The sequence below is a fragment of the Pipra filicauda genome, unplaced genomic scaffold (assembly GCF_003945595.2).
Source record: "Pipra filicauda isolate LSUMZ 115617 unplaced genomic scaffold, ASM394559v2 scaffold89_size2521313_pilon, whole genome shotgun sequence".
NCBI lineage: Eukaryota > Metazoa > Chordata > Aves > Passeriformes > Pipridae > Pipra > Pipra filicauda.
Genome location: NW_024105086.1, coordinates 44956 through 189134, shown reverse-complemented (window position 1 = coordinate 189134; position 144179 = coordinate 44956). Strand labels below are relative to the sequence as shown.

General features: G+C 41.5%; 2 long non-coding RNA genes across 8 annotated transcripts; one reads left to right on the top strand and one right to left on the bottom strand.

Annotated features, from left to right (window-relative positions):
* Positions 1-40847: 40847 nt before the first annotated feature.
* On the bottom strand, positions 40848-111000 carry LOC113983058. Its single transcript, XR_005567140.1, has 3 exons — positions 110825-111000; positions 41677-41838; positions 40848-41007 (listed from the first exon to the last, which is right to left on the bottom strand). It is a non-coding gene; the product is annotated as an uncharacterized LOC113983058 (long non-coding RNA).
* Positions 111001-117283: 6283 nt separating this feature from the next.
* On the top strand, positions 117284-143963 carry LOC113999123. 7 transcript variants are annotated; one of them, XR_005567147.1, is made up of 5 exons: positions 137586-137627; positions 140406-141540; positions 141992-142063; positions 142519-142648; positions 142745-143963. It is a non-coding gene; the product is annotated as an uncharacterized LOC113999123 (long non-coding RNA). The 7 variants fall into 7 exon arrangements; XR_005567146.1 differs by having other exon boundaries at positions 142519-142862; positions 143328-143963; XR_005567145.1 differs by lacking the exon at positions 137586-137627 and adding an exon at positions 117284-117319 and having other exon boundaries at positions 142519-143963.
* The last annotated feature ends 216 nt before the right edge of the window (positions 143964-144179 follow it).

Genomic DNA, 144179 nt, shown 5'->3' with positions numbered 1-144179 from the left:
TACAAAGAATAGAAAATATAGTCATGGAACTGATAGGGGGATTACATCAGGTATTTGTTTTCTCTGAACTAATATTAATTCTGGGAGGAGATGAAAAGCATCCAAGTAAGGACTATTTCAGAACTTTTGCATTATTTGATTTCTTTCCCCTTTTCTTTAAAATACACGCAAAGGTAAAGAGAAGTATAACTTGTTCTGCTGCTGCTATTACCATTCTCATCTGGTGGAGACCTGAATCTCCAGAATTCCATTCATGCCAATGAATCTTGACAGCTTAGTATAAAAAGCCACTCCAAGGAAATTAGTGTATGTTTTTCTTTCCCTGTTGAATGACTACACCCTTTTATGGTAATATTTTTATAAGAACTTTCTGAAATCAAGTAGTAACCTGACAAAGCAGCTAGGAACCAGAGTGGAACGCAGGCTTAACCTGTCCTCCTGCCCCAGGATTTAGTACTGATTGAGTAAGCATGGAACAGTAAGAAGGGGAGGTGGTGGGGAGTTGGACACCTCCTCAAAAAGAGCATGGATGTAAGTCCAGCTGCTACAGAGCAGGATCAGGAACTGAGCTCACTGCTCTTCAGCCAGTATAGGACAAGCTTGTTCTGCCGGTACCAGCTGCTTCCCTTACTCTCCCTCCCTATCTGAAAGTCAGTGATTCTTACTCGTGAAGCATCTTGGTGGCAGCCAGAATTTGCTGTTCCTCATTTTAAAATCTATTTATGCTACTGAGTAGGCACAAGCATTTGAGCTTGTGTAGCTGTCATGGTCACTTGTGGTACCTCTCATCACTGCATATAAATTTAATAAGAAAATCACAGACCCCAAAGTCTTTAGCCATCTCACTCACCACAGAATCATTTAGGTTGGACAGGACCCTCCTGAGATCATCTAGATCAATCCTCAAATCCTTTTTCATCATTTTCTGCTTAGTGCCCTAGTTCACTGACTTTAGGCATTCTCACATGAAGGGATGAAGTCACAGCTGTGCTGTTTTCTTCTGACCTTAAATATGAGTCTTAAGCTTCAAAATTTGATGTGAACATGGCAGTGTGTCTTGTACATGTACTCCAGAATAAGATTAAAAAGAGATTAAAAACTTTTTTTACTGACAGTAGGTTGCCTCATTATTCTGCCTAGTCCATGCTTGCACTGAGTTTCTTTCCATGTTGGTAAAGTGTAAAATCAGTATTTGTTTTGTCAGGCCAAACTTCAAACCATAATAACTTGTGTCTCTGTGCCATCTTAATAGTGATTTGTGTGATGAGTATTATGAAAATCAGAATTCAGTTTTGTGTCTGTGCCAATGAGGGACACTGGGCCCCTTTCTGAAGGTCTCAGAGCCCTGAAGCTACACTCCAGCTATAGGGCTCAGAGTGGGATCAAAGCTAGGAGATGTAGTAAGTGTCATGATCCAAACACTGCTTCTATCCTGAAAATGATTCTCTCAGCTGTGTTGCCTCAGAGTTTTTTCAACAATCTTCCCTAAGAAATAGAGCAAAACAGAATGAGTTCATTACTACCTTTGCTTATTTTGGCTTTATACCTAATGGCTCTGCTAATTCTTGAGGAATTACTTCAGACTTGGATTTAATGAGACACATTATTGCTGCACCTCACCAGCCAAGATAACTTAAAACACACTAGCTCAGATTCCAGAAGCAGTCAAACTGTGATACCATGAAACTCCACAGAGACTAATTTATCACACTTCTTAACATTATATTAACCCAAACAAGCCACTGTGCTTCCAGCATCTCGCTGGCTTCCAATCTCCATTTCAGGCTGTTCAGATAGCACTGCTTCAGCAGCTGTAATACAGATGTAGCCTTAGTGTGAAAATTCTTAAAATTTAATTTAATTATAAATAGTCAGCAGATCTAAATATTAGCTGAATTACAGATACCATGTAATATCTATAAGAAGATTAGATGAAGCCAACATTTAAAAGGAGATTCAAACACCTTGAAGTCTTTAACTTCATCTCTGTTGGGTTTAAATACTCCTAACTGAAAAAACAGTATGTACTAGAGATTAATGCATATACATGAATCTACTGATGAGTGACTGGTCACTAAATCTTCAACAATAGGTTAAAACACTGAATTGATTCATAATCAATAAATATAAAGGATTAAAGATGCTTCTTAAATTACTTGAGGCATATTGCTGATTTAAAGGAGAAAATTAGAATGTAGTTTTCAATAAGCATATTAATCAAGGTTAATACTAATATAATATATCTAAATATGTGTGAAAAAAGGACTGACAATGGTAATTATTACCATTGAAGATTATTTTGATTAAATTATGATTAGGTAATTAAACATAATCATTTAAAACTTTTCCACTTCCATTTTAGCATTTGATTAAAATGTCACATAGAAATAACAAGGTCCTTTATTAAATAAAGCATGATTTGAATATTAAAACCAAATCTTGTCTCCAGAACAAAGAATAAGGAGTTTATTTCATTATTTTCTGTTCTAGTGTGTTAATTATAGGTGATAATTTTCTTTGAAGAAACTTTGAACATTTCATTAATAATAACTGCCAAATTGCAGTCACTTGCAGACACTTGTCATTGACAGGACAGGCAAAAAGAAATACTTTTGATATTTTTGGTATAAATGTATCAAAGTTGAAAAAAGAAAAAAATCTTTTTCTTCATTGCTTTTTCGGGTGAGAAATTCATCAAAATCAGTTCTATGGGGCAGGTTTTTTTTTCCCTTAACTGATCAGCATTCTGTGTCTTCACTTTCTCCCTCTCATAGTCATTAAACATTTCCTGAGAAATTTTTCTTTAAAATACACACAAAGGTAAAGAGAGGTATAACTTGCCCTACTGCTGCTATTACCATTCCCCCATAAGGATAAGGGCAGTTGACTTGGAAGTGTCCCTTAGCTCCTCAAAGAATAACTCACTGGTGTCATCGTCCTGGCTGGGAGGTCTACACCAGACTCCCATGGTGACATTCCCATTATTTGTTCGGCCCTTGATTCTCACCCAGAGGCTCCCAACGATGCCATTGCCAACTCTGAGCTCCATATATTCTAAACATTCTGTTACTTCCAGTGCCACCCCTCTGCCTCTTCTGCCCTGCCCATCCCTCCTGAAGAGCCTGCAACCATCCAACAGGGCACTCCAGTCACAGGTCTCATCCCACCAGGTTTCACTTATGCCAGTGATGTCAAATCTCCAGGACTGGGACAAAGCTTTGAGCTCCTTTCTTCCTCATGCTGCATGCATTGGTGTAGAAACATTTCAGGTGTGGTACACTGTAGCCAACACCTCATAAGGCAGATTGAGGGATCCTATGAGTGCTGGTTTTCTCAAGCTTTGGCACACCATTCCATCACTCATCATTGGCAAGCCTGGTTTTGTCCCTTTCCCCCTTCCATGCCAGTTTATAGCTCTGTCAAGGAGCCCCGCTGGCTCCTGAGCTAAAACTCTTCTTCCCCTCTGTCTTACTAGCCTTATTAATACATTCTAGAGAGTTTCTGCTAGAGTACTTACATAACTGTAGCACCCTCATAAAGGGGGAAAAAAATAGAAATGAATGCAGAGAAATATAACTGGTCTAATGCTCAGAAATAAGGAAGAATGTAGAAATTATAATTCAGTCCCTTTTTTAGGAAAAATAATTTTTAAATCTTAAAAATATAATAAGATAGTATATACAATAGAGACAAAAAAAGAACGAGCTAGAACTAACACCAAAAAGACAAACCTGGAGCAAAAACAGTCATGCAGAAGAATCCAGGGTGATGCAATAGTCAGGCTACAGTGGTGCCACCATACAAGCGAGTTTCCACATTTCCAGTTCATGACTGTGACCAGCCACAGCACTGAAAATTAAGAGGTTGTTTGTGATCACAAAATTTGGAGTTCTTCCAGAGTAACCTTTAGAGGTTTTGAAATAAGCACAATCATTTCTGTAAGTGCTCATTCATTTTTCATATGCCCAGTCTGTATTCCATTATGCATTTAAATGTATTACACTTGTACTTTTAGTGGATATCTAAGATTTTAATGGAATTTCAGTGAACTGCACTTCCACCAAAAAGGAATGATTCATTAGGAGCTGAAGCCTATCTCCTTTTTTTGTTCTGGCTAATGAGAAGACAGCCTGGAGGTATATCATATTAATTCCTCATATAAATGAAGTAAGATGACTGCAGAACATAATGGTTATTTATGCTGAATAAGAAAACAGGCATAGCACAGAAAACATGAAACGGAAGGGGACAGAACAGAAAATATCTTTCTGCAAACTAGGGAATAAGAGGGTATAAAGTTGTAGAAAGGTTACATACAAAAATGTAATCAAACTATAAGCTCTAGTTTCAGATATCATAACTAGAATAGGATTTCATATCACATTAATCAGAGCTTTATGAATGCAACAGAAAAGAAAACATAGACGTGAATGATCACCAGTAGCTAACAAATGAAACAAAAGGTTTTAGGTATATTGTTTAATTTGCCAACTCCAGTCACAGTCTCTGCAGGAACTGTCTGCGTGCTGATATCCCTACCTGGAATAAATACACTTGATTTAAAAAAAAACAAACACATTTCAGAGTGTATTTCTTCAGCTTTTGGGTAGAGCGGACTCAATAACAGAGATGTGTGCATGCCATGGTAGGTCAGCATGCAGAACTTTAATTACAGCTCTGTCAATGTCAGGCCCCAAATCTTGTTAAAAACCCTATTATATTGGAAAAGCTTGACTGCATCAATTGTGTAGCTACCATTTACAATTTTTAATGCATTTGTTAAAGGTGACACCATTTATCTCAATTTTCTAGTTCAACAACATGTCCCAGAACTATTTTTACTAACTTCAAATGTTTAGTATCGCATCTTAAAATCCTAATTAAAGAGGCATTTTGTGCCAGCAAAGAAATTAAAAAACAATAGCTCTCACATTTAACCATCATGAAAGCGGGTAAAAATCTCCATTAAATGCTTGCACAGGTTTAAACCTTTAAAGCACAAAACTCTTCTTGTGTCAACTTCCTTTCACGTCTTAAATATTTATAATTCAATAATTTTCATTGAAGACTTCAGCTCTTTGACTGGCAAACCTAGAGTCCATATTAGTAGCAGCTTATTTCAAAATATCTCTAAAAGAAACCTCTCTTGGAGATAGAACTGTAAAAAACTGACATGCATTCAGGAATGTAAATAAGCTTTGCTTTTACTGAGCATGTGTTTCCCCTGACAGAAGTCCAGATTAGCGAGCCAGCCGGCATTTGTCTGAGTAAAGGACAACAGAAACAGAAGTTGCCCATTGAATTCAGAATTTTCCTAAGTAATTTTAGAATGTCAATCATCACACTAAGATTAGGGCTTCTACTATAAGAATTGATTGCCTTCAAGGGCACTAGGGGATAACAGAGAAAAAAGAGATGGCAGAAGTTCAAGCTATTGATCAGGTAGTTTAATCTTCTAAGCCAAAAACGGAAAACATCTCCATTTTCAGTTTTGTTACAATGTAAGAAATAAGGGTAAGAAAGTTTAGACCTTTTTCTTGCCTGTCACTCAGCTAGACCAATGGTTAGAAAAGCAAGCATATGATCTGAATTGTCCAAAGATTCCCACTCAGAGATGTGAGTGAAGCATCTTGCCTAGGAACCTCAAGAAATAAAACCATTCTTATGCCTAATTAGAAGCTGTTGTTCAACGACAGCAGGATTAGCCTGAGGTATGTGGCCAACTCATACAGGCAAGCTGGACAACAAACAAGTCACTCAAATCACTTGGTCAACACAGAATTGACATGACATTTTTGTACCTGTTGATTGACACATTCTTTAGGCTGTGTCTGAGGCCAGATTTACCCTCCATCCACATGTAATATGTATGAGGTCCCTTAGGGATTATGCAATGTATGGAGAGTATCCATACCTGCTCTAAAGACAGGTATTCACTCTGTTCTTAGCTCAACACCTCTTAAATATCCTATCCACCCTTAAGAAAACATTGCTTGGATATTGTCAACCAGATACAGTGACCAAGCTACAAAATAGCTAATGCCATGTGCCACCAAGTTAAATGCTATAGATTACTATATAAGACCAGGCAGTCTGAAAGGAATAGACAGGATGCAGTGTCCTGCTCCACAGGTATGAAATGTTGGAGTTGTTTTATTGTCTTACTACATTGTGCTCTTTGTCAACTAGTTTTCCCCCTATAGTACCCATTCTCCTTTTTCTCCACACTAAATAACTACCTTTTCTGCAGAAACACTTAGTTGAGAGATGTACATTGTGGTATCTAATTCTTTAAGAGTCTTAACCAGAGACTTCTGGCTTCACGAGAGGCTGGACCAAACCATGTGAGTAGATTTGGGACTAGCAGTTTCAGAGCAAATGTTTTTACTAAGGGTTGCTTCCCATTCCCAAGATGTAATGAGATTCAATCTTGAGAATGTGTCTTTTCTTTCCAGAGAAATTATTCCATCTGTACTCAAAATAGTTCCAAGAAACTAATCATTTTATATAATGCCCATAATAATTGAACTGTGTGCTACTGATAACTACATTGGAAAAAAACTTGAGTTGCAGAATTTCCTCTTTTGTAGCAAATGGTTTGAAGGCTTCTGGATTTCACATCATTACTGCGAAACTTCTGTCACCCACATGCTTGTGAAGAAGTGCTTCCTTGGTGACTCATGCTTCCTCACTGAGGAAACAATTCTTTTCTACTTATCAAGCACAAACATATGTTTCACAGGTATTAATTTTCGATTGGGCATTTTGTTTTCACACTTCACAATACTCCCACGCAAATTTTTGCACCTTTTATGCAGTATCAACCCTGCTTTTTGCCAGTCTGAAATAAGCACTTTTTACAGTGTATTTGTAGTCACAGAGAATCACAAAAGAAAAAACAGATTCATCAGTTGAAAATATAAGCATATAAATAAGCCACAACTAAAATGTAAAGTGTCATCAAAAGAACTGACAATTAACAGTATTTTTACTGTTGACAGAAACAAACTCCCTGCCCCAGAAATGATGGGTCTTGTTCGTTTCTCCATACGTTCTCAGAAAGTTTGGCTGTGGTCCTCTGCAATCCTCAGAGAACATTTCTGTGGAAGCTGGTATTTCCTTAGGCAGCTGTACATATATTATTTGTCTCTTATCAGAAGTCATAACTGTCTCAAAAATTATATTGCCTGCTGCTTTACTGAAGACTTCTTGATACATTTATGCCTGATGGTGGGTAAAAGAAGTGGGTGATGGACACCTGCTGAAAACCCAGCACTGCCACTGTTTTCAGCCAGTACTACAGAGCATCTGAGTGAGTGGGCTGAAGTCACCAGTCTTTATATCTACCCCTCCATCCAACACCCACCGCTGCAGATACTCTCCACTCTCTTTCTTCTCAGCTTCCAGACAAGAATATCATTACAAAAATTCTCAACTTTATGCAAAAAGGTATAAAGAACCTTCCAACTACCCTCCTCAGCACATGGAATATCACAGAAGCACCATTTAAATACGGTGACACATTCTCATTAGTCACCCTTGTGTCTTTCAAACCCTTTTCAAACATGTTAATTCCCATTTAGCCGTTCTCATTACGCTCTGCCTCAGTAACAGTTGTTACAGTAATCTGTTACCATTGATATAGATAAGACTCCATACTTGAGCCACTCAAGTGGCTGCACTTTGCCCAAGATGCTACTTTTCTGTGTTTTTTTTTCAGGAGCTATACATACAAACAACAGTAATTCTCATTGCGCATATAAATAACATTGATTTCTGCTACACTTGAGCCAATGGCATGGGAGACATACATACACAGAGGTTGCCAGCCCACCCCTCAGTCATCAGGCAAGAAATCATGGACAGAAGGGATACATGGCAGGAGCATAGGCAGGAGCAGCAGTGAATGAAATAATGCATGAATATACTGACATCAGTGATGGAGTATCTTCTTCCACATGAGAAGCACAAATTAGAAACTCATCCTTTTCAGGCAAAAGGTTTTAAAGCACTATTTCAGAGACAGCCAATGGTCCAACAATCTGGTGGTTCAAGAGGGAAATATTTTTACTGCCCACTGAATTAATCCCTCCCTCAAATTACTCATCATAGACCAGGAAAACAGCTCTCTGTTAAGGAGACCTCTGCATGGGGCATAATATTGCCTGCCTGTTCACCTGTATTTGCTTCCCAGAACTCATGTTGCAAAACAACTGCCTCAGTGTCTCCTCTCAGCAACCTCCCAGGACTCCTTTTATTTCTTTGATCCACAAATGCCTCAAAGAATGACCTTGAGGGGATGAATACAACAAAAGAATAATCCCTAAAACACCTAAAAAACCAAAACTGTAGGGAGATAGCAGGTCTCTCCAGAATAGGTTTTATAGCTTCTTTTAGGTAACTGGAGGTTCAATGATGAGTAATACAACAACAAAATTGGTCCAGGTGCACACAGAGTAATAGACTCTATTGCTGAATAAGCGATAGTGCATGCAGGGATACATTCACCTTTGAAATTAGATCTTGAAAGTCTCCTACCATGCCTAGAACTTCTCATCCCCTCAGTAGCTGCTAATTAATCTATCAGTTAATTTTCTTTCTTTACATTTGATCCAAAATATATAAACACTAGCCTAAATATTACACATGAAGATATTACTAAAAAAAGAATGCCATAATGAAAATAAAGCAACCTGGCATCTTGAACTCTCTTTAAATTTGTCATGTCATACCCTTCCACAAAATGAGACGTTATAAATTTGCCAATTTATCCAGGCATCTGTGCCAATTTCTAAGCATTAATCCTAACATACCTCCCATGAAGTATTACTCTTATCATAGATTACTGCTCAACAACTTTATCATATACTTCATATATATCAGTTAGATTCTTTGAGTGATCTACTCCAGAATGTAGGCTCTTAAGAAAAGAAAAATCTAATAGAACAGCATCAGGTGTAGGCTTTTATTTTCCCCTGCTTTTCTTTAGATATTGCTTTAACACAGAAATTACTACTTATACATTACCATCTAATATACTAAGGGCAGTATGTCTTTCCATTTCCAAATGCCTCAGATACAGATCCTTGTTCTGCAGGTGTGGTTTTGGTGTTATCTGTCTCTTGGAAAGCTCACCTTCCCCACCGCTGACCAGTGTCACTGTGTCACCCTGGGGAGTCCAGACATCCCTTCAACCAGGCCTTATCCTGCACTTGAAGGCTGGGGAGCCACAATTCTCTCTCCTGTGGATCATTTCCAGAAATACTTACCTTGGTATGCTGCTGATAGGCTCAGGAAGGCTGGCCGTGCCAGGCTGCAGTCTGGCTTTCTTTCTGTCAAGTCAGTTGCACTCATTTTGAAGGATGTTCTTTGTACACAGGATAGAGATTGTGCTGGTTTTACTGCAAAGTCAAAAGTATTAACTAATTATTTTGGTTACTCATTATCCTGCTGAGACAAATGTTCTAAAGAACAAAAGGTAGAATGCTAATCTGGAGTGAGTTTCGAGCATTACTCAGGGAATTTAAGTACTATGAAAAGATCTTCTGAAATCAGAAATGCTGCCTGGTAATAACAGAAGAAGGGACTTGCTCTCTAATTACCAGACATGAATTTGAGAAATTTGTCTTCCAAGGCACCATGACTTTGCAGTTCATTACACTCTCAATGACTCATATTATGAATATGTTCTTTTAATCGCTCTGTATTGTCTTGACCCTCACATTAAGAGGATCATTCATTCTTTCAAGATAGGGGTTACCCTTGTGTTCGCAGAGTACTGCCTTAATCTAAGTGCACTTGCTGCATCCAAATTCTAGCAGATAATGAGAATTCAAGAGAAGAGCACAGCTACAGAGAGTAATAATTTAGAGTGGGAAAGACAATCCATATGAAGTACAAAAGAGAGCTGACAGAAACAACAGATTAAAAGGAAGATTTATGTGATCCCCATAGCATTAGAGCTTTCAACTTCTTTTTTGTATTGATATCACAGGTTTAGTATCATATGGGGGGAGTCCTCATAACCATACACCTGAAATAAACTGCCCTGACCGTGCTTCCCATTGAAAAGTATTAGAATTTGCAAACTGTATAGTGTCTTACCATTTCTCACTAGAGCTATGTATAGGAAATGTACAAGTCAATACATGATATATCTTATAGAAGCACTAAGCCTTAGGAGGGCTTTCAGCACGTTTGGCACATGTGGTATGGCTGACTGAACGCATTCAAAATACTGAGCACTAAACATGCATGTTACACATTAAAATTTCATGTTTCCTGAGACTTTAAAAATCTCACTCCAATTGATTTTCATAGTTAGATCAATATCAGTATGTGTTGAATCAGTCCTGTTCTCTGTTTAAAAGCTGCTACAAACCACTGATTTATACAGGCACTTCGGATTTTCGGTACAATGGAAATTTATTTATGTACATACCGAATAGGTCAAATTTTATTTTTGAGAAAGTTTTCCAAAAACACATATGGAATTACGCATCCATTGTACTCACTGACATTCATTGGGGTTTAGAGGATTAGCTCCCTGGAAAACTCCCTCTGCTAGGATTCATACAGGGGTGCTGTTCTAACGAAATCCAAGTGGTGAGCTTAATGATATTTTGGCTAAGGAGTAAATCCTTTCAAATTTCCACAACCAGGCATGCATCCCAATAGAGACTAAAGCATGATAGGAACTGGTTTTCAGCGAACCGCAGAGAAAGCTTTTTTTGCACAGTTAGCAGGTGGAACTCCATGTGACTCTAACACTGCCTGCAGAGTTTACAGTACCTATCAAGTCAAAAACTGTGCACTGAAATTACAAGGGCATGTCAATAGTCTATCCTGGGTGAGAATTAAATAACAGTAAAGATTCGGTGACAATCTATACCCAGCACATCATAAGTAGGATCCTAGTGTCATGTTGGACTTATTGCATCTATCTATCTATCTATCTCTCCCTATATATATCTACAGAGAAACATTTAATGGAATTTCCCACAGGAACCATGGAACAGGAACCCACCCGTTTGGGTGGGAAGGGACCTTTAAAGGTCACCTAGTCCAACCCACCTGCAATAAGCAGGGATATCTTCAACTACATCAGGTTGCTCAGAGCCCCATCGAACCTGACCATCAATTGTTCCAGGAATGAGACATCTACCACATCTTTAGGCATCCTGTTCCAGGGTTTTGCCATCCTCATAATTAAAAATTACTTCCTTATATCAGTAATAGGACCAGAGGTAATGCACACAAATAGAAATACAACAAATTCTGTTTAAACATAAGGAAGAAGAAAAACATGTTAATAGAGGCCTGTTTATGACAACACATAGTATAAGCTGATGATTAAACAAGCTTGCACATATGGTAAATGAAAATTATACAGAAATCAAAATTCATGCATATATCTATAAAGATAAATTGAGCAGTGTGTAATTCTAGAGATGCTTTTCCTTTCTTTTTGAAATTGTCTACTTCGCTTTGAATGATAATATGATGTAACTAAAGACAGCACCAAAAGCAGTGCTGTTCTGAAAGACCAAGGAGGTAGGCACAAATTTAAAGCAGCAGTCTAAAAATCATGACTGAAAGCTTCCCCTTCCCTCCCACCACTACCATTTAAATTCTGTTAGTACAAGATGTAGCCTCGCATCATGTAATACTGCTGTGCATGAACAGTCTCTCCCTCCCTTTTGTTTCAATAAATACTGAACCTGCTCCTGAACACTGCCCTTTGCTAGTGAAGTCCAATGCAATGGAAGAAGCTACCATGTTCATATATGACACTTGAGATCCAAATTTAGGAAATTAGCCTTGTTGAAAGTCTGAGAACATGTTAGAGTCCATTGCAAAGGACTGAACCATGAAAATGCAGTGGAAAGTACTTTTGTGAACAAATACCACAACCGCCCAAGGCACAACAAAAGGTAACAATGGAGATTTACAGTACTCAAGACAACCTTCAGAAACAGAATGAACAATACAACATTGATTAATCTGTAAACTATGGTGGCGACAAGTCTTACAGATGCACATGCACATACAGGACACAGGAAAAAGCAATCAGTGCAAAGACTGTTGTATATTTAATCAACAGAAAGCAATTGAAATGCAGCTTGGAAGAAAACTACCATGGTATAGTAAGAGTTAATGAAACTTGGGAAAGGAAGGTGACTGGCTAGTAGAATAGAAACAGACTCACAGAAAACGGAGTTCAATGGTAAAGTGCATATGACTGGAAAAAAAAATGCGAAGAGTGGCAGTTCCACAAAAAATATGAATGGTGCAAGAACAAGCATAACCTATTGCAATATAGAAGATGGAAATAACTACATCAGAAGCTTCTCACCAGTGTCAAGCCAAAGCAGGAAGCACAGAGGAAGTGGAAATAGGTCAATTATACTAAAATAGGAGGAGTGTGTAAAAGAAAACTAGAAATGTCAGAGCATACGATGGAAAGAAGCCAGCAAAAAATTCAAGACCAACAACAAGAACCAACATTCAAGACCAACAAGAAATCACTGCGGATGTTAGGGGTAAGAGAATTAAGTGGCAGTCTAATAATGATTGCAGAAAGCAAGCTATCAGATTGCCAGGACAGCTCACATGCTGCATGATATTTCTGTTTTAAAATGTTAACTGCAAGCATGTGGTTAGAACAATTAATACTGCAGAAAATAATAAATTTTCATTTTGGAATAAAGAAAAACAGATTAAAACAATTCGGTTACTCATATTGACTGATGAATTCACTGAACTAGCTGCAACAAATCAGGCACATTAAAGCTCATTAGATAGCTGTGAGGAACTGAAAACCTAAAAATGTAAATTGCAGTGTCTGTCATTAAAAGGAAATACAGGACACATAAACCAGTCACCTTTGAAAGTATAATTGAATTAATTCAATTTTCCCTCATCCCCAAACTGATCACAAATAACAAGGCATCTGAAAAATAAAAAGGTTATGCCCAAGAACTGGCATGGATTAGTCCAGGACAAATCATGTCAAACTAATTTTCTAATTTTCTTCAATGACAGGGCACTAGGTCTTGTCGATGAGGAAAAAATATTGTGTATATCAAATTCTTTAGAGCTTTTGACACAATATATTCTATTAGGTGAACCAGGGAGGCACAATCACAACAAAAGTAATAAAGAATAGGTACGAAAATGCTTGGGATCACCGAGCTTATGAAATAGTGTAGTGGGTTTCTGTGGCTGGGTTTTGGGGGGGGGGAGGGAGGGTTACAGGGGTGGCTTCTCTTAGAAGCTGCCAGAAGCTTCCCCTGTCCCATGGAGCTCATGATGTCAGCCGGCTCCAGGACAGGCTTCCTGCCTCTGGCCAAGGTTGAGCCAACCAGGAGTGACAGCAACACCTCTGGGATAACATATTTAAGAACAGAAGGTTGTGGCACAGAAAGAATTCCAGCCAGGGAAGAGCAGAGTGAGAACATGGGAACAACAAAGTAGACCCCAAGGGCAGTGCAGAAGGAGGGGCAGGAGGTGCTCCAGGTGCTGGAGCTGAGGCCCTGCAGCCCGTGGGGCACAGCAGGGTGGGGCAGCTCTGCCCCTGTGCCCATGGGGGAGCATCGGGGTGCAGAGACCCCCCCTGCAGCCCATGGGGGAGCATCGGGGTGCAGAGACCCCCCTGCAGCCCATGGGGGAGCATCGGGGTGCAGAGACCCCCCTGCAGCCCATGGGGGAGCATCGGGGTGCAGAGACCCCCCTGCAGCCCATGAGGGAGCATCGGGGGGCAGAGACCCCCCTGCAGCCCATGGGGGAGCATCGGGGTGCAGAGACCCCCCCTGTGCCCATGGGGGAGCATCGGGGGGCAGAGACCCCCCCTGTGGCCCACGGGGGAGCATCGGGGTGCAGAGACCCCCCTGTGCCCATGGAGGCTCTCATGCTGGAGCAGGAGGATGCAGGAAGGAGGTTGTGATCCCGTGGCAGGCCCAGGATGGAGCAGGGTCCTGGCAGGGACCTGCAGCCTGTGGAGAGGGAAGCCCAGGCTGGAGCAGGTTTTTCCCGGGCAGGAGTCGTGGCCCCTGTGGGGGACCCAGGCCAGTACAGATCATTCCTGAAGGACTGACCCCATGGAGGAGTGACCCATGGGACAGAAGGTTGCGAAGAGCTGCTGCCCGAGAGATGGACTCACCCTGGAGAGGTCCATCAAGGACTCTCTCCCGTGGAAGGGACCCCATGGGAGCACGGGAAGGACTCCTCTCTCTGAGCAGTGGCAGAAACAACAACTGACCATAACTCCCATTCCTCGTCCCCCTGCACCGCTCAGGGAGAGGAGGGAGAACGTGGAAGGAAGGAGGGGTGGGGAAAGGTGTTTTTAAGACTGTTTAATTTCTCACTCTTTGCTCTTATCCTGTTAGTAATAAATTTAAATAATATCCCCACTTTGAGTCTGTTTTGCCTGTGAAGGTCAGCAGTAACTGACCTCTCCCAGCTCTTATCTCAACACATGAATCCTTAGCTGGCTTTTTTTCCTTCTCTCTGTCCAGTGGCAGAGGGGAGTAAGGGCTTTAGTGGGTACCTGGCATCTGGCCAGGATCAACCCACTACAAATATTAATGGTTTACTATTAAATGGTAAAACACACTCCCCAGAGATACAGAGGTCTATTTGTGGGTCTGGTTCTATTTGATATTTTCATTGTTAGCCTAACTAAAGGAAGAGAAAGTACACAAATATACATACTCACAATAAATAACATGAAAAATCCCTGTCACAATGGTTCTCCTCTAGTCACAGTCGGCAAGGCTTCAGCAAGACCACTATTGTCTCCATTAAGCAAGTGAAGCTGCCAACCGTGCTTTAGCAAAGACATGGAGGTAGGTAACTGGAGATTTAGGAAACATAACAAAAGAAAGAGTAAAAGAGCAGGGAATGCTTCAACTTGATAGTTACAGTAGATAAGTGAAAAAGTAATGGGCTTAAACTACACACACATCGGTTTAGAGATTAAGTAGTAATGAAGGAACAGTGAAATCAATTGCCTGGGGTAGCCATGGTACAGTTATCATTGGAGGATTCTATAAACGGGTTATAGAGACATTTGTCAGGAAGTACACAGCCACAATTTATTCTGCCTTAAGGGTCTCCCAGACTTCTTTTTCCAAGATTCTGCCATCCAGAACAGTCATTAACTTAATAGATAAGGTACACAAAATAAAAGAGTTCTGGCATCAAGTTTCTGCTCTTATCTAGATAAATAAATATTTAACAAACACTTCTGCTCCAGACTTGCATGCTGATCATCTGCATCTGACACAGAGGCCCTTGCTCCTGAGTTACCACCTCACTGGGAATCTGAGGTGTTCTCTCATTTGTTTACCTACAAGAAATTTCTGTCCCCGAAAGATGTCACAACAGACTTTTCATTTGAACCGATGTGAATTTTATACATATTCTTGTAGTAAATGAATTGCCCCACAGTAAGAACTATTTAGGCTGTGATTCTTTCCCTGACTTTATGCATCGAACTTGCAGCTTCCTGTACTGATTTGAATCTCTTGCAATGGGGCAAACATCTCAGCTGGTATGTCAGAGTTTAGCCAACTTTCTTGGACTTAGCAGACCAACTTTCATGTAGCTACACATAGGTGGGATGAATCCCCAAACTGGAAAACTGCTTACACACATTACTTTGCAAAATTAAGAGTGTCCTAGTCTGGCCTTTAACATTTTTAGCTTACATTTCAGTTCTATCCAACAGAGATGATAGCTTGACACCTTAAAGTTATTTTATGCATATTCTGATTGTATTAACTATTTTTAGCTGTCTTTTTAAACTGTGTGAATAAGCATATTTTGCCAAACTGCAAAGTTCAGCAATGCTTTTAAAGGCATAAGCTCCTTTGAGGTTTAATGCAATCTTTTTCCAAGTAGTATGATTTCAATCCAAACTCCAAAATATCACCATTTCACTTTGTGCTCTCAAGGCAACAAAAAGCATAAAAAAAACCCCAACAAACTCCTCATTACTTCAAACTTGACAAGCCTCCTCTATTATTAATGTGATGTAAAATTTCTCCCTGATCACCATATTCTGAGCATACCTAGCAATGACATTCCACCCTTAATAGCTAAGAGCACATGGTTTTGAATGGAAATAGCTTAGAGGCTTCATTTATTTTAAGTTGTCTAGGAATGACAGCATTGCAAGCTACATAAAGTTTGCTGTGTACAGGCCAGGCTAGAACAACCCTTGTTCTTCAGAAATGGCTTACAAAGGCTGGGCTGGAACGAGCCTTTCTGAGTCCAAATGCTGTAATATGCAGCACACACTGCTCCTCTCCCTTGCTGCAAAATGAAAGTCATGAACGTGCTTGTTGAGAAACAGCATCTGGAGGCTATGGAGGAGAATGTGATTACACCAAAGTAATGAGGAAAGGTAAACCCAGCATATACAGTGATTGAAGTTAATGAAACCACTAAAATGTAATCGCTGTCTAGGAGGGTTTTAGCAAGGAACAATGAAAGGAACAGCTTGTGGCAGTGCCAGATCGGTGGTAATATGGGAACCCCAAATGTGACATCCACCAAAAAGGTTCCATATCCTGTATGATAGAATTTTATTACTATAATTTTTACAGAGGAAAATCATCGAGTAAATATGGAGAAAATTTGACTAATTCTTTAAAAATAATTTTTTAAAGGAGAATTTAGACAGATTCGAATATGAAAAAGAATGTAATGTTATCTTGCAGTTCTCTGTTTGGTAACATAAGCCAGAAAATAATGGGAAATCAAGAATCATTCTGCAGCTCCATAAGCCCTGAGATTATCCTTTAAATATAACTAAGACATAGGAATATCTTCCTTGAAAATATTAAACGCAGTAAAATTCCTTTCTTCTGCAGAACTACAAACATTATTCAGATACTGCAAGAGGATATTTTCATAGTTTGTATTGTAATGAAAACAATCATAAAAACTTCAGGCAGCTTCCAAAGTAACTCCTTATGGATTCATCTTATTCAGTAAACTGTTCTGCCAACAGTATTTAATGTTATAAACGAAAGAATCTGAACGGGTCCTACGACATTAACACAAAGAAAAAGGCTTCATTTGCTGTAATGACACACCTATGAGCAGCATTTTAACATCTCACGGTTGTGAATTCCTTTAGACAAAAGTAAAAGGGTGTCATTTCAAGCAAATGTGGGCAGAAAACTCTTCAGTTTATGTTACTATCTGCAAAATACTTTAGGAAACCCTTTCATCTTCACGCATATTTCTTTATGGCATTATTCTTTAATTATCTCAAATGTAAACATTACAGAAAGGACTAATTAATTAGAAAACCTTTTACACTAGACACTTGATGTCTAGAAAAATTAAGTTGTTCTTTAGAGGGTCTGAGATCTGATGAAAAGAGGTAATTTGAATTAGCTGTGGATAGTTCACGTTAGTGGATAATTAATTTGCTTCATATTTTGTCCTAGATTTCATTAGGCAACACTTATAAACACGTCTGTGCTAGTGAAAAGATGTCAGAATTCAGGTTAGATTATGAATCCTCAGGAAAAAAAAAACAGAACCACAAGCATAATCATAAAGCAAAACCAGAAAGAAGAAACTTACTGAGAATTCAGAGCATTATTCTGTCGCAGTTTAAAAAATTTCTATTGGAAATTAAGGGAATATGACCCTCATCTCTGAATGTAAACTAAGATCTATGGGACTTCCAAACAGCAAAGGCAATATTCTGCTGTTTTAACCTGATAGCTACAATAATGAAATAAGAGGAGTACTATTCTTAAAACACAGAGTAGCACACTGTATTTTATTTATTTATGTGTTTATATGTTCGGTGTTTCACATAACAATTTATAACACCAAGACATTTCTGTATTCAAGGGCTGGGTTTTCTTATATTTACTTATTTATGTTAAGATAAAAAAATTTTGCCTAATAAAAATTACATTCTATTGCACAGGATATATGTAATAACATACTTAATTTTTATCTTGAAAACAGGCACTATGAGAGATGAGTTCTGATTGTGACAAAAACTGAAAAAGGGGTTGCCAGGACATATCTAGTGGGAAAAATGTCGTTAGCATGTCAGTACGTGTCCTACTCAAGCATTAGTTCGGGGAGTGGTAGTTGGGATATAGCACTACTGATAATTCAGATTTAATTCCAAATCATCTGGCTGCTGACCACATGATCAGCAGTGTTAGCCCTCATTTAGTTTCTATCCTAAGAACACAGTGCGAGTTTGTTTAACCAACCAGCTGCATGGAGATGGGCTAAAGGATGAAGGTGGAGCCCTATTGTTGCTTACACCATCAAGGGAGGTAGAGCATGAAGTGGTGCAGCATATGCTGGTCACTCACTGTATAAAACTAAGCACTGTAAAATTTTCCTGGGATAAATGCAAAGGATTTGCTTCACTTGAGCCCAGAGGAAGTCACTAGGGTATACTTAGGCTTATATTCAAAGCTTTTCTGGCTCAAGGCCTCTAGATCATTTTTGTGGATGCCTTGGGCCTCCACATCCTCAAGAAGTTGTTTTTAGAGATTATCTTCTTACACACCATCCATACAAACAAACATGATTACTAGTGGTTTTAAGTGCCTGTTAAACTTCAGTACAGTATTTACTAGATTCAATTTCAGATCTGGAATTCTGCTCCTTGCTGGTTTGAAAGCAAGTGTGTTCAAAAGTCTCAGGCATCTACTGCACACTAAAACCCCAAAAGCTGTAGAACTACTTAAAAGCAGTTCAGGCATTACAGACCGCTTTAGAAAGGCAGATTTTTTCTGCCAAAAAAATTTAGAAATCTTATCCAAAAAAGCAAAGCAAGAAGATCTACTTCGAAAGAAGATTGATCTTATGAACCTGAAAGACAAGGGAAGTTCTACAGATTCCTACAGATATATGAAAATGATTTTAAAATAACTACAATGTATTCTTGAAAGATAATTATGCCGACATTGGAACAGCTACTGTAGCTTTCTGTGCCTACACAACATCTGTCTCAGGCACTGAAATAACCATATTGAAAACAACATAATGCTTCTGCTTTCAGAAATAAACCTCCAACCCAAACTATTTACAATATTCTCTACTTTATCTAATCAAATTTAAATTAAAAAATGTGATTTCAACTTAACTGCTCTGCATTTTACTGTGGTTTCACTAAAATTGTGGAGGCCTTAGATTTCAACGAAATAAACTTCTTACCAGTCTTTAACAATAACACTTCAGTTTTTTCAGCACTCTATTAAAAAAAATAGAATAGGTAATTAAGGCAACTTACTGTAAAAACAACTTCATTTTGCTTTATTGAAAATAAAGATACTTTTTAAATGCCAGCATAATTTACTCTGCCAAGTAAGGTTTAGAATTAGCAACATGACACTACTCAGTGAAATCTGGTGTAAGACTTCTACAGCCTTCACTAAGTCAGCTTTAAGCTACAGGAGGAAGACAGAAGGTGGGCTAAACCAGAAGGTTAAATCAGAAATAAATGCAGCCCCTGCCTGGTTTGCAAGGAGACATGGGGAGAAACTGGGATGCAAAGTCAAACTAGGTCTCTGAATCATTTTAGCTGGTCTGGGGGAGACTTTGGCCTGTTTCAGTGCTCTTGCTAAATCTCTCACTTAATGAAAAACTTTTTGGCCCATAATGTTTTGAAACTTGCACGAAGCTCCCGAAACCTCAGGCAGTCATGGTGTGCCAACGAAAAGGAGAAAGTTCTTCGATTTATGTGCTTGTTTTTATGATGCTTTTGTGATTTAAACCTGATATAAATTTGGTTTCCTCTTTGTTGAGTAGACCCTTAAGAAGGTCAAGTACAAATTGTTGTGTTTGGAAGGTCAAATTCTTCAGAATTAAACTAATCCTCTAATTTAAATTTTTTGCAAATATTTAAGAAAAATACATTTCTTGTATTTCTTTTGGAGGAGAGGATAGAAAGTAGCAAGTGTGTTTTCCACTCTGCAGTTCATTATTCAATTCTTTTTGCAGAGTAAAGTTTCTGCCTAATTGGGTTCAAGATAATTGACAACTCTACCAGATTTAAAGGATAAGCCTCTAACAGATGCAGAGCCTATATATACATAAACATACAAATAATTTTATCTACTTCCATATACATAATTTTTTAAGTGATTGGATAACAAACTGGACCTTGAAACACAATTGGCCTTGAAAAACAACACATTCAACTTGTGAATATTCTTGATCACATTTTTAAGAATATATAAAATTTTCCTATCAAAATAAATGTTTAGATTTAATATATTTTGCATATTTTCCTTTAATTCTTAACCAGCTATGCATTTGTCACAGATGACTTCAGTATTATCTGTCCATTTTTAATCATACTTTATTTGGCATATTTATCACCATTACTTGAGACATTTTTTAGCTTCCAGAACATTTTGTTCACATCATTCTATGCAATGCCAATTATTTTTATGTCTTTGCCTTTTGCATCAGTACATATTTCTGATATATACTGACTCTCACTGATATCATAAATTATTTTTCACTAGAGGATGAAGATTTTTCATGATGCTTCTAATTCTTCATCAATCACTCTTTGGTAGGCCATAACCATTTTTTCTTCTTCATGATGCCATTTCATTTTTCCCTCTCGATAAGCATTTGTGTTGAGCTCCAATTCAGAGTGAAAAACCCATATAACTAATTCCAGTGATTTATTTATGATTTTATTTTGGACTTCATCAGAAACAATGAGAAAATTAAGTGCATTTCAGCTGCGACTTCCAGATAAATTCAAAGGAATCAGGTACTCAAATGTTACTGAATTTTAAAAGGAAATCTCTTTCTTGTCACAATTTTATCTTACCACTGTTCTGCACTTTGAGCCTAGCCCAGATCACATCTAGATGACTTTTAAAGATTTGTAGTACTTTCAGTGATTTTCAGTTAATCATGAGAGGCTTGAGAGCCTGTCACACATAATATTGCAGCCCTGTGCTTCTCATTTACAGTATTTTCATGACTCTCTGGGCTGCTGGTGATTCCACCCATAGTTGTACGTCTCCAACAGGATGGGCTCTAATGAGGTTGAGAGGCAAAGCAGAAAACAAGACTTAAACTCTCAAGACTACCCGAAATTCGTCAGTCATATAAAACTGACTGAAAATCATCACAGAATTTTCTCAATCTATTTACTGAATGATCTTTACAGATGGTTTTTAAGAAACACATTGATTAACTAGCCAGCTGACCATTTACTGAGCACTTTGTGCTTCAGATCTGTCAGACCTCCACTACACATCTATTTGAAAATGCAATCCAGTTGCTATGGCTACAGCAAGCTCCCATAGGATGGCTGCATTTAGCTGGCACATCCCAACCACCCAGAATGCTAATGAAATGGAAGAGTCCATCTATATGCACCGCAATTCAAAGGCGTATTTCACAAATCTAAAATATTTGCACTTTGTCAACTGCAAATACAATTATCTTATTTTCCAATTAAAAAAACAAACTCCAGACTCTTTGCAGAAGCCTTTTCTCTTTGTTTGCTCTGTAGGCAGATTTCAATTTTTATGAAATTTTTTAAAAAACTACCTTTAAATTATGTGGCTCAACAGAAATAAATATCTGTTTTTCTAAAACACAATTAAACAAATAAAGGTAATAGTGATTTCACATTAGTTATATACAATTGTATTAAACAGAAAAATCAAATGTAGCAGCTTTTACCTGGTTTTGGTCTTATACAGCAAAATCCATGAAAGGTACTCTATTGTGTGCATGTTTACCGCACAATTTCAACTACAAGATAACATTAACCAATTCAGCCAATGGTGGTAATGGTAAAGTTATGTTTAGAAAGGCCAAATATGAAGTTATTTCTACCTGCATATCAGTTCTGCTTGGAGCCGTTGGACCACTGTGGGATATGCTGAAACCTCTGATGTAGGTCCACTTGGGTGCTGATGATTTTGCATGAGGTTTTGGGTCATTACAGCTAAAAATCAGTGTCACCTTTTCTCAGGGAGTATTTAAAATACATCTTCTTAGGAACATGCTCCAGAAACTATGGCTGTTGGCTATTACCATTTCTATTCGTGTCTGTTACCTGATGTTCTCTCGAGGAACTCTTACACAAAAATCCAGTTTGGATGTTGTGGTAGTTTGGGCTAGGCCTTCCTTGGTGACCAGTTTGTAACCAAGGAAGGGCCCAGATTTACCCAGTATTCCCTGCGATTTTTACGTAAGCCAGGCTATAAGAAGAAAGGAGGAGAGGCCTTCGTTCTCTTTCCTTCCGGCGACTTGGAGGTGCAGGTTCCCTGCTGTTGAGTCTGTCCTGTTGGGGAGCGAGGCCTGGTTGGGCCTTGCCGACCTTGGCAGATGGAGGTTGCCGGCGATCGTTCCAGAGCAACTCTCGGTTGTCCCAAGGAGAGTAGTGAGATATTCTTTGTTAATTTCTTTTAGTTGCTAGATCTCGGGCTACTGATTGGGAGATATATATATTTTATTTTGGTTTTGTTCCTTTTCCCTTCCCCCTTCCCTTTCTCTTGTGAAATTGTATATATATTTCAATTGTATATAACTGTAACATAAGTGTAAATATATTTATATATTGCTTTAGCTCTCTCTCATTTCGGGTTTCCTTGGTTGTTTTTCTCCCTCTTCTCCCTGAGGTTTGGGGGGGTACACACTTCTTGTGGTAACGTTTGGAGACTTGGCAGGGAGCCAGCTTCAAACCATATCAATGTTTAGAAAATATCTAAATATACACACACACACAAAAAAAAAAACCAACAAAAAAATATATACACATATACACACAGACACATATGGGCATACCAAATGTTTCATTTCAGACCTACTGATGTTACTTGTGTCTTTATCATTTATTTGTTTGATGAACTCCTACTAAAGGTGAACAAAAAAATTCCAGGATTCATATAGATTCCTCAAGATATACCTGTTGCCTTAGAGATGGTTGACTACAATTGTTATCACTGAAGCATCTGGGGATACTGCTCAGATTTAGCAGATTCTTTGAGAGGGATTGCATACTAGGAATAGGAGAGTCTTAAAATAAATATAAATTTTAAGCTTATAGAATCTTACACTTAGGAAATTGTATATGCAGGTGAAAGACTCAGGTTCCACATCACAGTATATTTGTATATAAGCACTAGGAGAAAACAGTTTTTCTATTATCCTGTAACTGTCTTTCACTGAATCTCTGCACCGTATTACAAATAAAAATAGAAGTGCCGAATGCCCTGAAAAAGGAAGTATTGTTTTGTACAAATCTATAAAAGATTTTTCTTTAAAAATAAAAAAAAAACAGAATAAAAAATAGAAGCAATAAAAATATTTCACTATTCACATGCAATATCATTAATCCTTTGCTGATTTAAGACACTACTCATAAGAAAGGCCATTATGTTACATCTCCACTTGAAATATTACAGTTTTGTGAATATTCTATATCAGAGGTCTAGAGAAAGCATTGAATTATCTTAAGTTGAATGGGTAGATTCAATATGCCTGCAGAGTGGTGTAAAGGGATGCAGACTGGTGCAGGGATGTATGTCAGAACATGCCAAAGCAAAATAATATCTGAAAAGACCATATCTAATGCTTTGTGAGAAAGTGTTTATTACTGACTATTTACCTGCTAGTTGCCTTTGGAGCAGGAAATGCAAAACTGGATTTAAACTGACCTTTCTTTTTTTGGTAGAATCATCACTGGCCTTTGCAATGGAGTTTACAGAATCTTACATGGCTGAGATTGTGACAGCCACTTAACATTCACCTAACAAAAAAGTATCTTCCACTGGGATTTAACTCTGATCTTGGGCCACAAAGTGAGGCACTGCCAGTGCATGTGCTGCCTTCACAGATGTAATGCAGGACTAATTGAATCCTGCTCCATTTTTATGAGATGGCACATTAAATAATTCTCATATTAGATTCCCTTTCCATTAAAGGACCCCTTTAGTTCATGCAACATTCATAGACAGGCATATCAACACAAACAGGATTATTGTTAGACAACTACTATGATGTAAATGAAATGTTACTAAGTTATGGACCCAGGCATTCATAAAACATTTTTAACCACTACATCCTGATCTTGCTCAGAGGGCACTAAAGGCAGAGGCAGATAAAGAGGAATGCAGCCTCTGCCTGCACAGAAAGCTTGTGCTGCACTTAATAGCATATTCCAGAATTTTTAACCCTTGCACCTCTCTCCCTCTTTAAACTCAGGAACACTGAATCTGGTCAGAGGAAGTTTAAAATGTATGTGAGTACAGTGCACTCTTCTGCTTATCTTGGTGCTAAGAGCAGTGCCTCTGAACACCTAGAGGAAATAGTTATGAAATTTAAGAGTGCATAAAAAGGAAATGGACAACTCGCTGCCTTTTTCATATAACCCAGTCTTTACATGAGCAAGACAGTTACTAAATGGCCAGTCACTGCCTGCTTCTCCCGTTGTCTGCACTTGTAACTTCCTTCCCCCTGCACACAGCTGTGCACTTTATTATTGAAATTATAACCTGAAGGTCTCTTAAATATACAGCAGTGCACAAATGCCTGCTAAGTAGTGGGATGTAATATTATGGAGAGTTAAGGTAGCTACCAATAATAAGTTAAACAAACAGTGTTGAATCATTGTTGTCCCTTGTGTTCATAAGTTATAGGGCAGATACAGTTGTTAGTGCAGCACAGCACAGGGAATTCTCAGCTAATAAAAATTCACAAAGGCTTTAGGTGAAGTTTGTGGAAACATGACTGAATTTGCACTGATGCCCCAGCTGAAGGTGATGTTGGTATGGTAAGGGCCAGCTAATATATCCCTGAAAAACTAACTTAAATATAGAAGGGCTTCTTCATAAATCTCACTTTTTCATTGCCTTTAAAATTGCCTTTCCTGCCCATCAGCTACCTTTTTTTTTTCCTGTTCTAGTGACTGTATCTCCCACTATTCAAGAGGAAGATAGGCCAATCTCTTTAACATTCCCTAGTTCAGATTTTCTTCCAGCCTACTCAAGTTCAAAGGATATTATAACAACCAACTGAGGGCTGTACTCACAGGCTAGTAGCTGTATTTATCTTCATATGTTTCACTGGAAAATGGACACAAAATGAAGAGTATTTTGTCCTCAATCACAAACCTTCATAAACTGTGGTAATTAAAACCCTAAAATTCCTGTGAAGCTTAGAAGATGCTCAGAGACTTGCCCATTGAAGATGGTCAAAGTGGCTACCTCTGTGGGAGGCCTCATATGCCTTCAGTTCCTCCTTTCTAGCACCTCTAAGCTTCTTGCCAGCCATGCACCTCGTACAAAATTATCAGGCATAAGGGGGCATGACACTTCCCCAGTAGCTGACTTTAAAGGTGCTGCAGCTCCACAGGTCCTGAGTTTGTGGTTTACTTCTTTACAATGCAATTTACTAACTTCATCCACAGCTAAGAAAACAGACAACTGTGATCCTTCTCTTTCCCCAGATTTACAAATGAAGTGACTAAGTTCTACAAAGTTGCTACAAGCAAAATTAGGAACATTATCTAGGTCACTAACATGACAGGGCCACCTCTTATACATTCAGCTCTTGATACCTTTCAGCTCACTAGAGGACTAATAACAGGGAATTTTGCTGGAAGCTATAAACTCATCAATTGCAGATGTCACAAAGAAACCTATATTAGTCACCAGTCACAGGCAGGATGAGCCACCAATGTGATATAAGTGCAAAAAAAGGTAAATGAGCAGCTAGAGAGAATCAAACCAGGCATTTCCAGAAGAGACTGAAAAACATTAATCTGTCAAAATGATGTTATTCATACCTTTAAAAGTTAAGTGAGACTGAAAGACACACAGGAAAAAAGTTACTGTCACAGGAATGAAGAGACTATTACACGAGAAGAAAGTTAGAAAAGCTCATCAGAATGTTCTCTATATATACATTTCAGCGTAAAGACCAGGGATTTAAAAGAATAATTTAACCTAAAGGTTAAAGTTGTTAGATGAAGAAATGCATATAAACTGAATTCTCTGAGACTGCAAATTAGTAGGAGGATTCTAGCCAATAAGACAATGACATTTCTGAATAGTACAGGAGCCAAGACAAAAGTTCTATGTACTGTAAAATTTGATCCAAAGTTTATGAAACAGCAATGGCAATGTGATTTATTGATCCACGTAACTTCTTCCAGTCCTTGTTTTCTAATACACTTCTTCCAGAGGCACAGATAGAGAGCCAGGAGGCTTAATATCCAACATGTATCTATTGCATCACAAACACAGCACCTCATAGCCCCTAGAGAAGACAGCAACCTCTTTCATGCGAAAAATAATACTGTCAGGACAAGTGAAACATTCCTGCAGCAGCTGGGTTCCAACCTTTATCACCTAATCAAGTACAGTAAAAAAAGAGAAAAAAGACTGATTGTCCAATTTTCCCCAACATATTCGGATTACAGTTGATATTTTCTTTAATATATATTTTATTGAGTTCAGCCAGCCTAAAGTGTCCCTTTTAGACTGGGTAATGACTAGATTTTAGAGAATACTCACAGGAAGTTATATATATAATTATTTTCTGAACACAGAGTAAGAGGATGTATCTATAGACTCAAAAAAGGTCTGAACCTGAATTAACAAACTGGTATTTCCTGAGATTATTCCTATTCTTAGCCTCAGACCAGTTATAGTTATAAAACCAGTCAAACTTGGATTCAATTCTTGGTATTAACACAAACCCCTTGTGTTTTCTTTTTTGTACGCAGCTAAATGGCAATGGTCAGAGCTGTCCCTTACAAAGCAGAGGCTTTGTGCTTCTAACTATTGCTAACAGAGAAGAGGTCCTGAGTCACCATCTTTATAGTCTCTGGATTTGCACAAGTGTTTATTTACTGTCTTGCACTTATGCACATCTTAGGAAATATGGGCTACTACAGGAGCCCCAATATAACTAAAAACTAGCATAGTTAGCAGCTCTAAAACACATTAGTACTACGCAGTAAGCAAAAAAGCCCTGAGGGATTTTTCTAATAAGCTTTGAAGTCTGATAGACTGTCTTACTTAACCAACAGAAAACATCTTGAAAACATCTTGAAAAAAATTAAAAGTCTGCTACAGATAAGGGAGATCATTATCCTTTCCTGCCGCATTCCTTGTTACTCTTATCCAACCACAGACCCATTCTGCTCCCACACTCTGTCTTGCAGCTCAGCCACCAGACAGTCTGAATTCCAGGAAGGAAGCACAGTTGTTCTCAAGCTAAGTGCATGTTAAATCCCACCTACTTGCAAGGCTAGCAACAAGGAGAAAAAATTCAGGGACCTCCTAGTGCAATGACCCAAAGTGAAATTCCACTCTCCTGTCTCTGAAATCCCCTCGCTCTCTCTCTTGCTTCTTTTTTTCTCCTCTTCTAAAAAATACTGGTTATTTGCTTCACTGCAAACGTCTCCTCCTTCTAAGTAAAATATTAGAATTAAGGGTCTACACATGCTTAACAACTGCTCTACTCTGTCAGTATGCAAAGGTTTTATGATCAGTAATTCAAATGTGCTACCAGTGCCCCAATCTGTCCCGCATGAGAGGAGGCCTTAAGTTTAGAAACTTCCTGTCACTGTAATAGTTTGAAGAGCTCATATAAGTTTGACAGGTTAAATAGCATAGTCCTATTCTGTCCTCACCCTAAATACTCTTTTACTGTGTGCTAAAAGACTGCAACTAAAAAACAAGACCAAAAACCCCCCAAGAATAGAAAACCCCAGGGTGAGTACTTGCAAATTCCAGTACACAGGGATAAACAAGCATCTTCACCGGAGTATTATGCACAGATAGAGGTCAATACCAACTTCACACAGACAGAAGCGCAGGCATACATAAAAAGCCTAATGCCCTTGTATTCTACCTGCCAAGGAGTGAACACAATCACTGATGTACATTACACAATATTCTGCACTGTAGAATATTGCATCCCACTTTCCATGTAAATAGGTAACATTTCCCTATAACGTTCTATATAACAAGACCTTGTTATTTACTGGTTAGTCAGTTTTCTACTTAGGTGAATCAGCCTATGACAATTTGCAACTAAGATGAAACCAAGATTTATCTGTCAGGCCTGTCATCTTTTCTTACACGAGATAGCTCCAAGCAGAACCATAAGGGTAGTGATTGTGAGCTAATCACGTACTCCAGGGAGTTGTAATTCTTGAATACACTTCACACTTCCTGAGCTTCAACTTCAACAGCTGTAATTAGTTTGCAATAATCAGACCTTGGCAATGCTTATCCCTTAAGTCTGCCATATCTAAACATGCCAAAACCAGAAGTCACTTAGAACTCTAGTCACAGGATATTAGTGTCTGCCCCAATATTGTTTACCTCTTCTGCAGTAAAAGCATAGGGGTTTGACTTCATAACAGCTCAGACTGTTCAAAACCCCAAGAACTGGTTTTACAACTTTCATGTGAAATAGAACGAGCCTGTTTTCGTGTGGGCCCCTTGAAGCATGCTGGCAAGTTGAACATTTTGGAGGATTTTTCCTTCTTTTTAACTTCTGGACTAAAGCAGTTTTAATTGCTACACACAAGCAGTTTTAATTGCTTCACACAGTAAAAACCACCTACACGATGAAAAGAGCGTTCCCCACTCCCCTTCCTTCCGTCAGAACACTTCCCTGCAGTTAGCTCTCATTGGCGCACCACCACAATCAAAAAGCAGAAGCTGTAACAGTTTTCAACAAAACAGATTTGCCTAAATAGACATTCATAAAGACTGGGTAACTGAACACCTACAAAAGAATATTCTTTAATTATTTGTGTTATTAGCTAGTAGCCTCCGTCTGAGCTAAACAGCCCTCTCCAGATCATGGCAAGTAATGTCCTCACAAAATATAAGCCTTGAATCCAGCCCAGGAAATTCAAGATGCTTTCGCAATTACTTGCTTCTAGACTTTTTTCTGATATCAAGATCTTTCATTCAAAAATACTTTAGACATATATGTTCAATGTTCAAGTCTTCAAGATAGTGTCACAAGTGAATAATCAGTGAAATTAATCTATAACAGAAAAAGAAGGGAGAAAGTAAAAGGATTTTCATTCAGCTGTTGGGAGTAGGAGATAAAAATAATAACGCGCAAAGTGTCCATTAACAAAAACTCTGTTCACTTTCTTCTGAGTGAGCAGAAGGCTCAAGGCTCTAGGCCTAGACTTGACTTTCAGAGAAGGGTGCCTACATGTTTCTAGATGTAGACAAGCACACAAATGGAAGCATATCAGAGAGATTTTTGCCGATGAAATTCCTCAGAAGTCAGGTAAATGATATTCCAGTTGTTGGTTCAGTGAGTCCATGAGATCTTTGTATTCCGCTTATAGAAGTTTCTCCTGTTTATTACAAAATAAAATTATTGCCCATAAGAATTTGGATTTGAATTAGCATCGTCTGACTGACAAACAAAACATTCAGAGGGAAGTGATTTTGAAGAGACCAGATATGTCATCTTATTATACTAATATAGGCAAAGGCTTTAGAGTAGAGAATGGCCATCACAGTTGCTAATAGTGGCTGGTACAGTTGCTAATGACTAGAAAGGGCAAATTAAGAATATGAAAATAAAAAACTGTCTTTAAATTTTCTCATTTGAACATCTGCGAAATAAGAACTATCAACTCTTTTTCCTTGTAGCAGACTTCAAATATATTTTGTCTTTGTAAATCTGTTTGCATTCTTGATGTATTCTTTAGAAAACAACAGTGCATTAAAAATGGGAGACGATGATGATTTAATGCCTTTTGAAAGAGATGTCCATAAAGATAAGTGTACAAATAGCTAATTTATATGTGTGAAATGCTGATGAAGGATTTCATTATTCATGAACAAATAACCTCTTCTTTCCATCTGGCATCATTTTATTGTGTCCAACAACACTTTCCTTTAACAACTTAAATTCATGCTTGCTTATGCACTGCTTTCATCCACCTATGTGAATTTTAAACTATTGGTCGATATAAAGACATCATGACAGCCTGGCAGAAAAGTGAGATGAGTTAGATATAGTTGAACAATTTGCAAAGTGGCATAGAATATAACTTCAAAATAGCCCAGCAGACTATCAATAGCTCTTAACATCAGCCACTTTTTCAGCTGTTGGATTACAGACCCAAACTCCTCATTCTCAGATCTCCAGTTAGAGAGAGACCTGGACCTTGGGATATCACAAATCAGATAGGATGAAGAACTTGAGATCTTAACCACACCATATTTTTATTTCTCAATATAACGACATTTGTCCAGCTTTGCAAAGACATTTATTTCATACCTGTTGTAGAGATGGAAATGCCCTACATATTCATCTTTATTATTTATGTTTTATTCATCATTACCTAACCAAACTTTATGGTACTCACTGCACACATTTTGCTGGGTTTACTGATTCCATATACTACTCTAAAGATTACCATATATAATATAAAAACCATTTCCAAACACATCCTCATCCTTTTCTCTATGAAGTGGATTTCATAGGTATCAAATACTATTAAGTAACAATGGATGGTTAGGTTTCCATCATAAAATAAAATTCCTTGCCTTAGACCTCAGTTTTGTCATTTTCAAAATAACCTAATATATAATAATTACACATATAATTGCAAACAAAATACAAACTTAGTTGAAACAAGCTAAAATATAACAGTTTATCGAGTCATTCAAGAAAATCAGAAAAAGACCAAAAAGTGAACACCCCGATAAAGCCTTTCTTAGTAGTTTGAATTTGACCTCTTCAAGAAACACCAGACCCCTTGGACCCCTGGAACAACAGCCCTTGTTGTGGATACTGAGTAGGGGGGATTCTAAGGCATTTTTGATGACATCATCTTAACAATGATTCAGGATGAGAACAATACAGAGAGACATCTTTTCTTAGTATATTCTGTGCTCTAGTAGTTTTGGTCAAACAGGAGCAAATAGTCTTTGAATTAAATATGCACACTAACGTATTACATGATTTTTCATTATGCTTTGCTTTTAAGAAAATAAAGAAGCACTAGACAAGAAGAAATAATCACTGGAGATCTTAAATTAAGTCACACTTCTGAGAGCAGAAAACAATGAAAGGAGCTATAATCTGATTATAACTAATTCAACACAGTTAAAGATGGAAATTTTCTCTGTAAAAATAGCTCTCTATGTCATCTAAATTAACAGTCTCTCACCTTGAAGCAGAAACTAGAATTTCCTCACATTCCAACATTGTAGAACAAGATGAAATTGAAAGACATTACTACCTCTAAATAGAAATTGTTTGTATTTACCTATCTTGGTTAACATTTTTCAGTTTCTCTGATAAGAACCTTATTAAATTGACCTTATTCATGTCCAATATACCAAAACATTTTTTTCATGGCTTTTATGAATGCCATGTGTTCTCTTAAGACAATCACAACCAGTCATACATTTTCTCCCTTCAAATCTTTCTGGGGTGACCCATCTGATCTTTCCACTCCCTGCAATGATGGCAAGTCTGTCTGAGCAGGCACAGGTGCTTAGTCATTGCCTGGTCTGTTCAAAAACTCCTTTGCAGTCCTCTTGCAGATTTAAATTATCCCAACAGTTTAAACAGCCACTCCTAAATACCATTGGGTATTCCAAGAGCATGTTCCACTTGGCAATATTCTTCCTCTCTCAGTCATCACTGAATTCGATGAAAACATTACAATCACTTGTAGTGATTGGTGCTATTATATTCTGTGTAGCTACATATAACCTAATTACATGAATATTTATTATCTCAAGTGTGACCTTTCTGTTGCTTATTTCAAGCAGAGTCATTTTGAATAGCTGCTGGTCCTCTACAGGTATTTTATTATACACAGAATGTTCTTATACCCACAACTAGCCTGTGACCAAAACTAAAAGACAGCTAAATGTAAATGCCTTTTTTTTTTGAATGAGAACGAAAATGGTGTAATTTCTTCAGATTACTTACACATAGCAAAAAAACAGCTAAAAAATTCAAGAACATCAGAAGGTTATGTGTTCTCCCCATGGAAGATATGGGGGAAACAAACCCTAATTATTACAGTTCACATTCTAGGCATAAAGCCTGCACAATATAACTGATAGATAACAAGTCAGCTCTAAAATTTAAGAGAAAAACCAAGAGCATCAGATGCTTATTCGTTATATTTTTCTTAAAAATGAAGTACAACAATTACAGGAGTATTCCAAAATTACTTATTTTACAAAATTAAAACTCTACATAAAATAACAGTAAGCTATTTACCCCAAAAATAATATATTTTTTGCCTATTGAAATTCTAATTTTAGTGTATCATAAAAAGCTAAAAAAACCACAGAAATAATTTCTTTGCTAAAAGTTATTAATAAAATAAATAGTAAAATATGTAAATGTGGATAGATCCCTTTTTTTGGTTATGTTTATTTAGTAAAGACCTGCATCAGACCAGTTGGGTAGCACGACAAGTTATGTTTACAGAAAAGACTTCTTATTCAAAAATATCCCCTTTGAATGGAAAACAAAACAAACACACAAAACTAGTGGTAGTTAACAGGCAGTATCTGGGTTTGACTTTCATCAAGTAAAATGGAATAAAGAATCTGTCCACACAACAGTCCACCACTGGACACATATAACAGTGATCCAGGCTTACTGATGTGAAGAAGAAATTTTCATGTGAAGAAGTACAACATATCACTTCTACACTGAACTGAAAATAATCACTTTAGAAAGGACAAGGTCCTCATCTGATGTAATGGTGTTTCTACTGATCACTTTAATTTTTCCTTGAGTCTAATCACATCAACTCTATTACCAAAAAAAAAAAAAAAAAAAGGGAAGTGGAAAGGAGGATGGAGAGGTGAATGAATGGCTTGCTTTGACTTTGTGATGTACACAAAATGATGAAATTTCCATGTCAAGATATTTATATATGAAGATTACAACCAGTCTATACCACAGTCCAAAAGAGAGGAAGAGAGATGAGCAAAGGTTAATTCTCTGTGCTATCAGAAAGCACCAGCTTTGGAAGAGCAGGGCCTGCAAAGCACAAAGCTTCTATAACTTTGAAATATCTATGTACCACAGTGCACAGTAAGACAGAGTCATCTATTTGTAAAACCTGCATCCACAGTTGATGACATATGACAAATGTTTCCTGTCTATATATGCAGAAAGATAAAGCAAAGAAAGGATCACATAATATAGTAATTCCAAATTTGCAAATGGTCTATGCAAACTAATTATTGCAGTAGGAGCCCTGGACACAGGAGAAAAGATGGATCAGCACAAATGAAAGTACAAATGAAAGTACAAATGAAAGTACAAATGAAAGTACAAATGAAAGTACAAATGAAAGTACAAATGAAAGTACAAATGAAAGTACAAATGAAAGTACAAATGAAAGTACAAATGAAAGTACAAATGAAAGTACAAATGAAAGTACAAATGAAAGTACAAATGAAAGTACAAATGAAAGTACAAATGAAAGTACAATACAATTTCACAGCACAAATGAAAGTACTAATACAATTTTTTCCTTTAGCAGAATCATTGGATACAATTATTGAAGTAGATAGTGGGATGCCTTATTAGGCATCTATAGATGATATACCTCTAGATGATAATATATTGCATACTTCCCCACAGGTACAGAAGAGTTGGGCATATCTGAAAACGTGTGAATTTCACTTCAGTGTAAGCTCAATGAAAATGCAAAGAAAAGTGTAAGAGGAGCAATAGCCCTTCTAGTCAGCCTCCTTCTATTCCTGTGGTCTCTTCTCAGAAGTAAAATAACTCCCTGTGCATCCGATTGTGCAGAAATACAGCTTCCTGGGGAATCCTACCACAAGGCTTTTCCTCTTCACTTCTAAGCATTTCAGATTGAGCTGAGCCACAGGTATATGGAGCAGACACATCTTTAACTCTGATGTCCTGATGGTCCTTATAGGAACAGAGCTATGCAGGAGGTGCAGTGTGAGAAGGATGGGGTCTGCTGTGCTGCCAGGTTCACAATTCTGTGAAAAAGGAGCTGAACAGTCACCCTCTCTCTACGTCCCTATTTTTCACTAGATTGCTCTGATGCCATCACAGTCAGACTGTGCCAATTTCTGTGAACCCCCATTAAAAGGGGGTTAGGTGACAGATTAAACCAGAAATACCTGCATGTCTTCTCTTCCCTTAACCCTAACTGTACAAAAACTCAGTGTTTCGTGACATGACTCATGTGGGTGAAAAAAGAAAGGATTTGGAAATTATTAGAGGCTTCCCTTCCTTCCTTTGCACCTTGCAGAGTACAAATTTGCACTTTCCATGCTCTTCTCAACCCTCTCCTCTTTTAGCCTTTCTATAAAGGATAGAAAGCAATGGGACACAGCATATTCCACTCACTCATTACTAAAGATTTTGTCAGTCACAAGTCACATCCCAGTACAAATTTCGAATATGTTCTTTTGGCACATATTGAAAAAGATCCCTATTAACATCTCTTGAGTAGTTACTATCTTTACATTTTCCTTTGTCGCGACACAGACATGATGCAAATTTCTACTCCCTTTTGGTATTTGTCTGCTGGGCACATTCAGACTGCCTGGGCAATGACCCTTTAGCGAAGTGACTCACAGCTTTAAAGGTAAAATGCAATTTCATTATTTTTGGTGCTGTGAGTAAAAATGCACAGAATTCAGCAAAAGGTATACAGATGTGTACTGGAAGACAACAAAAGCTCTGCACTCTGTTCAACCAGTTAAACTTTAACAGAATCACAGAATATGCCAAGTTGGAAGGGATCCACAAGGATCATTGAGTCAACCCTTAGACCCGCACAGGATCATCCCCAAGAGTCACAGCATGTGCGCAAGACTATTGTAGAAACAATTGATGAACTGCCAGGTTTGGGGCTGTGGCCACTTCCCTGGGGAGCATGCTCCAGTGCCCAGCCACTCCTCTGGGTGAAGAACCTTTTTCTAATATCTAACCTAACATCTTTAGTCCTTTAGACCCATAACCACTATTTCCTGAACCTTTTTCTTATTTCCTTGTCAGGTTCAGAGTGATTTGTTTCAACGCTCTTCCTTGTAGCTGTACAAGACAGATTTAAACTGACTAGCACATGATTCCTTCTATCCATAGTGTCTTTATATTCTTCAGTTCATTTTCATTTCCCTATCATACTTATTTCCTTTATTTCTTTGTTCCTCTTTAGACAGGCAGAAGTGAGTAGTATTTACTTTACTTGCTTATATAACTGATTTCCTCAGCTATCCAAACAGTGCCAAGATTATGATATTCTTTAGTAGACAGATATTTTGCTGGTCAGTACCTATAAAAACATTATCAGTCTCTCTTTTCCTTGTTTTCTTATCACTTGCTGACCATGGATTTGTTACTCTTTTTCCACCAGTGACTGCAGTAGCACTTTACTGTGATATTTTACCATGAACATTAATAAGACACGTGGTACCATGAACACTTGTGGCTTCCTGCACCTGTGTTGCTTCTTATTAGCTTTAATGGTAGTTCACTATGATGAAAAATTATCTAAGAACACAACTCCAAGATCCAGAGGAAATGCAATTCTGCTGTGTCAAATTCTTTCCAGTAACAGTGTGGTACTGGTGTGATATTAGTGTGATAATAACATATGTGGGAAACTAGGATGGGTTGTCACAGAGCCCCAAGTGCAACAGGAACAGCCAGACCCAGACTAGCCGTTTGTAACTGTTATTCCCTGCATGCATTACCCAGAACACACACAGCATTAGAATCCTTTTGAGCATCTGAAGATTAATTTCTGCCACTATCACCCACCTGCTTACACTTTAGTGACCGTGAGGAGAAAATCTGCAGTGGCATTGATAAGATCCAAGCCAATATATTAAGACTGCCATTCAGCCTAACCTTTAAAGGTGTGGATTGTAAGCCTTTGAGAAGAGGTTGGACAGAAAAAACTTTAAATATAATGAAACTTTGTGAGGATTTTATAGTTCTTATTCTTCCACCCTCATTTAAAACCTTACTTTTGTAAACCAATTAAGAATCTCCCATCTTCAAGTTCACCCGTTAGGTCTGTTTTTCATCTGTTCCTGTGTTTGTTATTGATTCTGCAGAAAATCAGGTATTATTAATCTGACTCAATAAGAACTCCTTTAGGACCACGGATTGCAAGTTTGGTGCTGGAGCATAGTTCATGTACCTTGAAGAGCATCTGCCTCAGCTCCTCAGCTCAGTGGCTAACAAAACACAGGGGGTCTCTGTGTTACAGAACAGGACCAGATGAAACAATGGCTGCCAAAGAGCCTGATGGTCCTGGCACCTGAGCTACGCCAGCTATAGAATGAACTGCCTGCCTGGTTTCTTCCTGCTTTCACTAGAACATGCCGTTGTGAGCATTAAAAGGGTAGCGCGATTCAGGCTCCTCAAAGCCTCAATGTTTTGGCCCTCTGCCCACATTATCCTCAAGACAGTCACTACATATCTGTGGAAAGAAATGAAATTACTAATTTCAAATCGCTTACCTTAGCAAGACTGCAAAATCCTCACTGTAAATTGAATTCTTTCCATTTGCTACATTTTTCAGGAGGGCTCTGTGTTTGGGTTCTAATTAACAATATCGTTATTCAGAAAACAAATATCAAACCTCTCTTTCCATGTGGTCTCAGACCTTTCTCTTGTGTGATTCTGGGCAGCAGTCTTTGTGTCTCCCCAGGGTTACAACCCTGTTCTTGTATGTGGCCTTAACATCTTGAGAAGGGAAAGGATAAGAACTATGGGAGCAGCATCAAGCAAACCTGCTCAGAAAGAAAAAGGAAATTGTAAAAAAAGAAAAAAAAATAAAGAAAAGAAAGAAAAAACATGCAAAATGCAAAGCTTACAAATCCCTTGTACAAACAAATAAATAAATTAAATAGTACTAATGGATGAGTGACTAAAAGACAAAAGCTTATCAGCCTCAGTTGCATCAGGAACTTACAATTTCACACTCTGACACCTCACATTACTGAAAGAAAAGATACAGACTTGTGCATTAATCAGAAGAAAGTTAAACATAAATGTTTCCCCCATTTCCACCTGCAATTTGTTATTTGAAAAAAATATACTGAGAACAGTAGGAACTGGCATTAAAATAGAGATAGAATGACATCTGCTGTTAGGAACTGGCTTGTTTCACTGCTGAAAATGTTTTGGATTTTTCTTCCTTTCCTCAAAGTATTTTAAAGCGAGGCTTTTGTTAGTAGTCATGGGGTTTAGCTATTGGACAAGGAATAAGCAATAGAGCAATAAGTTCCCCAGATGAAAGTCTTCTCTGTAAAATTTTAAATAATTATCTACCAAATTAAAAACAACTACAGAAACAGTTTAATATGTTTCAGATATCCAATATTAATGCTAGGAAATAAATAGATACTCTGTTTCAGAACTACCAGCAACTGAAAAAAAAACAGTGCAATTTTGCACTGGATGCAGGTTTCCATAGTATATTTAACAAGAATACTGACAAATTAGAACTATGATAATTAGAACTAAGTCTCTTATTGAAAAATTACTTAAGCAGCTGAATTTTACAGTGCAGCATCACTTCATAAAGTGATAATCATTATCTTTTTCTCTGGATTAACTTAATGCATTACTGTTCATTTTCTTTATGTAAACTTCCCAGCTCCTTTTTTTAGTGATTCCGTATATTTTCACGTAAACAAGACATAATATTCCAAGTTTTTTTGCTCCTACTGCTTTTTTTTAACCAACCTAGAACAAACGTCAGTGATGTAAAAATCTGAGAACGTCCTGAGATTTTGTCACAGAAACATCTCAGTCTTAAACGAACATTGTTCTCTGCACTATACATGTCTTCTGCTCTCTCCCCTTATGGATCTTCTCAGTATGTATGGTCCTTTCCTCTGTTAGCAGTGATACTCTGCGGCTGATTCTGCCACTACAAACACATCGATCTTGCTCACTTTCTATCTGCAAAAGGAATAGTCACTCAGTTTATATCAGAACCACATATTAGCTATTCAAGAGTACAATTTGCTGAGGTTCTGTATTAGAGTCTTTCCTACATTTTAAATGGACTGTCTCTTCTATTTCAATGTATATGTGTTTCACAGGCCTGATCCGGTATGTGGATTCTCCAAGCTGCGTATTAAATTTACAAGGAAATATTTTTGTCCTGTGCTGCTGTTTCAGATCTTAATAAAATTTTTATTGCATAATTGACTCTTTTCAACATCTCTATTTACAGGTCCACATAAAAACGTAAAAACATAAATCTTTTGTTACGTAAATAAAGTCTTTAAGATGAAAATTAGGAGGGTTGAAGCTATGTCTGACTTCATACATCACAAGGATTAATTTTTTCTATAGTTAACTATTTCTATTGAGTATTTTGAAATAGAGATAGAAGATGTAAGGGTAAAATACAATAGGTTTACAGGAATATAATACGACATAATAGGATGTTCCATTAACTCTTAATGATTAAAGCCATTGTAACTTAATAATTTCTAGTTTTAAATAAGTATTTCTGATGCTCTTATGGAAACAGACCAACAACAATAGACAGATTTACTGAAAATTTACCTTATGCTTTTTATTTCATAAAATCATCTCTTCCAGTAACCTGCCTACTATTTTCTCTCAAAATTGATTTCTATATTCCAAAAATAAGGGATATGTTAGGATAACTGCCATGTGGTCATTCATTGACTGTGCCAATAGATTTGTCAGGAAAAGTTTAATGTAGTTAAGGGTAGAAGCATTTTAATGGTTTCCCTATTTAACGGGCTCCAGGCAGGCACAATGTTTTTACAGGAAACCGAGCGACAGTCTAAAAAAATACTTGTTACTTCAGCGAATGCATACTGCCTTCTTTAAAACTGCTCCAATGTAGGTTAAAGTCCCATTTTAGCCCCAAAGAAAAAAGAGATTTTCCCCTCAGCTTAAGTCAAAAACACAATGTCACTGAGTTGAACCTAGGTCCTTGCCTGGCTTTCTGGATGTACCTACAGTTTAAAGTATGAACTACAGCTTGTCAAAAAAAGACCAAATGCCCTCTAACTTTTGGTTAAACCCACTCACCATCTCTGTAAGTCATCATGAGTGAGACTGTAACACCCTTCTCCTATGGAGTGTCTGTGGCCTTTACCCTTTAGCACAGCTAAACACAGGAAAAGGATTTAAAAAACCCCAAACATTTCAGTTCTTACCTTTTCTGGCCAAGACATTCTAAGTGGGTTTCCAGAGTTTGTTCCAAACTTCACACAATGGCTACAGCCGCCACCATGAGCTTAGTTCTCAATTTCATTTTCAGAAAAATCTATAAACTAAAGCAGGATAAAATAAGTTCATTTTCTATGACACAGATATAAAAATATATGAAGAAAGTAATTATAATGCTTTTTGCTTTAAAAATTTATATTTCAAACATAATTTTCCACATGATTTAATAACTTTGCTTATTCTCTTCCTGTTTAGAGATGGCTTCTAAAGGTTGCTTCCAATCCAAATTATTGTATGATTCTATGGGAACTTCCTTGAATGATTTGCAAAGAGAAATTGTTTTATAGAAATAACATTTTAAAGTAAGAGATTAAATTAAATAACACTAGAAAGCTCAGGATATTATAAAGAAAAAATACAGGCTTTCTCAGCGGACTATTCTTCAGTAATTGTTCATTACGTGATTTTCAACAGGGAAACAACATCAAGTCCATTCCTAATGCATGTACTTCTTTGTACTTACAGGACCAACAACGACATTATTATGGATTTATCAGCCAATGCCACACTAAGTGTCATATTAATCCTTGCAGTTTAGAGCACTGTACGGCTTCCTGCTGTTTTTAAAAGTAAAAAATCGCACTAGTTTAATTAAAGTATTCTGATTTCCAGTAGGTAAAATGTATGCAAGTCTCATAATGAACTAAAGTATGACAACTAAACACCATAAGATTTTGAGGGGAATTGTTTGAAATCCTTCTCTGCATCCATGCAGCTCATTGTAGCAAGAACAATGTCTTTTTCTAGGACGGCTACATATCCCCTTTTTTCTCATTAAGGTAGCTCTGAACAGTTGAGGATCCAACCTGGCCTGTGAGCATGCTAATAAATATTGGATTCAGCCTTATGCACCTTCAGATAGAAAGCCAGGAATTAGGAGTGCAAATGCTTTAAACTAGTTAAGGCTGAAAAAAAAAAAATCTCATTCTCTTTTCCATTAAATCTTCTATTTTACTAATAACAAAACCAAAGACATTCAATTAGTAGTAAAAAAAAAAACAAAAACACAAAAGAACCCCAAAAAACCCAACCCAACAAAAAAACACCCATGAGAAATCAGAAGTTCTATTTCCATCAGAACACTGAATAAGTGGAATCCATATTTACTATTATTTATTTACTATTACTTATTTAAGTTTTCAGCATCTTCCCTAGTCACTTGCTTAAAGAATAAAGAATTGCTGAACTAAGCTATGTACATTTTGAGCGTATAAAAAAGCCTGTCACCAAAAGCAAACCACAGATGAGAAATGTGAGGAAAAATGAGATCATAACTTAAACAATAAAATAGATTTCTTTACTTAAGAAGTTATTCTCCCTTCATAATATTCCACTCATAAAAACAAGATTTAAAACACTACTACTGACACTGTCAATGGATACAGGGTAAAAATGTTATATCCAAAGCATTCCTTTTACTGTGACTCAGGTTTATAGAGAAATAAAAAGTCTAATAATCTCTTCCATTAACTCTTTTCTCTATCAAATTTTTAAATACTGTTGAAAATGAAAATTATAACTCTAGTGAACAAAGTCACATTGTGCTACGTTTAGCAGCTGAAGACAGACATTTTACAAGATTTTGGATACTGTGGAGTACCATGGCAAAAAGAAGAACGAGCTTGCTGCATGCATCGCTTGGTTTCACTGCCTGCAAATGAGATCTGTGGTTGTCTGAGCATCAGGACAGCGGGCATCAGTAATAAGGTACAAGATGTTATCCTAAAGAGAATGATCAAAACATCACTGTTCAGGGATAGTGTACTTCCTTGTGACATCTGGGCTAAAATTACATTACCATGGTAGGATATACACTAGATTTGATTTAATATCTTCAAATGCATTTCAGGTAAGCAAGGCTCAAAGTCTCAGAGAGATGATTCTGCCTGGTGTTGCCAAGGTCCCTTTCTTCTTGAGGAACCAGAGCAACCGAAAGAATGATTCCCTTCATTAAGTTCTGCTCTATTTCCTTAGACAAGCTAAGTGCCAACAACAAAAATAATGGCATATGGTAACAATTTTTTAATCTGTATATTTTTGTTCTTTGCTCTTGGCCTCTTGGTTTCTATTTTATTAACTACACACTCTCAGTGAACAGTGATCCATCAGCACTGTTTTAAACTGGTGAAGTAACACTCAAGAGTTACCCAAGATTAAATCAGAACAGCTCCTCATCCAGTCTGTGTTACCTCCTTGTCTTGCCAGCAGTGCAGTTGGACAGATATAAAGATGTATATGGAAATCAAAATAAAAATCACTTTTCAAAATATTAAACCATGGGATGGCAACTGACAAGAGAAATAATGAAATGCTACCTGTGTTGCATTATTCATCAATTTCCCAAATGCACGTACCCAGGCATCCTGCAAATACTTCTTCAGTAAAACTTACAATTCTTTCTTCAGTCCAGGTGACATTCTTAGGGCAAGAGACCACTGCCTCACCGGAAACAGAATGGAAACACTGACACCATTCACATACTGATGAATGCTTCTTCACTCTGCACTGTGACCTGCTGCCCAGTCTCCCAGAGCACGGCGTTGTTGACTGAAACTAGAAAGAAGCCATTAGCAATAACTCAGGCTTAAGAATGCTGCAAATACCATCCACACTAAAACACTGAACAAAGAAATTCTGTAAAACCAATCATTCCCTCCAGCTTAGCCATCACCTAAAACAAGGCCATTTCACCACTCTTCCTGTTTAAAGGTTAGTCTCTGTGCCCTTATTGGTGCAGAAACAGCAACAGTAGCCACAGCTAGCAGTGCTAAACAAGTAGCTTTTTGTAGTTCTCCTGTCCATCTTTGTAAGCTGCTAAAACAGAGCAATAAATGTGCATATAGAATATGCATATGTCATGAAGCCAAGCACAAGAAAAGTACATACATGCAGAAGAAAATTAATGATACCAGGGATATTGAAAAATGTAACCTCAGGTTCACATATTTCCAGTAAGCCTGTCTGGTAGTGTATTACATTTCCCGTCTCAGTAATTAGTGTCCTACAGGCATTTGTTTTACTGCAAAAACTTGCATAAACCATGAAAAGATTAAATGTAATTATCATTATCTCCATCTCTGGGGTAAGGCCTTTTCATAAATAACTATGTTGCAACGTAAAACTGGAGGCTTTATACAGTTGCCCTATCATTCACAATAATGAGCAATATAATAAGCCATAAGCCAAACCTTCACGTGCTTACTAGATAGAGAAGACTAATTAGGACATTTTAACAAAAAATGCCACTAAGCATCATGCTTACTGAGGTAATTAAAGCACTGGTGGTACTGAGGTATACGTTGTCTTCCAAATCTGAAAAAGGCACAATGCTGACAAATTTACATCATCTTTACACCATACGGTCTTCAAATAAATTTACAGGAATTTAATTATGTGTGCCAGACCTTCACGTTAAAGACACTTCAATCTATGCACTCAGTGTCAACAAACCTGAGTTTTTTTCTCACCCTGTTCTCAACAAGATTAACACTGTGCAATTTAAGGTGGGACCTTCAATGTAAAACTACTGTCATCAAGACCTCTGTCAATGTGACAAAGACTCCTTTCTACCTGAAATTCAGGAAGACCTTTCCCTTCACCTGGAAGAGGTTAATGAATAGACTTATTGACAAGATGCAGACTCAGGGCAGACAATGGCATCAACTTCCATCTCCTACTCATTAAATTTTCAGAAGTAATAATTTCAGATGGAATTGACTTTTCCTGTACTTTATGCTTGAAGGAGCTGCCTCCAAATAACTGAAAGCCTGGGTTTGTCATATCTCCCTTTGAAAAGCTAGTTTTTGTTCTAGCATCCCCATAAACAATACACAAACCAGCTGCCCAGGTGGTGTGTTGAGAATACCATTTACCATACTGACAGAATGATACTATTCTCCCATTTCTTCATCTTCCTTTGTCCACCTGCTGACTCTCATCTTCTTCTTCAACTTGAAGGCTACATAACATATCTTCTGTTCTATTTCTAATACTGTATAAAATGTAGGCCATGCCTGTAGCTCATGGGTACTGCTCGTATGCAAATAATGTGCATTAATAATAGTAAAGTCATGGCTGAGGTCAAATCTCTTTGTATATCTTAAGAATATTTCACTGATGGGGAAGATAAATATCCTCATCCATGCTGAAGAACAAAAAGAGAAGGAACTGTTCTATCATTTAATGGTTCACAAGGACTAGTAATAGTTTATAAATCTATACCCAAGAACCCCACCTAAAACATTCTTAACCTTAAGGACTGTTTGTTTGAAGAATTGAAAAGCTTATTAAGAAAAAGTCTACCTAAAAAGTATTTTTTAACTTTTTTAAGATAGACTGTTTATTTCCCAAATATGTTTTTTCTCCAGACCAAGTCACTTGTGAAAAACAGAATTTAAAAAAAATAAATAAAAAAATCTCTTTTGGTAGGCAAATACCCCATTATAAAAACATACTCAATATACATTAGTGATCACATTTTGATTTCTGTAGAAAAGAAATTTCAACATGAAAAAAAGGGTATCTTAGAAGACTTTTCCAAGCATTTTAAGTTTCAGCTTTACTTTTCATTCTGGATGATTTGGCCAATTTTGTTGAAATGCATGCAGCACTCAAAAATGTACTGCTTTTTGTTTGTTTGTTTGGCATTGACAAAATACTAAACCAACCAATACTGCCAAAAGATGGAAAAAACTGAATCTCTTTCTGGTTGAGAATGTGGAAAGTTCTCAACCATGAGACAGAATTAGAAGGGACAGTAAATTATAACTGTCTCCTCCTAAACAGCCCATGAAATTATTTTTCAATACAAAAAGCTTTTAGAATTATTCCACATTTGTGTCCCAAGTATGATTCCCCAAGGGTAAAAATGCTCTTTTGTGGTTTATTCTAAAAGAGGACAATATTGGCACACATTCTGCATACATACTTTTAATTTTTGGACAACTGCATACTCCGCAAGCACAGTGGAGGTGAAGTGGCTCTGTCTCTTCTCAGAGAGCAACTCCTGAGAAATTCTGTCCTGACCTACATAATTGAACAAAAGTTTCCAAGAAAGATGATAATTTAAATCAACCAATTTTTTGGTATACAAGTTCCAAGCAATGTTTTCTTCAGCAACTTGGCCACGTGTAGGTGCAGAGTAAGGATTGGAGCAAAGAAGGATCATAAATAAATGTGAACAGAGAAAGAAGAGATACCAGAAAAATACTAAAACAAGTTGATCTCCTGTTTGTCATGAGTATATCTGATGAAGGACATTCTCTTCCTACTAATCTGAGTTTGGCTGGGAATTCTCTAAGGATGTTGAACTTATAAAAATTCTGGAACAGATTAGAAGTCCCAGTTTTTCAAGGACTTGGAATGCCTTTGTAGGGTCCAGCTGGGGTCCTCACACCATGTGTCATTTTTGTTTCTGACTGATCACCTGTCAAGAACACCTAATCCCTTCACATTTGTTTTAATCTCCAGTCCTTGTCTGAAGAGAATTCTCTGTGTAAGTTCTCACTCCTCTTGACATTGCCAAAATTATTATTAGCTTTCAGCAGGATATAATTTCCTCCTTAAAATGTTATAACAGCAGGCGTTCCAGATAGGCATGGGAAACCAATAAACCCAATTGTCAGGTAGGGAAGGTTAAGGAGAAGATCATTAAAGAACAGTTACTGCCTTGTAAATTCTATTTCCTACCCTGGATAAGAGTCAACAGGAATTGGATATTCTTGTGACTTCCAAACTAGCTTCAGGGTAGTGCCCTAGAGCTCACAGGGATCAATAGTTCTGGTTTTGTCACTGTGCTATGAACACAGTCAGCAGCAGCTCAACAAGTCCTCTGATGAGAGAAAGCCTATTTAAAAATTACAAAATCTGTAGTCATAATTACCACAAAGCAACAAATGTAATTTTATTTTTTTAAAGAGATTTTTAGATCAAATAATGTTGTCCACTATTGTTACCTTGTTCACTCTGCTATGCTTCATAATTTACTAAACTAGCACCAATGTCATATACGTGAAGTGCATTTCACATGCTGTTATGCATAATAACGCATATGGAATGCTTCATTTAAGCAATCAGATACAGCTATTACTGTATTTATTTTGCCTTTTGTTATTGATTGCTTTTTATTTTGCCAGCTGAGATAAATTATTCCTGCTGACAATTTTCTTGCAAGATCATCAATTAGAAATTTTTGGTCAAGTAGCATATATTAGATGCTTTTCACTGGAAGAACACATTCAGTAAAAGGATTTCATATTTTCTAGAAGCCTACCCAGTATCACAGATTCAGAGATACAGAAGGTTGCAGTAGGTTCTACTTTTAACCATATATTAACAAGGCCCAGGTTCAAAAGCTGGTCTTTTTATCCCAAAAAAAGAGCTTTTCTATAGAACAGAACAATTATTATCTCTGGAGAAGTCAGGGATTAGAATCTGTTATAACACATGAAATCCATATTAAAAAGTATAGATTTTTTTCTTTGCAAGGTGAATTAGTTGACAGAAGCATGCTGCCAATAGAAAGACTAGGCACATTTACTCATTAACTCATTAATAATAAATATTGCTTCAGTTTCATGTTCTGATAGCAGCAGTGAGGGCTGGAATTCCAACTGTTCATTTCCTGAATTCTGTATTTCAATGTACTTTAGCTCATGTTATTTCTCATTGTACTCTTAATTTCCATTCCACAGAACACATTTAACTTTCAGAGATTCATTGACCTAATTTTGCACAAGCATTTCATTTAAGTATCTACAATTCACATAAATAACAAGGTAAAAAATGCGTTCATAAGATATTTTTTCTTGACATATAATCCAAAAGAGAATATTGGGTACTTTGAAGTATCTTGTAAAGGTTCACTGAGTGGACGCAGATCTTACTAAGAAGCTGCAGTTAAGACTACATTTAAAAACTGAAACATTTTCTGGCAAGTAAAAAGAGGAAAATATAAGCTGTTGATACTTCTGTCCTAAACTCAGACCTAACATTGAAAAGCGGTAAGAAGGTGTGATCAAAAAAACAGTGGGCACAAGAGTGAGACCACCACATTTGAAAAGCCACCTCCACATCAGCCTTGGCTACTCACTCACACTTTTGCTTGTCTTAAGAGGACAAGTCTAATTGGTCCATCAGAATGATTCATGGTTTGAACCCAACACCAGTCAGGTGTTGGACATGTAAAGGTTTATAAGGTTACCAGACCTCACTGGAATTATTAAAGGAATTAGGACACACTTTGCTTTCAGCTTCAGCCTACTGGGAAGATAATGTTTTAGCCTACAGAACCCCAATTTCAATGCACCAATACACAGTAACTCCCTGCAATGACCTGCGCAAGCTCCAGTGAGAGAACACATTCAGAAATCTTCCCTTCACCAAAATATTCTTGCTTACCCATGTTGAAAGGGAATAAAATAACCCTTGGTAGATATAAAATCAGTCAGTTTTTTATTTAAAGCAGTATCTTAGAAACCATCAGGAGGTCACAGATTCCATTCATCATATATAGAGTTTTACATCTTCCCAAAGGTACTGGAGGGCATGCATAATTCACAAGGAAGATATATTCAATAAAATGTTCAAAACATTAGGCAAACACACAGCAAATAAGACTTTATTTGCTCCTTTTGTGTCATGCTCTCTTTCACCTCAAAAATACTTTGTATAATTTTGGATCCAATATTTCTGAGGTGTTTACTTCCCTAAGTAAATTACATATAGAGAGTATCAGTGGATGCTTACCTGCAACTAGAATCTCAGCAAGAAATATATGCAATGAATTCACTGTCCAGAGATTTATGCAATTCTAATCAGAAAGTGTCATAATAAAATGTTTACAATGGAAAATGAAAAATCTTGGGCTTTTCACGGTATCAGGATGGGACATTTGCCACTTGGCAGAGCTAAATTTTGATGAATGTTTATGACTTATTCTACTGAAAATGAATGATAGGCTGTAACAGTTTTTGTGTATATGTCACAATTCCTAACCGCACTATGATGGGACTATTCGTGTATAACAGTTAATACAGCAGAGCTGGAGCTTTTCCTGCCTCAGTAGATGCTGGAGTTTTCAGAGTCAGACACTTACTAATGCTCATTGGTATGCATCTGATTCCAGACATTTTCCAACTTCAGGGAGTCAGAGAGGTCAGAAAACGAAATACATTAGAGGACAAAAAAAAAAAGAGGAAGGCTAAAATCCATTTTGGGACATCTCCATATAGATGCATTGTTCACACATTAGAGCTCAGAAGCATAGACATTAAATGTCATTCTACATATCCCACAGAAGTCAGAGCACTTTCAAAACACAGAGGGTGGCAAATCAAAAGCTTTAAAAAAAAAAAAAAAAAAAAGTCAAAAGAAGAAAAAAGTCAGTTCTGTGCTGCCACCCTACCAGAGCAGTACGAATAGGGCATGAGGGGGCAGGGGCACTGCCCTGAGCACTCTCAGCCCAGAAGCAAGGGAGTGAGTGCAGCATAATTTAAATGTCGCCAGGGATTCTACTACAGAGTGCACTTTGACTGAGTTGTGAGTCACAAATTTCTCCAGAGCCACTGGCTGCCATTGCCCTTACTAACTTCTCTGTTCTGCTGGATCATTAAGCCATGGATCAGCCTGCTGCCTCACAAGATAAAGGCAAAGCTTTTTTTTCCCTAACTCCAGAGCAGCACTACAACATATAGCTTAAGCAAGGCTCCTTAGTAGAAAGTTATAAAAAGGAAGTTAACAAATACAATTAATAAAACCACTTATTTGTACAGAAAACTGTACTTTCTAGTATAAGAAATAGTCCTCGTATTCAGCTTTCCAACACAGAACTTAGAGTTCACATTATGGATGACAGTCCGTTAAATAGTTGCACGGATCACAGTCTTCCTTCAGGTTGTTCCTTTGAAAAGGCAAGTTGTTGCCAGAAAGTTGTTCTTGTTGTTTTGTAATAGCTCATCAGAGCTTCTCTGGGCTGCACCAAATCCAACCTAACTCATGCTATTCCTTTGCTGTAATTTTCATTCCATATTTGCAAAGTTAGCAGCTGGCAGGGTTTATGAAATACTGCAGGAAGGGCTGTCTGAAGCTATCCCGCTCACTTTTCTTAGTTTTACTAAAAATGGCAATCTTAGTGGTAAATTAGAAAACAAAATCAAGAACAGTACCTCACCTGGCAGACAGATCCTGAGACACAGCAGCCTGGGCCATGTTAAACTTCCCTTCACTCTTTCAAATACAAAAAGCTACACAGAATATTTCCTTTCCCAAACATAGGTAATAGATGGATTTGTCATGCCTTCAGCAGGTGAATTCTCATGCTAAGTATCACCCAGCTGCTTCACTGATCCCTTGCTTCTTCTTAATACTTAAATACCTCTGTAATGAAGTTTAGCTCACAAAGATATAAGTCTGAAAAATTTAGGCCATGGCATGGTTGCAATTTCAAAGGAAAGTCGGTGTCTTTATTTGAAACAGGGTTCTCTAATCATACACACTTGATAACACTCTGAATCAACAGCACTGGTACACCTTTGACATTAGTTAGTTTTATGACTGTAATTAATTAATCCAGATTTTCCTTTAAATATATTCCCTTAGCAAAGAGTATTTACAAATCTACCTCCAGCACACAATGCCCAATGATATCCCTAAACATCAAAAGCCTTAATCTTGGAATTTATTTCTCAAAGCAGTTTAGATGTATTAGTCTAATAAACTGCAACCAGTGAATTAACATATGTCTTCGTCTAGGTGGAATAATTCATGCTTATTTAGTAACAGCATGATACAGTTAACAAGAGGGGACCCACTGAAATGGGAAGTAACTCTGACGTCATGCTGATGACAAAAGGTGTTTTGGGTACTCTCAGTCTCAATGATTTTGTTAGGATGTACAGTTTATAGTTTATGACATGCATCCGATTAGAAATCTTAATAGCCTCTATAGCAGAGTGGAAAAACTGCAGACATGGAGAATTGTAGTATTTATCATCCCATTATTATTCAATCTATTTATTCAATAAAACCCAGCACTACCTACTAGGCCCACTGTCACTTAAGATTAAAAACAAATCACTAAGGTCACAAACTTATCCCACTTTTCACATCAACTGCTAAAAATAAGAAATGTGAGTACAAATATGAATAAGTCCAGGCTTATGCACTAAATTATCAGGCCAATATTTATGTTAGACACCTTGACTCAGTGGTCAGTAACTACCCCTTTTGATTTATATTCTTGATGTGCTAAAGGTTCCTACAGTGTAGTTCCAAAGTAGTCCTCGAGGATTAATGAATAAACAACTCTGAAAATGATGAAAATTCACAGCCTTTGATAGATATAAGCCTAAAAGATTAGAAACACTTCACAAACAACTGCTAATTCCTGTCCTCAAGATGAAGACGCATACACAAATACATGATAGGAAAAAGTGAATCAACAATAATCACAATCCAGGAATTAGCAGCTCTTAAATTTTCAAGGTGACAGAAGAGGCACAGCAGACAATCTGTCTGGCATTATGTCATTGGATCTTTTTATTGAAACGGTGTCTGTCTCTACCCTTTACCTCCCCATAGCACATGGTGATTAGGTAAAATATTGACTGCATTTACTGACTTGGTAATTAAGGAAAATGTCACAGACATAGTTCCGTTATCAAGAATTTAAGGTATCTGAGGTCTTGAATTGGGAATCTGTGGCAACCAGCCAGATATCAAAAAATCTGAACTAGGAATGGCTTTTAAGCACTGATGTCAATCAAGGTTAAAACTGATTAGCCCAATCCACAAATCCCAAAGGGATTTTCTGTAGCATCACTAAACCTGGTTTAGTGGACTTGGTTCCTGGACTTGGTTTACTGCTGCACAATACAAAAAGAGGAGAGGATTGGTTCACTAATATGCCTGTTATTGAAGTCATCACTTATATGCAGTGATCATGTCCTTGACAATTGGATGATTAATACTTGATAGTACATAAATAACATCATCATGGATGCAACTGCTGCTTCTTCAATAAAAATGTTTTACATCAGCAAATGAGATTTTCCTCTCAGTTTTATCAATGGGGATTTGCAAATAAATTATGTGAAGAAAAATCTAAGCCAACTTGATTTCCATCTCCCCCTACTGTGTAGCTGTTTTATAAGTGACTTGATTACTGTAGTGTTCAGCACGTCTCATTTCTAAATGCTTCTGACAGTTCAATACAGAAACTACAGCAAGTTATATTAAACATGGGTAGAGAGCAAAGAGCAGTCTCTTCACATTAATTGCTCTTCTGAGATAGAATTATCTATAACCTCTTCCAATTTAGCTTCATGAAAGAGAAGGGCTGTGGTCACAAATCGGTAAAGTTCCTTCTCCCCGATTAGGATTTTAGGCCCGATAAACATGTTGGTCTGCTGTATTTCTCATGTGGTTTATTTTGCAAGAATCACCCTTCCAAATGTATGAAACATTGGACAGCATGATGAAAGATACTTGAAAATAGGCCTTCACAGCACTGGGATTTTTACCATGTACTGATTACAATGATTAGATTTACCATGTTACTTTTGGAAATAACTCTAAAGTGCTATAAATGTTATATCATTTTTTAAACCACAAACACTTCAGAAATGCAGAGGGCTATTAGCTTCATTGTAACCCCTTAAACTGCTGTGAAATGAGTTCTAAATAGGCTATAAAGTGATTTCAACAACTTATAAACCTCCCCGATCAGCCTTGAGCAAGATATAAATGTTAGAGAAAATGGTTTTTGCAGAAGAGATATTCATTTGGGAATGAGTAATCCTTTAGTGGTTTGCATTGAAAACTAAATAATGTAAGTTTGCTCCTTTGGTGTTCATTTCCAGTTAATTTCTACACAGTCTCCAGAATTTGTAATTCACTTTACAGTTTCAAAAAAGAGGGGAATTTTACCTGTCATCTCCATGTCCTTTCCCTGAGCTCTAACATCTTTCAGCCATCTTCTGAGCAGCACCCTTCACCTGTATTCCCACAAGCACTGTTTTCTTCAGAAGTCCTTAAATGAAGCTCCTCCCGTATTTGAACATCGCATAATAACCAAAAGAAAAACAACTACCCTTCTTTAAGGTACACTATCCCAAAATGTGATCAATAGATTGAAGTTACCAATGTATTACATAAGCTTTCTGAAGTATCTCCTTACAGACTGAATTGAAGCTCTGAGCACTGAACCATCTGTATTGCAAGTAGCTTATGGAGAAAACACTCTCTGTAAGTGTTCAAGCCCAGGTTGGACAGAGCTTGGAGCAACCTGATCTAGTAGAATGTGTCGCTGCCCATGACAGGGGAATGAAAACAGATGATCTTTAAGGTCCCTTCCAATACAAGCTGTTCTACGATATGATATTCTATAACAGAAAAAGCACATAAAGACAGCGTAATTTTTCTTAAGAAGTGCATACATCATGACCAAGGGAAGCATGAATTTTTATTCCTCATTTTTGATACTATTAGCTTTTATGGTTTTAAAACGCATGTAAAAATGTAAAAGCTTAGTTTCCTGGTAGTCTGGGTATGAAAGGAATGATTTATATAGACTCCAAGACATTTTTTCAGCACCATTTACAAAAGCTATTTATTCGAGCCCTGGCTGACTGCCTTGACCTACTGTTCCCAGTTCAAACCACTCACTTATCTCACGGTACAACAAGCCACTGATCAATACACGGAATCTTCTCTGAATAAAAGTTAACTTTTTCCCCATCGGTAAGCAATCTCTCCCTCCCCAGAGCACACGAAAGCCAATCAATTCACAGTGTCTACTTCATCTGTTTGCATTTTATAAAGTTCTGCAGCCTGATGTTCCAGAGAACGCAGGACTTCTGTACCACAAGCTGTTAGCCAGTGATTGCATACTTCCATCAAGAAGCCAGAATGTAAATGATTTGCCTGGAACCTTATCTTACACCCACTTGGGACTATGGCTGCATGGGAGACAAATCACACAAGAATATAAACCACTCCACATTGCTAAAGCACTTGACATGGAAAGTTGTAAAATTCAACTGCAGTGTACTTTATACCTACCTATGCACAAATGCTGCATTATACATGAGAGTAAAGGAGAGCTGTTGTGCATGACAGTGTACAAGTTCCTTTTCCAGACAAACTTGAATTACTTTTATTTAGGATTCTGAAGAATTTTTTTCAGGTATTTTGAATAGATTTATTTTGTTAGGTTGTGGTGCAGGTTTTGGTTTTCTCTTTTGGTTTTTGTCTAAACATATCCTTCTTTGTACTTTGCACCCCAAGCAGAAGCAGGAGGGATACAGTTGGGGCATGACAGAAATATTGACCCAAACTAGAAGTGCCAGAAGCCTCTACAGAAACATTTCTTAATATTTTAAGTCCAAATCTGCCATTTCAAAACATGTGTGTATGCCCTGCATAAGTTTGTAAACTTTTGGATACTCACACAAACTAAATTAACCCCCAAACCTTTTGTGATATATTTGTTGTAATTATGATGGGAATTGTTACGAGAATTTAAAGGAGTACAGTTCATAAATCCTATTAACCTCTTAATCAAAGATCACTTTGAAAATGCCACTGGATCTGTTACAGAGGTTTTTTTATGTTCCCCAACTGTCGCTGCCCACAATTTATATTTTCTACACAGTTCATAGTGCTTGAAAGATCTATTCCCAAAGAATAAGCATGTCTGAGAGTTTGAAACGTTGTGTTCTACAAAAAATGAAAAGGAAATTCTAAAAACTAACTTTTGCTTATGTTGCTTTTTTCAAATAGATGAATTAAAAAGTAAATTAAAAAATAAATTATTCAAATTAAAATAATAACATGAGACTAACTAGTAGTACCTGCAAGTAACTACTGGGTGACAGAGTTCCCATTATTGACTAAAAGCCTTACAGCAGCTTCCAGATCCATCTTGTGAAAAAACTTTTAGTGATGTAGCGGTACCACAGCTACCCTGGAGTGGCTTCTGACACAATATCAAGAGTAAAATAGCCTCTTCACATCATAGCTGTTGATGTAAGGCCTGAGGAACTTTAATACACCTTGATGGGGGGGAAAAAAAAAAAAAATCACACTTTTTATTTGCTTCTATGTTTCTGAGGCTGGAAATGCTTTAAAAGCCTACATAAAAGGAATTCCAGTTCCAAATATAATGAAGCCCAACAGAAATCAGAGAAAGAAAGCAGAGCATAGTTCTAAGAAGTCACCAGGAAAAGAGAATGAAAAGACCTAATAAGATGTCTAAAATCAAAGGTCTGGTTTCTTTGACAGAGACACATCACTACAATGACAATCTACCCCAGCACCTGTGGACATAACACTCTATGACAGATGCTTCAAGAAAATTTCTCTCAAAATACTGATCCCCATGGGGGTTCCCCAGACAGAAAGGGGCTGTGGGGTTGGAGCTTTCTTTGGTTAGAGGGGAAGGATATTAGCAAAGTGTGACAATAGTAAGATTGCACATCTTTTAGCACCTAATTAAAATGTCTTTTAGCAGCAGATCAGTGTCAGAAGTTGTTAAATACAAAATATCAGCTGACCTGCTATTAAATTTGAGTGCTGTTGACACCTACTTAAGCACCTAAGGGCAGGAAAAGAAGGGTGTTAAGTTATTAAAAGGAGAAGATGAGAGAATCTCCCCAGTAAAATAAAATTTTTCCTGACATTAATCATGAAGCATCTTCTGATGGAGAAGCTTTAGAGTGGATTTTGTTATCTCCTTCATTTACTGAACGAACTGGTTTAAGGAATTTAAGACTCATAGGAAGCATATACTGCATATGACCCAGACATCAGGAAAACTCAAAAGTTGCCCAGATGCTTTCTGCAGTGCTGACTCTACAATTGCTAATTAAGAGGAAAAGAAAGAACATTTTGCAAATATTGGTCATTAGACTGGGACTTCATTTCTAACTAAAACTTGTCATTCTCTTTCCATTTGAATCTTCCCAAGGCAAACTCATCTCCCACAAGAAGAGGAGGTCTCCAGCTGACACTAGGGGCTTTTTCCTTTGGCAAATTAACAAAATTTTGACAAGCTGAGGACAAATGCTGTAGGAGCTCAGTGGCACCACAGATCAGCAGGACCTCAATATAAATTTTCAGCAAATCAAAGAGAGGGTTTACCTCTTTCAGCATATGAATTACTCAGCCATACAATTTTAAAGCCCATCCTTAGAAGAGCAGTTGGCATTTCTTGTTTGTTTTTTTGTTTTTTTCAGACAAAAAATGGCATCCTGTGACAATAAAATTTGTCATTTTGATTTTGATTCTGAACAAAGTTCTATATTACTTGTATCAAAGTATTTCCCTTTAGCCTTTAGAAAAATTAATTTAAATATTTTTTTAGGCATTTGAGATAAACAGACATTAGGAATTCTAAAGAATGTCATGTTCATCTAATATATTCAAGCACAGTCACTTCGACAGTACATGCCTTTTGTAGCCTTTGGGACAGTTAATGCTACACCTGTCATACAGACAACATGTTGGATCTTACAGCACCAAGTCAAAATCTTTAATAAGCACTTGCTAGAGTTTAGAGTGACAGTTCCACAAGTTTATGTTCCAGTAGTTACTTAGCTGTGAAGAGCTTCTTTTGCCTGATTCTGCTCAGTTCTAAAATATCCAGTATTACAGACCAACAGCAGTTCAGGAGTACCGTGCCTGCTGCTATATTTGCTCCTGCAAGAAAATTTCTCCATGAGACTCTCTTTAATGGGAACTTCCTTCAGATTATTATTGCTTTCTTGCCCCAGTTTGTTATGACTATCAAGTTTATTTCAATTTCTCTTTTTTTTTTCTACTGATAGATGAATATTTATTGAACAAGGTCACTAGTATTAAAAAAATCACTAGGTCTGTTCCAAAATATATCCTACTATTTCTTAGCAGAACATAAACTAATATTTCATATTAAACTGAGTTTCAAGGTCTCAGCTCTAGTGCTAATTTAAAAGAGGGAAGTGATTTTATGCTCCTAGTAAATAAAGACGTGGGAAAATAACATAAAGCAACATCCTAGCACTAACGCACAATTGCTACAGAGAAACTTCAGTGAAAAACACCCTGCATTTCATCTAAATATGTAGCTTTAGTATGGAGTGGCAAAGAATTTTTGTATTGTCCTGTGATGCAGTTAAGAAGCTGCTCATGTAGTGTGTTTGACATCCCTGAGCAGCTGAACAGTTACATTTAACAGAGCTTAGTGATATATTTTCCAACAAGCCATTTTAGTTTCATTTTACTAAATTATGAACAGGGAAAGAGTGAAAAAGACTAAACTTAAGTGTCAGGGACAGGTTAGCTCAACACTATAGGACATACTTTAAGGATTTGCAGACTATTTATTCTAGGAAAGAAAACTGAATTTCTAGACTGTATGTCCATATAACAGATAGTGAAGGATTGAAAATATTTTTGTTATATATGGTAAAAAATAGACTTTCTAGACCTCGTCAGCCCCAGTCAAATAGAGACAACAATAAACATATTTCCAGATGCAATGGTGAGTTAAAACAGGTTAAAATGAGTGTCAGTTCTGGATAGAAACCTAAGCCAAATCTTGGTGAACTGGTAGTCATGCAATGTTTGAGAGATTTATAGTAATGTGAGCTTTCACTAGGGAACAAATGAAAACATAACTAATTTTGTGCTGGAGAGAACCTAATGGTGCCATCTTACAGATGAGACACTGAAAAAAGACCATTTATCATTAAAAATAATAAAAATAAGACCTATACATCATCTAAAGTTTTATTGTTATCTCTTGGTATTATCTGAGATAATGAGACACATTGCTGAGGGATGCTGATTAACTTTCCTCTTCTCATTAACCTTTATCCTCCAACCCACATGTATTCCCAGACAATTTAGAGCCATTTGCACTCTTTTCACTTTACCTTAAACTTCTCCTCCCGTGTTTGGGGTTCATTCCCTTCACACATATACAGATGTAAGGTCATAAGATATTCCTCTGGTCAGAAACCTTCTTCTAACTCTACTTAACACCAAAATACTAAAAACCACATTTTGAAGTAGTCATTAATCAAAATATTAATGAGCAGCAATAATTTTATTAGGCAATGTGCCCTTTTTCTTTGATCAGATGCAGTTTCACTAACACATCTGAAGAGATGCCAAACACAAGATAAGCTTAAAGATTAAATAAACAGCTTTACGTAAACATACTATTTCATATATTGTACTGTGAAATATTATCAATTCTCAGGTTGAACATCTTTTCTTTTGGCAAGCATGACATCGATCAAAACAGACCTTGTTCTCTTCCAATACTAGGAAACTACTACTTTTCATATCAATTTTTCCTTCAATTTGAAAGTGTTACATAGTGTTCATGACATTCAAGTATATTTCCTTTGAATCAAGCACACATAAGATTTTAGTTAATCTCTCCATAAAAAAGTTACTTAAAGCGAGAGGAAGAGGAATCTTGCTGCACTGCTCCTCCGGAAACTCAGACAGGGAAAGAAACATGGAAATCAAGAGTGAAAAGTGCCCAGACATCAAGAAGGAAGTTTGGCTGAGGACTGTTCCTTAGATGCTCAGCATCATGGCAATCTGCCATTAATATTGTGAAGCATTCTCCTTGTGACAACAGTTACATGGTTACACAGCGTCATGTGAAATGTGCACATCAATATACATACTGCAAACTAGTAATTAAGTGTTTGGAATAAAATCATGATCTCCTCACAGTTGCATAACAAAAAAAAAAAAGACATAAAAGAACTTTAAAGCTATGTGACAAAAAAATTTCTGTAAGTTATTCAAGCAGAATGCCCATAATTCTTGGACATTTCTAAGTTCAATCCCACTTCTATGTACTTAGGTTTAAGTCAACAGAAAATCATAAAAGCAAAATATTCAGAAAAGTCTGAACTTTCATGTCACAAAGCTCCTGAGACGTCTCAGTTTCCAAGTCCCCAAATTTGGGCTCTTACCACCTAGCCTATCCCACCATAAGCCCATCCACACAGCTGCAAGTTTTCTACTGTAACATTTTTGCAATGCAGTGCTGCACTACACCTAAACTGCATTGCCTCCCATCAAGCAAGGAGAAAAAAATATCTCCCTAACAAATCAGGTTTTCTAAGCACTTCAAGGTATTAGTTCTCATTCCCTTCCTATTATTTGTTATAGGTTTTTGTTATTGTGCTGCATCCTTGGAGTTTCCCAACTCTGCATTTGGCAAGAGCTCTGGGAGGCCTATGGGGGCTGGAAGTCCAGACTTACAGAACTACCTAACACGAATTAATAACAAGCTGTTATTGCCAGATCCCTCATATGTCTGAACACTTACAGAGGTTTCCGCACATGGATTACATGAACATGTTCGGGTTCCTCACTAAAGAGAGAAGTGGAGGAAAAAAATTCTTAAAACAATATAACCAACCCAAGTGTTGGGTATATTAAAAAGAGTAATGTCTTAAAAGCTCTCCAGTGCTGTACAGATTATATGTGGAGTGGTGCATGAAGAATATTTCACTAACGTTGACTCCCAGAATTAGCTTTCAATACCAGAGAATTAAGACCTGTTCCACAACTGAGTCTACTCTGCAGACCTCTTAGAGCCACACAACACGAGGTGGAGTGAGCCTTCCCTCTCACGTCTTCCACACTGACACATTTTTCTCAAAGGGTTAAATGTCAGAGTTTGGTGGGCTAGTTTTAAACAAGGAAACAATTCTGGATAAAGCAAGTTGAACTGCACGGATAATCAAACATTCATATTTCTCATGGAAGAAAAGGCTGGATATAGCTGGGTCTTTCTTCACAAGCTGTCTATAGTTCCTAATAGAATCATATTGACACATCCTGGATTTCAAGAAGAGTGACTTTCAGAAACATGGTGCATTTTAAGTACACTGATGTTTTAAGTAGAATACAAATAATATTTTAAGTAGACTGTAATATTATAGCAGCAAGCAATCATCATAAGCTATTTACTACCCAAACATCCACTTCTGACCAAACAAATTAACAGGGCAATTACTATTATTTTAAAGGGAAAGTTTTCTTTGTATTCTATTTTTGGAAGTGCCACCAATTCAAAAAGTTTCGTATTTCGAAACAAAATACTAAGGAGCACGTTACTTGGAGATTTCTATTCCTACTGAAACTCGTGAAACAATACTAGATTTCCATCTATACATTTTAAGATGATCATTTTAAGGATATCACAAGCTTTTGCCCCTTTTTATATCTCCCTTGTTTTGACATTTAAATTAGAACCCAGTAAATGTCACATTTTTCATATTTAATACAGTCAATATTGACTTATTTTACATCTTAATTGCTCTCCTTGTAATTCTAATATGTGAAATAAAACTTTTAAACTCCTAATTATCAAAATGTATGGTGGAAACATACTTACTGTAGAAATAATTTCCAACAAGCTGAATTCAATGAATCAAGACCAGGAATCAGTGCAAAAGCTAGAAATTATTAACAAACTTCAAATCATTTAGCATGGTCTTTTTAAGTCCAGATTTAGAGTATACTATCTAATTAACAGGACAGTCTTTAATGAAAACCTAGTGTTTCTTGATATTTTCTGTTTATCAGAAATGTGATAAAGATTCTCTTCTCTCTCATAGCTATACAAGCACCTTTAAAAGTCCAAGGAGCTCTCAGCAATGCATTAGCAAGCCTTAAATTACCATCAGAGGTACTTACATGTCAGTACTCGCCCATGCAGGAAGAAGATTCGATGAGCTCTATATGATCCAGACAGTATAAATTTAGTCAAATCCATTGAAGGTGTGACAGTTTACAACACCAACTATTCTGCCTCGCTGCTGCTCTACTTTAAATGTATTAGTCTTTATCTATTATTTTACAAATATGCTAGTGAAAATTTTATATATATGCTTGTACCTGCCTGAACATATATATTCACACATACAAAAGGAAGTCTTAAATTTATTCATATAACAGAATTTGTAAAGTATCAGAATTCTAATGAAAAATAAAATAAAAAAATCTGCTTGAATATTACTACAACAAATTTGTATAACTCAGTAATGTCTTCCATAAATTACAGCAGTTTAAATAAAGCTATGGCATATAATTGTATTAATCTTCACTAGCATTTTTACAGCTAAGCAGTAGGTAGAAATGTTACAGACATAAATACTTTGCCTTGTAGATAGGAATGCTATAGCAAAAGTAGAGTACTAAAAGGTTGCCATTTTCACATATCTCCATTTCTCAAAAAGAGAAAGAATTCATTACCTGATATTCTTCATGGGATGCCAGTGGTAATGACAGTATATTTTTTTATCTATCAGCCATCTGCCATTGGAAGAAAAATAATAAATACTAAGATGGCTGAGGCATAGCTTGATGTGAGAAGCTGTGACAAGTGTATAGGAAAGCAAACTCTTGCACACAAACAAAACCAAGTCCCTTGAAAACATTCCAGTCCTGAAAATGCATCTTGAAATATCATTTTCCTATTTCACAAGGCAGTTCTCCATCTTTTGATATAACCTGTTTTTGATATAACCTCAAAGCCTAGGACACCTTCTCTTCAATGGCACTACCTCTCATATTTGTGCTTCAAGATCTTCTGTACAAAATAAGTTTGTATTAGTTTCGGGAAGATGTAGACCACTTTTTAATAAAGTGCACGGATAAAGCATTTGTTGTTCCCTCAAGAGAAATATTAATTTAAATTCACGATTTTCAAGAAAAGGTGAAAATGCCCTTAAGCTTATGCTAAAGGTTCTGTCATAATCCAGGCTTCGCAGTGTCTCACTTGCTTATATACGTTCTCACTAATTTTTATTTTCCTAGTCTACAACTCCAAGTACTTGGCAGCTGTTCACAGCTGTCCTCCAACACACAAGCTCCCTGACTTCAGTTGCACAGCCATTCATGATTCACGTTCACTCCAGTTATAATTTTTCACTTATTGTTCAAAAATAAAACCTCCCTTCCCATCTGCCCTCATACCAGCAGTTTAACCAATCAGTTACATCGTTAAAGAAGTATCTCTTGACTTTCTCCAGACCTTGTTTCCACCTTGGAGGAACCCGACCAAAAGCTACTTCACTGACTGCTATTATATCCTACATATAACCTCCCTTTCGCTGATATTTCTGCAGGCTTTGCCTTCTCATTGCTTCCCATTCTGCCTCAGTTTATCCGACACTTCTCTCAGTATCTCTGCCATCACCACTTTCATACAAGCAAGTACAGCACTGAGTACTACAGGAAAAACTCTACTAGTTTCCATTTAGTTCATTTTAATATTACAGCCGTGGTTTTTATCAGCTTCACCAGAAGAAAACAGCAGGTTAAGTGCAGGAAAGATGTACCCTTTACCTTGGATTGTAAGTCTCCTTGGACATGCAGCAAATTTGCATTTTCTCTGATACATCCAAATCTGGATCTCTGACTTGACACTATAATAAAATTTAAAAGTCATTATACACCAAATATTGAAGCAGCACCATCTAGCTGTCCAAAAATTAAAGCAGAAACTGTGGGCATATAGGAAGCACTAGTTCTCCATGGTTTGGAATATAAACATGCATTTCTTATGGAGAAACACATTTTCATGGGTTTTGGATGGGGAGGGTGCAGCCCATTATTTAATAGAGCCGTTTTAATAGAGCCATTAAAACTACCAAGGAGATGAAAGTCTGCAGCCTTCCTTTGCATTGCCTGTAACCAGAACTGCCCAGAGTGGTTGATCTTCACCTATTTTCTCTCTAAACACCACACTTCCAATCGTCTCCTGTAAGGCATCTTATGAGAGTCTGTGATTAACATCCACATTGTCTTGGGAACCAACACACAAACACACATCTTTGATTATCAATAATCAAAGCACACACCTTTCCACACCTTCTGGAAAACACCTCAGTGTATTAGTCATATCTTATTAGTACATAAGCAATGAACCCTGATTAATATATAACTGTACATCTCTAGCCACTATCATTATTTAATAATAATTGCTAATGTCTATCAATATATGTCTCAAAACACCATATACTGTAAGAGGTTCTACTAATGCTCAAAGTTACCAAATCTGAAGACATATTAGCACAGCAAAAAGCAGACTTCTTCATTTACAAGGGTGAATGGATTTTTAGAAAAGATTATATCAAACTTGTTTGTCAAAGAGTAATACAGATCTATCCAGAAATAAATGACCTCAACAAACATACCTAGCTAAGAAAATGAAGGATCCTGCAGAGTTTTGCAACTTTGCTCTTTTCAGCATTGCAGTCATGAGACAGTGTGAGTTTTGTCCCCTTTCCAGACCAAAAGAAAAAAAAAAAAAAAAAAGAGGTTGCTAGTCAGAAAAAGATGAGCATTTCATCTATATGCCGCATTGAGCAGCCTTAGTCAAGGTGACATTTGGTTCCACTTGAATATATTTTTTTTTTTAATGCATCACTCTTTCAAATGAGATACAGAAAAATAATTTCAAAATTACTAGGTCATAAGGATATGGCACAAATAATGCATTTAATACACCTTTAACCATCTGGAAACAAACGAACAAACAAAAAGACTTCTCTTCAGGTTCTGCTTTACTTTACTAATTATTTTACATTACTGTTTCTTAAACTCAGCTGGTTATGTATTCATTTGTTCTAACAAAAGTTTTCCTTTATAATTGGTCAATGCTACTTACATGGTAACAAAAGAAAAGGAATAGCTAATATCTGACTGTGACCTTGAAACGTGGAAGGTGGAATACATTTAAATAATTTAACTATGTATAGCATCTGAAGTTATTATTACATGTCTTGCATCTTGAAAACGCTGAAGTAATGTAAAAACCTATTACATCTTTGGTGAGTAAATCCTGTCTGCTTTCACATAATAGTCCATTGACTGCTATTGCTCTGGTCTTCTCCACTAGAACATATTACGCCAGAAATGTAAATATATGCACATAATATGCATACAGCTCATGAACAGAGTGTCATACTAATATGCATATAGTGCCATACTAATATGTATATCTTTCTATATCCAAAAGAAAAACTTAATTTCCGTTACTAATTCCAAATTACTGAATAATAGTAATAGACTTGTCCTAATCTATTATTTTCAAACTTAAAGGACTTAAAAGTCCTTCAAAATAAATGCCAGCTAAAGCTGCCATGAAATTTTCTGCTCACTGCAGAAGGAAATAGCTACTCTAAGGAAAAACAATGAAAAACTTCTTTACAAAGAGAAACTAAGAAATATGCATTTTTATATTAAACAGCCCGTTGTACTGGATCATTCATAAGGTGGTAGTGTCTGCAAACTCCACCACAGCAACAACCAACTCTTCCCATGAAGGTTCCAGCACTCCTGAGGGAATGTGCCAGCTCACCAGAGCCTGGCTCGGCTGTGGAAACAGGGGGGATTCCTCAGCAGCAGCCACTGCATTGCAGCACTTGAATTTGCCTCTGACCTGCTAAGAAAGGACAGGCAGCACACACACACTCACAGACTCTGGTTCAAGCAACAGGCCTTGGCCACAGAGGAGAAGAGTCTTTGCATTTCACAGGTTCTAGAAGGGCTTTCCTCAAATCCAGATTGAACAATACTGAAAATCTAAGTCACCCCTTTCTCCCAAAAATTGAGATATAGTCAATCAACACTTCAAAAAAAAAAAGTACTGGTTGACAAGCACAAGTCTTGTAACCTTTGTACCCTGTAAGCAATTGGTGTCTGCTGTTAATTTCTTCCAGCAGTATCTACTGCCCACAAGTTTCCTTAAAAGACTGACAGCTGTGTAGAATTTCCACACCAGCCCCTAAGATCCCCCAGATCACAGCTTGTGCCCCAGAACATCTCTCCTGATCACCCTCACATTCCTAAAGCACCTAATATCCAACCTGCTTGCAGCTCTAATCTTTTATGCTGAGCCACATAGAATCACAGAGAAGCCCAGGCTACAAGGGACTTCTGCGACTCATCCTGTCCAACTCCCTGCTCAAACCAGGTCCAATGAGATCTGACTGTCCAGGCATGTTCTAAGTATCTCCCAGCATCTGAAAGTGAAATTGGCTTTTTTCTCTTCCTTTTTTATGTGATTTAGACTAGTATGAGAGGCTGGACTGAACAGCAAATAATAATGTAACATGAATAATACAGGCAAACACCTTTTAGGAATATAAGAAGACCCTAGTAGCATCTTGCTTGGATTTTTTTCTCTTCTCTACTTCAACTGTGGTTACAGAAAAATAAATTATTTTATTGATCACCATTATCAGAAGCTGCTGAAGATATCTTTTTCTAGTAGTTAGGAGAAGAGTATGGCAGAGCGCAGTGAGATGACACCATGGACAAAAGCCGACAAAACTTTCATCTCTCTCGGTTTCAGGTAGAGCAAAGACAATCAGTTGGAAAAACCAAGAAACGGCAGAATGATAACTCTGCACTGCATGTTTCTCCTGCATAATTAATATCACATCAGTATAATAACTTCCTCCCGTATAAAAGTCTTCTTCCTGCCAGAGGAGAGAGCGTGTGTTCGTTGTCAGTCCTGAAAGCAGGAGAAATTCTAAAGCAAGTTGCAGTGTGAACACTGATGTATTGACACATCATAGGTACAGATGGTGTGAAGTGTATATAATGTCATGGGGCACATGGCGATTTATGGCATTCCAGACAATTGTTTCAAGTGCAAAATAAAACATTCTATTATCTGCCTCTAAAATTATGCAAAACTGATGTATCCTCCAGAGTGATACAGTGTGTTTTGCAACAAGTTTTGGGCATATTCCTTTTACATATGTAGGTACATTCTTAGCTTTTGGATCTGTCTCTTATTCTGACATCATTTGTTTTTCTAACTTGTCAGAAAATAAGTACATGCTTTTCTTAAACAAACAAAAAATTCCATCAGTCATTTCTCATAGCAACGTTTCCCATCTCAAATTATGAGTTAACACAAATACTTTTTATAGATACCATCTTAAAATTGCACAATGTTTAATTACCAGTTCATTGAGAAGCACAGTATCTTTCTCAAATGTCACAAACTGAGAAACTATAAGTAGCAGAACTGACCGTAATGCTTTCTAGAAGATCTCTCTTGCACCCTAAATAATTTCCCTTTCCTTCATTCCCCCATCAATTGAATGCTTAGTTCAAGGAGAGAAGTATCAGCTTAGTAATTTCAGTTTTCAAAGATGACCTACCAATCAGTCATTGACTTCAGTATGTCCACTGAAAAAGGTTCCAAAGATAACAGCAACTAATAAAGAGAATGTCAATGTCAACGTTTACCTCATATACAGCATTTTGTGAGCCAGATGTTCAATGCTTTGTCCCACACAGCCAACCAAGCAATGAGCAGGGTAATGTGACTGAGCCTGGAGGTCAGATCAGATTCAATGACCCAAGCATTTTTGCATCAATCCAGCAGACTAAATTTGCTACTGATCTATGCCAATTTTTATCTAATTTAGAATGAATCATTCTGCTTTGAACAGCATACACTTACTCAGGATATTATAGTTGGCACATATAGGTACACCTTTGTGCCAGTGGTAATGATTTGAGCACATTATCCCCCCAAAAAGCAATTCCCGGTAAGGTGACACAACCTTATTGACCTCAACAGTAGTTTGCTGAGACTACAACCAATGAGAAGAGACTCCAGGAAATCTCTTGGGATTGGCCAAATCAAAATGTCTTAGTTCATACATAGCCAAAAAAAACCCCAAACAAACAAACTAAAAACCCACAAACCCAAACAGTCAGGTCTGTTTTGTTCCTGCTGCCACAAACGTATAAGCAGCATTTCCAAAGAGGGTCTTCAAGAACGTCACGACTGTCTTGGTGCTTCCAACACAAGGAATGGATGTGGGAGCATAAAGCAAAGTGCAACATCCAAATTCAGCCACTGCAACATATCTTTAATTTACTTGTCCCTATCCAGCTGTTGATGTGGATGTGACTCTTCTGAAATTTATCTTGTTTATTAATAAACAGCGATGTTGTCTGAGGACAATTCAAGATAAAAATGACTTCGTGGCAGTGGGCTGCATGGAAATATTGCAAGGCAAAATGTGCAGTAACTATTTTTGAATAACCTCCCTTTCCCTCCGCAAGATTTCCCAGCACTGTCAGGCACATTGCAGTGACTGGATGAAGAAGGTACCTTAAAAGTCTCCAGGCTGAGAGCAGTCATAACAGTGATAATGGAAAACATATCTGTTTCAGCTTGAGCAAAAGTATACAGATTATGTCACTACATTTAACTATATTTCGCCCTTCAACTTGCAGACTAGCTCAATAAAGGAAAAGCCATTAAATAAACAAGGTCCCTGAAAAATACTGCTTTTTAAAAAATTCAACGGCACAGTCTTTTCCTCAACAAAAGAAACCAAATAAATCAAAATCACCTGGTGCCTTTCACCTTACACTGGAAAAATGATAGGTTTCCACTTCTGTGGAATATTCCACAGGAAGGTAAATTGTCCTTCCCACTCATTTATTTAGGCACTCAGCCAGTTCCAGGCTATCAGGCACACAGCCTATACAGATTATGAATTTATGAATAAACCCCATCTACTTTCATTCTATGTAAATACAGATTTATTGCTTTTATGTGTTGGCTGCAGGTTTTCAAGCTACTGTCAGTTTTCATTTATAAAAGACAAACAAGCATGACCTCTAAGTTCATTTGCCTGTGTCACTGACTACCAATCATTCTTGAGGACACCTCTGCAGGGCTTACCTTTGCCCATCATAGCAGACAATCTGTAGATACAGAGTCTCACAATGACACTTGGAAATATTATTCATTTCTAACAGTCATATAAGCAAGGCAAATAGTACTTAAAGCCATTGATCAATAGCAGCTCTCATTTCAAGCTGAAACAGTGCACTGTAAAACTTGACATATACCACTTCTTAGCATTTCGGTATAAGACAGCCTTTGTTTCCAGAATTCAAGACTTCTGACATTGAAAAAAAGCAAAGCAAATCCTATTCTAAGACAAAATTAACTGTCAAAATGGGATGAAAATGCAACAATTTGTGGCATAACCGGATAAAAGCACTTGAATGGGTGATCTTACACACTCGTTTGCAGATAGGCAGGAAGTAAGATGGGCATAATCATATACCTGACATTCAGTGCAGTGAATCACAAGGAAGCAATTTTGTTATGCTGGTGCACTGAAGAACAATTGGTTAGTCTATTGACTTGCTATGAAAAATAACTGCAGCTTAATTGAACACTCTGTGTATTTTCTATTCATAAATAACACTTTATGTGTATGTAAAGATTTTTTCTTTTTTTCAGTTCATAAATCCTGATCTATACAGATTAACAATGTCTTTAATGTCTTTAAAGGCCAATTTTCTACAATATATCAATATTAATAATATGACTGTAATTATTCAGTTCAATAAAACACCGTATTTGGCTAAATGGCCTAATGTCTTGCAGCTACATCAAGACAGATATTATCCACTTAATGGCCGTTGATTAACATAATGGAAGCATGACCAGGCGGTCATGCTAAAACAGCTGGTGAGGTTATGGTTTGCTTCCTTTGCATTATGATCCCCACTTAGCTGATGTTATCAACATAACACATTAACATACCCATTTCTTTGTGGTATCTTAAAGATCTATACCCTGTAAGCATGTGTTCAGTAGACAGAATCAGCAGCCCCCCCTTCCCTTGTCCTCATTACTTCGGCAATTACACTGCTCCAATATGCATTATTTTTAGACCAGTGATGTCTAAGAAGCTAATGGACCTAAGACCTGTAAGAGAACATTTGTCCCCATTAAAATCAAGACTGAAATAGACCTTTATGAAGCTAGTGCCTTGATCTGCAAATCAGATCCCTCCCTGATTTGCAAATTCACTCCCCTCCTTCAGTTTGTGCCCTGAAGGCCACCACAAATACACAGGTTATACCAGTTCCACCCCTTCTCAAACACACACAGACTCCTCAGGGACACTATGACTGCAGATTATGATTCCAGGTAACCCTGCAGTGAACTTGCCTGCTCAAAACTTGTGATAATTCTGATTGCTGGTACTCCTGCCAGGTGCCAGAAAGCCCCGGTTCAAGAATAGGTGGCCCCTTCCTAGCAAAGCACCAGTTTGTTTCCTATGCCATTCCATAACACCTTGTAAAAGATGAAGTACTACAGTCATTGCTAAGCATGACAACACTAAGGTTCCATTTACAGAAAAAAAGGTTTAAAGAATTCAAGTTCTTTATAGTACATAGCATTTGCCTTCCAAACCACCCTGCAATCTGTAACTTCTAAACTCAATTTGAAAACTTAACAGAAAAAAATATTATTTCAGAACTGTAGTGCAGATCCCAAGTCAGATTATTTCATTTATAGAAAGCTTTTAAATGAAACATGCTCTCTCAACCAGATGTCTTCCACACAATTGTCAATTATGCATTAAATCTCAGCCAATACACAGAGATAATAAGAGTGATTCTCCCTTACATGCTTCCCCAGCTTCTCCCGAGCCTGCCTGTCCATCCTGCACTGCACCAGGATCTCCTGTCAGGCCATCTCATAGGGAACCTCAGAGATCTGCTATGACCCAGCCTGCTGACCTGGAACATCTCTGCCTATCTAAATTTGAGACAAAACAGTAAAGTAGAACATGTACAGTGAGATAAAAGCAGCGGAGAGTTAGGAGTTAGAAGAGTGAGAATATAAATGGGACTGAGAGAGCAGTAAGCAGAGGGTGCTGAATCAAGACCTGGTGGACTGCAACTGGAGTCCTCGTGGTCAGAGTTTCTCCTTGGCAGCTGTCCCTAAGCTACATTACCTCTCTTCTGCCTTAATCAAAATAAAAAGAGAAGCTCCCTGTACTCTTGACAGCATCTCCTTACTTAATCACAAGCTGTTTCACTCATGTGGGAAGTAACAATGCAAAATTAAAGATCCTGGCAACACCCCTGATAGACTCCGCATGGGACCTGGGAGAGGTGCACAGATTTCTACATGGATGTGTTTGGCATCTGAAGCCAAATTCACATATCCATGGTCAAAAATCAGTGCTTCAATTGCAACCAAAAGCTGCATATTTGTGACAAGTATTTTAATAAACAGATATTGTAGTTTCCTAATCAGACATTTTTTTTTCCTGTCATGACTCAAGTGTTTGTATATGAAACAGCTGTATGCTTTGTCTTGCAATAGGCAGGAGTATACCACAAAAGAGGGAACGAACAGTTTCTACTTCACTGAATACCAGGTATATTTCTGATTATAAGGACCTGAATGGGTAAATTTCCAGGATCTGCTGTGGTAATGAAACCATCCTCAGACAGATCACCTGGAACCCAAGCCTGTTATGCCAAGTAGTATGGTGGACAGTAACATTATCTGACATAACCAAATCATGTGCAGGTGGTACTTGACAGTTGGACTCAAAGAAACATAAGCAATGCTATGTATTACTTGCTATGCCCATAAAAACACTCATTTGAAAACAGAAAGCACCACACCTGCAAAGTAAAAATTCACTGATTTCAAGTACCTACATAATAAGGCAATACAGGTGGACATTCCAAGAAATAACGATACATCTTCATTTCCTACTTAAAATTATTCTTTATTTTTTCCTCTTTAAAATATGCAAGTATATGTATACATAAAAGTAAATTTATCTCTTTTTTAAAATCAGTTACCCATAAGGATGTACGTGCAACTCTCAGTGAAGACTACTCCAAGTCACTTATGCAAGTGTGTCAGAGAAGCAATCTAAGCATCATGACAGAAAACACCATTGAGAATACTCTTCGCTAGACCACCAAAAGGTTGTTTATAGCATCTTCACCTAGATAAAAGCATACAAAGCAAGATCTCTAGCCAGTACAATTAAGTAGACCTCCCTTAAAGCTCATAAACTGAGAGCTAAAAGGATTACGCACCACACAGGCAACACACTTTATGTATACCCAACAGGATTTTGGACTAGCGTAGAACTAAAATACCAGTGAAATATATTAAATCTACATTTTCTGCAGGATTTTGTGAAGGGAGAAACAAGTTTGATTTCATTTTTCTAGACATTGAAAATGTATGCACTACTTGGCATTGCTAAAAGCAGTGGGTTGAGTTTGCGTCTATTTTTTAATCCTTGCTTTTACCACAGATCATTCATTTTTCACACATTTCAAAGCATCACTCACTATCATACAAACTTCCAAAGAAATCAAGGAACTAATCAAGGCAGATTAGATAGTGTTGTTTAAAATTGCTCTACATTTTAAATTAAGCAACCAGTGTAGTTTTTCAAGATGGCTAAAATTGTGACAAGAAATTTAACAAGACACAACTACCTGAATTTAACGCCTCTCATTTCAGAAAGTTATTTTCTAGGCATGTGTGTGTTGTCTTCCCCCTCACAGCCCCCAGATAATTAACCCATATTCTTTTGTAGGAACTGTCATTAAAAAAATGGTTTTAAAATAGCTATTAGAACAGTTTTAGTGCAGCCAGAAGAGCTTGGGCCCAGCTTGTACAGTGGGTCACAGCACTGACCACTTCATTCTGGCAGGCTGGATCAGACAGGTGGGAGCCACAGGGCCAAACAGGTTTCTTTCTGGACTTGTTTTTGCTGATATTTTGCCAAGATACTGAATTGTGACCCAGATTATAAACAGCATATATTAGATCATATAATTTAATTGATGTACTCTCAGGTTTCAACTGATATTTAATAGCCTCCCTCTGTCCCCCTCCCTGAAACGAAACAAAGTTCGTTTATGGCAATTACCATTTCAGCACAGCCATGCCAAAGTGTACTACAAGCAGCTTGACTGTTTTATGGCATAACTAAAATTGAACTCATGAAGGGAAAATCTAATAGAACAACAAAACCCTTCAGCGAGCCAAACCGCAGTGTTTATGACTGTCGAAATATGACTTCATTCTACAATTACTTAAGACAGCTAATTGCAATAACTGCATAAGACAGCTTTCAGTGGACTACTCACAAGTAAAATTACTTACGATTGCACAACAGAAAACTAAATTACAGTACAATTTTCAACTGTTTTTTCATTTATATGTCTGTTATGTGGAATTTTTTTTATTGTATCTTCAAGCAGCAAAGTACTGTTTATACAGACTTTTTTAAAATATTTGTATCTTTACATACAAGTGTGTGTGTGTATAAACTCTTCACATTCTTCATACATATATTTACACCTCCATCCTCTCTCTGTGCAGTTCTACAATAAAGACAGTTTATGTATTGATATGGGTTAGTTTTCTTACCTCTAGTTGTTCTGGGTATGCCTTTTAGACACCATAGAAATATGACTTTTTTCATCCTGAGCAACTGACTCTTCTGCTTGTTTGTTTGTCTTTAACTCTTAATTTTTTATTTACCCAGAATCAAGCAAAGGGGGGGAACAAAAATTTGTAGCTGTAGAAGGCTAAAAAAATCTCAACTTTGCATCCAGAATGCTGCAGTGCTTTAAGAGAGATAACCCTGAACTCCTTAGGCACAGCTAGTCTTGAACAGCACCAAGCCTTCACACCATGAATCCAAAACTAATCAGGCTACTCTTCTGTTTAGAGTGTGTGTGGTGCACCCCATAGACCATTAAAAGGGTGGTTCCTCTCAGGCTGGTAAAACACTTCACGAGACCTGCAGAAGTCAGCAACTACAAAGGCAAGCTCTCTCTCTCAAGGTTATCAATTGCAGTATATTCTCTAGCAGAGTGAACAAAATCTACTCTTTCCTTCTTCGAGGTCAATATTTCTCACATGAAGAGCAGTGACATAAGCCCAAGTCTTGCACATCCTCACTAGGCAATACAGCAAAAGAAACGGAGTTTCCATTCACAGCTCTATTCCAGGTCTACTAATATCTTCTGTTAACCAAAACTGCACTTTAACCAGTTAAAAATTCAGGAAAACTAAAACCCACTCAAGTTAAATGTTAATCAAGGGTCACAAGCTCACAGATTTCTTATATTTAAAAGAAAGTCTAGATGGGTCTGAAAAACACACCAAGGTCTGTTATTCTCTTTCAGGCTTTTCACTTTCTTGTTCAACACTCTGAACTTCATATTCCCAGGTAGTTCCCATTTTCCTTGTGGGGAAAATTTGAAAGAAGTATCACCAGCAAAGCAGCAGGTCAAAGAGATGAAACAATGTCCTCTTGTGGTACTTTACAGAGATCCTCTAGTCCATATTTGAAAGGGACATATTTCTGCTTGAGCAGTTGATGCCCACGGAGAATAAAAACACTGAAAATGTTATTTCAGGTTCTGCTGTGATTCTCAGAACTCAGGCTAAGCAGCAGTTAAGTCTCCTACAGAACAGTTTCTTTCCGTATGTATATACTGAGATGCTCTTTCCCCGAGATGTAGAAGGGAAGCTAATGAATTTTCCTCTGTACCTCAGACTCTAACTGTAGCTGGTGGAACAAAACAAGCACGTCTCTGATTTCACGCAACTCAACTTACTTGTAAACACGATATGAGAAGTGAAAAAAACTGTACAAGAAACACCCCCACACAATCTCCAGAATAAGCATTAAATAAATAATAAACTAGGCTTTGACTCAGAAAACAAATGGATTTCTGAACAATAGCATGTTTAATTGGAGGAAACATTTCATTTCCTAAAAAAAGCAAGGAATTCATGGTGGATGTCTAAGCAAGACCTTGACAGTTGAGTCAGAAAGGGCTTCATTATCTACACTTTACATCTTGTTAGACTTCTATTTTATGTAATTAAGCCCTGCACCTGCAACAATCTTACAATCACTGCAGTGATTAGTCCAGCTGTATTTATATTTTGTGTAAAGCTGATTTTACTTCTCATTTCTTCTTTACATTCCAGCCTTGACAGAAACTTACTTTGTGGAATATGGCTGGGATTGGATTTGAACCCTTCTGTTAAAATTAAAACTACAACAACCATATTCAGAAAGAGCTGAATTTGGAAAAGAGACTTGCTAAGAACTGGTCTTGGAAATCCTCATCTTACAAAGATGACTATGAAGAAACTGACAAATCTATGAAGAAAGATGTGGTGAAGGAGAAAGGAGAAAGAAGAAAGCAGACTCTGGGTAATTTTAAAGTCTATATCAGGAACAATTTCCACATTTATAAGATGCCCAGCAGAAAGAAATCCATGTGGGAACTCTTAGTCACTATTCTACTATACTAAAAATATAATTTTAAACTATGCAGATCTGTTCTTTACTAAGAAGGTGCCCAATTGTTACCAAAAAAAAAAAAAAAAAAAAAAAAAAAAAAAAGTTTTTTTCTAATAGCAAGTGTTTGCTATCTCCTCCAAGACCAACAGAGATGTCTCAAAGGACTGTAACTCCCTGTAGGTTCACTTGTGTCTTCTGATCATCTTCTCATTTTCTCTGGTAATTCTCCTATTTCTCTGGCAATTTCTCCTCGTTGAGGAGAGCAAGGCTTTGGCCTAGCAACTGCACGATATTTTTGCATATTTGAACTGAAAAGACATATGATTAAATCTTTCAGTAAATAATTCTTCATCCTCTTAAGTCAATAGGACCAACAACAAGGATATGAAGCAGACTTCTGCCTTCAGCTGTATACTGTGCTTAAATTAATCATCCCTGGTAATTTTCATAAGGAAATTAACATCGCAACAATTTTTATCTCACTAGATTTGTTCTTGAAGAAATAGTAAATATCAGAAACTAAAAGGGGAGGTTTGATCTCCCTTGAATTGATCTCTTCAAACAACCCTAAAAGCAAATGCTAAGGCCAACCTTTATGAGAATAAAGAGGGAAAAAAAGAACAAAAGCTTTTTCAGGGTCAAAATTGCACTCAACCTATTTTTCCACTTTATTTCCTGTTCCTCTTTTGCCTTCCCAACTCATCTCTCCTGTGATTTGCCTCAGAATTACTTGCTATGATTGTTGGTGATATTACAAATGAAAAGGAGCAAAATAATTAAATTCTGGCATATCGTGTTCTTCCTTCTCCCTTGCAAAGGAGAAGACAAATACACTTAATATCAATATAAGCTGATTTCAGACTAAATAAAAAGCATAATACTCAACTCTTTATCCATATAAAGCAGAGCTTGTCCTTGTCATGACATAAAGGTGATAAACTTGGGAATCAAATTGGTCATGATACAACTTCAATTCTAGTGTTGACTGTAGAAGACAGATCAAAAACTTGAAAAAACTTCTATTTAAAGAAAACTGAGTGAGCCACCACCAGTCCCTAAAAATGGAAAAAAATAAACCTGTCCAGATACTACTGCATTGTAAAGCAATACTCAATTTGTTCTCTATTTCCCAGAGTTCACACTTAGCTACTATGAGTGGACAAGATAACTGAACAATCAGAGAAACTTACACTGTCCTGCAGCCCGGCTCGTGCTTTTGCATTTAACTGACACCTTATCAGTCAGCAGCACAGTTTGTGTGTGATGCACAAGCACACAGCACTGTGAAACAGAGGGGTCATCTCGTGACCAGACCAGTGAGGACAGACCTGGAAGCGTGCAGGCTGGATTTATCTTACAGGCACGTGCGTATGTTCTTGTGTTTCCCTGACGAGGAGCATCACTGAAACAGCCAGATCCAGTGGAAGTCTTTTGCCTGCTCTGGTATGACCCAGCAGACACTCCTGCTGAGGGAGCCGGCAACACTGAATGCACAGAAGAGTTATTTTTACAGCAAAGCCTGAGGATGGCTGTATTGGCACAACTAACAGTCAGACTGCAGTACGCGAATGAGGACAAGAGGTCTAGGCAAAGGAATAATTTCTTCAGTGAGCACTGTACCCAAACTAAATTTCCACAGATGGCACCCACAAGCTGCAATAATATTGTCACTTTAAGGTCTGTGCTGAATTGAAAGAGACAGTACTGTCATCTAGCCTTTGGCCAGTGTCTCCCCTGCCTCATGCCAGCCCTCACATTCACGAGGCCAGGGAGCTTAAGCAGCCAAAATATGCCAAGCCAAACCACAGAATAAAAAATCTACTCACAAAATCTCACTCTATGTCATACAAGCTCTTGTTTCGACACAATACGAGGGATGGGAACAAACATCCAAGGCTACATATAGTAGAATTACCTTCAACAATCTACAGACTTATCAGCACTGCCTCCATCCTCACGATCTGCAGTCATTTTCATGCTTTCACCATAGGTGTAGGTGAGAGGGGAAGGTGCATCTTTGTGCTCCCCTCTATGATAGAACAGCTGGTGAGATAAATCTTCCCCTTCAAACATTGAATATTTAACACTAAACACCAGCTCAGTCAAATGGTATTTTCTCACAACTCAGTAGGTATCACTAACCAGTCCTGTTCACAGTCTACTCATGTCTGAAGTCATTCATTCACCATGGTCGGGCTTCACGAACGAAGATTTAGGAAGGCTCTATCCAAGTTTGTTACAAGCTCGCTGGTGGCTAATGAGGCCAATACGTGACAGACATGTCCGATTGCAAAAGGCACAGCAGAAAGACTCCTTAGGTGGTGTATTCTGCAATATACGGTTCTTTCTGCGTTGTCTTTTCTCCTCAAGAGCGATCCTGCGTGTGTTCTCAAAGGAGACAGCTGCGTTATAGATGGTGTGTCTCCAGGCCTCCTGATTTGAGGCCAGAGTAGACCAGTTATGATGATCAATATGGCCGAGGCTGAGATGTTGTTTCAGGGAGTCCTTGTATCTTTTCTTCGGGGCTCTTCTCTTGCGGCAGCTGTAGGGCCCTGATTTATCTGGGCACTTAAGCATGGGCCTAAGCTTACGTCTATTTCTCTGTCACAGAAGATTCAATTAAAAGGAAAGGCTTTAAGGTTATTTATACAGACCACAAATCTCAAGTAAGATTTACTAATTGTCAGCTGCATGACTAAGGACTTGCATTCATGGTGGGAATCTTCAAATACTGGTTTTACAGATGACTTGGCTCTTTTAAGGTTCATGGTCAGCCTAATTCTTTTGCAAATTGTTCAGTCTTTGAACTGGTCCCTTAACTATAGCTCAGACTTTTACTGTCTGTTTCCATAACTTCCATCCCCAACAGCTGTCACAGTCATCTTACTATCACACCCTTATTATGCCCTACCAGTATAGCTCATATATCCCATAATTCAGTTCCAAACAAACAACCCAAAAATAACAAAAACTAAGAAAAAACCAAACCCACCGACCCTCTCTGCAATTAGACACACTGTCTTTTAACATGACTTCCTCCTTGATGACTATCTATTCCTATTGTTCTGGTGATAAAATGAGTAATTTTTAGTTTAACCACATTCTCCCATGCCCCAGATCTCCCTCCCACTCTCACCTGGAGCAAAGGCTGCAATTCCCCCAATAACAACAAGTAAATATGAAATGTTAAAATATTTTCATTTTAATGTTTATGGCTGCATTAATTTCTCTTAAAGAGAAAGTTAAGTTTATTTTTCAGTAAAAAGCTCCTAGCTACATGAACATCTAGAAAATGATGTTCACAAATAAGAAATAATTTAATTTCAAACCCATTCCCACCCATCCCCTTCATTTATGTTGCTTTTGTCCAACGTGGATTTCATTTTCACAGCACTTCTTAATAAAGGGCTTCTATTAAGGGTAATATTTCCCATTATATAACCAAGCACTTTTCTCTCCTAAATGTGATTTCAAGCCACAATACAAAATGAATGTTGATATAGAGGCACAGCATTACAAAATGACAATTTGAATTACTGCTAATCTGAAACATTTCTCAGCCCTCCCATCACCTAGTCAACCAGAGGCAGAGCAGCTTAGTAATGCGGCCAAGGAAAATAAGGCAGGCAGCCAGCGCTCATCTTTTCTGGCAGAGAAGAAAACCTCTTGTAAGTCTGCCAGACAGATAATGGCTGGGAAAGCCAAAGAAAAGCTTTTATAATAATACATAATGTTTTCATGTTTTCTTGGAAATATTGATCTTATAGCTTCACTAAGATAGCAATTACCTGCTGGCACAAAGAGTACACATATTTTTATTTTTCCTTACAAGAGGTGCTTTACATTTTTTATACTGAAGACCATAAACTTATTAATTATATTAAATTAATTATATAAAGAAATTCCATTTTCTAAGTACATTCCATATTATAGCAGTGATGCCTTAAACCCCTAATGTTTTTTTATTTTTCTAATATTGGTAAGCCTTATAAGTTTTATAAGTAGATTCTAAAAGCAGCAACCCTCCCTTCTTTGTCCCTTGTCCCTTTCCCTCTAGCACCCTTGTTTACACATTCCTTAACCCTCTAGCACCCTTGTTTACACATTCCTTAACCCTCTTACCCCCGAAATCCAGTAGAAATGTTTAGTCTTTTGTCAAGGCAAGGCCTAGATTGTTGGTAGAACAGCATATCAGGGCCTAAACCACAGAACACGGTCAAGTATTGGGTGACTATGTACCCTTTGTGCTCTGATGAAGATGGGATGAACAGAGGGTCCCGAAACACACCCCAGACCCATTTCTCAGGGGGTGGACCCAGGGCGGTCCAGAGTAAAGGCCACAGGGTGGGCACATCTGGGATTGGATGGAGGGTATTATAAAATGTAACATCTCGGGCACAGCGGGCGGCATCTTGTAACATCTTTGCCTTGGCAAATAAACCCTTTCTTATCTCACCCCTAATTAACTGCTCCGGAGATTTTTTCAGCACCTAAATCCCACGGCAACAGCAGAGATAATTTGCATTCTTCTGCAAAGCAGCATTCAAAACATACATTTCTGCAAGCTTCTTCAAAGCACTTGGATTATGGGCTTCTTGCAGAACCTTAACAGTATTTATGCATAAATTATGTCTCTGAAGAATGCACTTGCTTGGTGCATATCTGAGCTACAACTTCCATTCAAACATTTGGAAAGGTAAATAAGAATGAGAAGCTATCGGCATATTTTGAGATTCCAGGTTTGATTCCAACTGTGGCATCCTTCAGGGAGCTCTTAAAAAGAAACAGGGAAGCCTCCTAGCAGTCTGTAGCAAAATTTGGCATGCGCCGCTTAGGGAATAAAAGTCTTTAGGAAAGCTACGTGGGGTTTTTTGCCCACACTGTTATGAGATACCTTGAAGTAAAAGATAAACAGTATTGACATGCAGTGTTTGTTAAAAGCAATTCTCTTCAAAGCAGATGTAATCTGTTGGCAGCTCTTCCAAATGAGATTGTGCGTAATTGCAGTTTCATCCATCTAGGTAAGTACAGCAGTACAAATACCTGTTGCACATGCAGGCAGAGCCATAGGCCTGTATCCTCTGCTTCCTCTGTCCAACACTCCACCAAGTATTTTACCCTCAGCCGGAAATGCCTCGCTCAGCCCAGGATACTGGGTGTATCGGCTATCCCACGTCCTCACCGTAAAACACCCACAGGTTAATAACAAAGAACACAAGGGGCGACCTTTGTGTCGCCTCGGCATTGCACAAAACTCACCCTGGTGTCCCTCCTGCACAGAATGACCTCTGCCATCCATGCTAGGGCTTGTCACCAGGCTTTCCCACTTGTTAGCTAGTCTCCCTAAAGAGCATAAATCATGACACTGAACACAATGAGGAACACAGTGATTTGGGCCAGAGTAGGATCTAAGCAGCAGAACGTCAGCAGGGACAGAGTCTCCCCCAGGGTGACTCTGAGGCTACAGCCTTGAGCAGGCAGAACAAGAGGAAACAGCAACAAGCTTGGTAGCAAGATTCCAGAACTACTTCTCTTCTGCACAGCCCTAGACAGCAAACTAGTTTAATGGAACCCACAGTATTGTATACAGAATGGCAAAAGGTTTTCCACTGCTGTGAATTAGTGAAAGCAGGAAGCCTGTCAAATGTAAGCTTGCAATCAGGATCCAAATCCCACACTCCACAAGCCATAAACCAACAGTTTTCTGCTTCTGACTTCACTTTTAAATGGTGCCTTCTATACATCTTATTTGAATGTCAATTATAAGGGATTTGCATTTGGGAGAAAGGATTATTACTTTTCCTTCTTTTAAGTTCTCCCATATGTTTCTTTTCTCCTAGAAAAGGAATGTTATCATTTCCGGCTTTCCCTTTAAATATACTAGGGAATGATACCGATGACTACAGGGACTCATACATGTCAGAATAAGCTACTATGCCAAAGTGCTTTCAAGCATGATGGAAAATTATTTTCAAAACTTAGTCTCTTGTATTTTATGGTAAATTGTCCTGTACCACAGGACAGTTGGCAGTTCTTTGTAAAAAATGTGACAGGACAAAATGTCTGACCTTCACTTATAACGCTTTATTATGTATTTCTATTTAGCATTTATAAGTTACTTTACAGAGAAACAAAAGCCAGATCTGGGACACAATAATGCTGGGACACAGTGTGCTGATATCCCATAAGGACAATATTCCCTAAGTAAGCCCTGTATGCTCCTGATTCCAACTGATTTTTGTGTATTTTCAACACTTGTGACCTTGTAAAAAAAAAAAAAAAAAAAAAAAAGACATTGATACTTGTCAAACCTCAGCTTAACTGACCCATTTGAATTTCAATTAGGAAGAGGATGCCTCAGAGGGGAAAGACATCAATAATACATGTAGGCATGTGGCCACAAAGCCTCCTAGAAAAAATACAGTCAAGAGAGCTCAACCAGAGCTGTTTGCTCCTTGTTGATTTCTATTTAGAATTAAAAACTCACTGTTAAACTCCCTAATGCCAGAACACTTTTAGGCTCCTCCTTTTAATCAGCTTCTTGAAGCAGAAACAGAGCCTTAGAAAAAGTTAACACTTCACATTGCTTTCTCCTTCCTGTGTGCTTCCCTTCCTGAGAAACCTTCCATTAATGTTTCAGTGTTACTGCACTGCTACTTTCACTTCACCACCGAAAGTGCCCTGTGTACCTTTTCTCTGGCAACACAGCTCACAGTCAAAGGTCAAACAAGACTGAAAGCTTTGCAACGTAGATTTGGAATTACATAAATCGTTTACACTGAATATTGAAAATACATTGAAATAATTGATGTATTTCTGCCACACTAGACTAATATATCTGATATGGTTGAGTAAATCAAGCAATATATAGAAAAAAGTTAAAATCCCACTAAAAAATACAATTTTTCTTCAAAATTATAACACAAAAACCAACTACTAACCTAGGTAAAGAACTGGTTTTCACTGATTTGCTCAGTATGAAAGACTCCTAGATTTCTCTGTTTTATACAGTCAAGGCGACACAGATTATTTATTTAAAACAGAAATCTTGAGAAAAATGAGTGTATTTTGCCTGGGTAGTTCAAATACAAAATGTCAAAAATCAGTATTTCAAAGTTGCTAAATCTGATTTTGAGTTAACATTTGATATTTGAAATATATTTTAGCCATGAACAAATTGAAACTTCTGAAGGTTAAAACCGTGAAATGGTCCCCAAAATATAAACTTTCTAATTTTTATAGGAAAAAAAAAATCATCCTGATGTGAACAAAAAAAACTTGCATGCAGACTACCATTCTTCCCTGTGGACTCTCCTCGACACTAGATTTGTCACAACCATCTTCGGAGAATAACTGTAATCAGAAGTTCCTCTGCATTATAGACCTAGAATACACCTGGCACAACTGTGCCTGAAAGCTCCAGGGCTTTGTTTTCAGAGGTGACACAAGCTCATCTGTAGGACATTGTACCTAGCTGTAAAAACAAGTCTAAATAATACTTTCACAAAACGGAAGAACTCAGAAACTTATAAAATTTTCACGTGTATCTTTGTTGATAGGAATATTATAAGAGATTAAATACTGCCAGCACGTAGAAATGAATATTTTCATATCATTAAGTGAAAGAAGACAAATAATCCATCACACCACACAGCAAACACTGCATTCGGAAAAAATGTTCAACAAAATGTTTAATAAAGCAATACATTACAAAAGCCTGAATGATTTGTTTTGTTCGTGACCTTTCAAGCATCACTTTTTCATTACCATACTACGCTCCAAACTGAGACTAAGCAAATATCAACTGCTCCAAAACTTTTAAAACATTAAATGTATTATTAAACATTCCAGTGTTAGAGAATTGACAAAACCAAATGGTTTTATTTGAAGAGCAGATTATAGTAATAAAAACTGCTATAAAATTCAAGTTTGGGGAAGAGTTGGATGCACAAGTAGTTTAGCAAACCTGTTTAAAGAAATTAATATATATTCACATTCGCAAAAATTCCATGCCCTATATTGGGCCCTAATGCCACAATATTTGCTTTCATGTTTACATCTGGCACTGTTATGATGCCTTTTTGTCTTCTCACACTTTTTCAGGCTATCATTATATTTGACCTGACCGTCAGGAATACAATGTCACTCACAGCAGCCTTCCTTATTTAGGTTTTGAATTGAATCCTTAGCACCTCTGTTTATGTTAACCAATCCTGAATCCAACACAAGGCCAGATTCAACTCTTAAAGAGCTACTGATTACAATATTGCTACTAACTTAAACTGAGGCAAGCAGAACACAGACTAGGATCAGACTACAGGAGAAGACAATCCTTATAATAATAATAGTTCTTGCTCACCAACTAACCAGCATTATTATTCTTTTGACTTTCATTTTCTCCTGATGGTAACAAGTCCCTGGTAGGAAGACTCATTGTACTTCATTGTGTACTATATATTTGGATAGCCTGGTTCCCTTTAGTCTAAGCAGATGATTAATTGGCCTCTACACACAGTTACTCGACAGCCACACCTATGTCAAGAGCCTTTAATATGCTCGTGCATTAGTCATTACTCACACACCTTGCTGCAAGAACAAAAAAGTAACTGCCAGCAAAACAGGATTAGGTCCAGAGCAAACAAGTCACAAAGCACACTCCCCAAGAACTGCAAATTACCCTGTAGCAGTTGAGGATCAAATAAAATTTAACAGTTTTATTTATAAAATTTGATTACACCAATACCATGGGTCTTATATGCTATTCCCTAGTCTTGAATCCACTGAAAAATATTCCTTAGGCTCAAATACAAGTTTCAAATCATGCAGCCAGAAAAACAGGCAATATTTATAATATGAGATAAAACCAAATTGCCTTTTAAAATCCCACAGCATTTTCCACAGAAATGAAACTGCTAGCTCTAATGTCCTGGCCAAAATCCAGTTTGAATAATTATGTTCTCTTACCTGAATTTCCCTTACAGTTATTCACTTTCAACACCTGTCCTAAAACACTGTGAACAATTAAATAAATTCTGATCCTGGTGCTAGACAACTCACGTAAAGCTTTCTGATTTGGCCAAGTTTCATGGGGGTAAAAAACGCAAATATATACATACATATCTCTGTCCATCTATATATATATATATATATGTGTGTGTGTGTGTTTTGCTGATCTCCAAGCAGTCATCTACAATTTTTCTTGGTTTAAAATTTATGGCTGTTACCCTCCCAAAATAAAGAGGAAAAGGACTTCATGTCAGATCCACCAGCCAAATTGTAGGAATTGTAGGAGGCAGGAAATCATGACTGTTGATCTCAGGTCTCCAAGGCCATCAGATGGGATGCAGTATCCAGCAGCCTGCTTTGGAAAAAGGAGTCTGAAGTCAGGAGACCCCTGATTTTGAAACAAGTGGAGCACTTGAGATCTGGGAAACAACTTCAGTAAAGTTGAAATGTCATTGTATGCTTGGGAATTTAGTATTCGCTAACCTGGTTTAAAGCTTAGGAAATATTTTCCGTTCAAAATGACTTGGTGTTTACAAAGCCATGCCTGGGGCTTGTGGGGCTGTCAGGGCAGCAATCTTCTACACTTCCTAATGAACAAAGTATTCGGAAAAAGTTGAGTTTTCTCCCCTCATCCCCACCTGCCCCCACCGTGTGTACATATGCATACAGACGGACACTGATTCAATCCTGCTGATCAGATAGCCTAGTTTTTGACAGATTCTAGTTACTAATCAGCACAATCAGGATTTGGTCTTACTAGGCTGCTGCATTTCATCCCAAAGCTGTCTGCTGATTAACTGTGTATGTCAAACAAGGTGAGGTTTCTAAAGAAACACTGTAATTTTTAATAAATCAGTTGATGCAATTAAAAAACAATTCATGCTTCTGAGAATACAAACCCATCAAGTTAGTTCATTCTCAAATACAGATTGTAATGTATCTTAAACTGGAATCTCTGAGGAAAAGTTGTGTAGGAGCTGGGTTAATTTTGATTTTTAATTGGGGCTGTCATCCAAATTGCTCATTCGAAAATATTGCTATATTCCGAGAGGGTATCCTTATTGCCTACAGGTATTCCAAGCTTTTGAGATGGTATTACGTCTCCAGAACACACGTAGGGGCACCCAAGAACCAAGCTGTATACTACAGCCTGTGTCAAGAAAACAAAATCAGTGAGGGTTACTCTGGCCACACTTAGCTGGAGAGGCAGCTATTAAAGTTGTAGAGAAAATACAGAGTAGAAATATTTTGTCTGCAAGAAAATTGTAACTCCATGATTCCTCATATGCTAGAACAATAAACTATAAAATAGATGTGTTTTATCTTTTGGAAAGTTATTCATAGACAATCTGATATTCATTATGTACATACATGGGCACCTTGTTTTAAGCTAAACAGTATCTAGTCCATGAATGTGTACGTATCACATGTAGACATTTCACTCTGTTAGCTTTTAAGCCGTGCCCTAAAATTCCATGAAGAACTGAATTAAGTCTTGATAAAGCTCAAATTATTTTAGCAATGCTGCAGCAAAAAAAGATTCTAGACTTTCACAATATGTAAGACAGTAGGATTTGACAATAAAGGGAAGAATTACAGGAAGATTAAAATAAACTACAGTGAAGGGTATAAATTACATGGCCTGATCAGCTCCAAAGCTGATATATCACTGTACATCCATATAATTAGGTAGAGATAAAACTACATTACTCATTGATTAATTTAGCAACTGATATACCTCCGACTTGCCTAACTCCGACTTGCCTAACTCCTTAAATATAAGATTTCTGCTCAGAATGAGGTGCAGTTTTTCCTCAAAATTGCAGGTCTTCAGTCAAAGCACCTGGAGAAGCGAAAAGTCATCATGGGCAGCTTTGAAGTAATCTGTGCAAAGACAATTCATTATAAATGATTCTGCTTTGAACATTGGTAATTTGCAAACTTGCTTACAGTTGGTAGGTCCTGACGGAATCATGAAAAAAACCCCGCAAAACGAACAAGAAATCAAAGAAAGGACAAGTAACAAGGTACAGGTTGACCCGGAATTAAAGGATGGATTGGCCTCTGAAGCGTTTTAAGAGCCAAATATAATAACGATGTTTAGGTTTCTTTTCCCCACCCTATGAGGCCTGTAAGATTTCTTCATTAAGTAGTGCAGTTGAGGAATAGACTCAGTTCTATGTCTTGATATACTTTTTCCCCCCTTAGTTACTCCCAGACAGAACTGTGCGACACACAGAATCAATATGTGCACTCTTTCTCCAAAGTACCCACGCCAGAAAGAAATGGTCTGAGCAAAAGTACTGCAATTCATTCATACATTTTCTAAATGAAGAAGTTGTTACTTCAATGCCAAAAATCACTGCAGAATATTAAGTTTAGTGTAAATATCTGTGGAGTTTCACCTTCCTCCTTTTTTTTAAAGAAAATTCCCTACCTTAAAACATTTATATTTTAACAACTTGTTTTGAAGAGGGCAAAAAGTAGAACGGAATAGATCGCTTGTCTACAAAAACATAAAATAGTGTCCTAGTGATCTATAAAAGCCAGTTGTCTGAAACATGTCTCATAACACACACATGACACTTTCTATCCTGAGACTGGCAAATAGTTCTTCCCTGTTTTGACAAAGTCCATACTGCAGGTGTTTAAGTGGATTTTTTCCCCCTCTTTTTTTTTTAACCTCCAGTATAAAGCAGAAATTTTATCTCAGCTGTGTTTGCATCATTAGCTTGCTGGCAATCATATAAGCCTAAATTATCCAGGCAAGAAGTTTAATTTATCGAGACCTCTTGCCAGAAAAGAGCAGCAATCAAATCAGTCAGCCCAAATTATCCTTGACATTAACAAAGGGCTCTAGGATCATTCTAAGAAATTACTTTCTTCTATTACTAAGTTGATTATGTTGTAGATGCCTCTGCTGCATCACAGCACAAAATGTAGTTTAAAATAAAAGTGTTTATAAGAGTATGTAATTTTCATTGCCACTGTTTGTCATATTCAGTGTTTTCTTGAAGCATGTTAAATAAACATTATATGTGTATGTGTGCATGCATGTGTATAAAAGTAGTAATAGCATGTGCTTACTTCAGCTAAGCGGCCACCTGTAAAACTAAAAGCAAACAGCCAGGTCCCAGTCTTATGGTCTCATTGACAATGAAGCCAAGAAAGCTCTACAAATTATTGCTCTGTGTCACTGCAGGATTCAGCTCTTATCCTCTCAGACACCAAATGAACTAGAGCGAATTTTCATCTGTTCCCAGACAGTGGGATTTCTCACTCATCTATAGTGCCTTGTACTCAACTTCTCAGAGATCTTTATCAAGCCAAATCCAAGTTAGAACATCTTGGTTTAAAAGCTTATAGGGCTCACATGGGGGAGAAAGATATTGGAGTTCTCCATTGATCAAGTGCAAAGAAAAAAAATCGTCTCACTCTCAGTAATCAGCAAAGTCCTCTCTGACAGTCAAAGGAAAGCCTCTAGCTTTCAGTTTAATAACTGTTATTTTGCAAACCAGGGCCCAAAGGACACTGCTGTTTCTGAAGTGGTTAAGTAACAGGCTCTGTATTCATAGCTCATTGATTTGGCATACAAATCAAAAACAATAGAATATTATAAAAAATTTTAAAAGTGTTTCACAATCATTTCAACTTTAGAAAAAAATGCTCAAAAAGCTAGAGCTGTCAGATAAGGAAGAAGTTAGAAGAAAATATATTCAAGCTTCAAAAAGAATATTAAAAAATCCTACTGGGAGCAAAAACATACTTAAAACTAGAAAAATATCATCTACTGAAAGCAGCCCATAAAACACAGAATGTAGGATTCCTCCCCATCTTCCCCCCCGCCCCGTAAACACAATGAGCTGGAACAGCAGCTTTGTGGTTAAGGAGAAAGACATTTCTGATTCAAAGCCCAGCTATGCCACAGGCATAATACCTTGTCTAAAATTATAGGCTCATAGTGCAAACAAATTTTTACCAGACACATGAATCTGGACTGTATAAGGAATATAACGATCAACCTAAAATGCACCACATTTGAGTGAGAATTCCTAATTGTTTTTAAGCTCAAAATTAATAAATACGTAAAGACTGCAATATGGTTGGTAAAGTCATAATACTGAAGGTTGATATTGACATCCCTAACCTGCATTTGCTAGAAAGTTTTCTGCACACCCAATGGTGTGAAATCAGTTATTACACATTCTCCTCTCCAGTTGCACACTACTAAATATATTTTCCCGTGTAAATACTTAGTCATATTGTGCTAACAGTTTTTAGATGTTTGTTTGCAGTTCCTTTTCCCAAAATGTGTGCACTACTACTACTACTCGGGCAGACTGAGCTGCAGCTGAATATGGCTCATATACAATTAGAATCATAGAATCATGTGTAGATTGATTTGACGAATTACACTAGTTTCTGGACCCAGTTGTACCTCTCAAATCTACCTTCATAAATCACTGTCTTCTTTTATTACCCTCGAGGTAATAAAACCAAAGCTGTCAGCAAGTCCACACGTAAACTTCAGTTCCTTGTGGCTTTTCCCCTGATTCTCCCCTGAAATAACACATATTTTGCATGATGGAGCACAATGAGTTGTTAATTTTCTTTAAAGGACAGGTTGATATGAAATCATTAGAAGGAACGTTGTAATTTGTGTTTTGGTGCTTCCAAACTGATTTCTCATTTAATATAACAAACCCAATTTCATAAAAGTTCATATATTCTTCTCTAGACTTCCTAGTTCCCTCCTTAGAATCAAATTGTCTTAAGTTCTCTTCTTTATTTTCTCTACTGTGGTTATACTTATGACAGAAACTCAGATTTTTACAACAAGTTACACAAATTTGCATTTGAATTTCCTTTTGCAACTAAGGTATCTAAGACAGATTTCATTTCTGAAATAGAAGAAAAGCAGAAAATTAAATAAAAGTAAGAATAGAAATATAAAGCTTATGCCAGGTGACTATAAAGGCAGTCAGAAAAGTTGTTACCCCCCACCCTGATGTTGCAAACCTTTGAACTTCTATACAGTTTTCAGCCTTCCAGAGATCAGCTTCCAGGCTTATGCCTGAATTCAGCTGGGAAACATATAAAAAGAAAATGCATTTGAGCAGATAAGAGCCCAAGCAGTTATTGAGTGAGAGTGTCCTAGAAAAGGGAAAGCCAGGAGTAAAGTCTCTAACTTCTGAAAAAAATCAAATCCTGTATTCCTTCTTCCCTTTTAGGTTTTAAGACTCCATGTGCCAAGTCCTACTCCAGATTCTTAACATATTTAACTATTAAGAGACCTAACACAATAAGAGAATAATGACTTGGAATAATAATTTCACTCATACAAACAACCCTCCTGAACTGAGTGCATTTTCCCTTCACGCCATGAATTCCCTAAAGTTGCTATTCATTATCAACCTCTTCTGAAAAAAAAATGTTCTCTTCCTGAACTGGAAGACATTCATCACTGATTATTGGTCTGAAAGTACTGCCAAGAACACATTATTTCACCGAGCTCTTCAGATAGATGAAGTCTATCCAGAGAACATGACCAAGGTCTCCACCAACCCGTACCACCAAAAGCACATTTAGTTGGACTGATCTGGGTGGGAAAGGGCACATGGCTGGACACAAGACTGAAAATCTAAACAATCTATTCTACTGATTAGTTTTTATTTTATTTGCAGAATACAAACTTCAGCCCTTCCTCATTTCAAGCATGTTCTTCTCACTTTGTAGAGTTTAACTTGCATAATTAATTTGCTTCAGCTATGCGAAAGAACTAAGTAAAACACTTGAAAAGGGGGTAACAACAAAAATGCTGGATACACAGTTTTCAGGACTTCAAAGCAATAATGTTTTCTTGCAGATGCACAGCAGGGATTGCCTGAGGTACGATATCTCTATTTGAGCAAAAGAGACTCATCCAAAGTATTAATAAAAGGGCTGACTTGCAAAATCAAAAAAGAGGTTTGATTTTAGTCTAAAAATTAATTCCGGCCAATAAGAGAATCATGAAGGCTTACATGTTGAGCTTGAAAAGTGAAACTCCTTTAAGGTAAGGCTGTTACTAAAAATCACTGACCTGAAGAAAATATGACGAAAGCCAGATTTCTTTGCTGTGATCAGTAGTAAAGTACAGTTTTAAGAATGATCCCCATCACTTTGCACTTTATATAGGACATGTGCAACAGCACTACAAGGTTTTAAATGCCTTTTCACTGAATCCTCAAGAAATGCAGCTGATGGTAACAGAACTGATGACAGAGAACAGCCTATCATTATTTTATAGTACTTTCAGATTAGTAAAAAGTGTATATTAAATAAGATCACAGCTCCTAGAAACTTGCAATGTACTGAAAGTTTTAAGTGTCCTTCTCAGTAACATTGGACAGTACATTAAAGTAAATCCAATTAGAGTACCTTGAAGCAAGTGTGAATATTTTACTGAGTTATTTAATAATTGATCTTAAATATCCCAGCAGGGGAAAAATAATTCTTATTTCCTGACATTTTTTTCCACTTTTCTGAAACTTCAGAATCACAATTTTGTGTCAAAAAATAAAGTCTTCTAAATCCTTAATGCAAGCTTGTAGACACATTCTTTCACCCACCATAACTTCAGTACATCGCATATTAATGGTAGTAACTGCACTTCTGAGTATTTCTACAAAAGCCCATAGAAGACAAGACTGCCTTTTCCACCTCATTGCAAGATCTGGCCTGGGAGAACGAGATGATATAACCCTCTTTTTCTCACCCTTCCCCTTTTCTCACTCAATATTTGTCCTTTCTTTTCCTCAGTGAGGTATCGGGGAGACCAAAAAAGAATTCATCTCCCACATAAACTTCAATTTCAAGTTACACTACAATATTAAGGGTGAATTTAATCTTTGCTTCAATGTAGGCGATAGTGTTCAGAGTTTCAGCTTTGTTATAAAAAGTACAAATGTTTTTCTTTAAAGTCTTGAACTATCAGCATAAGCAATGAAAACAGAGTGAACTTCCCAGACAGACTCCAGAAAGCTCAGAACACAAAATTGATACCTGAAATATGTTCATATTGTAAACCCAAGGTGGATTACTGATGTGAACCATTTATGCAAGTCTCAAAGAGGTCTGTGCTTCATAGAACAACTGACTGTAGCAACCTGAGCAGAGTGCATTAATTCCCAATAACCTGTCAATGCTTGGTGCCTAAAGTCCATCCGGAGTGTGCAGTGCATGCAGCAAGCCTAGCTCACACTGGAGACGCAGCACAGCACAGTTGCATCTTGTAAGACATGGCAGTTCACACCTGTGCAATTTAACATCAAACCAGTCCATAACAAAAATACTTCTATTCATTTGACAAGTGAAAACCACTCCTATTCCTAAAACAAAATATTTAATTTCCACAAAGGAAAATAGTTTGATAACAGGAACTGTCCTAGAGATATTTCTGTCCAAGCAATCAGACACAAAGCTCTTGAACAGCTTTAGCAATTTCATAGGAATGAAGAAAGAGGAAGAGGGTTTTTATTTTTAATTTAAGAACAAGTCTAATAATGTCTGAGGGAGAGAAGCTCAGTTTAATTCTTTGGTTCCCTGATAGTAGGTACCCAGTCCTAGAAACAGAGACCAGACAGAGAATTTGGTTCCAAAATCACTTAAACAGTCATCTAAAGGAAAAGGAAGAGCTCTCGAAGTTGTGCTTCCAGCCTTTGGGAAACTGTAGAAGGGATTACCTAAGACATTATCAAAACGACAGGATATTTTCATATTTAAATCTGCAGTTTGTCATCAAGATGGTTTTCCAAATACAAGAAGTGTAAATTTTTTACACTTGAAACCATTAGTTCTTTCTGTAGATTTTGCAAATACAACAAAATTTACTTCTGAGATCACAACACCTAGTTAGGAGATAAGTCCTTCTCACTGTTTACATTTGTTACATTTTCACTCAATGTCAACAAATATGGCAACGTTTTCTTATTTCTTTACATGGCCATGTAGCAAGAAGCTAAGTCACAGCATCGTGATGGGAACTGTCTCCTTGCACTCTCCCTTCTTGGTTCTGCCTGTAGACAGCAGTGGTAATTGCTTATTAAATAATTCTAATTAAAACCAATCAGGTTCATCCTAGATTCCCTCAAGTTAACTCAGATTAGTGGCTTTACACAGATTGTACATCTTTGTAAAATGATCAAAGAGAAAATCTCTTTAAGCAGCAGTAAAGTACATTCTCCACTCAGAAGCATAAAACCCACTCACATTTCACTTAAATCCTCCAGCAACACAAGTGAGAGGTGCGACACGCTGGCACAAAGCCTGACTCAGTGCTGCGCTCCTTCTCCTTTAATGTGCCTTGTGTTGGAAACAGCAGATCTAAGTGTCCCAAATATATAACTTCATTTTCAAAACCATGATCATAATTTTCTGATGCACTGTCAAATCATCATTTTCTCATTATATGAAAGACGGTCATAAAAAGATCCAACTCAGTGCAATGTTACAATACAAACTAGTATCTTTAGGAGTTCCATGTGTATTTTTACCCATTTGCAACTGAATGTTCTCTGAAATGTTCTCTTGGTAGCCTTTTCAGGTGACTGTTCTCTCCACACCTTCCTTCTCCAAGCACATTAACTGTGAGTCATAAAGCTAAGTGTGTGAGAAAACAAAAGAAATGTGTGTTGAAATAGACACAGGAATAATTCAGTCTCTGCTTTCACTTCTTCTTGTTGCCCAAACGAATAATCATTGTCCCTCTTCCCTGATTGTAAGCATTTATCCAATCTATCAGAAAGTCTTTTCTTAGTCTCCAGAACATTATCTTACCATCTTTTTCTTTAGCAATTACAAAATGTTGCCACTAGTGAGGTGTTATTACTAAGTGAAATTAATTATACAAAAATCAATAGAAATAGTTTAAAAGAAGATGTAAGTTTTAAACATTTATATAATTTCTTCCGCAGTTTTCCCAGTGATCTTCCTGTAATGTGAATTAAAAACAGAGCAAGTTTATTTTAATCGACTGGAATGAAAAGAAGACATCTAATGAGTGTGAAGTTAAACAATCTTCATACACAGCACATCATGAAATAAGTGACATTAAGTAAAGAAGGGGGAAAAAAGAAGTATAAAAGCCCACAATGGGAAATGGCTTGCTATAAGAACACTCAATAGGTTTCTTGCATCTTAGAGATGCAAATATCCACCACGTGAGGAACCGCAGCCCACTGTATTGATGGAAATATGGAAATATCGATGGAGGGGACTTCTTGAGTACAGGTTTCTGAACTCATTTCAAAGACAATAGCACCTTCCCACCCTAGTAAATACGAGCCACCTCCAACAACTGGACAATAGCAGTTTGACGTTGAAAACCAAATTTAATTCCTTTGATTACATTTACACAATATAAAAGAAATGCAAAATTGGGTCTTATTCACACTTATTAAGAAATAAAAAGACCAAATCTTCCTATAAAGTGAAAGTAAAGCTGCATCTTCTGGCCATACAGGAATATTCCATTGACAGCAAGGTGCAAGGTTGGCAAAAAAAGCCAAGTGAAAAAAAAAAACTTAATGAGAAAAGAAAACTTAAATGAGAAGTTGCACATAAATCAACCATCAGTGACATAGATTCAGAATACCCAAATACTTCAGTAAATTCATCTTGATGGAGTAATCACCTGGATGAATAAGCAACAAAATACTCATTGGAAATCAGCTTCCTCTTTCTTTGCACAGGGACAGGAACGAAAAAGGGGACAGAGTTTTCTACTAGAGAAGAAAAGACTGTGCGGAGGCAAAATGACCAACATGCAAGCCTCAGTGCCACGTCAGTTGTCAAGGCAGAACATACTTTAGAGAAAATCTTTAGTTCCCTATAATTTTCAGTTTTCTTTGCTTCTGCTGAATCAGCTCACCTGCTTTCCATGTGTATAACGGATTCTAATAAGGGGCATATTTTTACTGAGAAATAACATGTATACTTATCCTATACGAGAGCTCAGAAACTCCAATAAACACATAAAGCATTCTTCATTCAACTAATCCATCTCAAAAAACTAACCCACACATTTCCAACACTGTCTTGGATTAAATAACAGGTGCCCAAGTCCTCCATCTCCCAAGATGTATATAGCTATTAAATTTTTCCACCACTTGTACAGAGGACTTGAACATCTTATTAGGTAAAAATTCCACTATAATAGGCGGATCTGATTTGTGGAGAAAATCTAGTTAATAGAAACCAGCAATATGTGCATGTATATATTTAAAAAAAAAAAAAAAGTGTGTAAAATACTGTCTCCACTTCCCTTGTTCTCCTTTCAGTGTTGGGGTTCTCCCACCCCCGGAGCCCTTACACACAGCAAGAAAGGTATAACCCAAACAGCCTATACCCTAAATTTCAGAAAGAAGTGTTGGAGAGTGTTTTAATTACTGTGAAAATGGTTGGTCCCATTAGGGTGACCCAAAGTACACCAGGAATTTGCACTGTCAACACAGATAAGGAATTTCATCAACTCTCATCAGTTAAGATTTCACCTTTGACTTAAATTTCCTTCTACTCTGTTATCACGACCAAACGTTCTATTCTACAGGGGTCTAAATCATTCATGCAAATTTAATTTATGGCAATTTAAATTGCAACAAAGTTAATAACATTGGAATAATGCATGTGTCTCTCAATGAGTTTAATCAGTGCCCATTAACGTGCCTGTTATTTTGCCTTTTTGTTATTCATCCGTTCTAATCTGAAACTACATTCACTTTGAGTGGAAACAAACTTAACCAATTCATCAGACCTCAAAATCAATACCTTACTTGCCCAAACACTGTTCTCCTTTTTGGATATGAGAAAATTCTACTTTTCCTTTTTGAAAGTACAAATCAATACTTCCAGCAAAATAAGGAAGCAAAAATGGAGATCTAGGCTCTTTCACATAAACAGTGTTTAAGAATCTCATTGTCCGCATCTACTGCTATAAATCAAGAAACAAAAACAATGGAAGAATTTCACCTCCGTATAAGAATTGCCCTACTGTGGCATCAAATTGCGCTAGTGACAAAGGGCCTAAGCCATAAGTTACACATACTTACAAATTCTTTTGTTTGAACAAGGAATATTAATAAAAAAATTTTTGAGTACTTAGTTTGTAGAATGAAGCCACATTAATACATTTAGAAATGCAATCTGCAGTACCAGAAGATGAAATGCGCCCTTCTAGTATACAGACAGGTGGGAGGAAGCTTCTACTTTCATGAAAACATGAAATGTTAGTATAAAAAAAAAAATGGCAAGATAGACAGTAAGTTGAGATTATACGAAGAAAATGAGATCTAGTTTATTTTGACAATTCAAGCCTCATGGAATGGAACAACTTTTTGGTTTTTAAGCTGCTGATCTCTGACGTTTCCTCATTGTAACCTTAACATTTTGCACCTAACTATGCCATAAATGTTTAATTTACTGTGTTCTATGTGGATTTTGCCCACTTTCAGTTGATAAATGTCTAGCGCTTATATTAAGCAGATCTCATCTGAACTCACTCATTCCAGACAACAGACAATGCAAGCTCAATCATTAGACAAGTTTATAGTCTGTTATACACAGCAAATGCTTGGGGGTTCACAGGGTTCACTGAACATATCATAAGCTAATGGCAAAGTAAAGATAGAAACATTTTTCCATTTCAATTCGGTTGCATATTTGCTTGTAATTTACTTTTTAAAAATACTAAAGAGATCTTTGCTTAGAAGCCTACATTGCCCAGCAGTTGTGCTAGCCATTTACTGTTCTAATAAAGGAAACAAAAAAACCTAAAACAAACAGTTAAAAGGCTGATTTTATTGAAGCGATTGTATTTTTCTTAATAGAAATGTTATAAAAGTTCCCACGTATATCTAACAACTACATATATTTGCAAGTGTACTTTTATTCCATCTTCCCCCAAAAAACCTGAAACAGCAACACTCAAGCAATTATTTATTTTGGCAAATTTAGGTTTTGAAATACAGTGCATTACAAAAATAAAGTATTAGCATTAATAATTGCTTACAACAGAGAAGAAAATTTCACTAAAAATATTTTAACAGTAGGAAAGAAAAGAGAGCATTTCAGTGCACAATTGTATCTCGAAGTGTCTTGCAACCCACAATGCCAGAAGCAGTGGATTAACCTAGTTTCTGTGGGCACAAGACTAGAATCTATTGCTGTGAGTGCAGCTGTCAGAGCCACCTGCATATCTTTGCCTCCAGTCAAGTCTCAGAAGTAAGCCAAAGGGTGATTTCAGGATGCTGCAGTGTCCATTTTAATTTGTTTGTAAGAAACAAAACGAAAATATGCCCAGTATAAACTGGGAAGGTTGGAAGCTGCTAAACATGTCTGCCTAGAAGCTTTAATTAGACAAAGCTGGTATAATCTGTGCTTTTCGTATTTTTCCAGTTTATATAATGATGTCAGTTCAACCTTTGTTTTTCCATGTTTGCCTAAAACTGCCTTCCCCACCTGATCTAGAAGGTTTGGGATAGCAAGTGAGCTGCTACAGCAAGGATTCAATGGCAAGTAGAGTCAATTGCGTGGGAAAAATCTGAGTCTCACAGATAAAGATAAAAATAAGATAGGGACTTCAGTTACCAGCAAGTAAACTTCAAACAGTTCAAATCAGTGCTGTAAAGCTCAAGCACTTATCCAGACTTCTCCAAATATCCCCAAATTTGAACCTGGAACAGTAATTAGGGTGATTTTTTCTGAAGTTTATCTATTCTAACTCACCATTCTCTACTTCAGTATTCCCCAAATCTGAGAGAAAACCCTCTGGGTTTGCCTGTGAACTATCCAGACACTAACCAGATAACACAAGAAACACAAGTTACTGCTAAAAGTTTCTTTTACAGCACTTGTGTATGTAAAGATACATTCATTGAAAAGACCCCGAAGACTTCTATTTTCACTGTTTTGCCCACTGACAAAACAATTTATTAGCCACTAGGCTGAACGGATGCGTCCCACAAAACCTTCCTGAACAGACAGGACCCGTTCCTGGGAACACGCCTTTGGGCATTCTAGGCACATACAGAATAAAATTCATTTTCCATTTTCTGAATCAAGAGCTCATGAAACCTGAGTAAAGTTTAGCAGGTTCACAGACGTAGTCTGTGAATAATAATATAACCTTCTGATAAGAGGAACTCCAATATTCAAAGCTAGTCAGAAGAACAAATAAGTATCTTCTAGTTTGCTTAAAGTTTCCCAGTTAAAGTGAAAACGCTGGAAAAAATATCCAGGATGACAACTAAGTTTTTAACTACATAGAATAGAAGTATTAGAATGGCTCAGAAGGTAACGCTAGAAGTACTTCCATTAGTTGTTTTTAAAAGCCCACATTACTGAGGAAATGAAGACACTGAATGAATATGTCTGGCCTATTTAAAAATCATACTGAACCCTCCTCCTGTTTCTTGCCTTGTGGAGTTGTGTGTACATCAGGACACTGTTCAAGATGCTTCGACAGTAGCTCTACGTGATTTTGCATCTATAATATTACTATGACAGCACCCCACTCAGATGACATAAGCTGCTGAAAAGCCACTTTCTCTCTGTGCAGCAGCACTCCGTGTGACAGACTCAAATACAGGTTTGTGATCAGGCTTGCTTTGCAGATGCTGGGCCAGTTTCAGGCACCAGCAGTACTCAGTGAAAGCTGAGAACCAATAGAACGGCTGCTCCTGGTAGAGATAAAACCGAGTGATCTTTTTAAAAATTATTTTGGCACTTCCCACTAAGACAATGAGTAATCACATACTCCATTCTGCCTCCTCTGGTTTGTGAGCAAGCTTTCATCAGACAGTGGCATCTAAAACCCACACGCCTATTTCTGTAAGGATGATCTGATTTTAATATTACATACCCTTATAGCTCAGCAGCCAAGGGTAATCTTCTGTAGCTTCATGAGAGAACCACAAAAGTGAAAGGGACAGACAGAGAACTTAACTCTGGATCAAGACACACTGGATACACAGCACTGCAGTGCCTTATCTCTGGACAAGAAGGGAGTACGAATGCAGATTCAAGAGCAAAGAAACCCCTAACTAGGTACTACTCTGAACCAAAATTCACATCAATACAAAGTAATTTGGATATGGTTCTAGTCAAATCCAGAAGGACACTGTGCTGCGGTCTTCTACTTCGTGCCATGAAGAAATCTCAACATTAAAGCCTATAAAGTCAGATCAGAAATAAGCTATTCAGGTTTATGGGCAATAAAGTTTAAGACGTAGCTTCTACTCAGGATTCACACTTCATGTCCCACATGGCAATACTTCAGTATTTTTAAAGCTGATTCACCTTGCTTCAGAGGCATTTGTCTTAATTTACTCTAACTGGATGCAGAAGCTGTTTATCTGATACATCTTGCTTTTACAGATAAATTTGAAGTGTAAAAACAATTTATAATCTGAAATGTTAGGAGCTTTCTTATTTGCCCTATGAATGCAAAATGCTACCTGAGATTTTTGTGTTATTATGCACACAAATAAAATAGGTTGGTTTGGGGTTTTTTTATTTATTTGTACAACTTAAAAAAAAAAAGAAAAGAAAATAATAATTTTTTAAATTATTTTTTATTTTGCTTACTTGTTAAATGATTGATAATTTAGGCACAGAAAAATATTATGGTATTAAAATTACTGAGTGCTGTCTCGGGTGAAATAGCTCATCTATTAGTCTGGGATCAATGCAAATTAATCTGCTCAGCACCATGAAAAAGGCTGCTTCTGCTCTTTATGTTGCATCAGATTATGAAAAGGTCTGATAAAGAGTGGATGGATAGGCAGGACAAATAATTAGTCATACAACTTGCTTTTAGCAGCAGAGAGTAATTAATTTAGATAAATTATATCAAGTGTCCTGCATGATATACGAGAATTTCATTAAAGTAATGATGCTTTGATTAAGTTTCCCTGTAACATGGGTTATCTGCAGAAGGAAATTAGCACTTTCATTCCCCTTTTCTCTTCAACATCTTCTAACAATCCCTGGCTACTATCAGCTCAGTCATTGGCCAAACAAAATCTATGCTCTGACTCTGTGCCCATGAAGTATCTGTATCATTACTACTAACGTAGTATCACACAGCAGGGTACTCCCACTGAGATTTTTGCAAGATTTCTGCCTAAAGAATGATGAAATTAAGACCTTTAGTAGTGCCAAAGTCACACAAGCATCCAAGTCATAGGTTGGTTTGGATACCACAGTTTTCCTACTTTAAATATTTATACAAAATTAAACTCTTGCTGAATCAAGACCTAAATCCTGAACGATACCTGTGGAGCAGATGGATGTATGATTACAAGAGCCCATTAATTTTCTGGTTAATTCTCCATTTGATTTCTGTGGTCAATGACAGATTCTCAGTATCCAAACAGAAACCTTGAGGGCAACCAGCCTCTCTGTGCTTACTCTGGAGGTATTTTCGCAGCCAGGTTGCAAATATAGAAAGCTTTATGAAACTAGAGTGAAAAAAAATTCCATCATTTACTGCAAGGCTAGTCAGAAGAAACCACTCCATACATGCCACCCAAAATCATCAAGTCAGACCACTGGATGACTCAAATCCCAGAATGACACAGCAGCCAACATGACACACAGCAAAAAGTTTACCTGAAAGGTGAAATCATTTATGTTTTTAAGTGTGACACCTAACTGGGAGAGCTATTAGACTCCTAGATTAACTGCATTGTCTGAGGAATAGGGAAAGCAGATAGAGAATACGATTTAAGTATGACACCTGGTAAACAGCTCAAGCTAATTTACTGCCCGAGTTTGTTTTTGCCAGAGTATTGCAGAATATAAACCCTTACAATTTGCAGTGGCATTTTCTATCATGATTCATTGCCACAAAGAAAGAATTGTCTTTCACATTGGTTTACCTTGTGTCCTGAAAGAAGAATTTACCTCCATTCAGTAATGTCTGAAAATTATTTTCTTCATAATTCTTTTTATCTTATTCTTACTAGACTGTCTTTTGACAAAAAAAAAAAAAAAAAAAAAAAAAAGTTGCTTCAGCAACAGTCAATCAACAAGCAGCTAAACTACAAATGTCATTTCCACATTGCGGAAATTAACATTTTTCAGATGGTAGATAAACCACCAGATAATGTGAAATAATTTAATATAGACGTAAAATGCAATGCTTTTGAATTTATTGCATCTTCACTTCTGGGTTCTCCCCCCTGCCCCAGCAAAATGAGAAAAGCCATATTTTATAAATAAATGAATAAATAAATAAATAAAACAAAGCTACAGCTTCATTAAGCAAGCTTTGAGTCTCTCTGAAGAATAAACTAAAGAGTTATTCTTGTTCTCAAAATTTTAAAGGAAAAATGCATTTATATGGCCATGAACCGATCTATCAATCTCAATTGTTCCAATTTATTACAGCACATGTTAGAAGCATTCAAAATCAGCTGTTCTACCCACTTCTACTTAGCTTTATAAGGTAACTTAATTGACTCAGATATCCATCAGTGTAAAGAAAGACCAAAAGGACATTTGGCCTTGAAGAAAATCCTACTTCCATAAAATAAAAAAGTGAAATAAAAACATCAAACTGAACGATAATCTAGGTCAATCAGATGCATTAAGAAACAACACGCCCCAGTTTAAAAAAAAAAAACAAAAACAACCAGAAAACCAAAACAGATTTAACATACATATTTACTTAAACAGTCACAAGAAATGAGGTGCAAGATGGTCACAATTTTTTTGCTATAAACATCAAGGACCTCTACATCATCTAGATGTACCACTATTCCAATGCACAGTAAAGGCCTGTTTTCCCAGTTTCATATGAACGAAAGGGGAGAGAAGTTAATTTCTTCCCGCAAAAAAAATTTCATGGACTGTACCAAACTCCACATCTTTTATGCCTCCTAGAGCTTTTGGCACCCTCACTTCAGGCTGGGCAGATTTCCCAACAAGATCAGGTATATCAATAGGAAGGAAGCAGTGGTACGTACGAATTTCTACCCGCTTTTAACTCAGATAGTTGGTGTATTTAATTCTTATGCAACTCACTCAACTTATAGCACTAATTTATAATTTGACCAAAACGCTATGTTATTTTGGAGTTGCAACATTCTCTCTTGTTATCTTTATACAAATACTGTGTGCATTAAAGAAATAATTACCACGGCACTTAAAGTAACATGAAAATAATTCTGCTAGACCAGTGCAAGACAGATGATTATGAACATACTTCTCCCTCCCTGATCTCAAATACAGCTCACGTAACTTTTTTTTTTTCTTTTAGAGCTCCTTCAAAGTCTCCAATTTCAAAGGCATTTATGGGAATAAAATTCTGCAGCATGTCCCAAAGCTCCTCAGACAGACTTCTACATGACCGCACACACATAAGGAAGAATTTCACTCGCATTAAAAAAAAAAAAAAAAAAAAGAAACTCCAATATAAGCATTATATTCAGAGATTCAGGAGGTTATGACCAGAATTTGGACACCAAAGAATATTCCCCCACTTAGCAAACTGCATTGATTTACACATTTTGCCACTGTTTAATGGATCAATGGTTTCATGTCTAACTAACCTTAATTGCAGCTACATTAAAATAAAATTTTCTAAGGAAACTTCACTATGATAGGTACAGCACTGAAAACATGCAGACTTAATGAAAGTATTGTGCCATCCTTTTGTATCTCTGCTGTCCATGCTCTTGTTTTTTTTAATGCAACAAAAATACTTTAACCTGGATATTATGTACAGATTTTTTCCTACTGTTTTTCATATACCCGTGTCATCACACGTGCTCAAATATTCCCCGCTCATACAGTGTTGCAAATACATTCATTTTGCATCACAAAACAGTTTATTGAAAAGAAGGTCTATCATCTATACCTCATCCACACATACAGCTCTTCATGATGTTGCCAATGGGGGACCAGCATAACAAATACAAAGACTGAACAGTACTACAAGTTGTGAGACACTTGGACCCAAATCAATATAAATGTACCTCAAAGTATGAGCTGAATGATTCCTATCCCCAAGGACATATTGTTTTAAATGAACAAGCACAAGGCCCAGTATAAACCATTTGTCAGTCCTAAACCAAGTTTTGACCCGAGCTAGACAGGAATTTTCTGGTAAAACATCAGATGAAACTTGAATACCTTACAACTTATGTTTTGATTGGGGAAATAAGAGGGAAAAAAAATACCACACTAAATGTCTTTCACTCATGTTTTTGCTGAACTTCTTTTATTTGACACAAATGATACTCAGAGAGAACAGCAGAGAGAGATATTTTATCTTGAAACAGTTGGAACTCTTAAACTATGGAAGGAAGTGGAAACAATAAAAGGATCACTCTTCTTCCCCACTGTAAAAAACTTGGGGCTTCCAAGCAAAATCTCAGATTGATATTTTTCAAAATGCCTTTTTTTTTTTTTCATCTAGTCTTAATTCCATTCCTATTTTTAGTTACTTCAGAAGTGGGTACCTTCTCTGTGCCAATTCCTATTCCCCGCCTTCCCCATATACCTCTTGTTAAAGACAATGAAATTAAATTTATATTAACATTAAACAAAAATGCTTGCTATGCTATAAAAAAATTTTTAAATCACAACAAATTCCCACTTATGTTTTTGTAGTAGAGAAGCACTAGTACTTGGATAGTACTTCTGAAGACGACCATTATGTTACACTCAGGTAATAAGAAGCAGAGAAGTATCACTTTCCCCTAAGACCAGTCTCAAAACAGGATTTCACAAACTCTAAAAATCTGTATTCTTCAGGGTTCATAATCAGCTTTGTAGCCCTGAAACTGATAAGATGATGTATCAATTGCCACAACATTCTTCCTCCTAAGAGCATAAGGGAACACAAGGTCTTCAACCATCCATCTTCCCTATTTATAGAGGGAATACAGTTCATCTTTGCAGGTTATCCTGGAATGCATCCAGAGGTCAGCTGTCAGAGGTAAAGACTTCCTCAGAGTACTTGGCTAAATTGACAATAACAACAAAAAAATATATACCAGTTTCTTACGCAGATAATTTATAGTACAACTTCTCTGATGCCTTATCAACAATGTTGTCAGAGATAAATGTTTAAAATAATTTTAAGTTATTGCTTTATCTGTCATCACATTCTAAGAATAAAGGGTTTGGGAAAAGTTGCTACTAAATATTGAAGACTGAGTCACATATCAGTTAATACATTTGCTGTCTCCTCTAGAGACTGCCAGCAATTGACCAGGCTGATCCTATGCTGATCCAAAAGAAGAGCTGACACTATTCTTCCTTTATGTATAAACAACTACTACAGTCTGAAATCACTACACTTAGGCTTTATTAATTTAGGTCAAAAATAAAACCTTATCTTGGGCAACGCCAAGTTCCTTCAGCCATTTATATCTTTCTCCTGGAAAAAAAAAAAAGTTGTCCAACATTTTCAAGGTAAGAGTAACTTCATTCCTCATCAGTTTTCAGACCACATAATCAAGCAGTGTTATTTTTCCAATTGTTCCCACTGACACCCCCCATGCTCTGCACTGCTCTGCTCTCCCTGGGGAAGCAGCACCTTCCCCCTGGGAAGCACATGCACCAGGTATATCCTGGCGTTGCACTGTTCATAAACAGCTTGAACATAAGCTATTTATGGACCGTGCCAACAAGACAGATCGATGTCATAAGGGGAAATGGGGCAGCAGCCTGTCCTGCTCCAGCAGCTCAGGCTGCAGATTCCCCACCTAACCTGGCAGAGCGTTAACCATTGTATTTTGAAACCTACAAAGACTGGGTGCAACCGCTAGTAGAAGTTTTCTGAGGACTGGCTGGTCATAGCAGATCCCTTGGATTTACCTAGACAGACTGATTCCATCTCACTGGTGTTTTGACATTTGCTGTCAGTGCTACATATTGAAGCATCCTAATACAGCGAGCTTTTGTCAACCCTAGCGATGTTGTGCAGACTGACATTACTGCAGCAGTAAGAATAATATAGGTTTAGACATTTATGTGCAAATGATAAAACACGAAAACATTTTTTACGTTACTCTTGCTGTACCCCTACCCTGTTCCCCAACCAAGGGTTGGTAATAAGAGGTGCCCTAGTTATGTTCCTGGAACAAACACTGGAGTTAACATTAATACATGTTGGAATATTGGAAACCCTATTTTAAGTTTACATTCTCATTAATTTGAACTTATACAGAAACACCAGACTGCAAGGATGAAAAACTCATTAAAAACTCAGTTACCATTTCCTTACGACCTGCAAACTCATAAATAGAAAAAAAAAATGTAACTTATTGGCCTCCAGTAATCTTCCCATCATCAACATATTCTCTAGGCCAATCACAAGGTGCATTGTAGGTCAATCACTCTTTAATTCTCTCTCCAAATTCACATAGATCCTTCATCAAATACCAGACTGTAATCTTTCAAAAGGTGAGACTGAATAAAACAGGCAATTTAAAAAAAAAAAAAAAGAGGTTCTTAAAAAAGTCAGGCACAAGCATAGCTCCAGCAGGTCATTCCACACACAAAAAACTTCCTCTTAGTGCCACGGAAATCAGTACAAACCAACTCAAAGTTTATTCTCTTTATGTCAGCAGTCAGCAACTAACTTTTTGTTGCCTGCTTTTAGATAAATTTAAAAAAAAAAAAATCACATATTCAAGTCTTCTGTTACTCAGGCACAAAGCAGATGCAGCCCTAGTGATCTAAAATAGATTCTCCCTACTGCAATCAGAGAACGAAGCGTACACTCGGGTTTGGGATTTTTTTTTATAATAGATATCCTCAGTTGCTCTGTCCGCACATGCATGTCAAAACTTTTCCACCAGAACCTGCAGCATCTCTGCTTTCTCCTACCAGTGATCTTCAGGGAAGAATCTAGCTATTTGCTCCATCACATCAAGTCATTTTGACAATTTATGAAGACCTGACATCTTTTAAAGAAACACTGTTAAGAAAAACACCAAACAATATTTCCTATACTTTATCAGGAGCCTAATTAGGTAGAAAAAAACCTAGAAGATAAATCTTGAGCTTTCATCAAACTTACAAAATTAGTTGAACTAAAGTTAATTAAAAAGATGCTAATCATCTTCACCCACATTGTTTTGGACATTACAATTATCAATGCTTTTCACTGTTGACATCTTTTGCCAGCGTTTCCCAAAAGATACAAGATTTCACGTTTTATCTCCCCAAAAATACCCCACTTCATGTCAGATGTTTCATGACTTCTTTTTGTTCGCTATATCCAATAAGTACGTTTAAGATAGACCACGCAAAGGAGATAACACTCTAGTCCTTTGGAGATAAGATATAAGATACAAGATACATTGCTTTCTTTCTCTCAACTGACAAACAGCAACAAATTGAACCTTTCACTATCTGCTATTAAAGCTGTTATTTTTGACAAATTCTAAAAGAAAATAGGAATAAAATTTATCTACAAGGAGTCTGTATATCATAGAATCATTAAAGTTTGAAAAGACCTCCAGGATCAAGTCCAACCTTTGACCAAAATGATGATCCACTCCGCGTACGTTTCTATTTATAAAAGCCTGAGCGTGCCTTCCGGCACATTACAATAAACACGAGACAACTGACAGAGGGTGTAACACCCCACAGCAGAGCACTAGAGGAAGGGCATTGTCCGGGTCAAGGAGCTTGGGATGACAAGACTTTAAGCAAGTTCTCCAAATGGCCCCAATGGTCCAAGCTCAAAATGCCAGAGAAAGACAAAAAGCATTCACAATCACATACAAATGGAAAAGAAATGTAGTCTGTTAACCTCAGAATATACTTTCAAATGAACTTACAGCTTGAGCCTAGAAACTTGCCCAGAGTCATGAAGAGTACACGAGGTAAAAGTTCTTTAAGTCCTATAAAAAGCCTTGCCACAAGCCTAACCTCCTTTCCTTCTGTCTCCTATTTTTTCCTTCCTTTACTCACTGAGACATGATCTGAACTTCAATTCAAACTTTAAAATACTTGAGGCAAGAAAATTATAAACTTGCAGTTAAGGCTGCATTAAGATGGTTATACTTGACTTAAAGCCTTATTAGTTGAACTGGCCAAAACCTAGGAAGAGAAAGTAGAACAAGAAGGTACAATCATCATATACAGTTTCTTAGAGCCATCTAAAAAAGTGAAGATACAGGATCTAAACAGAGAAGGAAGAATATAGCACCAGAGGTTTTCTTTGCCATGCAGAATTAGAGTCAATTTCTAAAACAAAGCCTTCTAACACGTGAACAGTTGTTTTACTTGAACCCATTGTTCTCGATGCTGTAAGAACACACAGCAATACAGGAGAACTGAAACAGGGTAATATGATTGACAGAATTCTGCAAGAGCTGCTTGTAAAGAAAAATATAGAAGAATTTTGCATTGCAAAGGCCGTTGAAAAGCTGATAAATGGCTATTAGGTTCCAGAAAATAATCAACAATTTCACAAGACAGAAGTGATAGCACAATGAGGATAAGCTAACGAGTTCTTAAGGGAAAACCAAATAATCTTACTAGATTGTTAAGATAGCACGTGTTAATCACTTCCATCAAAGTGACCAATCCAAAGAGCAACCACACATCTCAGAAAATATAGATAGTATTACGAAGTTTGAATTCAGGCTAAATAGAAGACGCCTACCAATAGAAGATTCCTACTTAAGGACCGTAAAGTCCTTATGCAGGAATAGTTGAAACTATCAAAAAGAAAAGGGAAAGTATTCCAGAACTTCAGCTGCAAGAAGAGTATCATCGGTATAGATAATTCATGAAGTAAATCACCTTAGTAAACTGTTTATTGCTTACCAGCTCCAGCTAAAACAATTTTCTACATCTTGAGCTGCCATGCTCAAGCCTTATCACCAAGAATCAGAAAATATTTATAAAAACCTACCACATCCATTTATAAGGAAAACACTGATACATAATTAGACAAAGCCGTGATTTAAACAGGAATATACCAAGTAACATGGACTGGAAATAAAATATAGCTCCATCGTATCTCTTCATAGCAGCTCAAGTTTTACAGATGCTTCAAACAGAAACAAGAAGACTTGTGCACACACCCTCTTCCAGCTCCCTTGGCAGGCACACTGACTACCCCAGCAGCTGCCAGTTTGGCTTTCTGATCTCTAACAGATCAGTCTGAAGCCCACTTGTCCTTTTAATCGCAAGCCACTTTGTATCCCTGTAGAAAGGCTTATTCTTCCAATAGTGAGGGAAGTTATAATCATCTCTTCTACATGAGAGGATGAGTAGAGCAAAAACCAAATTGGCTTCTGTCACTCAGCTTTGGATTTATTTAAAAGCAAAAGGGCTGAGTGCAGATCCTGGTCTCCCCAGGCCAGGAAGTTTGCAGGTGCATCTTTTCATCAATCCAGACCTCGACTTCTTCCTTTCCTGTAATGTCAGCAGTTTCATCTACAGGTGACCAGTACTAAGCCAAGATGAAAGCTTGCATCTGAAAGCAGCAATCCGTGTAACAGCCAACTACAGCCAAACAATCTCTACTCTAACCTTTGGCCTACCAAAAGGAAGAGAAATTACTAATGCTATAACAACTTTCAGACACAGAAAGCCACCCTTCAGCCCGCAAAGAAACCTTTTTTTCATAAGAAAAGCAAGTGCCATAGCACCTCTCCAACAAGGCAAAGCATAGCTAGAGAAGAGAATAAAGCCCTTGATTTAGCAAGGTTTTAGATTTCAAGTGTAAAAGCTGTTCAATGTATGCAAGATAACTCATGACTCGCATGTTTCCACCTGGGCTTTACAGCTGCCTTCCTTGAGAAAGGGAATTCCATTTTTTCATATTTTATACTGCCTTTGATCTTCCACGAGATACTCAGATCCAACAAAAGACAAATACCAATCAAGGGCAACTAAACTCATTATTAATACTGTATTATCCACAGATGCCCAAGACTGTCCCAAACTAAACAGTTCTCACTGAGATGTAGTTAGGATTTAGATGAAAGGTTTACTGCCAAGTCCTCTCAGAAGGTCAACCACACAAAGAAACTTGAAGAAAACAAGGCAATGGTAACCCATCCCTTGGGTACCCCTCTAAGACACTGCAAAAATAGCTGTCATTGAAATACAGTGACTGTGTCTTGAGGTGATGCCTGTCCTTTCTAAATGACTACATGCTCTGAGCAATCAACCAGTATGGGGAACTTAAATTAGCCCTTTCCTTCATCTAAAAATTTCAGGCTCCTATTTCCTGAATAGATAGCATCATAGTGAACTATAGCAGTTAACTAGTTTCAAACAGTTCTTAGAACTGTAATTTTAATTTCCAGTTCATGGACAGTTGCCTGAAATTTGGTTAGTTCATTGCCCTTCATTTGATCTGGACTGTAATTTTTCTTTAGCTTGCATTTAGTGTAGTTCCTTGCATTATGAGGAATGATGCCATTTCTATGCTGGGCATAGATGCATTTGGACTACAAACACAGAGGGGCTCTGTAACTTCCCAGTCTAAAAGATGTGACAGTACTTCCCTCCTAGAGATCTGTGTGAAAACTGTTCCAGTTGTGTTTTGCAAGACATTCCAGCCCCAGAATAATAGAGATAGTACTAGTCCACACAATAAAAAGTACATTTTTCTGTGTTTATTCACTAACAAGGCAGAATTCTCTTTTCATCATTCAGAGATAGGAACTGATGGAATAAAGTAAAAAAGTCATCTATATGTTCTGGTGGAAACATTCTTACACAGAATATTTTTTAAAAAACACAGAAGAATTTCATAAGGAAAGAAAGAAACAATTTAGTAAAGAACAGCTATGAAGGAAAACCCAGTTAAGAACTGTTTCAGCTTTAAGCTGCTTAGCATAGCGCAAACTGCCTGCTGTGGCACACAAAGTGAAGCCCAACTTCACTTCCCAATCATTTCTTTTGCTCATTTCCTATGAAGAGAAAACCAAATCCATACAGAGTGATTGCAGAGGTCTTCTAGGAAAACATGATTCTTCAATGGTTTTATTTGGACTTGCCTGTTGAGCTCTCCTCTAGAACATAGTTTATTATAGAAGCTGAAGTTCTGTTGCGGAAGAAGAAAAAGATTAAGAATGTCAAGCTTCACTAACACTTTAATGAAAAATTACCTAGGCAGGCTTGTTAGATCTTTTTCCCTTCAATTGAGTTGTGCATTAGGATAATTCATTGCATAGTTTCCAAAAAACCTTTTAGTCAGAAGCACTTCTGCCTTAGGGTAAGAAAAGCCTCCTGCCTTCATCTCCCATGGAGCTTTAAAAGCAGGTCTGATTACCCTTCATGTGAAGAGCTGCCATCTAACTTTCACTAAAGGCTAGATTAGGTTTAGATCTGAATCTGTGGCTAGTGAAGGGGAAAAAAAACAACACAGGAATGAATGGTGTCAGCCCGAGGGAAATTCTAAACAATAAAAATACTGCATCATGCAGCTTGCTTTCCTTCTTCCTAGTGCGCCAGCCTCTCTGACTCTGCAATTCACTACACTGCAGATCTTTGTTACCGCATCAATTCTTTCCATACTCTCATTCAAGGGGTTATCTGTAAGTTTAGAAGAAAGTGACCACAGGTTATCACTTGTGTTGCTCTAATGCACAAGAGCAAAGCATAATGTGTATTGCCGTTAACAGTCCATTCAACAAAAGTGCTCTCCCTCTCTCAATAGAAGTGAGATTTGTGTGACTTGGCAACAAGCAGCTCAGGGAGCTGCTCAGCTGAAAACTAATCACTAGTGACAAAATCCAAAGTCGTGGCCTAGATCAGTTAAATCAGATCACCTTTGGGTCATATGCACACTGAAGCCAAAAAGAACATTTGACAGGGAAAAGCAGACCTTCAACCACACAAAATTAAAACTGGCTTAAATCCCTGCAAATTCATACTGTCAGATTCCCTTTGCATGCCTAGATCAACTAAAGATTAATGCTGCATTGATTATGCAAGATTAATGACTAGATGCCGATTTCATTCCGAAATTACATCCCTATTTTATCTCAAAACGCAGTCAGACCCATGCTTACACCCTTCAGGTTTTAAAATTCTTTAAGTGAAATACTGATATGAGGAGCAGGGCTGATGATATTTTACTGCATAATTTACATTGAGATAGGACTTCTGAGTACTGAATTCACTCATTTTCCTGCAGCCACATAAATCGCATTCCCTGTACCAAAGTGAAGGGAGTTACTGTTCTGCAGTTCCCGGTCACAGGTTTCTCTCTCCAATTTCCCTGGTGCATTTGAGTGTTCTGCTGAAATACACAGCATGAAGCAAACACATATCTTGCAGAGTACAAATTCAAGAGAAGGATTTTTGGGATCTTGAAGGGTTTCATCCACCTCTCCTCCCCCCGTGTGATTGGGAAATAAAGACTGTCCATGGATGTGAAGTTTTAGATGCAGGAAGGTCTTAGATCCAATCACATCTGCTAAGATTTTAATCCTAGTGTAAACCCCTTATATAAATAAAAAAAAAAAGAAATTACTTATATAACTTCAGTAGTTCATAAAAACCAGTGAAGTCTATTGTATTGTAAAGTAAAATAGGCAGGAAATTACTTGTGCACACAGTGTTAAATTATCAGTTTAGTCTTGCTTCTCTTAAGAACCGGTCACCAGAAGTTTTTCTTTTCTCAGCTTCATCCAGAAAATGCTTACATTTTCCCGGGTGTACTCTAGATTTCAGACCCTTACTATTTTACATCCTTCTGATAAAGGCTGGAAGATGAATAATCATGAAACCCAAGAACTAGGATAGCTCACTTCTTCCTCAGCCATTCTCCCATGAAAAAATTTTTGTTTGGCAGAGCTGTTAAAAGAAGTTGTTTGTACTGCGAGAAACTGGTTTCCAAACTTAGTGAACACTGGGGTCATGTCCCATAAAGGGAAAAGAAAGTTAAGACTCCTTTAGTGATCCCACTCAAGCCCTGAAAACCTACAGGAGGGAGGATTTGTGTGCTCAGGCAGGAACAGAGAGAGCATCGCTTCTGCAGCTTTGCTACTTCGGACTCACTTAGCGGCACCACTCCAGTTGTGGCACAGCCACTGCCTCACTTCCTCACCAGCTAATTGCTACACTAAATCCTGGGATTAAGGAGTTGTGAGGAAATATTGAGGGACACAAGTCTTAAAAACTGAAGAAAAGAAGAGAAAAAAAAAAATTTTCTTTTCAGCTGGTGCCATCCCCTGTCTCTTCCCCTTAATCCAGACATTCCCAGCTGAAGTTTGAAAGGGTTGGGATTTGCCTCTCCAAGACAACACAAGATTGCCACCTGCAGGACTCGGGAGCCAGAAGGACAGCACTCAGCAGTATGACACTGAAGAAAAATAAGAACAAAATGGTTGTATTTTCCATATAAATTCAGTCCGTTCTTTTTTTTCTTTTTTTTTTCATTCTCAATACTTTGACTTGGAACACTAATCTACAGTTCTCAAGTAGAGAAAAAAGTTAAGACCTTTTTGCTATGGCACAGAGAGATTAAGTAGATGTGATAAAATTCTTTTACATATTCATGCCCCGGTTCTTACCATTTTCTTATTGCTTCTGGAGATTGTGATATGCTTTTGCCTTTTAGGTTTTTTTATACCTTTACTTTCCCTGTTCATGTTTTGGTAATAAAGCAGAAGCTTTATTACCCAGTCCACCAGGACTCTCATGCACAGCAGACAAGATAATCATAAAATTGACTTGGTCCACACTGACTTTCAGAAGAAAAAGAGTTTTTTATTACTATTTTTATCCTGGACTGACACTGAAATGATTTTTACCAGCAGGACCGTCTCTGCAGACAAAAGCCTGTATCCCGGTACACCCACAGTGAATACCAATTACACATAATAATATCGAAAAGTGGGAAAAGACAGCAGAGATTTGCTTCATATATGCTCTGTTTACTTTGAGTGAACTTAAGTTTTGAAAAATCTTTTTACTGTTACACTTTTCTCTGTAAGACATGGTAGAAGAACATGGTTGGCAAAACAATGACCAATATGCCACTAAGTAGGAGGCATATAGGAATCAACATGGTCAATTCTACATACCACATACACAGGAAATAGTTACATGGTGAACACTTCTCTGCTTCAAGGACCAAGCAAACTTGAAGAAAAGCCCTTCACAGCAGTAATTCCAATCCTTAAGACAAAGAGCTGCATTAAGTCATGGCTCAAAGCATATACTGCGGCTCAAGAAAAACAAATGCTACAGGGATACCGATATCCCCTACAAACCAAGCACCACAAATACAAGATTTTCAAAACTAAATGCATCAAGAAATCTCAAACTCAGCCAGAAGCAAAAACAACAGTCGGTGCTTCTCGACTTACACCGGTACAGTGACTTTCTGGAGAACTGTATTTTCTGTATTTTTTTCTCTTTACGAAGAAAGGCCAACCAACCCACAGAACTTACCTAGCTACTCATCAAAAAGCCAGAATCTTAATAAATAAATGAAAGCATTTTCATACAGGACCATGCACTGTACATAGAAAGCACATTCAGACAAAGTGGAATGTCTACATGCTATTGAAGTGCCTTCAGCACATGGAACTTTTTCTAAACATTTAGAGATGTGCAAATCTTCCCATTCTGAAAAAAATACAGCCACTATCACATTACAATTCAACAAGCACATCTTCTTCTGAAGTCATGAAACATGGGACAAAGAAATGTAACTGGGTTTATTTTCTATTTCCTTTTGCACTGTTTTTAAAACTTCTAACCAACCATTAGAGATTTCAAGAGCTTACCTGAAACACTGAAGTCATCCTGCTAGATTTGGTCAACAGTGAATTGAGTACCAGAAACCAGTGATCCAAGTGTAACATAGTTAGTATCGCACCATCATTTTAAGAAAACAATGAAAATTCAAGACTATTTCAGCATAAAACTTTAAAAAAATTAGGCTCCAAGCTGTCTTTCCTGGGGAAAAGGGCTGTCATTCAGTTGCAGGAGCCCTGCACTGAAAATGCCAGTCTGAGCCCCCAAAATCACCACTGCTGGAGATTCCTCCCAGCCAAAAGGTGCCAGGACAGAAAGCTCTTGCTGCCCATGGAGTGCCTGGGTTTCTCATCACCTGCACCTGAGACCCCAAGGGTGAAGACTTTCTTTGCTGGTGGAAAGGGTTCTTATTCACTTACAGGAACTCTGGAACGAAATTGGCCATCTGAGCCCCCAAGTTGAACATAGATGGAGATTTCTCCTAGAGAAAAGGTACCAGAGCAGGAAGCTCTTGCTGCTTATGCAGTGCACAGGATGGCCCACCACCTGAACCTTTCACCTTCTCTGATGAATTACTTCTTTGCCTCTCTGCCCAACAAACAAGAAGTTTAATTTCTTACCTAGTCTCTGTTGTTTTAGTGGGTATAGCCGCAGAAAGAGAAAAAGTGTCTTCATTCTCATTAGCAGCCTTTTTCTGCATCAGGCCCTTCACCCATCCTGAAGTTAAGTCAGAGAGACAAAGCAGGTGCTGCTCCTTCCAGAGCCTTTATACTTCTGGTATTTGCCTCCTCCCTTTCCCCGGGGCCTCATGGGAAGGGAGGTGGGTGTGGCCAGGGGTATATTAGCCCCAGCCATTGCTCAGGGAGCTCATTCAGCAGCTGGATTCAACAGAATGGGAGTTCTCTCTCTTTCAGTGAAGGGCATCTTTCAAATTTTTTCAGGTTTCCTGAACCACCAACTTTGGTATGTAAAGGAGCAGAGGCGTATGTGGCCATGAAGAGGATTACAGGCTTTTTGAAGTTATTAATTTTATGTCATTTGCTCAGGGATGGTAAGGTGCTTTTGTAATTTGCTCTTTTCTTTTTTTTTCCCCTTTAGGAGCATTGTGTCTTTTGGGATTTCTTGATCACTTCAACTGTAACTTGGCATTTTTCCAAGCTTTCTCTTGTGAAGCTACTCTGTGTTGAAGATGGTTCCAGGTTTTTGAATAATCAGGGGTTATAGCCTAGAGATGTAATGAGAGCTAGGGTATCGGGTTAGGAATTGCCAGGGATGTTTTGAAGGTAGTACAGGTGGAAAGCAGTATTTAGGAAGAGCCCCCTAAATGCCTGTGAAGGAATCTACTGACTTTTCAGATGTGCCGCTTAAGTTTGTCTCTTGTGCACCCAGATATTCCATGCGATGACAACTGCAGTCTCCAGCCGTGGCTGCAGGCAGTCACCCTGGATGGTTTGCCTAAAGAAAAGTGACACTTTTTCAGCTCTCCCTCTGTATCTGGGTGACTTTGGTAAATGATTTCTTTGCAGCATCAGAGGGACAGGAGGTAAAGCAGAGATGACCAGAAGAGGTCAGAGGAGCACAGCAACAGACTGGTCAATTACCTGACATCGGCAGGAAGATTTGACTTTAGGCTCTATTTTGGGGGGGGGGGGGGGGGGTGGTGGTTTGGGTTTTCCTTTTTTTTTTTTTTTTTTTTTTTTTTAGATGCAGAGCCCCTGGCCCAGCAGACAATAGGCACTGGAGGGGAGGGGAACCTTGTGAGTACCAGTGAGCAAGATGAGCATTGACTCCAGGACTGAAGTAGATGCTCTTTTACAGGTGTTGTGGTTTTGCTGAATCTGTGATCGTCCTTTGTTTCTTGTGTTTTACAGGTAGTCTGCCAGCTTCTAACAGATGGTCCAACGCATCAGGGATTGTGCTGGTAAGAGGTCACTGTTGAGAAGAGGCAGGCAGGAGCTAACCCTGAGACACCATCATTTCGGGCAGTATCTCGGTATGGACATTTGCCTATGATTTTATTTTGCAGGGAATGTGTGCAGCCTCAGAGGGCCGAGGCCACATGCCAATTAAGTTTGATGGTCTTCAGCTGTCCTTGTGAGTAATCTTTTAGTACTACAAGGCTCAGCAATTAAGCCTTGACCTTTTCTGGTTGCAGGTGCCATCTGGCCTGCATTTGGCAAAGGAGGAGCATTTGTGCTTAGTTGGCAAGGTAGCGAGGAGGTGCTGGGGTCTCCCTTACTTTCAGAAACACCACGTAACTTTTTTCTCACACACCCAGGTACGGCACACAGTGACGGCAGCAGCCTCTGACTCGGGTCGGAGCCAGTGGCCCGAGAACCTCACAGCTTAGGGGATGGTGAGTAGCCAGTTGCGGGCTTATCTCCCACGTGCTGCTGAACTCTTGCATCAGTTTCAGTTTTCTTTCTCGTAGCTGACTGAGTCAGGGATCACAGGACCCTCTGAGCCAGCCAGGCGTCCTTCCTTCACGGGGGAGGCCGTGCTGGGGCTGAGGGGCTGCTGCTCTCTGGGCCTCTCGAGGTTTGCCTTGGAATCCCAAAGCCTGGGCCTGCGCGGGGGGGAGGAGGCAAAGGTGACTCTAAATTGTTTTCTTGTGGAGTGTTTTGGGGCCGAGTTAATGCTCTTGGCTTGTTGTGTGTCAATTCCCAGCCTCGGCCAGGGCTTCGCAGGGAGCGTTGCTGCAGCTGCTGCTGCTGCCGCCGCCGCCAGGGGAGAGAAATCCTTTGGGAAGCTGAGCTGGAAACAGCAACTCTGTGAATTGCTCAGCTTTTCCTAGGCAAGGGCAGGTTTTAGGGAACAAAGGCCTGTACTCGCGAAAGGCGCCGTGGGTCTTGCAAGGGGGGGGGGCGCGCGGCTGCAGTGCCGTTCCCGGCCGTGTCCGCCAGGCGGCGACTGCGAGGCAGGGCCCGGCGGTCGGGGTAGGCTTGGAAGGGGTGCTACCCCCGGGGTAGGCAGCGTAGCTTAGACTTCCCAGGAGGGAAAGAGGGGCTCTGTGTGCCAACCCGTGGGGAGCCAGCCCCGCCGCCGAGCAGGAGAGGAGAGCCTCGGGCTCGCCCCCTGTTCCCGAGGACGGAGCGAAACCCGTTAGTGGCGCCGCGGGGCCGCCCGTCCTGCTGGCGATGTGCCAGGGTGGGCCCCCCCTCCCCGTCCTCGGGGCTGGGGCCCTGTCCCCGCCGGCCTTAGGCCGCGAGGCCGTTGTTGGGAGTGCCGGGCCTCGGGGGGGCGGCCCCCTAAGTGGGGCTTTGTGCGTCCCCCCTGCTCGGCGGGCGGTTGGAGGGACCCCCTGTAATCAGGCGGGCGTCCCGCGGGGTCCCCGGCCTCTCATGGGCGTGGGGCTGGGCGTGTGCCCTCCCTGCCCTCGGGGCCCAGCTCAGGGCCTTAGGCCACGAGCCCCAGTGCCTGGCCCTTGAGTCAGGTACTTGATGCCGCGGGGGAAGGCCGAGCTCCGTGGCTCCCCGGGCGTGGACCCGCCTGTAAGCAGGGTCCGGGTCTGGGAGCCTTTGCGCTCCCTCAGCTGGCAGCCTGTGCGGGGCGACCGCTCCGTTAGCGGGGAGCGGGTCAGGTGCCCCCCGAAGCGGAGAGAAGGAGCCTCCGTAGGCCTTTGGGCCCAGGGCCCCCCTGTAAGTCGGGGTCAGTGCCCTGGTGTCCCAGGCCCTTTGTGGTCCAGGCAGCGGCCGGAGCCCCTGTAAGCAGGGCGGCAGCCTCTTTGGCCGCTGCTTCGCATGCCCAGCTGCCTTTGCCCAGAGGGCCCGGCTCCCCGCGTCGCCGTGGTGAGTCCAAGTGAAGCTGGGAGAGTTTTGTGGGGGGAAGTGGGGGGGCCTGTGGGTGGGCGGGGAGGGTCTTGCAGATGTGCCTCCGGGGGCGTGGGGTCCGGGTTGCCTTGGTACGGAGGAGCTGGTGTTTCTCGGGCTCACCTGCCTCCTCCCGCCCTGGCAGAAGCCGTCGGAGAAGAGAGCGGAGCGGGCTTCCAGGGCACTCCTTGCAGGGGTTGTGTTTAAGGGAAGGGCAGGGGAGCCTTTCTGTGGCCCAGAGGAGCTGCAGTTTTCTTTCTTCCTCTCTGGAGGACTAAAAACTAAGAAAATAAAAAGCAAACGAGAAAGAAAAGAAAAGAAAACGAAAAATAAAGAGAATAAAAAAGTAAGGGAATAAAGAAGGAAAGAGAAAATACAAAAGAAAATTAAAAGAAAAAAATTAAAATCGGGCAAACTTAAAAGGCAATAATATAATGACAAGTGAAATGAAAGGGAAAAACAAGTCTTCCTGGGCACCCCAGGGTTTCCTCCCCGCTCCGCCCTCCGCCCCGTAAGTTGGGGGTCACCCCTAAACTGTGAGAAGGGGACCGCAAAAGGTGGGTGGGGGAAGCCTAGGGAGCCGAAAAGGCAGTGGAGGGGGAGCGGCGAAATGTGAGGGAGGAGCCCCGGAAAAGCGGGCGAGGCGCGCGGAGTAAGAAAGCGAAGCCGGGCGGTCGGGCGGCGGGGTTAGGGGGGAAGCCAAGGTGGCGACGCCGGCGCATGCGCAGTCGTTGGCAAGACGCCGGCGATCACGTGGTAAGTAAGGGCAGCCAGGAGAGGGACCGGCGACGCATGCGCAGTGGCTCTCGTGGCGGTGCAGCGCTCCCTGCTCGAGTTAAGGGCCGGTTCCGGCGGCAGGGCGGGACTCGCGGTCTCCCGTCTCTCCAGGGGTGTGTGTGGGGGGAATAACACGAAGATTTTTTTGGGGCGAAAGCGCAGAAATTAGCGAGGAGGGACGCTAATTTGCGTAAACTCGGTCACCGGAAGTAGAGAGCGACCGGAAGTCCTCCAAGGCCCCGGCGCGGAAGTTCGCCGAGCCCACAGTTAAGATGGCGCCGCCAGGACCGGATCGACCACACTAAAGATGGCGGCCCCGGTCCGGAAATTCGCCCCGACGCCACACTCAAGATAACGCAGCCAGGACCGGAACTTAGCCGAGGCCACACTCAAGATGGCGGCGAGAGGCCCCCTTGCCTCAGAGAGGCGTCTATCCTGTTGCCTGACCACCGCCGCGACCCGGACCCCCGCCCAGCGCCCGCAGCGCCGTCTCGCCGCGCCGCTTCCCACTGTGGAGACAGGGCGGGGCGCTCGGCGGCGCCGGGCGCAGGCGGCAGGTTCGTGGGCGGCGGCAGGCACCGGCGCGGGCAGCCCCCGTCTCGGGGCCGCGGCGCGCGGCTGACCGCGAGGACCCCCAGGCGAGCACGCGGCGCACCGCCCACCCGCCACGTTCCGCTCCGCTCCCGCCCCCGCTCTCGCTCCCGCCCCGCTCGGTCCCGCAGTGCCCTGGAGATGCTATCGGGGCTGCGCCGCCGCCTTCCCCCCCCGGAAGCGACCCACGGCGGCAGATCCGACGGAGATCGTCCCCGGGGTAATCTGGGCGCGGTGGGGGGGGCGCGGCCGCTCTTCTGCCTCTCCCGCGGCCATCGGCGACTGCAGGCCGGAGAAGCGACAGGCAAGTTTCTCGCCTCTGCGGAGAAACTTGCACCTGCCTGCCGCCGCAGGGCCGGGTTCGGATGTGCCCTGGCATTGCACACGCAACACACCCCCCCGCGGGGAGGGTCTGCGCTCCCTCGGGGACCCCGTCTGTGCTGCCGGGAGAGAGAAATCCTTTGGGAAGCTGGGCTGGAAACAGCAACTCTGTGAATTGCTCAGCTTTTCCTAGGCAAGGGCAGGTTTTAGGGAAGAAAGGCCCGTACGCGCGAAAGGCGCCGCGGGTCTCGCCAAGGGGTGGGGTGGGGTGGGGGGGACGCAGTGCTGCAGCGCCGCGCGCGGCTGCAGTGCCGCTCCCGGCCGTGTCCGCCAGGCGGCGACTGTGAGGCAGGGCCCGGCGCTCGGGGGCGCTCTCGCAAGCGACGCTTGCCCTGGGAAAGCGGCGGGCTTTGGCCACTGCCGGCCTTCCCCCGCAGTGCCCGGGCTGGCCCAGCGCCTGGCAAAACCTCGTAGGGAAAAGGCAAGCAACACCTGCGGTGGTTCTGCCCTTTCTTTAGCCAGGGACTGGAACACAGACAAAATCAAGGGGCTCTTTGACCTGGGCAGGCTCCCAGCATTTTTCAGCCTTCCTTAGCAGGGCATTCTCACCCTCTGAAAAGCTGAAAGGCTTTAACAGCTGGAGACGCGCCTGCAGCTGTGCAAATTAATGTAGTTTATTTTAGGAAACGAAGGGGAAGTTTTCCTGTTGTGAGCCTAAATACCGAGTCTACTCTGCTTTTTCAATCAGGTGACGAAGCTTATGGAAAAAAAGACCAAAGGCCTCGAGGTGAGCACATTCTACCCAGTTCTGCTTTTCTGGGGTCGGTTTGGGAAAATCACGTGAAATTCTAAAAAGTTTCTCTCCGTGTTTTTCTAGTTGTTTTTTCAGCCTTGGTCTAAGTTTCATGTAGAAAAGGGCATAGAATTATTAGAACACACAAACTAGACTTTCTCGGGAGAGATGGAAGAAAAGGCTGCTGATTGCAGTTCTGCTTTTCTTGTCTTCCCTTCGACCGTCATTTTCTCTCCCCTGCTGTTCAAATAGGCAGCAATTAATTGCTCTGCTGAAGAGTTTGCTGTACTAAGTGTCTGTCAAATTGATGCCTTCAACTCAAGATAGCACCTGCTCCTTAGTTACAAAAAGTTCCTCACAGGAAATTTTCAGGCGTGCCCATAAATCTCCTGGCTGTTTGTTTGGGAGAACAGGGTTTTCTCGTCTGTAACAGAATAGTCGTGGCATTTGCTATGGAATGCTGGTGGCAGTCTAGTCAGAAGAGGACCCCGTGCTTCACTAATTTTGCCTTTTTGTTGTTGGGGGTGACTTCTTCCCAGGGATGTTCTTCTTGACCCCCCGGGGCAAACGGAGGTGTCAGCGTCAGGAGCCATCCTGACTGAGGCCCTGGTAGGTAAGTGCTTTTTGTGTGACTGGCCGGTGAAGCTGTCTGTGGGAATGACCTGGCTATTGCTCAGTGTAGTCCTAATTAAGGTGCCTTTTACTCCGTGTTCCCAGGCTCCCTGTTTCCCTTCGGTCGCCGTGGGTGTGCCGGACGCCTCTGGCAGGACTAACCCTGTGGCTTTTATGTCCAACGTGCTGTGCTGTGCTGTGTGTGCCTGCAGGTAGGAAAAGCTGGGAGTGCTGCAGTCCCTCTGCTTTGCTTGCTGTGTCTCTTGGGGAGTGATTTTGGAGGGGAATCCCAGAGCGATTTGGTTTGAAGGGGACCTTCAAAGGCCAGCCTGTCTTCCGTGGTCAGGGCCACCTTCCACTGTCCCCGGTTGCTCCCAGTCCCGTCCAGCCTGGCCTGGAACACTTGCAGGGATGGGGCAGGCTCAGCTTCCCTGTGCAGTGTGCTCTAATGTCTCCACTGGCATCCTGAAAAATGTTGTCAGCGTGTTTTGTTGGACGCCGGTAAGCAGGACCCGGGTGAAGAGGACATTCTCTGAGGTGCTGGGAGAAGGAGGACTCGTGCGGGCACCTCCAGAGACAGCGGGAACGGGAGCGTGCTGCGGAGAAGGAAAATTCCAGGGGGTGGGTGCCGAGAAATTTGTCCTTCCCTCGCCCTGTGCTCTGCACTTAGCAATGGGTCAAGTGCAGAAGTTTCCTGGGGACCCTGGGAAATGATGCCGGGTCTGCTAAGAAAAGTGGGGCCAAAGGAGCAGGACCTGGGTCTGCGAGCGTGGGAGAAACAAGGGCCGGGTCATCCTCTGCCTCCGGGAGGGAGGGCAGCAGGAAAGGCCACGGACTCAAGCACTGAAGTGCCGTTCCCCAGGGAGCACCTGCCCAGCACTGAACTTGCTTGTGCACTTGCTGTCCCTTTCCCAGCGGAGCCGAAGCGTCGGGTGCGGGTGCCGGGGGGATGGAGCTGCCAAGGACAAACTGGGAGGGTGTTTGCGAGGGAAGGGGGGAGAAGGAGCTCTTGACGTGCTTTTTTTCCTTCTTCATCCCACAGAATTGCCACGAGAGGAAATACTTCAGAGGGGCTTCCCTCCAGATAAGCCCTGAATATGCCAGGAGGTTTCAGCCGGGAGGAAAGGAGCTGTGGAAGAAAAGCAGCCTAAAAATAGCCAGCGGGGATCATCAGGTTTTCCAGCCAAGAAGCACAAGGAGAGAGATGAGGGAATCGGGTTCCAATTCCTAATGATTTGGTGGGTGCAGGAATGATTTGTGTGTGTTTTCCAGTCCCTTTTGATTCCTGAGATGATTTTAAAATGATGGCTTTAGCAATCAACTAAATCGGAGATGTTGTTTTTGAGAGGAAATGATGCCAAATAAATGCAGAGTTTTGGGTCAGTTTTGGGGATGATTTGGGTCAGTTTTTGGGGTCAGTTTGGGGTCACTGTTTGGGGTGATTTGGGTCAGTTTTGGGTCAGCTTTTGGGATGATTGGGGTCGGTTTTGGGTCAGCTTTTGGGATGATTGGGGTCAGGTTTTGGGGTCAGTTTTGGGTCAGCTTTTGGGGTGATTTGGGTCGGTTTTGGGTCAATTTTTGGGGAGCACTGGGTGTTCCTGGGGGTTGTTGGGGGCACTGGGTGTTTACTGGGGAGCACTGGGTGTTGCTGGGGGTTGTTGAGGAGCACTGGGTGTCACTGGGGCGCACTGGGGAGCACTGGGTGTTGGTGGGGGTTGTTGGGGAGCACTGGTTGTTACTGAGGGTTGTTGAGGAGCACTGGGTGTTACTGGGGTGCACTGGGGAGCACTGGGTGTTGCTGGGGGTTGTTGGGGAGCACTGGGTGTTACTGGGTCAACTGGGGAGCACTGGGTTGTTGGGGAGCACTGGGTGTTTACTGGGGAGCACTGGGAGAGAAAATGAAAAATAAAGAGAATAAAAAATAAACGAAATAAAAAAGGAAATATAAAAAACAAAATAAAATTAAAAAAAAAGGCAAAAAACCTAAAAAGGAAATAAAATGAAAATGAAATAAAAGAGAAAAAAAAAACAAAAAAAGAAACCCCTTCTTGGGCACCCCGTTTCCTCTCCTCCCGGCCCCCGACCCGTAAATTGCGGGGTCATCACCCCTAAAATGTGAGACGGGGACCCCAAAATGCGGGTGGGGGAACCCCAGGGAGCCGAAAAAGCGGAGGGGGAGCCGCAGTAAGAAAGCGAAGCCGGGCGGTCGGGCGGCGGGGTGGGGGGGCAGGCAAGGTGGCGACGGCGGCGCGTGCGCAGTCGTTGGCAAGACGCCGGCGATCACGTGGTAAGTAAGGGCAGCCAGGAGAGGGACCGGCGACGCATGCGCAGTGGCTCTCGTGGCGGTGCAGCGCTCCCCGCTCGAGTTAAGGGCCGGTTCCGGCGGCAGGGCGGGACTCGCGGTCTCCCGTCTCTCCCGGGGTGTGTGTGGGGGGAATAAAACGAAGATTTTTTGGGGCGAAAGCGCAGAAATTAGCGAGGAGGGACGCTAATTTGGGTAAACTGGGTCACCGGAAGTAGAGAGCGACCGGAAGTCCTCCAAAGCCCCGGCGCGGAAGTCCGCCAAGCCAACAGTAAAGATGGCGCCGCCAGGACCGTAACGACCACACAAAAGATGGCGGGCCCGGCCCAGAAGTCCGCCAAGCCCACAGTAAAGATGGCGCCGCCAGGACCGGAACGACCACACTAAAGATGGCGGGGCCGGCCCGGAAGTCCGCCCCGAAGCCACAGTAAAGATGGCGCCGCCAGGACCGGAACTTACCACACTAAAGATGGCGGGTGGGCCCAAAAGTTCGCCAAGCCCACAGTCAAGATGGCGCCGCCAGGACCGGATCGACCACACTAAAGATGGCGGCCCCGGTCCGGAAATTCGCCCCGACGCCACACTCAAGATAACGCCGCCAGGACCGGAACTTAGCCGAGGCCACACTCAAGATGGCGGCGAGAGGCCCCCGCCCTTGCCTCAGAGAGGCGTCTATCCTGTTGCCTGACCTCCGCCGCGACCCGGACCGCCGCCCCGCGCCCGCAGCGCCGTCTCGCCGCGCCGCTTCCCGCTGTGGGGACGGGGCGGGGCGCTCGGCGGCGCCGGGCGCGGGCGGCAGGTCCGTGGGCGGCGGCAGGCACCGGCGCGGGCAGCCCCCGTCTCGGGGCCGCGGCGCGCGGCGCACGCGCGAGGATCCCAGGCGGTCGCGGCGCGACCCCCGCCCGCCCCGTTCCGCTCCGCTCCCGCCCCCGCTCCGCTCCCGGTCGGTCCCGCCGTGCCCCGGAGATGCTGTCGGGGCTGCGCCGCCGCCTCCCCCCCCCGGAAGCGACCCACGGCGGCAGATCCGACGTCGGGCTCTGCAGGAGATCGTCGCCGGGGTAAGCGGGGGCCCGGCGGGGGGGCGGCGGCCGCTCTTCTGCCTCTCCCGCGGCCATCGGGGCCTGCAGGCAGGGGAATCGACGGGCAGCTTTCTCGCCTCTGCGGAGACACTCGCACCTGCGTGCCGCCGCTAGGAGAAGGGGCGGCGAGAGCGGCAGGGCCGGGCTCGGATGTGCCCTGGCATTGCACACGCTCCCCCCCCCCCCGCGGGGAGGGTCTGTGCTGCCTCAGGGACAGAGGAAGCGGATCTTGCAGGACCCCTTTGTTCGCTCGTTGAGCTCGCAAGAGACACAAGGGGCATGAAATCCCAGGGCAGCTGCGCCTGCCGGAGGGGTTGCAGGGAGAAGCAGCTGGGGAGGGTGTCGTCCCGGGAGATCGTCCCCGGGGTAAGCTGGGAGCGGCGGGGCAGGGCGCGGCCGCTCTTCTGCCTCTCCCGCGGCCATCGGGGACTGCAGGCCGGGCAAGCGACAGGCAAGTTTCCCGCCTCTGCGGAGAAACTCGCACCTGCGTGCCGCCGCAGGGCCGGGTTCGGATGTGCCCTGGCATTGCACACGCACCACACCCCCCCGCGGGGAGGGTCTGCGCTGCCTCGGGGACCCTGTCTGTGCTGCCGGGAGAGAGAAATCCTTTGGGAAGCTGGGCTGGAAACAGCAACTCTGTGAACTGCTCAGCTTTTCCTAGGCAAGGGCAGGGTTTAGGGAAGAAAGGCCCGGACGCGCGAAAGGCGCCGCGGGTCTCGCCAAGGGGGGGTGGGGCGCGCGGCTGCAGCGCCGCGCGCGGCTGCAGTGCCGCTCCCGGCCGTGTCCGCCAGGCGGCGACTGTGAGGCAGGGCCCGGCGCTCGGGGGCGCTCTCGCAAGCGACGCTTGCCCTGGGAAAGCGGCGGGCTTTGGCCACTGCCGGCCTTCCCCCGCAGTGCCCGGGCTGGCCCAGCGCCTGGCAAAACCTCGTAGGGACAAGGCAAGCAACACCTGCGGTGGTTCTGCCCTTTCTTTAGCCAGGGACTGGAACACAGACAAAATCAAGGGGCTCTTTGACCTGGGCAGGCTCCCAGCATTTTTCAGCCTTCCTTAGCAGGGCATTCTCACCCTCTGAAAAGGTGAAAGGCTTTAACAGCTGGAGACGCGCCTGCAGCTGTGCAGATTAATGGAGTTTCTTTGAGGAAACGAAGGGGAGGTTTTCCTGTTGTGAGCCTAAATACCGAGTCTACTCTGCTTTTTCAATCAGGTGACGAAGCTTATGGAAAAAAAGACCAAAGGCCTCGAGGTGAGCACATTCTACCGAGTTCTGCTTTTCTGGGATCGGCTTGGGAAAATCACGTGAAATTCTAAAAAGCTTCTCTCCGTGTTTTCTAGTTGTTTTTTCAGCCTTGGTCTAAGTTTCATGTAGAAAAGGGCATAGAATTATTAGAACAGACAAACTAGACTTTCTCGGGAGAGATGGAAGAAAAGGCTGCTGATTGCAGTTTTCTGCTTTTCTTGTCTTCTATTAGACTGTCATTTTCTCTCACCTACTGTTCAAATAGGCAGCAATTAATTCCTCTGCTGAAGAGTTTGCTGTACTAAGTGTCTGTCAAATTGATGCCTTCAACTCAAGATAGCACCTGCTCCTTAGTTACAAAAAGTTCCTCACAGGAAATTTTCAGGCGTGCCCATAAATCGCCTGGCTGTTTGTTTGGGAGAACAGGGTTTTCTCGTCTGTAACAGAATAGTCGTGGCATTTGCTATGGAATGCTGGTGGCAATCTAGTCAGAAGAGGACCCCGTGCTTCACTAATTTTGCCTTTTTGTTGTTCAGGGTGACTTCTTCCCAGGGATGTTATTCTTGACACCCCGGGGCAAATGGCGGTATTCACCTGGTCAGCGTCAGGAGCCATCCTAACTGAGGCCTCGGTGAGTGCTTTTTGTGTGACTGGACAGTGAAGCTGTGTGAATGACCTGGCTAGTGCTCGGTGTACTCCTAATTAAAGTGTCTTTTACTCCGTGTTCCCAGGCTCCCTCCTTCCCTTCGGTGGCCGTGGGTGTGCCGGACGCCTCTGGCAGGGCTAACCCCGTGGCTTTTCTGTCCAACGTGCTGTGCTGTGTGTGCCTGCAGGTAAGAAAAGCTGGGAGCGCAGTCCTTCTGCTTTGCTTGCTGTGTCTCTTGGGGAGTGATTTTGGAGGGGAATCCCAGAGCGATTTGGTTTGAAGGGGACCTTCCAACCTGCCTTCCGTGGGCAGGGACACCTTCCGCTCTCATCCCCGGCTGGATGCTCCCAGTCCCCTCCAGCCTGGCCTGGCACACTTGCAGGGATGGGGCAGGCTCAGCTTCCCTGTGCAGTGTGCTCTAATATCTCTCCACTGTCATCAGGAAAAATTTTGTCAGCGTGTTTTGTTCAACGATGGTAAGCAGGACCCGGGTGAAAATTGCATTCTCTGAGGTGCAGAGGGAAATAATTCTCCTTTGAAGACAAATGTAATTCAGTTTTGCACGAGTCTTGTCTGCCTTATGTTTGAATTGCTTTCTATTCTAGGCAGTTGTTTTAAATTAAACTTTTATTTTGTGTCTTCCCCCCCAGTATCCTGTCCAAGACAAAGCTACCTTTCCTCGTGGGAATGGACCGGCCGGGCTTTGGCAATCTGGCCCCTCGAAAGCCTTAAGTGACCTCTTCCAACAGGGGAAGACTGAAGCAAGCGGTGCCAGAAAGAACTGGAGCTTCTGGAGAATAAAAGCTGGAAGCGTGCCCCCAAAAATCCCCCCGGGTGGTCAGTGGTCTGACTTGCACGGACCGGTGGCCTCGGCCAGGAGCGGTCCTGCGGGAAGCGCCTTTGCCCAGGCTGTAATTTTAATTTCCATTGGATGCTTGGCAAAGCCCCCCTGGGTGAGCCCCAGTGCCTGGCAGGAGCGGAGCGGGCTTCCAGGGAGGTATTCACCTGGTCAGCGTCAGGAGCCATCCTAACTGAGGCCTCGGTGAGTGCTTTTTGTGTGACTGGACGGTGAAGCTGTCTGTGGCAATGACCCGGCTATTGCTCGGTGTGGTCCTAATTAAGGTGTCTTTTACTCCGTGTTCCCAGGCTCCCTCCTTCCCTTCGGTCGCCGTGGGTGTGCCGGACGCCTCTGGCAGGACTAACCCCGTGGCTTTTCTGTCCAACGTGCTGTGCTGTGTGTGCCTGCAGGTAAGAAAAGCGGGGAGTGCAGTCCCTCTGCTTTGCTCGCTGTGTCTCTTGGGGAGTGATTTTGGAGGGGAATCCCAGAGCGATTTGGTTTGAAGGGGACCTTCAAAGGCCAGCCTGTCTTCCGTGGTCAGGGCCACCTTCCACTGTCCCCGGTTGCTCCCAGTCCCGTCCAGCCCGGCCTGGAACACTTGCAGGGATGGGGCAGGCTCAGCTTCCCTGTGCAGTGTGCTCTAATTTCTCTCCACTGGCATCCTGAAAAATGTTGTCAGCGTGTTTTGTTGGACGCCGGTAAGCAGGACCCGGGTGAAGAGGACATTCTCTGAGGTGCTGGGAGCAGGAGGACTCGTGCGGGCACCTCCAGAGACAGCGGGAACGGGAGCGTGCTGCGGAGAAGGAAAATTCCAGGGGGTGGGTGCCGAGAAATTTGTCCTTCCCTCGCCCTGTGCTCTGCACTTAGCAATGGGTCAAGTGCAGAAGTTTCCTGGGGACCCTGGAAAAGGATGCCGGGTCTGCTAAGAAAAGTGGGGCCAAAGGAGCAGGACCTGGGTCTGCGTGCGTGGGAGAAACAAGGGATGGGTCATCCTCTGCCTCCGGGAGGGAGGGCAGCAGGAAAGGCCACGGACTAAAGCACTGAAGTGCCGTTCCCCAGGGAGCCCCTGCCCAGCACTGGACTTGCTTCTGCACTTGCTGTCCCTTTCCCAGCGGAGCCGAAGCGTCGGGTGCGGGTGCCGGGGGGATGGAGCTGCCAAGGACAAACTGGGAGGGTGTATGCGAGGGAAGGGGGGAGAAGGAGCTCTTGACGTGCTTTTTTTACTTCTTCATCCCACAGAATTGCCGCGAGAGGAAATACCTCAGAGGGGCTTCCCTCCAGGTAAGCCCTGCATATGCCAGGAGGTTTCAGCCGGGAGGAAAGGAGCTGTGGAAGAAAAGCAGCCTAAAAATAGCCAGCGGGGATCATCAGGTTTTCCAGCCAAGAAGCACAAGGAGAGAGATGAGGGAATCGGGTTCCAATTCCTAATGATTTGGTGGGTGCAGGAATGATTTGTGTGTGTTTTCCAGTCCCTTTTGATTCCTGGGATGATTTTAAAATGATGGCTTTAGCAATCAACTAAATCGGAGATGTTGTTTCTTGGAGGAAATGGTGCCAAATAAATGCAGAGTTTTGGGTCAGGTTTTGGGATGATTTGGGTCAGGTTTTGGGGTCAGTTTGGGGTCACTGTTTGGGGTGATTGGGGTCAGTTTTGGGTCAGCTTTTGGGATGATTTGGGTCAGGTTTTGGGGTCAGTTTTGGGTCAGCTTTTGGGATGATTGGGGTCAGTTTTGGGTCAGCTTTTGGGATGATTTGGGTCAGGTTTTGGGGTCAGTTTTGGGTCAGCTTTTGGGGTGATTTGGGTCGGTTTTGGGTCAATTTTTGGGGAGCACTGGGTGTTCCTGGGGGTTGTTGGGGGGCACTGGGTGTTTACTGGGGAGCACTGGGGAGCCTGGGTGTTGCGGGGGTTGTTGGGAGGCACTGTGGGAGAAAATGAAAAATAAAGAGAATAAAAAATAAACGAAATAAAAAAGGAAATATAAAAACCAAAATAAAATTAAAAAAAAAGGCAAAAAACCTAAAAAGGAAATAAAATGAAAATGAAATAAAAGAGAAAAAAAAAAAAAAAAAAAAGAAACCCCTTCTTGGGCACCCCGTTTCCTCTCCTTCCCCCCCCCCCCGAATCGTAAATTGCGGGGTCATCACCCCTCAAATGTGAGACGGGGATCCCAAAATGCGGGTGGGGGAACCCCAGGGAGCCGAAAAAGCGGAGGGGGAGCCGCAGTAAGAAAGCGAAGCCGGGCGGTCGGGCGGCGGGGTGGGGGGGCAGGCAGGGTGGCGACGGCGGCGCGTGCGCAGTCGTTGGCAAGACGCCGGCGATCACGTGGTAAGTAAGGGCAGCCAGGAGAGGGAGCGGCGACGCATGCGCAGTGGCTCTCGTGGCGGTGCAGCGCTCCCTGCTCGAGTTAAGGGCCGGTTCCGGCGGCAGGGCGGGACTCGCGGTCTCCCGTCTCTCCCGGGGTGTGTGTGTGGGGGAATAACACGAAGATTTTTTGGGGCGAAAGCGCAGAAATTAGCGAGGAGGGACGCTAATTTGGGTAAACTGGGTCACCGGAAGTAGAGAGCGACCGGAAGTCCTCCAAAGCCCCGGCCCGGAAGTCCGCCAAGCCCACAGTAAAGATTGCGCCGCCAGGACCGGAACGACCACACTAAAGATGGCGGCCCCGGCCCGGAAGTCCGCCAAGCCCACAGTAAAGATGGCGCCGCCAGGACCGGAACGACCACACTAAAGATGGCGGCCCCGGCCCGGAAGTTCGCCCCGACGCCACACTCAAGACGGCGCCGCCGCGACCGGAACTTAGCCGAGGCCACACTAAAGATGGCGCCGCGGCCCCCGCTCGCCCCGTTCCGCTCCGCTCCGCTCCGCTCCGCTCCCGCCCCCGCTCCCGCTCCCGCTCCCGCCGTGCCCTGGAGATGCTATCGGGGCTGCGCCGCCGCCTTCCCCCCCCCCCCGGAAGCGACCCACGGCGGCAGATCCGACGGAGATCGTCCCCGGGGGTAAGCTGGGCGCGGCGGGTGGGCGCGGCCGCTCTTCTGCCTCTCCCGCGGCCATCGGGGACTGCAGGCCGGGGAAGCGACAGGCAAGTTTCTCGCCTCTGCGGAGAAACTCGCACCTGCGTGCCGCCGCAGGGCCGGGTTCGGATGTGCCCTGGCATTGCACACGCCCCACACCCCCCCGCGGGGAGGGTCTGCGCTGCCTCGGGGACCCTGTCTGTGCTGCCGGGAGAGAGAAATCCTTTGGGAAGCTGGGCTGGAAGCAGCAACTCTGTGAATTGCTCAGCTTTTCCTAGGCAAGGGCAGGTTTTAGGGAAGAAAGGCCCGGACGCGCGAAAGGCGCCGCGGGTCTCGCCGAGGGGGGGGGGGCGCGCGGCTGCAGCGCCGCGCGCGGCTGCAGTGCCGCTCCCGGCCGTGTCCGCCAGGCGGCGACTGCGAGGCAGGGCCCGGCGCTCGGGGGCGCTCTCGCAAGCGACGCTTGCCCTGGGAAAGCGGCGGGCTTTGGGCACTGCCGGCCTTCCCCCGCAGTGCCCGGGCTGGCCCAGCGCCTGGCAAAACCTCGTAGGGAAAAGGCAAGCAACACCTGCGGTGGTTCTGCCCTTTCTTTAGCCGGGGACTGCAACACAGACAAAATCAAGGGGCTCTTTGACCTGGGCAGGCTCCCAGCATTTTTCAGCCTTCCTTAGCAGGGCATTCTCACCCTCTGAAAAGCTGAAAGGCTTTAACAGCTGGAGACGTGCCTGCAGCTGTGCAGATTAATGTAGTTTCTTTGAGGAAACGAAGGGGAGGTTTTCCTGTTGTGAGCCTAAATACCGAGTCTACTCTGCTTTTTCAATCAAGTGACGAAGCTTATGGAAAAAAAGACCAAAGGCCTCGAGGTGAGCACATTCTACCGAGTTCTGCTTTTCTGGGATCGGTTTGGGAAAATCACGTGAAATTCTAAAAAGCTTCTCTCCGTGTTTTCTAGTTGTTTTTTCAGCCTTGGTCTAAGTTTCGTGTAGAAAAGGGCATAGAATTATTAGAACAGACCAACTAGACTTTCTCGGGAGAGATGGAAGAAAAGGCTGCTGATTGCAGTTCTGCTTTTCTTGTCTTCCCTTCGACCGTCATTTTCTCTCCCCTGCTGTTCAAATAGGCAGCAATTAATTGCTCTGCTGAAGAGTTTGCTGTACTAAGTGTCTGTCCAATTGATGCCTTCAACTCAAGATAGCACCTGCTCCTTAGTTACAAAAAGTTCCTCACAGGAAATTTTCAGGCGTGCCCATAATTCTCCTGGCTGTTTGTTTGGGAGAACAGGGTTTTCTCGTCTGTAACAGAACAGTCGTGGCATTTGCTATGGAATGCTGGTGGCAATCTAGTCAGAAGAGGCCCCCGTGCTTCACTAATTTTGCCTTTTTGTTGTTCAGGGTGACTTCTTCCCAGGGATGTTCTTCTTGACCCCCCGGGGCAAATGGAGGTATTCACCTGGTCAGCGTCAGGAGCCATCCTAACTGAGGCCTCGGTGAGTGCTTTTTGTGTGACTGGACAGTGAAGCTGTGGGAATGACCTGGCTAGTGCTCGGTGTACTCCTAATTAAAGTGTCTTTTACTCCGTGTTCCCAGGCTCCCTCCTTCCCTTCGGTGGCCGTGGGTGTGCCGGACGCCTCTGGCAGGGCTAACCCCGTGGCTTTTCTGTCCAACGTGCTGTGCTGTGTGTGCCTGCAGGTAAGAAAAGCGGGGAGTGCAGTCCCTCTGCTTTGCTTGCTGTGTCGCTTGGGTAGTGATTTTGGAGGGGAATCCCAGAGCGATTTGGTTTGAAGGGGACCTTCAAAGGCCAGCCTGCCTTCCGTGGGCAGGGACACCTTCCGCTCTCATCCCCGGCTGGATGCTCCCAGTCCCGACCAGCCTGGCCTGGAACACTTGCAGGGATGGGGCAGGCTCAGCTTCCCTGTGCAGTGTGCTCTAATGTCTCTCCACTGGCATCAGGAAAAATTTTGTCAGCGTGTTTTGTTCGACGATGGTAAGCAGGACCCGGGTGAAGAGGACATTCTGTTAGGTGCAGAGGGAAATAATTCTCCTTTGAAGCCAAATGGATTCAGATTTGCACGAGTCTTGTCTGCCTTATGTTTGAATTGCTTTCTATTCTAGGCAGTGGTTTTAAATTAAACTTTTATTTTGTGTCTCCCCCCCAGTATCCTGTCCAAGACAAAGCTACCTTTCCTCGTGGGAATGGACCGGCCGGGCTTTGGCAATCTGGCCCCTCGAAAGCCGTAAGTGACCTCTTCCAACAGGGGAAGACTGAAGCAAGCGGTGCCAGAAAGAACTGGAGCTTCTGGAGAATAAAAGCTGGAAGCGTGCCCCCAAAAATCCCCCCGGGTGGTCAGTGGTCTGACTTGCACGGACCGGTGGCCTCGGCCAGGAGCGGTCCTGCGGGAAGCGCCTTTGCCCAGGCTGTAATTTTAATTTCCATTGGATGCTTGGCAAAGCCCCCCTGGGTGAGCCCCAGTGCCTGGCAGGAGCGGAGCGGGCTTCCAGGGAGGTATTCACCTGGTCAGCGGCAGGAGCCATCCTAACTGAGGCCTCGGTGAGTGCTTTTTGTGTGACTGGGCGGTGAAGCTGTCTGTGGGAATGACCCGGCTATTGCTCGGTGTGGTCCTAATTAAGGTGTCTTTTACTCCGTGTTCCCAGGCTCCCTCTTTTCCTTCGGTCGCCGTGGGTGTGCCGGACGCCTCTGGCAGGACTAACCCTGTGGCTTTTCTGTCCAACGTGCTGTGCTGTGTGTGCCTGCAGGTAAGAAAAGCGGGGAGTGCAGTCCCTCTGCTTTGCTTGCTGTGTCTCTTTGGTAGTGATTTTGGAGGGGAATCCCAGAGCGATTTGGTTTGAAGGGGACCTTCAAAGGCCAGCCTGTCTTCCGTGGGCAGGGACACCTTCCACTGTCCCCGGTTGCTCCCAGTCCCGTCCAGCCTGGCCTGGAACACTTGCAGGGATGGGGCAGGCTCAGCTTCCCTGTGCAGTGTGCTCTAATGTCTCTCCACTGGCATCCTGAAAAATGTTGTCAGCGTGTTTTGTTGGACGCCGGTAAGCAGGACCCGGGTGAAGAGGACATTCTCTGAGGTGCTGGGAGAAGGAGGACTCGTGCGGGCACCTCCAGAGACAGCGGGAACGGGAGCGTGCTGCGGAGAAGGAAAATTCAAGGGGGTGGGTGCCGAGAAATTTGTCCTTCCCTCGCCCTGTGCTCTGCACTTAGCAATGGGTCAAGTGCAGAAGTTTCCTGGGGACCCTGGAAAAGGATGCCGGGTCTGCTAAGAAAAGTGGGGCCAAAGGAGCAGGACCTGGGTCTGCGTGCGTGGGAGAAACAAGGGATGGGTCATCCTCTGCCTCCGGGAGGGAGGGCAGCAGGAAAGGCCACGGACTAAAGCACTGAAGTGCCGTTCCCCAGGGAGCCCCTGCCCAGCACTGGACTTGCTTCTGCACTTGCTGTCCCTTTCCCAGCGGAGCCGAAGCGTCGGGTGCGGGTGCCGGGGGGAGGGAGCTGCCAAGGGCAAACTGGGAGGGTGTATGCGAGGGAAGGGGGTAGAAGGAGCTCTTGACGTGCTTTTTTTACTTCTTCATCCCACAGAATTGCCACGAGAGGAAATACTTCAGAGGGGCTTCCCTCCAGGTAAGCCCTGAATATGCCAGGAGGTTTCAACCGGGAGGAAAGGAGCTGTGGAAGAAAAGCAGCCTAAAAATAGCCAGCGGGGATCATCAGGTTTTCCAGCCAAGAAGCACAAGGAGAGAGATGAGGGAATCGGGTTCCAATTCCTAATGATTTGGTGGGTGCAGGAATGATTTGTGTGTGTTTTCCAGTGCCTTTTGATTCCTGAGATTGTTTTAAAATGATGGCTTTAGCAATCAACTAAATCGGAGATGTTGTTTCTGGGAGGAAATGGTGCCAAATAAATGCAGAGTTTTGGGTCAGGTTTTGGGATGATTTGGGTCAGGTTTTGGGGTCAGTTTGGGGTCACTGTTTGGGGTGATTGGGGTCAGTTTTGGGTCAGCTTTTGGGATGATTTGGGTCAGGTTTTGGGGTCAGTTTTGGGTCAGCTTTTGGGATGATTGGGGTCAGTTTTGGGTCAGCTTTTGGGATCATTGGGGTCAGTTTTTGGGGTCAGTTTTGGGTCAGCTTTTGGGGTGATTTGGGTCGGTTTTGGGTCAATTTTTGGGGAGCACTGGGTGTTCCTGGGGGTTGTTGGGGGGCACTGGGTGTTTACTGGGGAGCACTGGGTGTTGCTGGGGGTTGTTGAGGAGCACTGGGTGTTACTGGGGAGCACTGGGTGTTGCTGGGGGTTGTTGGGGAGCACTGGGTGTTACTGGGGAGCACTGGGAGAGAAAATGAAAAATAAAGAGAATAAAAAATAAACGAAATAAAAAAGGAAATATAAAAAACAAAATAAAATTAAAAAAAAAGGCAAAAAACCTAAAAAGGAAATAAAATGAAAATGAAATAAAAGAGAAAAAAAAAACAAAAAAAGAAACCCCTTCTTGGGCACCCCGTTTCCTCTCCTCCCGGCCCCCGACCCGTAAATTGCGGGGTCATCACCCCTAAAATGTGAGACGGGGACCCCAAAATGCGGGTGGGGGAACCCCAGGGCGCCGAAAAAGCGGAGGGGGAGCCGCAGTAAGAAAGCGAAGCCGGGCGGTCGGGCGGCGGGGTGGGGGGGCAGGCAAGGTGGCGACGGCGGCGCGTGCGCAGTCGTTGGCAAGACGCCGGCGATCACGTGGTAAGTAAGGGCAGCCAGGAGAGAGACCGGCGACGCATGCGCAGTGGCTCTCGTGGCGGTGCAGCGCTCCCTGCTCGAGTTAAGGGCCGGTTCCGGCGGCAGGGCGGGACTCGCGGTCTCCCGTCTCTCCCGGGGTGTGTGTGGGGGGAATAACACGAAGATTTTTTGGGGCGAAAGCGCAGAAATTAGCGAGGAGGGACGCTAATTTGGGTAAACTCGGTCACCGGAAGTAGAGAGCGACCGGAAGTCCTCCAAAGCCCCGGCCCGGAAGTCCGCCAAGCCCACAGTAAAGATGGCGCCGCCAGGACCGGAACGACCACACTAAAGATGGCGGCCCCGGGCCGGAAGTCCGCCAAGCCCACAGTAAAGATGGCGCCGCCAGGACCGGAACGACCACACTAAAGATGGCGGCCCCGGCCCGGAAGTTCGCCCCGACGCCACACTCAAGATGGCGCCGCCACGACCGGAACTTAGCCGAGGCCACACTAAAGATGGCGCCGCGGCCCCCGCTCGCCCCGTTCCGCTCCGCTCCGCTCCCGCTCCCGCCCCCGCTCCCGCTCCCGCTCCCGCCGTGCCCTGGAGATGCTATCGGGGCTGCGCCGCCGCCTTCCCCCCCCCCCGGAAGCGACCCACGGCGGCAGATCCGACGGAGATCGTCCCCGGGGTAAGCCGGGCGCGGCGCCGCGGGGGGGGGGCGCGGCCGCTCTTCTGCCTCTCCCGCGGCCATCGGGGACTGCAGGCCGGGGAAGCGACAGGCAAGTTTCCCGCCTCTGCGGAGAAACTCGCACCTGCGTGCCGCCGCAGGGCCGGGGTCGGATGTGCCCTGGCATTGCACACGCACCACACCCCCCCGCGGGGAGGGTCTGCGCTGCCTCGGGGACCCTGTCTGTGCTGCCGGGAGAGAGAAATCCTTTGGGAAGCTGGGCTGGAAACAGCAACTCTGTGAATTGCTCAGCTTTTCCTAGGCAAGGGCAGGTTTTAGGGAAGAAAGGCCCGGACGCGCGAAAGGCGCCGCGGGTCTCGCCAAGAGGGGGGGGGGGGCGCGCGGCTGCAGCGCCGCGCGCGGCTGCAGTGCCGCTCCCGGCCGTGTCCGCCAGGCGGCGACTGTGAGGCAGGGCCCGGCGCTCGGGGGCGCTCTGGCAAGCGACGCTTGCCCTGGGAAAGCGGCGGGGTTTGGCCACTGCCGGCCTTCCCCCGGAGGGCCCGGGCTGGCCCAGCGCCTGGCAAAACCTCGTAGGGAAAAGGCAAGGAACAACTGCGCTTCTTCTGCCCTTTCTTTAGCCGGGGACTGGAACACAGACAAAATCAAGGGGCTCTTTGACCTGGGCAGGCTCCGAGCATTTTTCAGCCTTCCTTAGCAGGGCATTCTCACCCTCTGAAAAGCTGAAAGGCTTTAACAGCTGGAGACGCGCCTGCAGCTGTTCAGATTAATGTAGTTTCTTTGAGGAAACGAAGGGGAGGTTTTCCTGTTGTGAGCCTGAATACCGAGTCTACTCTGCTTTTTCAATCAGGTGACGAAGCTTATGGAAAAAAAGACCAAAGGCCTCGAGGTGAGCACATTCTACCCAGTTCTGCTTTTCTGGGGTCGGTTTGGGAAAATCACGTGAAATTCTAAAAAGTTTCTCTCCGTGTTTTTCTAGTTGTTTTTTCAGCCTTGGTCTAAGTTTCATGTAGAAAAGGGCATAGAATTATTAGAACAGACCAACTAGACTTTCTCGGGAGAGATGGAAGAAAAGGCTGCTGATTGCAGTTCTGCTTTTCCTGTCTTCCCTTCGACCGTCATTTTCTCTCCCCTTGCTGTTCAAATAGGCAGCAATTAATTGCTCTGCTGAAGAGTTTGCTGTACTAAGTGTCTGTCAAATTGATGCCTTCAACTCGAGATAGCACCTGCTCTTTAGTTACAAAAAGTTCCTCACAGGAAATTTTCAGGCGTGCCCATAAATCTCCTGGCTGTTTGTTTGGGAGAACAGGGTTTTCTCGTCTGTAACAGAATAGTCGTGGCATTTGCTATGGAATGCTGGTGGCAATCTAGTCAGAAGAGGACCCCGTGCTTCACTACTTTTGCCTTTTTGTTGTTCAGGGTGACTTCTTCCCAGGGATGTTATTCTTGACCCCCCGGGGCAAATGGAGGTATTCACCTGGTCAGCGTCAGGAGCCATCCTAACTGAGGCCTCGGTGAGTGCTTTTTGTGTGACTGGACAGTGAAGCTGTGTGAATGACCTGGCTAGTGCTCGGTGTACTCCTACTTAAAGTGTCTTTTACTCCGTGTTCCCAGGCTCCCTCCTTCCCTTCGGTCGCCGTGGGTGTGCCGGACGCCTCTGGCAGGGCTAACCCCGTGGCTTTTCTGTCCAACGTGCTGTGCTGTGTGTGCCTGCAGGTAAGAAAAGCGGGGAGTGCAGTCCCTCTGCTTTGCTTGCTGTGTCTCTTTGGTAGTGATTTTGGAGGGGAATCCCAGAGCGATTTGGTTTGAAGGGGACCTTCAAAGGCCAGCCTGTCTTCTGTGGGCAGGGACACCTTCCACTGTCCCCGGTTGCTCCCAGTCCCGTCCAGCCTGGCCTGGAACACTTGCAGGGATGGGGCAGGCTCAGCTTCCCTGTGCAGTGTGCTCTAATGTCTCTCCACTGGCATCCTGAAAAATGTTGTCAGCGTGTTTTGTTGGACGCCGGTAAGCAGGACCCGGGTGAAGAGGACATTCTCTGAGGTGCTGGGAGAAGGAGGACTCGTGCGGGCACCTCCAGAGACAGCGGGAACGGGAGCGTGCTGCGGAGAAGGAAAATTCCAGGGGGTGGGTGCCGAGAAATTTGTCCTTCCCTCGCCCTGTGCTCTGCACTCAGCAATGGGTCAAGTGCAGAAGCTTCCTGGGGACCCTGGGAAATGATGCCGGGTCTGCTAAGAAAAGTGGGGCCAAAGGAGCAGGACCTGGGTCTGCGTGCGTGGGAGAAACAAGGGATGGGTCATCCTCTGCCTCCGGGAGGGGGGGCAGCAGGAAAGGCCACGGACTAAAGCACTGAAGTGCCGTTCCCCAGGGAGCCCCTGCCCAGCACTGGACTTGCTTCTGCACTTGCTGTCCCTTTCCCAGCGGAGCCGAAGCGTCGGGTGCGGGTGCCGGGGGGATGGAGCTGCCAAGGACAAACTGGGAGGGTGTATGCGAGGGAAGGGGAGAGAAGGAGCTCTTGACGTGCTTTTTTTCCTTCTTCATCCCACAGAATTGCCGCGAGAGGAAATACCTCAGAGGGGCTTCCCTCCAGGTAAGCCCTGAATATGCCAGGAGGTTTCAGCCGGGAGGAAAGGAGCTGTGGAAGAAAAGCAGCCTAAAAATAGCCAGCGGGGATCATCAGGTTTTCCAGCCAAGAAGCACAAGGAGAGAGATGAGGGAATCGGGTTCCAATTCCTAATGATTTGGTGGGTGCAGGAATGATTTGTGTGTGTTTTCCAGTCCCTTTTGATTCCTGGGATGATTTTAAAATGATGGCTTTAGCAATCAACTAAATCGGAGATGTTGTTTCTGAGAGGAAAGGGTGCCAAATAAATGCAGAGTTTTGGGTCAGTTTTGGGGATGATTTGGGTCAGTTTTTGGGGTCAGTTTGGGGTCACTGTTTGGGGTGATTTGGGTCAGTTTTGGGTCAGCTTTTGGGATGATTGGGGTGAGTTTTGGGTCAGCTTTTGGGGATGATTTGGGTCAGGTTTTGGGGTCAGTTTTGGGTCAGCTTTTGGGGTGATTTGGGTCGGTTTTGGGTCAATTTTTGGGGAGCACTGGGTGTTCCTGGGGGTTGTTGGGGGGCACTGGGTGTTTACTGGGGAGCACTGGGTGTTGCTGGGGGTTGTTGAGGAGCACTGGGTGTTACTGGGGTGCACTGGGGAGCACTGGGTGTTGCTGGGGGTTGTTGGGGAGCACTGGGTGATACTGGGGAGCACTGGGAGAGAAAATGAAAAATAAAGAGAATAAAAAATAAACGAAATAAAAAAGGAAATATAAAAAACAAAATAAAATTAAAAAAAAAGGCAAAAAACCTAAAAAGGAAATAAAATGAAAATGAAATAAAAGAGAAAAAAAAAAAAAAAAAAAAGAAACCCCTTCTTGGGCACCCCGTTTCCTCTCCTCCCGGCCCCCGACCCGTAAATTGCGGGGTCATCACCCCTAAAATGTGAGACGGGGACCCCAAAATGCGGGTGGGGGAACCCCAGGGAGCCGAAAAAGCGGAGGGGGAGCCGCAGTAAGAAAGCGAAGTCGGGCGGTCGGGCGGCGGGGTGGGGGGGCAGGCAAGGTGGCGACGCCGGCGCGAGCGCAGTCGTTGGCAAGACGCCGGCGATCACGTGGTAAGTAAGGGCAGCCAGGAGATGGGCCCGGCGACGCATGCGCAGTGGCTCTCGTGGCGGTGCAGCGCTCCCTGCTCGAGGTAAGGGCCGGTTCCGGCGGCAGGGCGGGACTCGCGGTCTCCCGTCTCTCCCGGGGTGTGTGTGGGGGGAATAACACGAAGATTTTTTGGGGCGAAAGCGCAGAAATTAGCGAGGAGGGACGTTAATTTGGGTAAACTCGGTCACCGGAAGTAGAGAGCGACCGGAAGTCCTCCAAAGCCCCGGCCCGGAAGTCCGCCAAGCCCACAGTAAAGATGGCGCCGCCAGGACCGGAACGACCACACTAAAGATGGCGGCCCCGGCCCGGAAGTCCGCCAAACCCACAGTAAAGATGGCGCCGCCAGGACCGGAACGACCACACTAAAGATGGCGGCCCCGGCCCGGAAGTTCGCCCCGACGCCACACTCAAGATGGCGCCGCCACGACCGGAACTTAGCCGAGGCCACACTAAAGATGGCGCCGCGGCCCCCCGCTCGCCCCGTTCCGCTCCGCTCCCGCTCCCGCCCCCGCTCCCGCTCCCGCTCCCGCCGTGCCCTGGAGATGCTATCGGGGCTGCGCCGCCGCCTTCCCCCCCCCCCCCGGAAGCGACCCACGGCGGCAGATCCGACGGAGATCGTCCCCGGGGTAAGCTGGGCGCGGCGGGTGGGCGCGGCCGCTCTTCTGCCTCTCCCGCGGCCATCGGGGACTGCAGGCCGGGGAAGCGACAGGCAAGTTTCCCGCCTCTGCGGAGAAACTCGCACCTGCGTGCCGCCGCAGGGCCGGGTTCGGATGTGCCCTGGCATTGCACACGCACCACACCCCCCCGCGGGGAGGGTCTGCGCTGCCTCGGGGACCCTCTCTGTGCTGCCGGGAGAGAGAAATCCTTTGGGAAGCTGGGCTGGAAACAGCAACTCTGTGAACTGCTCAGCTTTTCCTAGGCAAGGGCAGGTTTTAGGGAAGAAAGGCCCGGACGCGCGAAAGGCGCCGCGGGTCTCGCCAAGGGGGGGGGGGCGCGCGGCTGCAGCGCCGCGCGCGACTGCAGTGCCGCTCCCGGCCGTGTCCGCCAGGCGGCGACTGTGAGGCAGGGCCCGGCGCTCGGGGGCGCTCTCGCAAGCGACGCTTGCCCTGGGAAAGCGGCGGCCTTTGGCCACTGCCGGCCTTCCCCCGCAGTGCCCGGGCTGGCCCAGCGCCTGGCAAAACCTCGTAGGGAAAAGGCAAGCAACACCTGCGGTGGTTCTGCCCTTTCTTTAGCCAGGGACTGGAACACGGACAAAATCAAGGGGCTCTTTGACCTGGGCAGGCTCCCAGCATTTTTCAGCCTTCCTTAGCAGGGCATTCTCACCCTCTGAAAAGCTGAAAGGCTTTAACAGCTGGAGACGCGCCTGCAGCTGTGCAGATTAATGTCCTTTCTTTTAGGAAACGAAGGGGAGGTTTTCCTGTTGTGAGCCTAAATACCGAGTCTACTCTGCTTTGTCAATCAGGTGACGAAGCTTATGGAAAAAAAGACCAAAGGCCTCGAGGTGAGCACATTCTACCGAGTTCTGCTTTTCTGGGATCGGTTTGGGAAAATCACGTGAAATTCTAAAAAGCTTCTCTCCGTGTTTTCTAGTTGTTTTTTCAGCCTTGGTCTAAGTTTCATGTAGAAAAGGGCATAGAATTATTAGAACAGACAAACTAGACTTTCTCGGGAGAGATGGAAGAAAAGGCTGCTGATTGCAGTTTTCTGCTTTTCTTGTCTTCTATTAGACTGTCATTTTCTCTCACCTACTGTTCAAATAGGCAGCAATTAATTCCTCTGCTGAAGAGTTTGCTGTACTAAGTGTCTGTCAAATTGATGCCTTCAACTCAAGATAGCACCTGCTCCTTAGTTACAAAAAGTTCCTCACAGGAAATTTTCAGGCGTGCCCATAAATCTCCTGGCTGTTTGTTTGGGAGAACAGGGTTTTCTCGTCTGTAACAGAACAGTCGTGGCATTTGCTATGGAATGCTGGTGGCAATCTAGTCAGAAGAGGACCCCGTGCTTCACTAATTTTGCCTTTTTGTTGTTCAGGGTGACTTCTTCCCAGGGATGTTATTCTTGACACCCCGGGGCAAATGGAGGTATTCACCTGGTCAGCGTCAGGAGCCATCCTAACTGAGGCCTCGGTGAGTGCTTTTTGTGTGACTGGACAGTGAAGCTGTGTGAATGACCTGGCTAGTGCTCGGTGTACTCCTAATTAAAGTGTCTTTTACTCCGTGTTCCCAGGCTCCCTCCTTCCCTTCGGTCGCCGTGGGTGTGCCGGACGCCTCTGGCAGGGCTAACCCCGTGGCTTTTCTGTCCAACGTGCTGTGCTGTGTGTGCCTGCAGGTAAGAAAAGCTGGGAGCGCAGTCCTTCTGCTTTGCTTGCTGTGTCTCTTGGGTAGTGATTTTGGAGGGGAATCCCAGAGCGATTTGGTTTGAAGGGGACCTTCAAAGGCCAGCCTGCCTTCCGTGGGCAGGGACACCTTCCGCTCTCATCCCCGGCTGGATGCTCCCAGTCCCGTCCAGCCTGGCCTGGAACACTTGCAGGGATGGGGCAGGCTCAGCTTCCCTGTGCAGTGTGCTCTAATGTCTCTCCACTGGCATCAGGAAAAATTTGGTCAGCGTGTTTTGTTCGACGATGGTAAGCAGGACCCGGGTGAAGAGGACATTCTGTTAGGTGCAGAGGGAAATAATTCTCCTTTGAAGCCAAATGGATTCAGATTTGCACGAGTCTTGTCTGCCTTCTGTTTGAATTGCTTTCTATTCTAGGCAGTTGTTTTAAATTAAACTTTTATTTTGTGTCTCCCCCCCAGTATCCTGTCCAAGACAAAGCTACCTTGCCTCGTGGGAATGGACCGGCCGGGCTTTGGCAGTCTGGCCCCTCGAAAGCCTTAAGTGACCTCTTCCAACAGGGGAAGACTGAAGCAAGCGGTGCCAGAAAGAACTGGAGCTTCTGGAGAATAAAAGCTGGAAGCGTGCCCCCAAAAATCCCCCGGGTGGTCAGTGGTCTGACTTGCACGGACCGGTGGCCTCGGCCAGGAGCGGTCCTGCGGGAAGCGCCTTTGCCCAGGCTGTAATTTTAATTTCCATTGGATGCTTGGCAAAGCCCCCCTGGGTGAGCCCCAGTGCCTGGCATGAGCGGAGCGGGCTTCCAGGGAGGTAGTCACCTGGTCAGCGTCAGGAGCCATCCTAACTGAGGCCTCGGTGAGTGCTTTTTGTGTGACTGGACGGTGAAGCTGTCTGTGGGAATGACCCGGCTATTGCTCGGTGTGGTCCTAATTAAGGTGTCTTTTACTCCGTGTTCCCAGGCTCCCTCTTTTCCTTCGGTCGCCGTGGGTGTGCCGGACGCCTCTGGCAGGACTAACCCTGTGGCTTTTCTGTCCAACGTGCTGTGCTGTGTGTGCCTGCAGGTAAGAAAAGCGGGGAGTGCAGTCCCTCTGCTTTGCTTGCTGTGTCTCTTGGGTAGTGATTTTGGAGGGGAATCCCAGAGCGATTTGGTTTGAAGGGGACCTTCAAAGGCCAGCCTGTCTTCCGTGGGCAGGGACACCTTCCGCTCTCATCCCCGGCTGGATGCTCCCAGTCCCGTCCAGCCCGGCCTGGAACACTTGCAGGGCTGGGGCAGGCTCAGCTTCCCTGGGCAGTGTGCTCTAATATCTCTGCACTGGCATCCTGAAAAATGTTGTTCAGGGGGACTCTTTTTCCAGGGATTTTCTTCTTGACCACCCGGGGCAAACGGAGGTGTCAGCGTCAGGAGCCATCCTAACTGAGGCCTTGGGAGGTCAGTGCTTTTTGTGTGACTGGCCAGTGAAGCTGTCTGTGGGAATGACCTGGCTATTGCTCCGTGTAGTCCTAATTAAGGTGTCTTTTACTCCGGGTGCCCAGGCCCCCTTTTCCTTCGGTCGCCGTGGGTGTGCCGGACGCCTCTGGCAGGACTAACCCTGTGGCTTTTATGCCCAACGTGCTGTGCTGTGCTGTGTGTGCCTGCAGGTAAGAAAAGCGGGGAGTGCAGTCCCTCTGCTTTGCTTGCTGTGTCTCTTTGGTAGTGATTTTGGAAGCGGCGCCCGCGCAGAGCGAGGCGTTGGCTGGGCCGGCGCCTGAAGCGCTCGGGGCCGCCGGGCAGGGCAGTGCCCGGCTGGTGGGTGCCTCGCAGAGAGAAGAGCCCGGCCCGGGGAAGGCAGGGGCCTGGGCTCAAGCTGCTCTGGACCGCTGTGGGGATGGGTTTGAAGTTTTGGGATCACTTGTTTCTGTCCCTACCTTCCCACTGAAAACAATAACTTAAGAAGTCCTCCTCTGGACTGGTCCAGAGAAATTGTGGAGTCTCCATCCCTGGAGATGCTTAAAACACTTTTGCTCAGGCAAAGTCGTGAGCAACCTATTCTACCTAATCCCGCTTTTTGAGCAGGAGAGATTGGACTAGATGATCTCCAGAGGTATTGTCCAACCCCCACCATTCTGTCCTTCTGTAAAGGGGCTTTGCACTGCCCTTTTGAACTGGAATCTGTTGATGACCTGTGTTGAGGTCACACTGTAGCTTGTTACACTGCAGCTTGTCACACTGAATGGCAGCCTGAATAATTTAATATTGAACTGTGATTAATCACAAGATGAAAGCTAAGATAGACTGGTAAGAGGCAGTGTTCTTTGCTGCAGCATTTCCCACCTGAGGTAATTTTCCTTTTTCTGAAAGTGTCAAGTACAGTTGGGCAATGTACTACATAGGAAGAAGGGAAAGAATCTCAAAAACAAATAAATGAACAAAAAAACCCCTTTAGATTTGCTTGTGCAAGAAGAGGATTGTTCTTCCACTCAGCCAGGTTTTGAGAGGACAAATTAATTGTTTCTCTGACAAAACTATACATTGGAGGCTGTTAATGATCCCATAGTCTGTGCTAAAGGTTTTAGCTGATTGTTTGTCATCAGCTTTTACTAAAGAAAAAGCAAGCCTTCTTGGCTGTGTGGATATTACAGGAACGAAATGATTCCATTCATGTAGATAATGATAACAGAGCCAAAACAAAAATATTGCAAGTGTCCTATGTGGAACAATATACAGAATTTCAAAAGGGATTGTAGTGGTCCGATATACAGAACTAACATACTTCCTGTTCCTTATTTGCTGATCAGGTCATATTTATCTGCCTGTCAGGACTGTCGGAGCACTGGATGGAGAGCAGGTCATATGAAGAGGATTAGGGAGTAAAAGGCAGCTTGTACTGAAGTGCAGGGAAAGTATAAATATTGATATATATTGGCACAGTGCCTGGCCTTAATGCTTAAAATCCTTTGGAGAGCTGTCTGCATATTTACTGTATTAATGATCAAATGCAAGGCTGTGTTGGGAAAGGTCTTCCATTTGGAAGTCAGTAGTTGAGACTGTCTTGCCTATGAAAAAGAGGGAGAATTTTCGTTAGAGGATGTAGGATTCTGGCTGGTAATAGTCTTAATTCAAGGTATTTTTAGAGAATTGATTTAATACAAGCAGAACAAATGGCCAGAAGTGTAATGAGAGACAAGTTGAAATTAGAAAGTAGATGTGCATTTTGAATGTATTGTCATAGCAACTGATTCAGTTCTCCCTCTCTTGCTGTTCTGGGGACCTTTTAAATGTGCTTTGGCTAAATAAAAAGTATTAGACTATTTCAGAGCCAAAAGGTCAGTTCTTGTTGTCTCTTTTGCACTTTAATTCTAGTACACTGATACTTGCTAACCACTTATAACCCTAGATGCAGAATGAGAACTTGGGTTATTAACAATAAAGAAGTAAACAGCAGAAAGACTTGACCTTTCTTTTGAATTGCCCTACAGTGTTAAAAAATACCAAACAAACCTCCTTCCCCAAAGAAACACCCCCCAAAATACCCCAACAACTCACCAAACAGAAAATCACTGACAACCAAAAAGCAGAAGTAACAAACATGAACAGCAAGTGGAGGAAGAGTTTGAAAGTGGGCTGGACAGAACCAGAAGTGTTACTGCCCACTCTTAGGCCACTGTGCTGATTAAATGGGTGTTGTTAGGTTTAGATTAGTAGTTCGTTGTTGTTGGGTTTTTCAGTGGTGTTGATTTTTTTGTTGTCGTTGTGGGGGATTGTTTGTTTGTTTGTTTTACTTTGTTTTTTTTCTGTATTAAAAATCTGGCTCAGTTACTCTCTAGTTCTGGTGTGTTTTCTTTTCCAGGTGGTTGGTGTTTCTGCAGTGTTTGGCACAGGACTGGGGGAGATTTTTACCCAGCTTTCTAAAGCTGTAGATGAATAGGAGAGGTAAGGGGATAACTTTTGGTCCGTGACTCAGTGACCACTTCCTGAAGGTCCTGATTCATGAGTCTGCTCCTTTGATTTGAAGGAGTGTACAGTTGCCATAGCCAAGGTAGCTTAGGGTGTCCAGTATCAGCATAAAAAGCAGCAGTAAAAAGGAACTATTCAGAGATGAATTTTTGTGCTGTTCCATGAGAAAGTAAAAGCTATCTGTGCCAGCAAGTCTGTGAAGTAATTTTTTTCTTGTAATTCCATACCAAGTTTTGAATTGTTGCTGTTTTAATGAAGTATGTTCATTGATTTTGCATCCATTGGTTTCAGAATCCAAATCTGGGGAAAAAAGTACTGTCTTTCTGAAATGTCTCTCAAACATGAAAGCCTAGAGAAAACTTTTTTTTTTGAGTAAAAAGGAGCCTCCAGGATGATCCTTATGCAATACAAATCATGTGTTTTTCAGACTGAATGCACTCCCTTTATTCACCTTTTCAGAGAGTATCGTCCAGAATACGAGCGCCTGAGAAAAACACTGGTAAGTGTTTTTAGCTGTTTTACATCTGAACAGTGTATCTGGGGTCACTTTTAGGCACACAATTGCCTTTATGTTGAGAGGGTCTAACATTTCATTTACTAGTCGTACTCACTGTGGGAAAACTCCTGTCCTGAAGGAGTCCACCATTTGCCTTTTTTTTCCTAGATGTGGTGGAGCATATCTTTACAAAAATAAAGATTTTGTAAAACAGATGTTGCTCAGTGGTTTAGTGCTAATATTTGAGCTAATTGTGTGAAAATGATTGGGAAATAAGATTGTGTCTTCCATTCAGATGGATAGAGAGTTCTTAAAAATAAATTTCCAAAGGGATTTGTTGAGACTATCCCTGTATCTTCCTGCACCAGTGAAGAGTACTAGTTTGACTTAGTAAGAAAGACTGAATTGCAGTGCCAAAATCAGTAGCTCTGCTCACCTTGAGTTGTGGCTGTCCAAAGGACAGTTCTCTGCAGGCACAGCTACACAGAGTTTGGCTTCCCGGCGTTGCTGAAAACGTCCTAGAATCCCACCTGACTGGAGGTTGCTTTCCACGCTTAGTCAGAAGTTCTGTGAAACCTTAGTTGAAATGTAAGACCTGCATAGTGACTTCTGCTCTCTGACTGGGGGACAGGCTGCTGGGTTTGGGTGAGGTTTCTCTTCTCCTAATGTTTTAAATGTTCTCAGAATCCACAGGTAAATCTTTGTCTATGGGAGAAAGCTCAAAATAAACAAAAGAGAGAGCAGCTGGAACACTTGTGGAAGGACATGGGCAGCGTGTGTGTGCAGGGCAGCACAGTGGCAGGTACCTCCCCAGGAAGATAAAGTTTACTGCAGAAGTTTTCTGAAGAGTTTGCCTTGTGAAGTAGTACAGTGCTTCTTTGTCCTCACAGCAGAAGTGTGAAGGCAGCTCCATGTTAGAGGAGCGGGGCTTTAGTTCCTGTGGGGTTGGTCACACTCAGCTCTTCCTGTGTCAGTCACAGGTTTGGAAGAAACCCCGCTGTGTAGCTAAAGCAGTGGACCTACTAGAAATAATGAAATACTTTAGAAAAGGTGAAACAGTCAGATCAGAATATGAGAAAGCTCTGCTGTTGGCTGCACTGTTCCTTAGATGAGGCGAGTAGGTGCTGATGGAGTCTGTCCTGTGTCTGGGATCCACAAGCAGCTTTCTGTCCCCTTAGAGCAGGTGTTCATTGCTGGGTTTCTGTGCAGATAGAAACCTTACCTTTAGCAAGCTGGTTGGTGTACAGCTGTTTCTGTTCCCTTCAAGGACCTGATGCTTCTGCAATGGGTCCCTCTGAGCTAATACTAACACGAGGAACTCTCAATGAAGAGCAAGAAGAGAGGGAGAGTGACGCTGATGGCATTGACCATGAAGGTAAGGGAATGAGGTCTAAAAGCTGCCTCTCAAGAAATCCCCTCTATATTTCATGTCCTGGATGGACTGTAAGGAGAGCCTAGAAAACAAGCAAACATTCAGTCACCTGACGTGTCAGAATGTGTAGCAGAAGCTCAGCTGCAATGGTCAGTGCAGGGATATCACTCTGTAACCTTTGTGAAAGTTCAATTGTAAATTTTCTATTCAAGTAATTAATAGGTGTATAATACACATAGACCAGAGAACTCGTTAGGCTTGGGGCATGCAGTGACCTCTGAACCTGATTGATGCACAGATGTGTCCATCATCTTTTTGGCCTTACAGTTTCTGCCCCTGGCACTCTTCCCTTTTCCTGTGACTGTGGTCTTGGAGCAATCTTCTAAGTTGTTACAGTGTGATTTTTCTCTTCTATAGCTCACAGACTTAATCTTCATTCTTTCCCTGTTCCACTGATGGGTAGGATCACTTATTTCCTTTGCCCTGTAATGTAGCTGAAGATGGAATAGACTTTCTATGTTGCTTTGGCTATCCTCATTCTAGCTTTTTTTCGGAAACACAAGTAGAACAAGTACTGAAATAGCGCTGAACTTCAGCAGCAGCGGGGACTGCGCAGGAGAAGGAGGGTGGGCAGCGGGCCTGGGGCAGGCAGGGGGTGGGGGCGGGCACTTAAAAGATTTCGGCCAGGGAGCTGATCTCAGCCAGCACCCAGTCGGGGCAGTCTGAGTCCCCGTAGAAGCAGAACTG